Raw genomic sequence first — 144,179 nt, forward strand, 5'->3', positions numbered from 1 at the left:
TCATGTTTATGGCGTAAATGACTGGTTGAATGAATAGCTTTCATATTTTGCACCTCACTTTGAACATCGAGTAAAATAAAATGTGTAATTTCGTCTAAATTTATAATTTCGTCTAAGTTTCACATGGGGTAAGATTACTGCGATTTAATTTGATTAATATTTTTATTTTGGCTTCTATATACATTTATATGTCAAATGATTTACCCTTTTTTCTTTACTTCTTTCCTTGCTCTTTTATCATCTTCTTTATCAGTTAAATATAGGGAAAATCAGGGTTATATAGCACCAAAAAGTCACTTTGGGCACACTTTAAAATAAAATAACATCCACAAGTAGAGATTGGCTCCTTTTTTTGTTTAATAATTATTCTTACACATCATCAAACATTTTCTATGTACATACAATAAGTTACATTTACATGTTTTTACCTAAGCACCTCTCCCAAGTGGAATTACATCATTTGTAATTTCGTAGGCATATTGCACAAGTAGTCGTCATAGTGTTTTAAGGGGTTGTTTGGAATGACAGGTGAGTCAGGGGTCAAAAACAAATTTTTTTACCTTTTTGACCTCAGCACATGTGTATGTATGATCTGCCATACAAAAATTAAAAAACAATACCTCAAAGTATCATTTTTAATGTTTTTGTCATAATCACGCTTTTCTACAAATTTCATCTGTTTGTACCGGGGGCGTGTCTGTTGCCAGGTAGGCCTACATGACAGCATAGACACACGTTACAACCTTGAATAATAATACAGAATTGTGACGTTATATTCTTCTTAACCTGTCTTAGAACTGCCTATTATTTCAATTGTTATACTGTTCTGGTTGGTTTATTGCATATACTGTATAGAAATTATGCAATATGACGTCGAGCATGACAGAGTCATCTTCATTCAAATAAAATTCAGGTACCCGTAAGGTACCACGGAGCAATTCGCACGATAATACAATAAAACAGATGAAAGGTATGAATGGTTGTGGAATCGAATTGCAGACCTGTCCCTCTGTCACCTTAGAACTGCATCTCGTAGGCAATGGTAGGTAATAAACCAACCGGAACGGTATAACAATTGAAATAACAGCATGTCTTGGTCTCAATTCAAGATGTGCAATTTGGACACACCTACTCGTTGGCTGATTTATACTTCAACAGTTCCTCAAAGCGATATCAGAAAAGCCACTATCTCATTGTTCATTGGCCCGCAGTATGTGCTCGCCCCGGGGCACTCAACTTTAGAATTGATGGGTATATGTGCCTACAAGCGTCGCGAAGTAGGCGCATATCAGTACAAAACGTTGGGGTTTTTTTTGTAAAAAAAAGGGTCATTATGTACAATCAAAATGAAAAAAGGGTCATTGGGTATAATATTTTGAAAACTGAAGGTGCCTGGTCATCGGGTATAGTCGGCTTCAAAAGAGGGGCATATATTGACAGGCACATACCGTCACCTCTAAAGTTGATGCCCCGGGTGCTCGCATTATATTTTGTTCATGGCTCGGCTTTTAAAACTCCCACACATCACAATAAGGCTATTGAAAAGTGTATAGAATAGCTAATGATAGACCGGTCCCTGCGATTAGTCGCGGACCCGAGCGACAATATAGTAAACACATCGAGTTTATAACACAAGTGACAGTAGTCGTGAATTATGGAGGGTTTCATTGAACTTCTACCAGCAAAATATGGAATAATACTAACACAAGACACCAATCGAGATGATGATACCAGCCATAATGGAAGGCTTGTATTTGACCTTCTTATGAATCCAATTTCGTGGCGAGAAGTTAAAAAGGTAATGTATATTTCAAGAAATGTGGGTTCAAAAATTCCGTATCAGCTCGTATCATCAATTCCGTAAATATGGCGTATAGAGGCACAACTTGACAATAAACTGAACTATTTAAACGTAAAGGACGCACTGGATACACATAAATTTGTGTTTCCTTGCAGGCGGAATAGTTGCAAAACTCTTTTTTTGTCAAAAAAGTTGGACAATTTATGAATTATGATTGGCAAAATAGCGAAAGGAAATAGATTTTTCCAACCATGTAAAACTACACTGGGTTGTTGACATGGTCGACATACATTAAGGCATACGCATGTTCCTAAAGTAGGAGGTAAGTACTATAATTAATTGTTTAAAGTGTTCAACATACCAGCAAAAGGTCATAGGGTCATCAGAGTACAGGGACTTTGTGAAATACTTGGTACAAAAAAAAAGTGCGTGAGCCGATATGCAACATCAAATATAAAAGCCGATTTACATAATTTCCCATGACCTTACAGAAGTGATCGTGCTCAAATATAAAACTATAGAGTTTGGTCCTTGATATGCACCATCAATTGTGTACTTGTGATCAATATTGCTAGGCAAACAATCACAGCAAACATGCCAAAATCCTCCCATTTCTCCTCCATTTACACACATATAAACCCATCCCTTAAACTTCCTCGAGACAACGACGTAAGTGACAATGCGCTTCCTGCGATCCTACGGGCACGATCACACCCCAGTGTTGATCCATATGCAGGTCTACATGCGCACAAAGACGGCACATTAATACCCGAGAGTTACGCGTGTAAAGCGTTGACGCCAATCACTGTCTCGAGGATGATAAAACACGGTACGTATAATAACAAGATATTTGAGAGATTGCGATTGCTAAAATACGACATAGGGGGCCTACATTAATTCTTGCGGCTTGGGACCCCCTTGTAATCCCGCCACGGCAGAGTACTTACAAAAAATAGGCGCAAATATTTGGCAAATCGCAATCTCTTAATTATCTCATCGAGAGATTAAGAATTATTAATAGTCACTGATTGATGGTTTCAATTAATCCAATTGATTATCTGTATTTATACAAATAATGAATGTTTTAATAATATTAAATATCAATTGTGGAAAGGCTTGCGTAGATGTGATCCTTTATTTTGATTCGGGATGTTGATCTAATAATTCAGAGATCCGTTCTAAGCACGCATACTTTATCAGCGATCACGTATGATCTCCCATAGAACTAGTAAAAACAATTACGATTTTTAATCACATAATATCATCTTTACAGTGGCATGGCGTCATAGCGGCCTGGCGGTTACCCCAAACGATTTGAAAATTTAGAAAATCCTATAGGAAATTTGCCGAAAACGGCTTGTTCCCCTCCCCTGCCATCAGGCTTGGTGTCCCCCATCATGGTCGATGGCCCCCTCCCCATAGGATAACTCATGCTACGCCATTGTACAATCCATCTTTCACCTTGTGATTATTATTTCAAACATTACATTCATGTTATAACATGAAAAAAGGATAATAAGAAATTAGAACCTGATTAAAAGCAATAGCGCAGGTGGATACCGTGGTAACTTCAGCCTACAGATATCTTGTCAAATTTGTGTAAGTAAAAATTACTGTGACAATAAGCATACATGTACAACTGAATACTGAACAATACCTCAATCAATGTATTTCACTTATTTTCACTGATTTTGATTTTGACATGTCACCCGGGACGAGTCTCTGGAACGGATTTTAAAATGTCTATATCAGCAACATCAAGCCGTTCAAACGCCTTCAATTATAGATTGCTTTACGTAGAAAAGGTATTCTATAATAGTCTGTACCTTCCTCGAGTCAGTAATTTAGATATTGTTTTTATTGTATTTCTAAATGTAATGATGATAAGTGTATAAAAGTATACATCTTCAGAAAGGAAATGATGCAAGGAATCCAACTAGCATAACAGATTCCTGCAAAAATTAGCAGTTTTTGAGAAAATCTCAAAATCTGATTTTACTTTACTGACTCGAGGAAGGTATAACATGATATTCTACAGCCTAATCAAAGTTTCGACTGAAAATTTGAAATGAAGATGCTATGTTTTTGAATTTAAATGGTGGTTTCATATAGTTCACACTACAAAAATACAGTATAATTTGATATCAAAGTTGTTTACGAAATGTCGGCATGACACACATCGGATGGAGCTTACACACTGGCACATTCCCAGATGTGCAACCTTCTGTCTGTCGTTATGTAATACAGAGTAGAAGGAATTTCTTTCGTATTTATAATGTATCAAATGGAATGAATGAATGAATGAATACTATACATTGAATGAATGTTACGAGTGAATGAATGAATGAATGAATGAATGAATGAATGAATGAACGAACGAACGAATACAGGTATATGCCTAACATACTTCAAAGACCAGCTTTGAACTTACGAATACTCTAAATATCTACACGCAGAAGTAAAAATAAAAACACTTGCATGTAGAACATCCGCCAGCATTGATTACACGTAACCACACTTGGAGAAATAAAGATACAACGTGCTATTATCTCACATTGGTAAAGGGTAAATAGCACGTAGCTATAACTCCTGATAAACGAAGAAAATTGTGGAAGTTTCTTAAATCTGCACAAATTATATAGCTTTATATCAAAAATTAGTTTAACAGTTCTCGTACAGAGTTTGGCTACAACCTCCCCATGGGTTTTTCAACGAATCTCAGGGTCCTCATACACCATCTTCCTGTTCACTTTTATCCCACCCACCCACCCACCTTGAAAACATTTTGTTTCGTAGAGCTTTTGATGAGTGCAGTCACAGCCTTATTGTTTCGAACTAACTGTTTTTGATACAGTTCAGATGATTTATGTTGTAAGTGTGTAGAAAAGTAAAATAAGTTTTTGATAACGACTATAGATACCAAAAAAAGAGGTAAAGCATTTTTTTCTAACCATAGGATATACACATACTTCAAAAAATTAAGTCTAACATGCCTAATCTTCTGTCGCACTGAAGCATAACTACCCGTTGATTGATTCATATAATTATATAACTATAAATCTATTGTACATTCTATAATACACCTCTTAAAGAGAGGTAAACAAAACTTATATACATATGCAGCAATTATAATTATCATCATTATGATACAAATCAGGAAAGAATTCGGGCATATAAATACTTACATATAAATAACATTAAAATAATTAACAAGTCCACAATTCTATGGAACAAAGATTAGGGTCCAAAACGACCCTAGTTTACCATGACGTACTTTTTGAAAGAGAGTGGAGTTGGATTTTATGGACAGAGTGATGGCTCGATGCAAGTGTCATTATGTAGTACTGTTCCAGTTGGGCATTGACAACCTGGCTGGCATGGTTTTCTGCACTCTTTCACTTGGTTCATGTTCTCGCACGTGCGAGGGCAGGCTGATACGCAGACATCAAAAACAGCGCCATCTGGACAGGTTGGACCTGAATAAGTAGAATTAAACAATAATTGTTTAGTGGTTGAATTGATTAATTAAGGGAATAATAATTCGTCATCAGCTGTACCTCGCCACTGTATTGCTTGACAGGTTTATCGTATATTATTTAGAGAATAAAGGTATTGTTTTTAGCCGCTGGAGTGCATCTATAGTCTCATATTAAACACGGGCGACATCATTATTTTAAGTAAAACAACGAGGCGAAGCCGAGTTGTTTTAGGCCAAAAATAATGATGTCACGTGTTATATGAGACGATAGATGCACGACAGCGGCTAAAAACAATACCTTTATTTTCATTCTTAAACATTTCAATGAAAATAAATATATTAATTATAAGTATACCAAATTTTAATCAAATTAAATCCTACATTTGACAAGGAATTAACTAATCGATCAGTCCTGTTGTTGCTATGCACATTCCGATTGGTTCAAATAGCGAGTACGAGTATCGCGTCGACACGCACACGCTAAGGTGTGTGATATCGTGTCATCTCACACGGGTAAGAACCAATAAGATTACAAGAACATTCTCAAGTGTTTAAGAATAGTATATGCACATTAACTGTCAATTTCGTGAAGTATAAAAGTGGCACTTAAGGTGGTGAAATCTGAAACTTTCAAAAGCACATCCAAATGAACGTGTCTATGTACAATCTTTGAATATAGGCTATTATACTTTATTTACAAATAGACCAGATGTGCAGACTGCATTGGTTCCCTGTAGAAGTCTATACTCATTCTTGATTCTTATCTTAATCATTTATAACAGCGGATTTAAATATATGACTAAATGCTAAATCCCAGCACAGATATTGGAACATGTGTTCCAATTGAGATACAGGTAGGAATTGGGGTTTTTTTTTCAGCTTTAACAATTTTAACATTTAATCACTTCGCGCAACTTTCATAAACAATCAGTATTTTCAATTAAATATGTCGATTTGCCTGTATAAAGAATTGTGTTTTAACCGGTTGACTGATATTGGGGCCTTCTCCACTGTAAGCTCACGTATAAGTTCTGACTATGGGGTGAAGGGGTCAATGGGGTAATGACCTTAAGCACGCAGGAAACCCCATGCCAATCCTGGTTACGTCACCAATTATTGCATTAAAACCAAGAATGAAAGGGTATATACTTACGACCACAGGCTTTATTTGGAGAATAGTCTATTTGTACTCCTTGCCGACGACATTCTCGTGTATATGCTTCTATTGCCTCGCAAGCACACAGTTTCTTCTTTGGACATTCACATGCGTCTGTTAAACAGGATCTGAAACGTATTATTTAAAAAAAGTCATTATAGGTATGATCTAAGTCATGTAAGTTGAGCATTACAACATTACAAATTATATACGAAATGAGTCACAAAGTTAAGACCTATAGACCAAACGAGTTTTCTATACTATAGGGCCTACTATATATAGGGCCTACTAGAGGACATTGAACAAACATAGCTTTGTATATAAAAAAAAAAATACGGTTCTTGGCTATATGTATATAGAACCTTCAAGAGAAGAGGTTCCTGTAAATTGAAAGAACCCAAAATTTTTCTTTCTGGTCGTTCCAGAATCTGTTCTTTGTAGAAACCTCTGGAGTAACTACAGAATACCCCTCTCGGGGGTATAGTTGTATAAAGTTGTAACATGTTTGTATGTATTGGAATAGGGTGTTTTGTGCTTGAGTGGGGTATTCTGTTTTAATGATTTGTGTATGGTAATGTTGTGAGTGTGTTATTCTGGAGACTAAGTATAGGTCTTGGTTTTTTTGTGGGCGCAGTTGGCGCAGACGTAGTCGAAAAACCGACAGAGTTGGCGTTTGACGTGGACGCAGTTTAAATTGGCGGGTTGATCAATGCAGCGTAGATGCATTATTTAAGTTGCAGATGAAACAAAGGAAGTATGTTTGCTGGTACTACTCGGGAGTAGGCCTATAGGCCCTAGGTGTCGGTTTTTAACAAGGCGCAGTCGGCGCAGACGTAGTTGAAAATTGACAGGTTTTTAAAAATGGGGCGTGGACGTAGTATTGCGGGGGGATTTGTCCCCGTTATACCGTTGAAGGAGTTCAAGATGTGGTATTTTTGTGTGTGATTGTATTTGAATTAGTTGTTGGTACATGTATAGGCCTACTAGGACAAATTCTATGTCTAGTTTTTATGTCGGCGTAGTCGGCGCAGACGTAGCTGAAAATTAACAGGTTTGGGCTTTGGGCTTGGACGTGGATAAAATTGGTGATTTTATGAATGGGACATAGTGTTTGGGGGATTTGTGCCCATGATGTTGAATTAGTATAATATGTTAAATTGTGTGTGAATGTGGTGGCAGACTGGCAGTACATGAACAGTATGTTGGACATAGGTCTTGGTTTTAAGTCGGCGCAGTCGGCGCAGCCGTAGTTGAAAATGGCAGATTTTGCGTTTGGGCGTGGACGTAGTTAAAAGTGGTGATTTTAAAAATGGAGCGTGGACGCAGTATTGCGGGGGATTTGTCCCCAATGGCGTTGAAGGAGTAGGCCTACAAGATGTTGTTTTGTGTTTGATAGTGTTTGAATTTGTTGTTGGTACATGTAAATTGGACAAAGTATAGGTCCTGGTTTAATGTCGGCGCAGACGTAGTCGAAATTTAGCATGTTTGGGCTTTGGGTGAGGTCGTAATTAAAATGGGTGATTTTATAAATGGGGCATGGACGCAGTGTTGGAGGGGGATTTGTCCCCGTTGAAGTTGAATTGGGATGGTATGTTGTTTTGTGTTTGATACCAGAAGTGTTTGAGTGTTTTGCTGCTACATGCAGTGTTTGGACCGTAGGTCTTGGTTTTTATGTCGGCGCAGTCGGCACAGACGTAGTTCAAAAATAGCAGGTTTTGCGTTTAGGCGTGGACGTAGTTAAATTATGTTAACTGTATCAAATAAATACCCTTATCTGGAATGAACTTTTGTTTTGGTTTTAATACTGGAACATTTACGAAAATATTGCAGGCTATTCTTTATTTTTTGCTTCAGGACTAATGTTGCTAAAGTTTTTACAGCCCCCCCCCCCTCTAAGTGCACAAAAACTTTTTAACCTCCCTCTTCATACACCCAAAACTTTTGAATCCCCCCTATATTCAGAACTCCAAAATTTTATAACCCCCCCCCTACATATTTTTCAGCCCCCCCTAATAATTGAAGATTCAGTATGTTTTGAAAGTGATATTAGTTCTTTAAGGATGACTTTGGCTATAGGGGTGGGCTTTGGCACGATTTTATGGCACATGATTATTTTGTTCATTGCAATTTTTTCGCGCGCATTTGGCCTGGTAATTAATGTTTTTTAGTTGAACGATGCGATGTGGAAATTTTGGCCCCTGGCTCCGGTATCCCCCTTCGCATTTTAGCATTGATAGCAAATTTTCACGGGAAAAGAGATTTTTTTGGGACAGCTTGGAAAAGTTAGGTTACAGATCTGAAGGGCCAAAGCTGAATCATGTTGCCTTGCACAGGGCACCCCCCCCCGAGAAAATGGTCTCTGGCAGGAGTGATGATGAGTTCACTGACCTTTTAACAAGTTCAACCATGGTTCAACAAAAGTCAATACGATTACGTAATTGTTCATGTGATGACACACACAGAGGGAAAGTCAATATTTACATTTCTTGGTCATAAACCTCACCTCCATGCAGTAGCCTTTATTATACGCATTATAGCTGATCTGGGTAATCAAAAACAAATCTACCCATCGTGGCTTAGGGTTTTAATAACATGCTTAATTTCCAAGATTGATTGAATTTAAATAATGGATACACATTTTAAGTTTAGCATCAGTTTTTGTTATTTAGTTAAGTTGGGTTTTTGAGAATTAAAAAAAAATATTTTGCTTAAATCATTAGAAAATATGTACCATATTGGCTGAAATTTTTAGGTTGAAAAGTCGGGTATGAGAAGTTAGGGTCACAAATTGTACCAACCCGAAATTTTTATCACTTTGTAATATTTTCATTTGGTATGTTTCTTATTAATATTTTTTGAGGAAAAAAGTGAGGATTTTTATCACTTTGTAATTTTTTCATTTGTTATGTTTCTTATTTATAGTTTGTGAGGAAAAGTGATAGTTTTTCATCACTTTGCACATTTTGAATTTTTTATGTCTTTTAATATTTTGTGAGGAAAAAGTGAGAATTTTGTCATAACTTTGCAAATTTTTTATTTATTATGTTTCTTATATTTTTCTGGTGAAAAAAGTGAGGATTTTTACTACTTTTATATTTTTGATTTTTAATGTTTTCTATTATTTTGTGATGACAAAAGTGAGGATTTTTCATCACTTTGTAATTTTTTCATTTGTTATGTTTCTTATTTATAGTTTGTGAGGAAAAGTGATAGTTTTTCATCACTTTGCACATTTTGAATTTTTTATGTCTTTTAATATTTTGTGAGGAAAAAAGTGAGAATTTTGTCATAACTTTGCAAATTTTTTATTTATTATGTTTCTTATATTTTTTCTGGTGAAAAAAAGTGAGGATTTTTTACTACTTTTATATTTTTGATTTTTAATGTTTTCTATCATTTTGTGATGACAAAAGTGAGGATTTTTTCATCACTTCGCAAATATTCATTTGTTACGTTTCACATTATTTTGTATGGAAAACAGATTTTGAAATTACTTCGGATTTTTTTAAAATTTTCTGTATAATGTACAATGTTGCTTTAAGCCCATGGATTGAGAAATTTAATATTATTATTCCATGCCTTGATATTGTTTGATTGCATTTTGTAATATTGTTTTCAAAGTGATGAAAAAAGTGATGAATTATTATGATGTCCAAAAAATAGGTGCCAAAATTTCTCCCCAAATCGTGCCATATCTAATTATATTTCGAATGTGATAGAAATCCTCACGTATCTCATCACAAAATAATTTTAAAAAATGAATGAAAAATTGGCGTCGTAATGAACAACTTTTTCATCACAAAATAATAAGAAATATAACAAATGAAAACATTCCAAAGTGATAAAAAATCCTCACTTTTTCCTCACAAAATAATAAGAAACGTTAAACATAACAAATGAGAAGTTGGCGAAATGATGAAAATAATTCTCACTGTTGTCATCACAAAACATGATGATAACAAGTGAAAAATTTCCAAAGTAATACAAAAATTCCTTACTTTTCCTCACAAAGTAATAAGAAACATAACAAACGAGAAATTTCTAAAGTGTTAAAATATCCTTACTTTTATCATCACAAAATAATAAGAAACATAAAAACTGCAAAGTGAGGATTCTTTCTCATTTTAACTTTTTAAGAAATTTACACCCTGGCCAATTTTATGCCTATTTTTGCTTTTTTCTCCAAAATTATAGCGCATTGGTGACAAGTAAGATATGTATATTACAGGGCAAGGACTACAACTACTGCACTGGAAATTTTATTTCAGCACAGACAACAGTTGTGGAGTTACAGTCAAAAATGAGGGAAACCCAATATTTGATCAATAAATCAATAACTACTTGGCTTGAGTTGCTGAATTTTCAGTGCAGTAGTTGTAATCCTTGCCCCTATAATATACATGTCTTACTTTTCACCAATACGCTATAATTTTTGAGAAAATGCAAAAATAGGCACAAAATTGGCCAGGGGTGTAGTACCCCTTAAATCGGGCCTCAATTGTCTGAAATTGATAACATTTTATTTTTAAAGAGGGACTATGAATTTAATTCCAATATCATATTATTGAAATTCTCATCAATATTAACTGTATAGTTACTACTAGCTAAAACTACTGTTCTTTGAATGGTACAAAATGCAGATGTTCAATAGAAATACATATTATGCAATATAGGACTGTCCGCATTTTTTTAGGTGGGTAATGTGTATAAAACAAATGAATATCTACGTCATTATCATTTGTTTCCCAATTTTAAAACAAGATGTTTTAGAAAAGGAAAACAAATCATACATACAAAAAAAATCACATTTTGACCAAAAACACCTTCCAACCCAAAAATCACATTAATTTTGACCAAAAGTCACAGTCTTGATTTTTTACCAACAAAAAAATCAAATTATTGATCAAAAGCACATTTTAGACCAAAAACTAATTTTTGATCAAAAATCACATTTTAAACCAAAATATCACAATGTAAACCAAAAATCACATTATAAACCAAACATCACATGAATTGAGTAAAATTACCCGGTGTTGAGTAAGGGGAAAGATTTTACTCTGCTGTTTAGTAAAATTGTGCACAATACCGTACCTGGGCAAATGATAGCATTTTTTGCAAATCATTTATTAGACGAGTGGATTCTATAGCCATTTTGGCTGCTGAAACCGAATCCGGAAAGCTTTTTTGCCGGGTTTTTTGCATAAAATGTATCTACATTGGTTCAGTGGACTTTTCAAAATGGCCGGCAGTATATTGTGGTAGGGTTAGGGTTAGGGTTAAACCCAATATTAAAAGTACATGACCTAAAATTACAGCTATAGGTTAGATGTTCAGAAATTTGGTACTTTGGTAAAATAGTGAGTGAGGGCAAGGCATAGCTAGCCAACTCCCGTGTTAATTGAATGGAGATTTGACGGAAAATTTTGGTAAACGGACCGCTCACTTCTGAAGAATGCCACACGAAAACGGTACAAGCTACATTTAAAGTACTCTCTGTTCGATCATCATGATGAGTTTCTTATATAGTATGCCGAAATGGGGTACTGAAGGTGATTGACAAAGGGTCGTACTTCGCTGATGAGTAAGTGACAGTGAACATGAAAATCAGCGCCCATAACCCAAGTTAGTAGCTAGTTAGCGGAGACCGTCGCGGGACTGATTATTGATTATTGAAGTGCCTTATTTTATAGATATACGCACGATTTAGGGCAAGAAAAAACCCGGGACACTTTTGGAGACATTATCATCATCATCATCATCATCATCATCATCATCATCATCATCATCATCATCATCACTTTCTACATTTTTTCTAAACAACATACTGTTTTAATAAGATTTTTTTCTTAAAATGCATGTAACTATAATTATTGTTTAGAGCGTGATGAAATAAAACATCACGATTTTCATCACAAAATAAATATGCATAAGAAATCGTTTGTTTTAGAGCGTGATGATGAAATAAAACATCACGGTTTTCATCACGAAACAAAGTAATACATAAGAAATCAATTTTTCGTGAGTGATGAAATAAAACATCACGATTTTCATCACGAAACAAAGTAATACATAAGAAATCGTTTGTTTTAGAGCGTGATGAAATGAAAATTGAAAGTGTTATACAACTCCCGGATACATCTTAAAAAACAAATTTCCATCTCATGATTGAATAGGAAGTTTGGTCAAACAGAGTATAAGGCATGATATTGATAATAAATACATAGTCTTAGGAAGCAAAAACATTTAAAATTTCAACCATTTACTAGAAACATTTTACCTTCATTTGTAAATATTTATAAAAACGAAATATTTGGAGCAAACATGAATAGAAATTTACAGATCTGAAACATACTTATGAGACCTACCTAGAAACAAAATTCAGCTTTGGTACTCAACTCCATCATAGTTAGATGGCTCTTGAAAATAGGGAGAAAAACCTGTTATTTCTTGTTTAAGGGTGTTGAATTCGGCAACCATGGCAACAAAATATGCAAAATTTTACTTAGTATACCGTATGTGCATATTTTTGGGTCGTACATTACAGACCACTCTAGATGTGTTTATTAGCCTCTAAAACACACCCAGAACAAATTTCATATGACACTTGTGAAAAAACTTGGTCAAATTTTGCTGATTTTGTTGTCATGGTTGCTGAATTCAACACCCTTAGACAAGAAATAGTAGGTTTTCCACCCTATTTTCAAGCTGCCATCTAACTATGATGGAGTTGAGTACCAAAGCTGATTTTTTGTTTCTAGGTAGGTCTCATAAGTATGTTTCAGGGCTGTAAATTTCAATTCATGTTTCAACTGTCAACATGGTCAACCATTGGTCTGAAAGAGGGGGGGGTCTCCAGCAAATTTTCACCTGAACCCAACTTCGTATACCGCCCATTCCTCCATTAATGGTTTGATTTGCTCAAACTTGCTTGTGGGCTTAGATATGTACCTATAGACAATGTATCTATGACATTTGAGTCATATGACCACATATTTTTGACACCAGGGGACCCCCAAAATGACAAAATCACACTTGCGGTTGAATAAATGACCAACTTTGGGTGCTCATAACTTAACAAGGAAAGCAGATATCTGAAATTTAGAGCCAGATTCAGAAAATATGACATAAGGTTAGCTAGAATCCAAGATTGCAGCTTTATATCTGTTCAGAACAAGAAGTTATGAGCCACCAAAGTTGGTAAAATCACCAATGACACTCGCGAGTGCCAAAAAGGGGGGGGTCCGGGCCAAAATTCAAAGGGCCATTTCTCAAAAACGACATGGCCTATGAAGCCACAAAAGAATATTCTGATGGAATTTCATCAAAATCTGAGCGGGTCACCTGGGAACTTTTCAGAAATTGGTTGATTTGATATGGACTGACCCTGTTTAAAATTTCAACCATTTACTAGAAACATTTTACCTTCATTTGTAAATATTTATAAAAACGAAATATTTGGAGCAAACATCGTTTTCAAAATATTTTTCAACTCCAAAATAACATTATGTTTAGAATGATTTGTACAAAGTTTTCAAAAATGTTTTTGGAATGTTATAAGAACGTAAAACATTTTAATAACATTTCAATGTCGCATTATATAAAGGTCGTGAAAACATTTTAAAAACGTGATTGTAAATACTTCGACAAACATTTTTTTTTCAAAATATTTTTTCAACTCCAAAATAACATTCTGTTTAGAATGATTTGTAGCAAGTTTTCAAAAATGTTTTTGGAATGTTATAAAAACGTAAAACATTTTAATAACATTTAAATGTCGCGTTATATAAAGGTCGTGAAAACATTTTAAAAACGTGATTGTAAATACTTGGACAAACATGTTTTTCAAAATATTTTTGCAACTCCAAAATAACATTCTGTTTAGAATGATTTGTACCAAGTTTTCAAAAATGTTTTAGGAATGTTACAAAAACGTTTTTACATTGTTGAGCAACGATAATGCTGTAGGATGTAAAACATATAGCCCTTAAGTTAGGCCAAATAAACAAAATTAACATGTTTCACGTCTTCTTTGTTTCCTTTGTTGAGGTTTCTTCAATTAAATTTGTATTTTGTGAAAGTCAGTTATTTTAACAAAACAAATATTCTTCCTATAGCCTTGCTAATAAACTAGAAACACTTTAGGAATGTTTTGAGATAAATAAGGGGGACCTATATGTCAGTATAACAAATAAAAAGATTTCTCCTCTTTTGTGCAGACATAGTGTATGCTAGAATAACTATAATTATGGGTATTCACGATTCTGCTCTAAAAAATAAAATGCCCTTTCCTCCACCTTGTTTTGAATAAGTCGGATGTAAAACATGTTGTTTATTATTGAACTTGGCCTTCACTATATAATACATTAAAACATATTAGAAACACTTTGACCAAGTTTCAGGGCAAATTTATGCAAAATAAAAGTACCCCGAACATTTATGCATGGATTTTTAGCAAAATATTGGCAAAAATTATATGTTAATGAGCTTCTCCAGTCATTTTAGCTTATTGACTTGATTGATTATTGATAAAGACAATACGATACAAAGAAAATATAAATTGATGTATTTTGAAAACCGTAGGCCTATGTCCGATTGATTCCAAAGAAAAGGCATTTTGATCAGTGTACTTTGGTCTACTCAATTAATCTGTTTAGAGCACTTTTATAATGCCTGCATAACCACCTTAAACAGCTCAAGACACAAAATGTTAGGCAGTAGTCCAGTTTAAATATTATTTTCTTCATGTATTAATTTGTAAGTATTTAGTGGTGGAGGGTTTTATGTAATGTTATTCTTCTATTTTGTACAGAGCGCAGTAAACATACGAACACATTGTTCACCCAATTGTAATTAGGTAATGTAAAACAAAGCTTTAACATAGAACTTATTATGTGTTACAATCAACAATATCATTCGGAATCCGGCAATCGTACTTTCGTTTAATATAAGACATCAAGAATGTAGCAATGGAAACAGGCCTTCCTGTTGAATTGTCAAAATGACAATGGGCTGAGATTGAACGTACCAGCCCAGAGGATGATTTAAGGAAGCCCCATCATGCACTGTAAAAGTGTTATCACTAGAGTTTCAACCAGAGGATGATTTAAGGAAGCCCCATGATGCATTGTAAAAGTGTTATCACTAGAGTTTCAACTGCCACTTTACTTTTCAAATCCCATTGAACTCTGTGCAAAAGATGTTGTTTTAGAATTGCCCGTGTGTCATTATTACTTGGTCGATTTCAGATCTAAAGTGATGTATGCATGAAGGATAATTCACACCTTCTGTAGATAACATAAAATGTGAAATCGACCAACTTTTTGAAGGTGTTTTTATTGTAAATATATCTGTCCAAATTCAAATTTAACCATGCACATGTGTATGCAGTGGGCGGGCAGTGGTGTCATGTTCACTCACACAGCTGTGCTAACCGCAAGACTTGCTGGGAAGTGCTTTTAAAAATCATCCTCTGAGTTTCAACTGCCACTATATTTTTCAAATCCCATTGAACTCTGTGCAAAAGATGTTGTTTAAGAATTGTCCGTGTGTCATTATTACTTGGTCGATTTCAGATGTAAAGTGATGTATGCACGAAGGATAAATCACACCTTCTGTAGATAAGATAACATAAAATGTGAAATCGGCCAACTTTTTGAAGGTGTTTTTATTGTAAATATATCTGTCCAAATTCAAATTTAACCATGCACGTGTACGTGTGTATGCAGTGGGTGGGCAGTGGTGTCATGTTCACCCCCACAGCTATGCTAACCGCAAGACTTGCTGGGAAGTGCTTAAATCATCCTCTGGTACCAGCCGTGGGACGTGCAATATACAGCCTCCCCGTTTTGGGCCCGTGCTCCATAGCCAAAATTATAAAAAAAGTATCATTATCACCTTCAAAACATGCGGAATCTTCAATTACATGCTTATGAAGCTTGCATATTTTCAAAAGAATGACACATAGCCATGATTACCATTATCAACTCTATTGTACACCTTTCTGTATTTCTTAATAAGGCAAACAAATTCGTGTACATTCTAATCTTGTTATAACTGTATGACTACAATCATCTCACTTATATTTGCATCCAATTTTGTAAGTATATTTTGTTATTACTATCAATAAACCATCAAGAATTAAACAATAATTGTGTATATGGTATATCTCTGTCTTTGAGTCACATTTGTATACCATATCCAACTTGAACCTCGGGGGGAGGGGGGGGGCACTCAATTTTGGAAGTGACGGGTATGTGCCTACCGGAGTCGCGAAGTAGGGGCATATCGGGTACAAAGCGTTATTTTTAAAACTACGGGGGTCATTGGGTACAAACAAAATAAAAAAGGGGGTCATCGAGTATAAGATTTAAAGAAAGGGTCATCGGGTAGAAAATTGTGACAAAATGTAGCAAAATTTTGAAACTTTCGGCATAATTGTGAAAAAATGAAGCAAAATTGGACAGTTTCTGCATTGTTTAGTTGCATTTAGATGATGCTATTATAGAAAAAGGGGGTTATGGGTAGCTGCAACCAAAGAAAGGGGTTCATTGGGTAGCCGCAACTAAAAAAAAAAAAAAAAAAGGGGGGGTCATCGGGTATGGATTGTAAAGTCCATTTTATCACGTTAAAATTGGGAAAATTCTCCCGCGAATTGATGGCTGAACTACATTCTAAAAATAATAGAATCCAAATTATATGACTTTGGTCTTGTTGCGATGCATTGCACTTACTATTACATATTTTCTTATACCAACAAACAGCAAAATACATAAAAATTAATGAGACTGATTGAGACCTTTTTATGGTTTTTTTACAACTCAAGTAAAAATTTGATACGATTGATTCTACAAAAAATAAGGTCTCTCGTCCCAACGCGCAGTCGGGCTTTCTTGTTAGAACGAGGCATTCCCTCATACATTATGTTTAGTCGTGCATTGTGTTTACGCAAGTGTGTCTATGTCCTGTTAAGAAGCATGCTGTTTTCAAAGCCCCATATCGAATTCAGAACTACGTCTACGCCGACTGCGCCAACATAAAAGCAAGACCTATAAGCCCTCTATCGAATTGAGAACTACGTCTGCGCCGACTGCGCCAACATAAAACCAAGACCTACACGCAAGTGTGTCTATGTCCTGTTAAGAAGCATGCTGTTTTCAAAGCCCCATATCGAATTCAGAACTACGTCTACGCCGACTGCGCCAACATAAAACCAAGACCTATAAGCCCTCTATCGAATTCAGAACTACGTCTGCGCCGACTGCGCCAACATAAAACCAAGAATACATTATGTTTAGTCGTGCATTGTGTTTACGCAAGTGTGTCTATGTCCTGTTAAGAAGCATGCTGTTTTCAAAGCCCCATATCGAATTCAGAACTACGTCTACGCCGACTGCGCCAACATAAAACCAAGACCTATAAGCCCTCTATCGAATTGAGAACTACGTCTGCGCCGACTGCGCCAACATAAAACCGAGACCTACACGCAAGTGTGTCTATGTCCTGTTAAGAAGCATGCTGTTTTCAAAGCCCCATATCGAATTCAGAACTACGTCTACGCCGACTGCGCCAACATAAAACCAAGACCTATAAGCCCGCTATCGAATTCAGAACTACGTCTGCGCCGACTGCGCCAACATAAAACCAAGAATTGCGTGCATATCCTATTTGGACATGGACGCAATTGGTTAATGGCCCATGGTGTGGAACCTTGGACGTACTCAAATAATGAGTTTTCAACTGAGTCTACGCCGACCAACACCGTCGGGCTGTTTTCAACCAACACGCCCTCTCTGTCTGAAATTATTTGTCCAAATACCAGAATCCAAAAAGCCATGTCGTGACTGTAGGGGATTATTTGTCCAACTACTAGATAGATGGCGCTTCGTTGAAGACACTGCGTCTACGCCGACCAACACCGTCGGGCTGTTTTCAACCAACACACCCTCTCTGTCTGAAATTATTTGTCCAAATACCAAAATCCCAAAAGCCATGTCGTGACTGTAGGTGGATTATTTGTCCAACTACTAGATAGATGGCGCTTCGTTGAAGACATTTGTCCAAGAACCAAAATGTAAAAGAAATTATGATGTGACTATAGGGGGATTATTTGTCAAAATACAAGAAAATATCAAATTGAGGGGGCTATTCCCTTTGAAGCAGCTCAGGGCTGTGCCCATGGTGTGGTGGGTATTGTGTAGTTATGCCAAACCTCATGTAAGCTTCCACACACAGGACAGCTCAATAACCATTTTAGGTTCTAATTTAGCTCAATTCTCTCAAAGTATGTTTGGACGCAAAATATACGAATTGGCAATCATTATTTGCATGACTTTAGTATGATTATACATGTCATGTACATGCCTAGAAAGAATCAGTTGTTTGTCGCTTGACTTCACACAGGTATACTGGCAAGTTGAATTCCAATTAAGTGAATAATAGAGAGTTAATCTAAACTGAGTGAAGACGTTCTTGTTACAATGGATCTACATGTACCTTCAGTTGTGTGGGTGTTTTCAACAGGATTTTGATTGATTACAGTTATGGAATATGCCTGATTTTATGATGTTAACACTACATTATTTTTTCTTCAACTTTTATTACGATGAATGAAAGCTGTGACAGGACAATAAGTGTACCTTTTAGTTCGTGTGCAATGATCCATATTTTGTACTTGTATACCCCTAGTACATTTTACTTAAAATTTAGCACACTGTCAAGAATGTAATCGTCATTGGACAATATGTAAGAATCCAATAATTATGTTTTGGTAGAAATCGTTATAAATAACACTATCTTGTCATGCATGTTTGTTGTTGCTCGGTCAAATATCGCATATAGCCATGTATGTACGCAGGTATGCACGGAATTACATTATCTACTCGGTTTTTATTTTGTTTTATCAAACTATATACATGTATCGAGGGTTTCGAACCACTAGAATTGTCCATGTGTCCACTTTATATAGGGTAATGGTAAGTTAAGAAAGTATCTATCTTTTAATTCCAAATTGATGGAAAATCGCATATTTTTCAAAATTGTATTTTTATATGGCCCACAAAATTGTGTTCCCAAAGAATGCAGTTAGAAACCTACCTGTAGTAAACCCACATATCCACAACTCCTCTGCAAGGCTTGAAAACTTGTGATTTCAAAACTCTACACTCTTTAGTAGCTCTCTTTTTAGCTTTTTGATCTTTCTCACAAGAGAAATTGAACGTCCTTTCTGTCTTTTCAAGACAAGAATCTCCTAACTTCCAAGATTCTGCAAACGTCCTACCATCAGGAGCCTGTGTTCCTGATGGCGTGAGGTAGTCATCAAATCTATTGCCATTATAATTGCCACACAGGCCACAAAGTTTTCTCTTGAAACGAGGTGATACAAAAATCTCGGCGAAACTATCACCGTCCCATGTTATTTCCAAACCTATAGAAAGAAAAACAATGAAAATGTAAAGAAAAAATATTATTGTCATGATGTGCGTGGAAAGCATCTGGGTGAGGATATTATCTTCTCCAGTTTGACCTTGAAGAAGGAAAGGTGTAACAATTTCTCAGTTTTCATGATATTTTCATGCAATTATTGTGCTTTCTATGAGTACTGAAGATTAGTTGCAAAAATATTTCCAAGTGTGAATTGTGTTTTGCGCCGTTTTGTATTTATTTCATTTCATATCATGGTGTATTTATTGCACCTGACAATGATGACATTCTCTGTTATCTCCAGAGCTTCCTAAATATAGAACCTCTATTATGATACTGTCCACAAACAGGTCCCTGACCGACTCCACTCTCTGAGCACTTTATACATGTCACACTTGATTTTCAACCCTCAACTTTTACCAAATTCTCCGTCCAATCAAGAGCTATAGATCTTTGATCACCATTTTAATACTTGGAGCATCCCTGATATTCATAAAGCTTAATTCCACATCCATCCATGGGTATAAATTGAAGGTCATTGTCTTTTCGTGTTTTTCAGCAGGTTTGGCTCTGTGGTTTGAAATCAAATAATAACATTGATGAATCTCTTACCTATTCCAGTCTTGACAGTAATTAAGTATTGGTCCATGGTAATTTCCAATGCAGGAGACGCCAAATAAGGTAATTTAACATCTTTCCGGTTTACTCGCACCACATAATCTTGAAGAAGTGTCACTTCGTACCCTGCAAGGGTAATAAATAAAGTTTTGGTCCATGCAAAAGAGTCTGTACCACGTCCGTCGTTACGTACACGGATCTTAAAATCTCGCCCCTCGCAGTCTGAGGCCAGGAGGTACTTGCAGGTACCTTGGAAATTGAAGAGTCTTCCATCAAATGTCCGATAGTGTGGATCACCGAAAACTGAACATACTGCATTTCCTGGAAAAAATTACATTATCATTAATTAATGACATTAAGACAACATCAAGTAAAAACAACAATGACCGAGTAAAACAATCGACATTATCAAACAACATACTGAAATAAAAGGTATCAGAACCGAACATCGTTAACCGAAAATCGAATCTTCTTTAGATGAAACTTTGAAATCACATTTTTTGAAGTTTGATTTATACATTTTAAGATAACGACGTTTTATACATTTGCACTCTAGTATATATGCATAATAATACATTGTCACTTACAGTTACAGGCGAAAGAGGAAGACATTTAGAATGTTTCAAAATGATTATTAACTTACTTTCTATACATCTTGCACAGCATTCTCCATGCAATTTCTGTAAATCATGATCCTACGTAAAGCACAAAAGAAGAAAGATGTAAGTTATTAATAAGTAAAGCACATAGGAAAGGGAATAAGTAAAAGTATAGTTACTTATCAGTAGCTTAGGAAGTTTTTCAACATGGGGGGGGGGGCTAACAAAATGAGCATTTGTTGATAACCCATTCATTTATGATGACATGTTCTCACTTCACCTTGAATTGATGGGGGCTGAAGGGTATTCGAGCCCCTCACCAAAATTATTGAGAGGGTTGTGCCTCCTAAGACCCCGGTTCCTAAGCCTGTGCTTTTAAAAATGAAAGAAAACTATTATCGTTTTCCTCATTCACACAATTTGCTAACAGATAAGTATTATGAACAATAAAAGTACCAATTTTGATATCCCTGTAACATTTACAATCACAATGTAGGAAAGTACAATGTTTAATCTGTTACCATGTTTAACAGCCACAATTATGACACTTTCTGGTACTCGAATGCACTATTTTAATCAGTGTCTATTGTTCCTGTATACACAAAACTGAATAAATATATATTTCTACAATTCTTTTGAATTGAACTATTTGTCCATCCACAATAAAGCACACCCCCTGTTTAATTTGTGGAAAAAGTTGTCTACAAGACGTGATATAAGTGTAAAAAAATATTATTTGACGTTTAAAAAGTTCAATAATAGAATGTTAATCTGTTTGCTATGCACTTTTAATAGAATGTTCCTTTGCAAGTAACTTACAATAAAGAAAGGATAAACATTGTGTAGAACAAAGGAATAAAACACAAAATATATACTCGTGGTAGTCAGATTAATGTCAATAAAAGTAAAGGTTAAAACGTGCGTTCTGATAGGCATCCTCAAGATAGAAATCCCACGCTTGATATTTTAGTTCAGAAACAATGATGTTATGTATACTGGATATATGCATTGGGTTAACAATAGTATATAACAGGAGTGGAATTGGACACAACACGGAAATGTCGTAGACTCGACTAATATCCGCATTAGATCCAGTTTCTTATTTATACTCCTAGTAAACTTTGTAATTAAGTCTTGAGATTTGGTGTCCAATTTGACAGAGTGTACACTTAATTGGATGATAAAGTGACATTGGATATTATTTCAAAGTGTGTTCCAGTCGGTGATTTTCAGTTATAAGACACTTCTCCGTAAACTTATGATCAGTATGTTATCACAGGTGAACTCAAAACAAGCATGCGGTTCTATTGTTTCAGTTAAAGCAAATCAAAAATGCTGTCTTTTTTATCAAGGTTATGCATTGACGCCAGGTACTCATCAATTGATATCTTGTCGTGGTTTATTTAGGTTAATGCGTGTCACTTGTTGCTCGAGAAATTTTACAAAATGATGCACTGTACGTTTGATGCGTCTAAACTCTAATGCACTCTCCTCTGCGGGGCTCGTGCACTAGACGCATCAACATCTCAGTCCGCGTGCATTATTTTGTACAATTTCACTAACAAGTGCTACGCATTTATTAACCTGTTTCATACACGAGAAAAAGTCCCGTAATTTTTGCTTTTTCCATCGCTGCACACGTATATCAAATTCTCTTCACTGACACATACTGTTCATTGTATGTTGATCATTGCATACCTTTGGGCATCTGCGTATCTCTGGACACTCTTGTGTTCTGCATTCAATAAGGCCATTAGTACACGTACATGAGTCACATACTCCAAGATTCCAAGTGTCCCCGTCCTAAAATGAAACATTAAAAAAACACTTCTTAATTATTATGAAGTTTTTTTCATTATTATGCCTCTTAAGTAAGAGGTTCGTTAGAAACACCAATGAATAGCTACACGTTTTATAAAGTCTGACAATGTTCAAGATTAAGTTTTTCTTCTTCTAAGATTTGTTCAGATTGTGTAAGGTCCAGTTTCACACAGAAGTATAGTTTATTTTTACATTATTAGATAACCGAGAAAACTTTTTCTATCTCCGTTAAAATGCCTGTCATTTTTGTTATTCTGCCCCCATACAACTAGACAATTTCCACCCATGGTATTCCATATCAATGTCAAAACCAGCTTTTTGTAAAATTACCTTTTCCCTTTTCAAAACCAGCCCACCGAAATGGCTCACTCTTCTAATCAATTTGTATCCGGAATAACAAGTCTATTTTTATCTCTTTCTTATGTAGTAACATTATCTTCAGTATAATATTCAGAGTGCAGCACCATTTCTTGTTTTGAATGAGGACACAGATTACGTTTGGAGGTTTCCGGTAATCAAGTGCAGCACCGCCATCTTATCAATTCGTCGTGATTTGACTTACTCCCCATTCCAGAAAAATACAGAACTAATTTTTTTGGATTAAAAAAATATGATCCTGTTTTGCCAAATGAAACATAGCTAAATCCTAATTCTTTAGTTGGTCCTAACTGGCAATGAAAGTAAAATTTTAATAATAATATTTGGTCAATTTTTGGAAATAAGGGCCAAAACATGTATTTCAAAGGCGTTTTTCGACCTTTTTCGTATTCTGTGACAATCAAGACTTAAACAAAGACTAATTTCAAGTTATGCATTCTATTTTCCAATCTTTTTCATAACCAATTAGCAAAAACAACATATAATATTAAAATTATGAGCTAACTTTAACCTTATACTCAAGATTTTGAATGTTTTTTGGACCATTTTCCCTCAAATTGCAAAAATATTAAAATTTGACTTTGATTGCCAGTTAAGACTAACTAAAGATTAGGATTTAGCTATGTTTCAGTTGGCAAAACAGGATAATATTTTTTATTCAAAAAAATTAGTGCTGTATTTTTCTGGAATGGGGAGTAGTGCAGCCGGACAGAGTATAGTTACCTGATATATTGTGTCCTCATAAGTACATGTTTGTGGTTTACATCTAGGACAACATGCATCGTCTGGATAGATTATATCTTGGTCTGGACATCCTGATATAGATGGACAGGTTTGTTTTTGACAAACAACTGAGGAATCCTAAAATAAATAGATAAATATGACAATTAATATAATGTTAATTTATATTGTTCATTGCTGTGTAATTTATATACTTCTGCACTTTTATGTCTTTTTATTGTGTGGGTTTATTTTTAGTCACTTCATTTAATTTGAGTATGCAGAAATTCATAGGTATACTGTTTCATACTTAATGTCAGACACTGTTCTCCTATGATTCTCAGGGTAGTGTATATAGACAGCCAATCAGAACTGGCTGTGAGATCTTTGTCATTAACTGCATATGTACCACAATATAAATGGAGTAAGAGCGGATCATTTTTTGATATTTGCCTCCACCAGGAATTGACTGGGTACCTCTTGAACCTGAGTCAAAGGCCTGGACCATTGCATGGACCACTCTGCTCCTCTTTGAAACACCAAGTTTAATTTCAAGTCAGTCATTTAGCAAAACAAATGATTTATTGTCCGGGTTTATTGTACGTCAAAAGTACAATAGCAAGTTCTGTCAATTAAAATGCACACAGGACAGGTAGTGTTCAAATTTCATTTCCTTCATTTTGACACAGAAAACCAACTTACCAAGCACATACACGTAGTGCAAGTGTCTTGTAAAACCGTTTCCCCATCGTCGTACACCTCGTTTTGGAAAAGACATCGATTTCCTAGATCAAACACTTTCCTTTGTGCTGCAATGAAATGGAACAAAATACATGAGAAAGATTAAAACAATTTACACTTATTTAAACCTTCGACGACCTTTCTTTTTTTTTAAAGATTTATAAAATGCAATAATAAAATCATTGTTATGACTCAAACTTCTCGGCCTCGACAAGACGTCTCTACAATCTAAGGTTCATGTTAATGGTACTTGGTATGTTACAGGTACTATAATGAGCTGAGACACATATAGGTAAATATATAGGCTACATTACACTGAAATGTGGGCAAAATTGTAGAAAAGTACAGTAATGACAAAGTTTGACTATTACCAACTGTTACCATTACCATGATTACATAAAATAAATTTATGTGTTTCAAAATGTTAAATGATCTTTTTTTTTTTTAATTAATGATCATTCAATGCAAAGTAATATAAAAACGACCATTCATCAAGGCATCAGCCGAGTATCGCGATAAGATCTGATTGACTGTTTTGCGGCGAAAAATTTGCGTCCGCGAATCTGAGTATGAATCAAGATATTCTCACTTTGAGGCAAGAGGTATCCAGCAAGACAACCCATGGAAGCTATCTAATACATTTAACTTTTATTGACCTTGACTTTAGTCGCCTTTAAATTGGACATTTTGACGGATCAGTTGGGCTGTCTCACCAAGCCACAAATAGGCAATTATGGATATGTAAAGATACTAATCGAGATTTAGTGAGACATGTATGTATTCAACAAGGTTCAGGCGCGGCTAGTCCTGGCGACAGCTGCCGCCCGCCAATGGGGTATTCACACCGTAAGTGTCTGGGAGGGGGTAACCTATTATTGCCTTTTTCATGCTGATGAAAAGGTTAAAGGCTAACAATTTTGCTTTGGATCCCAGTTCTTCATAATAAAATAGTTTAACAATTCACAGACAGAGATGGGAGATCGGTGTTTCAAGTCTGAAACGCTCGTTGACACTTTTGCTTCCTTATCTCGACAATCAATCTCGACAAGATGGATTATTGTGATGGATTATTTGGTTGTAACGACAGATCTAGTTTGTCATATAGTTTGGAATCAAATAATTCCAGGTAACATTTATTTGGAGTTAAAACGATAACTTCCCCATTAAATACAGATATATTCAAAGAGTGACGTGTTTGTTCCTCAGTCAGACTGTTAATGTGCTATACCTATTTTTCCCAGTTCCCACCAAAGACAATATCGTATATATATAGAGCGACATGTTACGTCAATAACCAAGATCATATTCAAAGGTTAGTGGGCAGTGCAGAGGCGGCTATAGGGGAAAATGTACTTAATTAAAGGTATAACCAATCTCTGAATGTAATGCAAAACGAGCACTCTTTAAAGACCCATAAGGGGCAAGTCTTTTTGAAGTGATTCTTTAAAGAAGGCACTAGAAATGATAAATTTCACTCTTTTCGGAGTGAATTGTCTATTTGGAATCATAAGCTTAGAGAGATAAAGAGAGCAGGGCACCATACAATTCATGATTCATCCGGATTCAAATTTTTGCATATTTGGAACAAACATACTGGTGCTTATCGACCGAATAAATGTAAAACGTGAAAGCAATGTGATAGACAAACTCTGATATTCAAAATTATCATGCTTCGTATGTATTTTATACATACGAAGAGCACCTGTCGCATGCGCAAACCATTCCCGAGCTGTCGACGCTGCATGGCAATTCACACATACAGAGCGAGATATTTGCAATGTTTCATGAAATAGATATTAATGATCAAATTGACAAAAAAAATGCTTTAAAAAAGACTAAGTGAAATAAATAAACTCCACATATCGGTGGTGATCCGTGGAACTCTACCATGGCCTGGTAAAACCTACTAATGCGTAAACACTAAACTTAATTAGTTACAATTTGCAACTAATAGGAAAAAGATTGCTTGACAGAGGACTAAAAGCAGTCTGATGATTGGTAATTACTGTGCTCATTATACACATTTAACGCAATTATAGTGTAAAATTACATTCCATGGTCCAGTGGATCTTCAAATATGAAGTTTCCATAAAACTGCAGCAATTATGAATTGAATAGTTTGGGCAGCTGTGTTTGAATGCAAAATGTATAGTTCCAAATCGGTTGGAGTCATTTTTAACCCTCTAGTAGTTTTGTTTGTTTTTTTGTCAAAATTTAGTCTAATTGGCTCATAATAATGCTTATCCTGAATTCTAATTGGCTCATAACAATTACTACATACGTGATCTTAAAGAAATACTTTGTAACAGATACAATTATATTGTTATACTTAGATTTCTTCATCAGTAGTACATTAATGTTTGTAATCTATGGAACTGTTTATTTTTCCCTTTGAAAGACACTGTTTACAATATATCAAGTGAATAAGTGAATGAACTGACATCATTATAAAGTTTAATTACTACACACATCTTATACTTACCCATGCATTTGGGACAGCATTCTCCTTCTGGTATTTTAGTTTGAACATCGGGACAAGACAGTACTGGACAAGCTTGCTTCTGGCATATTACTTTGTTATTCTGAAAATAATAACAAAATGAAATTAAAATAACAAACGTTCAGAAAATATAAATGCACCGGTGAAACGAAGTGCTTTCTACATAGGAGTGAGAGCGCTTCGGTTTTTATTATTATTTTAATTATCGCAGTATTAATTAATGCTTTCCAGTAGAAATAAAAAGGATAACATGAACAATTTAACATACTTGCTCCCCGGGCAAACCAACGAACGAGAATTGTTGCATCTGATTTACAAACATGATCATTACAGCATCATCAGTTCACAGAGGTCACCTTACAGCAAAATGTGATCATAATCTACGGAGGATGTCGCCATAATGTCGTTAACAATGATTATATCAATGTATCTGCAATGCATCACACAAGTCACGCACGTCTATGTACTTTATTTTTTCACTTTATTCTTTTAAATTATATTGTCTTTCATGGCTTTGTTACAATTGGATTTTATTCAATATTTCTAATTTACCCTGACATTTCAATTTAAGCAAAAAAGTCTGCCTTTACCAGTGTAGCAAATAAAACTCATAGACAAACTGACGTGAACTGTCAATGTTTTGAACACTCAAATGGCACGAACGAGACAAGGTATCTATTAGAATTACTCGGCGCGCGCGGGAATCAGTGCTTGGATTAATGTCTGCTTTCATAAATGTTATTTGTATTTTTTAATGCAAGAAAACCTCTTTCACCTGTTTAGCCCACTCACGATGATTTTTTTGTTCGATTTTGAACTTGAAGGCAACGAGGCCCCAATTTTTGTCATCGTGTAACCATATGACATAACGCTGGGTGGATGTTTGCTGGGGAATGCCCGCAATCTAGGCTAATTAAGTTTCGACACTTCACGTCTCGGGATCTTTACTTGAAACAATTTAACGCTATCCCACAATTCCACATGAATATTCATAGTCAATTTTTAAAACCTACCTATAAAAGTTATATAAATATATTGTAAATATTTATTGCATTGCATGCCGGTCAGGAATACATGTAATCAATTACGATAGCAAATCGACTTCTTATGGTCTTAATCAATACTTGAGTTACTCATATTAGCAAAATGCAAATCTGAAGTTGTTTGAATATTACGTGTAAACAATACAACGCCTGGATAATTTAAGGAAAAGGCAAATTTCACCGGAGTTAATTATCAAGTTGTTGTCAGGGTGAATTTGCAGAAACGACAAAACTGGTCATTGTTAAGACGTTAAATACCCTTAAAAACAACAGTGCTAATACAATGTCTGCATTGTTTAAATGCAAATTACGTCAATTAGTCATTGGGGATTTAATTGCCAAACCAGTGTTCATGCAGGTGATTTGAAATAACTCATCCAAGTATTAAATTGTCATCATGATATAACAAGATCTAAAATGTAATCTTAAATAATTATAACAAATCCCTAAAGGTAGGGCTAACCGTGACTTGTCTTGGTGCTCTGTGTAATTGAAGATAGCATTTGCTACACAGGCTGCAAGAACCATATAGGTCATATCCAGTAAATATTATTTAGATGCACAACGGCTTTAAATGTTCCTTCGCAAGAAACTGAATTTAAATAATCAAAAACTATAGTAGAAAGATTTTGAAACACTTTTTCACACCTACCAATACATTATTAATCCTAACCCTATTCTAAAATCAAATCAACCTTTAATTAGTCATACCGTAAAGTGTAGCATTTAAACACAACCTTATGATTCATGATATATGTGCGTGTTGCACGGGCAGTTTCTCACCTCACAGGAACAGTTAATACAAGGATCTTCAGGTGAGGTGAAGGTTTCCCCATCGGAATACTTGTTGCCGTGGCTATCTGTACACATTGAGGTAGTTCCATCACCTGCAAATATGAAATTGACACACAGAAAAATTGTTGATTAACCTTCTTTATCATGTTTATATATATATAGGTATATAACACAAAAGTTATATCAGTTGCAGCAAAAAGTGCTCGATGCATTATTGCAGAGCTTATAATAATAATAATATAAAATAAATAAATAAATACCTAATTTTTATATTATATAGGTATATCTATACTAATAAAATAATAAGCGGTCTCTGTCTATCTGTGTATCTGTGTATCTATCTATCTATCTGTCTGTCCGGCTATGCGTTTCGCCGCACTTCAACGCATCGTGCTGAAATTTTGGATATAGGTAGGTATTGGGAAAAGCATGTTGGCCATTTGGTTTTGAGGGTCATCGGAGGTCAAGGTCAAAGGTCAAAATTTCAAACTTTGTCCGATCGGGCCCAAATTTGGTGGGTGGAATCCTTGATAGGAGGGGAATATAATGCGTGAAATAAAATCGAGGTCAACCGAGGTCAAAGGTCATTACGGAGGGGTCAAATTTCAAACTTTGTCCGATCGGGCTCAAACTTGGTGGGTCGAAACCTTCGTATGAGGGGAGCATGAAAAACATTATATGGAGGTCATCCGAGGTCAAAGGTCAAAGGTCATGGATTTCAAACTTTGTCCTATCGGGCTCAAAATTGGTGGGTGGAATCCTTGATGCGAGGGGAATATATGCGCAAAATAAAATTGAGGTCAACCGAGGTCAAAGGTCATGTAGGGGCTAAATTTAAACTTTGCCCTATTGGGCTTAAACTTGATAGGTGGAATCCTTTGTATGAGGGGGCATGAAAAAATTACACCAAGGTCATCTGGGGTCAAACAGAAATGCTATCATGCCAGTGCTCTCACAGCATCAGGGCTCTCACAGCTGCAGGTGCACTAGTATATATATATAAACCTAGGCTACACTTAATGCTTCATGTTTCCCAATGCCCAAACCCCAGTGCCTAAAACAGGGTCACAGATGTAATTTTTAAATGTAATACGAGAAATAGTGTATGTCCGTTGTAGACTGACGTGTATAAGATGCAGATACGGCTCGTGCACCTTGTTTTAGGAATTATCTGATCGCCACACTTCTTAAAATGTTGCTGTTAGTTAAGTTACACTTGACAGCATTTAGTATAATGAAGGGAAACGCCAATAAAACCCAGTCTCGGAGCTAGGGAGTCAGAATTGGCCGGCCGGCCGGCAATACGTTTTGCTCTATATCGGCCAAATAGACATATTTTTTAGTATTGGCTCTTTGGAAAAAACATACTCTGAGTAATCTATTACGAAATATGAATGTATCCAGTCATTCCACAACATATTTCAATCAACATTAGTTTGGCGTCAGACTGGCAAATGGCAATGTTTGCCAAATGAAACTGTTTCGTTAAATTATTATTTCATTCGACTTGCATATATGTTGCAATTCCCTTCCTTACAGTTACATGCTTACCTAGGCAGACGGGGCAGCATTGGCCTTCAATATGTACTGGATTGTCACACTGTGGGGCACACTGTAATACTGTAGCTGTCACTACTCCCTCCTGGAAAACAACAAACAAATAAACACAATATATGTTATGGCTTTACACAAATCTTTTAGGGACCAAATTTTGCCACTTATTGTTTCTTTTCTTTGATGTTCCAACCGATAGTTATCATTTAACTTAAAGTGCAGATATTTCATTTATTGGGGACCTGATTGGTGCATGTAAAGATGGACTTATGACAACGAACTCAAATTGAATAAGTGTATATATAGGTATTCGTTATCTTCTCCTAAAGAATGATAGAATATTTATATTTTTTACAATATCATCAATTGCACAAACATTTTTGAGACACCCTGAAATCATGTAGAAAGACAGTACTGACCTGGCACTGGAACACTTGGCATGGATGAGACGGAGATACCCATCGGTCACCACTAGCATGCATCTCACCATTGTACTTACAACCTATAGATGCAACAAATCAAAGCAATTCAATTAAGATTTACTCTTGTTTCTTGTGGAAACACTAAACTGCTAGGACCGCGCATATCACAGGCAAGCCCGATTGCGATGACATTGCATTCATTTAACGAAATTCAATCTTCTTTTTTCCCCAGTTCATTCACCTTTCAATCCTGCTATTTGTGACGTGGATGAGACTTTAATTTTAGACCTGAGAATATATATGGTATATACTTTGCCTTTTAACAGTAGCAATGTAAAAAGTCACAGTCATGTGGATGTTAGTAAAATACAATAGATTGCCTTCATGAAAAATGTGGTGAATTTCAATCTGGAAAGAGTATAGCCATCTGGAAAGAGTGTGATTAACTCTCAAAAGAGTGCATGTCCACTCTATTAAAGAGTGAAATTTCACTCTTTTACATTTAGAGAGTATGTACAAGTTCCCATCTCTATATATATATAATATTACGCGCTATGTACACATGTACTGGATGTTGCTTGAGCTCAACTTTATTTTGCTTTGTCCATATATAGATGATTATAGTGACCACACAACATACTGCACACTAATTAGCACCTGATCAGCAAGGTTAATATGGCAGATCTCTTCTACGTCTCCAAAGTCCAATGCCAAGAAATATTGGCCTTGCTGCCCGTAGGTGTTTTGTGGATCTTGCACTAAGAATATGCTTAAAGCAAAAGAAAGTGGAGATATGTATATCGATACGAAAGTCCTATCCTATCTTCAATAAATGTCAAATGCTGTCAAAACGCTGCCAAACAGCTTTTCATAAGTCGTTCACCCAATATTTCCGGGCGTCAATAAGATTTTGTTACAAATAAGGTGAAGAATAAGAGGAATGTAAGAAGATGAATTATCAAACAGGATATGTGAAAATCTTGCAAATCTAACTTAGCTCTGTGGATGGATAGTGAAATACATTGGAAGAGGATTAGGGCAATTATCTCAACTTATTCTCAAGCAAATCTAGCTCCTACTGCACAATTCTTTGGAGATGGATAAGCGATTATTCGCACAAGTTACATATTCAATTATAGAAGATTAGTTCACATATAGTCTGAGCATGCGCAGATGCGAAAAAACTGTAACAGTTTAAAAAAATTCCTTGAATTGACTTAATTTCATATCATATTCATATCCACGTTCTCTATACACATGGTTCATCAGTCAACCAGAATTAATTGCTTAGCAAATAAGATTAGACAACTTTACTTATATTAATCCATTTCATACTCATTTTTTAAGGATATAAGATTTGTTTAAAAAATTGAATAGCTGTAGTTATAGTTTGTGTGAAATGTCGAGACAGTGAGAGATAGCGGAAATAAATCTGCAACAAAAGGCAAATATGTGTTCTGTTGTAATCTGGTATTAAACTCTCAGACGTACCCGCATACCTTTTTGGGTTATAGATATGTGCGGAAATAAAATGTAATTGTAACAGTCTTCTATAATATAAGCTGGGCTATATTAACTTTAATAGATACACAATCGTAGATCAGAGGTATACTCAACTGTATAATGTTAATATACGAAGATATATAATAATTATTTCGTTATGGGCATTAATGCAATAATTTGAAAAGACGAGATACATAATGTATATTAAGACAATCTCAATCTCTGCAACAGCGTATTTGAGATGACCATTAATAATAAACATGAAGTGACTCAGGCTTTTAAGGGGCACTTGAATTAGACCTGGTGTTCTTAAAAACAAGAGCAAACTGGCAATGTGTCTCGTAATCATTGTACTCATCTATACAAACAGGTCAATCTTATACGCATTATTTATCATTGTCATTGAAATAAAACAGAAGCGTCCCCAAGTTGTATGATTTGCTGCTGATAAGTAGAGGTTTGGATAAGTTGTCAAAATGTTTAGATATAGTTCCTAATGACTCTTCAGATGATGTCCATTCACATCTTGGAAAATTGTCAAACTACTTATTTTCAATTTAGCTGATTTTTGTATATTTATATAACAGATAGATATGTATTGTCCAGGTACTTCTTGGGTGGGCAAATATCTCTAATTGTATTTGAATGACCACTTACACATCTTTATAAACCAACATAATATTAGTATTTATTAACAATATCGACCAATTAGATTTATAATTGCACCGATTTTGTGGGTACTTACTTTTACATTTCTCGCAACAGTCTATCCCAAGAGAAGTTATGATGAGAGCGCACCCATCGAGATTAGGACAGGTTTGCCGACGACATGTTACTACTTTTTTCTATAAAATAAAAGAAAAATAATCAAGATAATAAGATGAAAGCGTTAGTCAGGTTATGTAGAACACTTATTTCTTACAATTCATGTTATATTCAGAATAACAGTGATACTTTTCTAAAAGATGTAAGAGCAAGTACTTTTGATGGCTATAGTTGAAAATGAATATCAGATAGGTTTATTATTACATATTTATTTATTTTATTCCATTTATATAGTACTTTCCACATTTTACACAGCTAAAATGTAATTTAAAATAATTAAGCTAACCGTGTTTAGTGAAAATACACAAATCATACGGCTCTACAAATCATTCAAATGTTCAAGAAATTTGTTTTATGATTATTGTAAGAAGCAGCTGTTACACTATAAGAATATTGTCCTCCACTATTGTCTACTCACAACAAAGATGGCATGAAACATAATTTAACTTAATGAATGTTAAATGTTGGGAGAAACACTATAATTATATTTATAATATTAACATTCAAATACAAGATAATATTACGAAGGATAGAAGGCTTAATTGTTTGGAATATGGTTTCTATTATATTTCTAGAAAATGCCTCCAATACCACCTTAACATTCCTAATCATTAAATCCTCAACGCAAAATTGATAATAAAGTTGACCACAAGCCGTTATATCTCGCATCAATATAAAGGGGAGGAGAAGGTTACCACACAGCTAAGGGGTGTATTGTCAGAAGATTGAATTGTGACATGTTTGATGTGTTTGAGACATATATAGAAACTGTTATTGTAACAACATCTTTACGGTATGTGACACGTGTAACAAAAAGAGAAGAGAATGATTATTTCAAAGCTCTAATGATTTATAAATGTCTTAATGGTCTCGCTCCACAGTATTTAAATAATATGTTTAATTATGTGCGTGACAATCACGATCGTGTTACGAGGCAAGCTGCAGCTGATTTGCTAGCTCTTCCACCCATTGTTCATGGTACTGACATCGAGTCTTTTAAATTTTCGTTCAGCTATAGTGGCGTTAAGTTGTGGAATAATATTGACCCGCCTACTAGAAATGCCGTCAATGTTCAGTCGTTTAAGACAATGTATAAAAGTAGCCATCTGAAGTAGATTGCATATTCGCTTGATTTGATGTGTTTTTAAAGTTGTATATACCTATGATTATATGAAATTACGTGCCATAATTGTTTGTATATATATCTAAATCATGTGTTTTTATGTATAATTACTATATTTTATAAGAGTGTCTTTTAATATTGTTGTAACTTAATTGTATATTGCAGGGCCCCGGTTAGAACAGCTTTAAGCTGATTCGGGTATACCCTGGGTAAAGATAATAAATAATAATAATAATAATAATAATGATGATATACCGATGTCTGACCTTTGCATCGATTTATGTCACAGAGACGGTTATCATGAGGGAACCGTATCTTCCTTAGTGGGTGTTGCAGAAACCTATTTGAGTTGAATTGGCTTATTGCAATAACAATTAGGTTTTTTGTTCGATTAAAAAAATAGGAATAGCTGTACATAAAGCTTCATGATTGTGTTTCTATCATGATTGTAACTTTCATTTAATCTGCAATTTTGTTTTAATAACAAGTTATCTTCATTTAATTTGACAGTAAACAAGTCAATGAACAAGTGAAGAACATCAGTAGCATTACATCAGTCTCAAATTTGTACCGGACTCATGGATGCCCTTTTTACACGTCCTGAAGACTATTGACCTGACCTGTAGGCTGTCAGTGACAAGAACGTTTGAAACCTCTTTCATTTCCTCTAGAAGAAACAAAATCTCAACTCAGTGCGATTGAGTGAACCAACAGCCTGACAAAATAGGTTTGTATGTGGCAAACCCGGTACAGGAAAAACAACCCTATTTTTACACATCACCAACTGATCGGAAATCACTTGATTGTGAATCTGTCATCATCATCATTATCATCATCATCATCATCATCATCATCATCATCATCGTCGTCGTCATCGTCATCATCATCATCATCATCATCATCATCATCATCATCATCATCATCATCATCATCGTCGTCGTCGTCATCGTCATCATCATCATCATCATCATCATCGTCATCATCATCATCATCATCATCAACAACAACAACAACAACAACAACAACAACAACAACAACAACAACAACAATAAACAACAACAACATCTTCGTCATCTGTGTCATCATCATCAGCATCAGTATCTCACATCAGCGCGCGATATTCTTTTAACATTGTTTAAAGCACACAGTAAAACTTCAGTAACTTAAAGCGCCATTGCCCTAATTGGTCGGAAATCAAGAGTCCTATTGATATGAGAATTTGATTTCTAATAGCCAATGCTTTCAAGTATAGACCATTTTGACGTTTTTTTCTTGATCGGTAAGTGGTCGACAAATCCAATTGCTTCCGGGCTGGCGAGTTTATTGTAATCAATCAAACATGGGTCTTTAAGGTGAATGGGGCTTCTTCGCCAAACATCAACATAACTTTCTCCCAATACAAATTAATCGACATTTATGTATATTAAAATATAGATTTTCATTATTTTTTTTTATATTATGTGTAATCATCTTTGTATTCGCGGGTTCTATTCCGGTCTCAATTTAGGTATTATCAGCTTAGAGATCATGCAAAATTACACAAAATATGCAACACGTGTGCTTTCTACAATTACAATGCATGCATTTTCCCATCCCAATATTAAACATATAGAATAATACTTGTTTCATGTGTAAATACATAATAAAGACAACAATTTCTTTCATTTGAAGTTGTGCAACCCAGTAGTACGTTGTGCACTATACAGAATACGTGAATAATCTACACCTAGATACAAACCATTTTCTTCAATATAACTAGTGTAACATCAAGCGCGCTAAATATTCTCACAAATTGAATTTAAAGGGGATAATTACTTTTTATATGTAAATGCTGACGGCGAAATGACTGCATGATGAACAAGCAAATTAATGCAGCAAAATTGTGATTAATTTGAATTTCATTTTGACCTATATCTATACCGACATGCAGCTGATAAAGATCATGGCATTTATTCAACTATTATTTGTAATATTAACAAGACCCCATATCTCCTTGGGTTTATTTGTTCTAATATGAATTACAATTTATTTGCTTTGTATTTAAGTATGTCAACGACACGGGTGCCTAATAATATACAGGGAAAAAACTAAGCGTGTGTATAGCTTTTTCACACCTGAAATGATTCAGTGAAAGTTAATGAAATGATTGATTTTGTTAATCTGTTTAATAAGTTCATTAGTTCATGCATTGAATACAAGGAAAGTAGCCGGCAACAGACCTGGAAGGCATGCATGTGTGAGGTACTTGGTCATGGTACTAGGCTTAAAAGCTATTTTACATTATGAATCATAAATTATCTGCTGTTCATGCTATAAGAAGAATCATAACGTAATCTTGCATTGATTTAAACTAGTCATATCTAGTCATTTTAAATTTTAAGGAAAAATTTGATATAATATTCGAGAAGAAGATTCTGCGCATTACCTATGTATACCGATATATTCCTAGGCACTGATTTGGATATACTAGTACTCGAGGACATGAGCATTGGGCTTAACTTTTCGACACTCCTATAATCACAATCTTTCATCAATTTCAGCTTATCTCAACAATGTTTGTTACCAGTTTACCGTGTAATGATTCCATCTTGCTGCAAGCTCTTGATGGAAGGAAAGAGGGCAACGGCATTCTACCTTCAACTTTTGTGGGGTCATGAGACACAGTGGGTAGGGGACAAAAGACACAATAATGAACTAGGCACAGGTCTGCACCAGGCAGGTGCCCACCCTGGGGTGACGGCTCTGTAAATAGGGTCAAAAAGTTCAGGTACTGTAGCTCTTTGATACCTAAATCGTTTCTGACACCATGCACTTCAGAACCAGGTTAAGCTTTTGTAGTTTATAGAAGTCTATGAAGTCGTTATTTTAATCCAAGATGAAAAACAATTAAGATATCATCAAGATTGACATTTTATTCGCAAAAAATCTTGCACTCTAACTTGTATTCTTTATGTTTGTTTAAATGACAGGAACTTCTGTACTATGTACACAAAGAAATGGTTAGATATTCTTCTAATGAATAATTGCAACTGACACAATTTAGGGTGGTATGCGATATCTGAAAGGCATGCCCTAACAAACTCATCAAATGTCACGTTTCCCTACATTGATCATGCTTACAAGCATCTGGATACCGGACACAGGTCTTGAGAAGAGAAAAGTGCAACTTGCCTTCTTTTCTTCTTCTTTTTTTTACTTGTTAGTCAACATTTGTATCACTTTGATTAAAACCTTTTGCGATTACAATTTATTTTGTTAATTGTCACTATAATTGTTAATGTACACTGTCTTTGCTTATTCTCCGTTCCTATGTTTCCTCGTACTTATTTTCGTCTTTTTAAATCTTCATCTCAAAATTCTTTTTTGGTTTTTTTTGTTTGCTTCCTCTAATCCTTCTCCATACACTGTCTTCCTTATCATGTTTTCTGCAGTCAAATCTCAAATTGTGTTCATAGGCTAGCTGGTGATACTGTGATATATGCAAGTTAACTACCGTAAAAACTCGATAGTTAGCATATTTGCTAATTTTGCTTACTATCGAGCGCTTTTGATGAAAACATGAAACATGAAAAAGTCCAGTTGAGACACAAATTTGCATGTTTACTTGTTCGTATATAACTATGTGTATCGATGATTTGATCAAAACCCTTACACTTTTGTGGATGGGGCTCTTCATGTTTGAATATATTTTAAAAGCGCTCGATAGTAAGCACATATGCTAACTATCGAGTTTTTACGGTATTTCTCTACGTTTTAATAGGCTAACGGAAATTATTAATCTTGACATATTTGCCCTTAATTGAATATGAATTGTTAATTATTTTTAAAGGGGTATGCTTCGAATTCTTGTGGTTACCAATCTTAATTCAAAGAATATTTCAGTCACAATATGTCGACATGAATGAAATAAAACCCACAATATTATGACTTTTGGTGTTTTAAAACATGCTTGTTACAGACAATTATCTTCTTTTGATCTCATTTTGGTTCGGATTTATTTTCTATACTCACTTTGCAGACGCAGGATATGCAGGGGTTCTCAGCCAGAAAAGGCAACTGAATGACTTCACCTTCCTTGTCACACATCGCGGTTGACCCTGTAGGGGAAAAAATACACGGATGAATAGGCGAATCATTGGGGAGAAAATGAAATAAATGATGATGATTGGACTTTAAGTAGTGCTTAAATGAGCATCTGATGACAAACGGTGGTTTAAACTGCAGCATGAGCAGAGATGAGAGAGAAGTCGCGCGACCTATTTATTGGCAACAGAGAGTAGGCGGTGTTACCCTACGAATGACGGGAAACTCGCTGAACATATCTCAAAACAAATATATCATGAGTCACGCGTGTTGTGATGATATATATGTTGAGAAATCAAAATGTTTGCATTAAACATGCACTGGCATCAAAGAGACAAAATATGTGAATAATTGTGCCAACCTATAATAATGACTCATATAAATGCGAATTTGAATTGCCAACGGTAGTATATGTCCATTCGAATGTCAGTGATAGGAAAGCTTATGATATTCCAGCTGATCCTTGGCTGATATCATGTATAACAAGATGAAAAGTCAGGAAATTCGAAATGAATTTGACACTCCTTAGCTTTTTTCATGCGGTAATATGGGTAATATGGAATGGTTTTTGGTAATATGCGCGAAAAAATCTATAAATAATTAAAGAAATGAAGATATTCGTGGCGGGCCTCCTTATTGTCTCGATATTGTCATTCGTAATTACTTGTAGGCCTATTCCAAGTTGTTGAGTCAATTATTAATAAGGATGTAACTCAGGATGGCACAGGGGGCCACCACGTCAATACCAGGACAGTTTTACTAGATTGCATCCCACGGAAGACCAAGATCAAAATAATGATCATGGCCACACACAGGCTACGATTAGTGTCATCTTCATTATTGTTACCTGTACAAGAGGTCAATAGCTTAACTTCTTAACTCTTTGAGTCACATTTAAATATCATACGCCAAAAGTCAATACAGTGTATCCCTTTATTTCATTTCCGGTTGCGATTTTTTTTTCTTGTTTTGTTCTTTTTTGTTCGATGCAAATGATTTATAACACGTTCATTTGTTGTCAACTTTACTTGTTATTAAGAAAAAAGTGAAAAAGCATTAAACAAATCTAAATAAATACCTCAAAAAAGATGTGCCGTACATAAGAAATATTTACTTCCTGTCAATATAATATAACTTCACAGTTCTTTTAGAACATGTCTAAGGTACGGTACTAGTGTTTGAAATGTTTAATGCCCGGTAGGAAAGTTGTGTAACTGAATACAATTGCATCAGTGACAGTGTACTAAAATGTTTCTGTAAAACTACACGTTACTTTTTATATGTTACCCGTCACCTAAAACAAAGGGCACGGGCATTATTTGTTTTAATGTGCCTGGCATTGGAATATAAATTGCCTGAAATATGGCCATAAAAACCATTTTGATGATTTTATAGAGTGCAAATTGTAACACAAATTGTAAAGCCTTTTGATTTATCTAAACGCATTAAAGCGAGTTTTGTTCATTCAAGTCCACGTTTAGCCTTGTTATCATTATATTGATACCATTAATAATATTATATTATTATTATATTAATCATGTTCCTTTTGACGTAATGGTGTTAAGGTCACTGTGCCGAAATTGAATATGACTAATTTGAACATTATTCAAGGATGGAATGTCCATTATGGAATATGGAATTAATTATTACTGTTAAATAGGCATCTATAAAAAGTACTGTACTATCAATGTCATGTATTATGAGATGAAAGGGACGACTTAAAGGTCGGCTTTTTCCGGACGATATATCGTCCCACGGTAGCTGTAAAAGACAGAAAACAGAAATGACAGAAAAAGCAGAAATGTTTGGAGTTATGAATAAGAGAGTTCACAGGAAGCTAATGGGAACATGCACACGTCCCGGCACCCGTAAACATAAACTCCCAACGTTTTAACTCCCACAGCTCCTGTCAACTCTCTAATTCATAACTCCAAACTTTAACTTATCTGCCTTTTCTGTAATTTCCCATGTCAGACGTATTACAGTGGGACTAAGACATTTAAGCAGAATACTACTTCTTTGAAACTGACCATTCTGAAACTTTGGCCCGGGCGTTGGCATATGGGTTTACCTTAATACTTTTAAGGATAGGCTACATTTTCCGCAAAAACTGAAAATGAATTATAGTTCTTTTGTTGGTTCCAGAGTGTTGGTGTTGGATCTTAAAAGTGCTGTTAGCTCACGGGTGGGCTATTTTTAAAAGTTTTAGATGGTCAATTGAGGTTTTCAAAAAATTCAAAATGGTATAGGGTATTTTAACGCTTCATTTTACAAAATCGAAATAAGTTAAGGACGCCGAACAAGGCCAAACTATCAAATTATCCCGCGCCAGGGTTCCTGGTAGTTCGGCATATGTGGTTATATATGTTCTTTATTTCGCGCTTCGGGTGTCCGAAAACCTCCGCCTCTGTTGAGAAATACAAAGGAAGTGCAAAGAGGTATAAAACGAAGAGGCGACACCTGATCGACGACAAGATAATAATGATGAGAACCCCAAGCAGGTTGCTATCCCACAACGCACTGCGACAGCGTTAAATTATTCTGTAGTAATTAGGTTAGGTCAATGTCATTGTGTTTTGTTTCTTTTTGCCACCATTTTATTCAAGATTTTCAGAGATTCAATACTCGAATAAATTCATAAATGTTACTTTAATTAATTTGCTTTCTAAATTCTAAGTTAAGATGGGACGGTTACATTGTTTTAGAAGTTTTTACTGATTGAAATTAATGTACACAACAAGTAAAATCATAAAAATGGTTCAAAAAGTTTAAACACAATTATTTATACACTTATATTTTCTCTGTATGTGTTGAAAGTAATGTTTACATAATTCGGCATACAACGCTCACTGCGGATAGCATCACTAAAGCCCGGGCACAGGACAATTCTATCAAAACTCATTCCTATTGCATTCTGGGAAAGTCTTAGATCAACCTAACCAATTAGTTGCACTGTCGCGAATCTGTCAAAAGGCTAAATATAAACAAATGTTTATTTAATAATAGAAGAAGAACTCTTAATTTTTTATGCGTAATCGGAGAAGGCATGCGTTCATTATTGGATCTGTCATATTATCATAATCTTTTGACATCACTGTATTGATAGTAATAATAATAAAACAACATTTGATTGTACCAGCAGGGTGGGTCGATGTTGAACAATCTGCATCATTAGTGTGTTTAGTCGTTATCATCTAGGCCTATCTATGGGACATATTTTTAAGTTATTCGAAAGCTACAGTGAATACATTCATAAAATCAACGGCACTCACCGACGTTCAAATCAATATATTAAAGCAAAATGGTATAAATTTTGATCGCAAAGGTGCAATAGAAATATTTACACAATACAATAATGGGATATTTTATTGCAATTATTGCATGGCATAAGGAAATAGTTTAGCAAAATATGTCAACTTGTTTATTTCAAAATCGCTTTTCAACTTGATCTTAAATGGTGGGCACCTCGTCGGGTATAATGGAACCAATTAGAACTAAAATACATGGGAGATAATACAAATTAAGTGTTCCACCAAAATGTTCACGAAACCATAGCAATTATGGTGCAATTAATTCTTGTTAAAATTAGTTCTACGCTGCCATTCCATCGGATACCAACAATATAAGTCGGGCAGGTTAAAATTTGTTTAGTATTTTATGCTCAGTTCCACATGAAATATCAAAGACGACGTCCCAATAGTACCTAAATACGGATAATGAACGCAATCAACAATACCCTTAGAGTACTTGGGCGGTACTAGGGACGTGGACCGTGTCGCATACAAGATCAATGCTAGATATAATTATTAAAAGAGTGAAACCACTAAAGTCTATATTGATGTCTGACTAAACATGCTAAAAGAAACTCTTTATGAATTGCTTGCCATGATAACCGTAGGCCATCAATTAAATTGTCGCTAATCATGCATGATGCTGGGGTTGAACATGTTGAAGGAGTTTGATAGTATGCCCGAAAGCTTTGAAGAGGTTTTACTAGGCTTCGAACTTATCGTGCATGTTGTCACAAGTATAACGAGCTATTTAAATCTACTGACATGACTAAAAAGCCCATCGGTTATGTTAAAGGCTGGCTGAAAAAAAAGAAGAATACCGTAAAAACTCGATAGTTAGCATATGTGCTTTACTATCGAGCGCTTTTGAAAACATGAAATTGTACCAAGTCTGGCGCTCTACCAACTGAGCTAATGGGTCAAGACACACATTTGCAGGTTTACTTGTTCGTACATAAGTATGTGTATTGCTCAAAACCCTTTACACTTTGGTGGATGGGGCTCTTCATGTTTGCATCAGTTTTAAAAGCGCTCGATAGTAAGCACATATGCTAATTATCGAGTTTTTACGGTATCTCAATATTACACGATTTATAAAACTGAGCAATCAAGAGCCATTTGAAGGAACCTTCTTTTGTCCTGCCAGGAGAACCCTTGGAAGTTCTTAGGAGAAGCCATAGAATTAAGGAGCGTTGAGGATCTCTGAAATTCATTTTTTGGTTCTCCAAATGGTTCTAAATTTTTAAGAACCTTAAAGGTTGAATAGGAATTATGTTCTCCTCAGAACCTTCAAATTCAAAAGGGATCGTGGAAATCTAAGAACCTTTTGTAGAACCAATAAAGGTTCTACATTAATTTCAGAGAACCATCAATTAAGTCCCGTCATTAAATATTTGTCCGTATATATCTCATAATCCACAAGGAGTACTCACACAAAGTGTTGACAATTTTAATGAAGAAAGATGACACCAAACATGCTAAAACGGAGTTCATAAGTTCAAAATAAGAATATAATTGGTACAAAAGAGTCATAAAATTTCTGCTTTCATTCACAAAATGGAATACAAAATAGTTAATGGTGTGTTATGAAAAGATAGAAAGAATTACTCTTACGGTTCACTAGAAGTGTATTGGCAATTATTTCGCATGGACGTGCCCTGTTCCCTATCATGTATGTCGTTTTTAAGTACACGGGAAATTAGTGTGATTTTTTGTGATTTCCTACCTAATTGTTAAACAGTTGCGACCTGACTTGCCCTGTCATTTTGAACAATTTCTCGGACATTTACGCGCAACGCAAGACCTATATCATTCGCTGTTTTCGTTTCATTTTGAAAAAAATATTTATTATTACTTTTTTTTCATCATTTTTTGCTGGACCCAGAGGTTCAGCCTAAAAGAGTGTATGTTACTATTGTTACTCACTCCCCTTTTGATCTTGCAGTTTTGCATATTTCGCATTACATTAAACAATAATCTGGCAAGCCTGGTTTAAAATCAGTTTTAAAGAAGCAACTTGCATATATTTTGATATCATTAAAATAAAACAATAAAACAAAACAATATTTACAGCGTACATGTTTGTACATTTACGTTGATTGTATATTGTATCTTGAATTTTATTGTTTGCAAAAACTTTGATCAAGGTGTTTTATATTAATTGTTTTATTTCGCTGACGTTCGCATGATTACGGAACAATTAATAGTATCAAAAAAGACACAAAATGCTAAAAACGTGGGCGATATACAAAGTTAACTCTGGCACATATTGTGTACATTTCAACAGGTCCTCCAAAGACTATAAGAATGCGGTTTAATTTTCTAATGTTTCATAAATGTTGGTTTAATATCAACTGAGCATCTTAATAAAATGCCTTGGGTGTGTAATCCAGAACAAATAATGTACATCTGTTCAGAATAACAAACGAAAAACAAACAGAGTGTGATGTATGCCAACAGCAATATGCTCTCAGTTTAAGATAGTCAGATCCTTTGGTGTTGTCTTACCAGGCCGTTATTAACCAAAACCTATGCATGCAGTGCCGTCATAACATACCTGCAAGCGACAATATTAAGCTTTTTCTTGCTAAGACTTGATATTTATAGTAATATATGTAATTTCTAAGAGTAAATCTTAAGTGCATTAAAGATCAGTGAACAAAAAGAGGCAGAGGTAAAGAGGTAAAGAGACAGTGGGTGTGATGAGTTGAGGTTGATCGAGAGACGCATTGTGTCATTAATGCAATATCCTTCAGGATGTTTTGTTAGTTCACATATCATGTTCAATGTCAATTAAAATATCTGCTCTGATTCACCCTATTGATAGAACATAAATTTATAATATAGAAAATATAATTTAAAGCACAATTTCAAGATGAAAATAACTTTAATAAGGTTTAAAATTATTAAAGTTTTATTTATCAAATTTAAGATAATGTTTGGCAGAAAAATATTAATTGTACTTAACTTATGTAAATTGATACGAATAAAAATGATGAGAATAAGTGGACCGGAGGACAGGACCAGTGATCTTGCTTACATATAGCAGATGCTCACTTCATCATTCATTTGTGCCAATGACCCGGTCTTCTGTTTAATTTTTCTTGAGCGTCTTATAATTATGTTACATCTTATGGATCAGTATATGGGACTTAGATGGAATGAAAGAGCAAACACGATGGAAAGTTATCGAGGGGTGTTTGACAGCGAATACACCACACATCAGACATTTTGGAAGATCACCACTTCGATATTTCTAGACTTCGATAAAAGAGTTCCTATAGGGTATTATTGGTCAAGAACTTTGCTCCATTCCACAGAGAGTACTGCCTCGCGGTGTACACAATAAGAAATGACGTGGTGGTCTTTGCATCAGGAGTGCGATCATTTATTAAGATGGCTGTTAACAAACCGGAAACTTGTCAGCAAAAGAACAAAGTATGTCACGCCTCATGGTAACTTGAAACTAATAAATTGATGATAAAAATTACCATAAAATGCACCATCACCCTCAAGCTCAAGTTCTTGATGCTTATTTCTGGACGACAAAACAACTTCTTTATCAAACCCTCGTACCACACAGTATGGGGTTCTGTTAGTTTCATATTTTTGCTCCAAAATCATGATTTGATTAAAGAAAAACGTAAGTCTTCGCTTTCCTTACGGCTTGATATGTCTTAACATACTTAATGTAGGCCTTAAACCGTGTCCCATTGAGTTCACTTGAAGCACACACAATATTCTCGAGAGGGTTGCCGCTGACTCGGCACATTAAAACTTTTAGTTTTATCTTACAATCATGACAATTATGGTAGTCGCAGACTACAGGGTATAGGCCTATAAGATATCCGAAATCAACCTACAGCGCTAATATTATCTGAAAGAAAATATTGTTAAGTCATAAAACATGTTTTGTTTGATATATGTATACTTTGTTATGAATAACGCTAGCGCCATCCAAATAAAGGAAGCAAAAGTAACTTTATGAGACGCGAGTATACCGTCATAAATGTCATAAGATGTATATTAAAACCAGTATAAACATAATAGTACGTGTTCAAATGTTGCATAAAAATATATATGATTTAATTAATGCTCTACAAAAATGGCCTACTCTTATTATTGTGATGTTTTAGTCGTTTGTCAACCTTTAAGAGCGAATTATCATAGAGAATTAACAATACTATACATATACAGGAGCATGTCAGAGTGAAATCACTTGATTTCAAATAAAAAAATCTCAGAGCCTTGCCTGCAGTCAAATTACATTAAACAGCATATATAGATTTTTGCAAAGCAATTTTCTCACTGACACCACAGAGCGGCTCACACCCAGTATGTAATGTTCTTTGCTTAACCTCCGTGTGACGGGAATACCCAGCATGTCTAACCTCCCTTACAGCACGACAAGAAATTAAGTCCTGTGAAAACACATTTTATTCCATTAATAAAAGTAACACTAATTGTGGGAGTTTTGTAACTTTCTCTTCACGCCGACGGCAGCAGGAAGTTCTAATGGTGTCAAAAGTGCTCAAATTAATATTTTAATAACAATGCTATGAGAAATATTATACAATTAAGGACATGTGGCTAGAATTCATGCTGGGCTGTTACACTCAAATAACGTTTCTCAATTGGTCTGTAAATGTTCCATAGAATAATGTAAGAAAACAATTAACAAACTTGATCGATGTAAATTTACCAATTCTTGCGCTACCAATGTGGAATATCTAAAAACACTAAACCAACTCATCACTCTTTACCAGTTACAATTTAAACAACACAACACCCCCCAAAAAACCCTGCACCCCCCCCCCCACACACACACCCCCACCCCCACCCCCACACCCCCTACACCCACGCCCAAGGGGACAAATTAGAACAAACATGCAAGTGACCTTGTGCGCTCATCCTACATGCATGTTATGATCTCATAATCTGCCATGGTATTATACGCACTACATGTAAGTAAGCAATGTTATCTACTGAAGATAGCACATTACTGTATTCAAACCTCTTGACGTCCAAACGCTTTGCAACCGTCGTCATTTTACTTTGATCATGATTCTATGTTATGTGTCGTCATATTTGAACTGTATGTATAATATATTGTATTATTCCACTTCATATATTGGTTGGACACTAATGTTTACAAGTTTGAAAGTAAAAAAACACCAAAAAGAAACTGGTGTTAATATTGATTTTGCCCTTGAATGTGTTTAAACTGAAAGCTTTTACCTTGTACGCACAGGGTGGCCACACTAATATGTGATGCAATCAAGCAAAATGAGTCGGATGTCGGGAATATTGATTTTGAGATATAATCAATAATAGTATTCAACTTCCTTTGTATTTTATTGTTCTGAGCAACACTAAAATTGCCATATCTTTGGAACCATAAGTCTAATTATGATGGGGTTTTCAACAAAATAAAGTTCTGAGAATGGCTGATATAATGATATTGAAAACTGATTTTTGATTTTGATCGACATCAGACTCATTTTGCTTGATCGCATTACATATACTGTTTAAACGCGGTGAGATACGAAGAATTAACGGGGATCTGTTTCAATATCATCCAGTTGAAGCTAATAGATTATGATAGTAACAATCACTTTTACCACCGGAAAAATTTACAAGGTCCTAAACTCCCTGAACTGTTATTGCATTGCTAGTTTAACCCCTAGACGCCTGCACGTCGTTTTTAAATTTACTTCACTGCAGGAGATGATCTGATTCTCGCCTAACAGGTTCATATTATTATCCTCGCCTCGTTTAGTATCACAGGTTACATAGTTACCTGCTATGTTAGTTATAACTTAGTGCACGTGCAATCATGTGCTTATGCTTTCACCCGGGCTAATTTTTACATTTTTGTTATTATTGTACCGTAATACTTATGCCATGCCTGAACTGTTTTATATTATAATGGGATTTTACAACCTTTTACACCTACTGTGTAGGTTTGGTTGTTATTTTCACCATCACTACTCATTGATTTATAATTGAAAGCACAGCTCTTGTGATAATTAGTTTATACCTAACCCACAAGGCATATATCTTGCTATTGTATTTATTATTATTATAAAAATTTAAAGTCTAAAGTTTATCATAATTATTTAATACTAACTTCTGTAAAGGGTGCCACAACAACACGCTCTGCGTTCAGTGGCATCCTCATCATTTCACCATATTATACGATGTTTGTAAATGCTTTTTTATATTGTATTTATTTAATGGATGAATTTGATGAAATAAAACTGAACTGAACTGAACAGGTATAAAGCAAAACGTGTTCAATTTCAATAATCAATTTCTAATATAGAATACTTAGTGAACGGGGAATGCTCTTGTATTAAAATGTAGTTCTTGTAGTTACCATAATTGCATTATCGTGTATTATACAACTGGTATTTTAATACCATTAAAATGTGCTACACCTTAAATGGTACATGGCATTAAAGTTACATTTTGGAATGCTTTTTAAAATTTATTTAATACATTCTAAGTAGAACTTAAAATGGTTCTTGGGCTGTCCTGTATGTGGAACCATTAATGATTTCAGACCAGAAAAGGGTTTTGGAAAGGTCAAAAAGAACCATTTTAGACCTGATGAACCATTTTTCTAAGAGTGTAGCTGGTATTAAAATTGTGCTACCTTCAATGGTACATGGTATTAAAGTTACATTTTGGAATGCTTTTTTTAAATTATTTATTTATTGAATTGTCGAGCTTGTGAAGTTCAGCCTATTGTATAAGGACCGAATGAAAGGCAAAACTTTATAGTATAGCTGAACACACTGAAATTGCTATATGGGTTTGTCGTCAAGTCGATTTTTAGACATTGTTGCGAATTTCTTCATTTACCGCTGATCTCTTTTTTGTGTGGTGGGTGTTTGTGAAGTATTTTATTTTTTATTGCCATATTGGTGCCATAATAATGTATACGTTTTTTCAAGTTTGACAACGACAGGGACCTACATGCTAAACTACAAAAATATGTAATAATACAAGTATAATAGTTCACGAAACTATATACTTTCTATAGATTCCCATTTTTACCACCACAATAACTTTGAACTGGAATTGACTTCATGATTTCAATGGACAAAGGTATAAAGAAAAGACAATGCCTAAAGGCATGGTATAGAATCTACATAGTTAAATTGAATGATGGCAGGTGCTTAATAATTAAGCTCAAAACTATACGGATGTCATCTGAAAAAAGACACAACAAATTACACGTACTATCATGACTAGTGGTAGAATTTGAGGGCTAACTCACTCTGGCGCTACGACAATCAGGGACAAAGGGCTGGTATGTATGCCAAAAGTGCACCAAGTTATTAAAGAAAAGGCTTGCACTTTAAACGTAAATAGATCTTGGGCAATATTTATTTGGAGAAAATGATACATAAGCCACGCTGTGTCTCATACAAAAAGAATATTTAAGTATAGGAAACATTGCCTTGTGTTTTGAATATAAGGTAACTTGTATTGTTTAGATTATGAGATGCAACAATACTCATACATGATGCTGTCATGGAGATACGATTCTATGTTTACAAGCAGATTTTGTCAAGATTTGTTTCTATAGGCGGAGTCAGCGTTAAATCAGTATAGGTCAGTTCTCAACATTCGCATTCACGAGGGCTCAGTCTGTTAACCCCAATATGATTATGCACGTAAATATTGACCTTTGAACGTGTTGGATATAAAACCTCAAACATGCCATCAAAACTGAGACATTTATTTTAAACACTGTCGATTATCCACTTGCCATCTAAGAGCATAACAAAGTAGGCCTACAATGACTAAAACACCCCAGTGAGTCCCCCCATCGTCATCGTCATCAAACCCCGTCATCCGATCATCATCGTTAACATGAGCGTTCAGCATCAGCATCATAACCAGCATCATAGTTTTCTAATAATGTAGCGTATAAATATTCAACAAAAAATCTCCTGACCTTTGTATTTTAATTATCAGTCTGACCTGCTTTTCGATGTCATCTTGTTCTGATTGACACACGACACAAGTTAATTTATATTCCTTTGCATACTGTATTCCATCCATCGTGTACTGTCATGAATTCGTGTGTTCCTCCAGAAACAAACCACTGAGCCAAAGCAAATCAGACCATTTATAATGAATGGGGTATTTTATTATTATTATTTTTTTGCATCTGCCATGTATTGTCTTTGCTTTGTTTTATAACTATGAACCGTGGCCATCTTGCTCAAGGAACACTACTCACATTAGTATCTTTACACAAAATTAACAATTACAGATGTGAGACAAACTACACTACATATCTATATATTTCTTGCATATCTTTATGGCAAAGGCTTTACCTGACAAAATATGTCATACGAAGAGTTAATCTTGATTTAATGCCATGATTTAGAAGCTGAATACACAATCGCATGTATCATTTACAGATCCCCTTGATTTATTAAACCATACAATAAAACACGGTCCAAAAGAATTTGACAAATCGAAATATAAAAAGGAAATTATTCATCTCATTCATTTGGAATCAAAGGTTAATTACGAAATCAGCAAACAATAATGAACTGAATAATAGAATAAGGGAACATGACATTTTGATTTAGGGCTTCGAAAAGATAAACGTGATGAAAATAAAAGATACGAGGCACACAAAAATATATTGATGAAAACTATACATGTATATACTTCGACTGACAACATAATACAATAAAACCTTTGAGAGAAGGTTCGCATAGAAATATGCGATCTTGGAGGCCAAAAAACGCACCTCGATTTGCCGAAACCCCGCAAAAATCCCCGATTTCCCACCACACGCACAATCTAAAAATGTTACAGAACAGTTTCATTTTGTTTTTGATTGCTAATTTGCTTCCAATCTTGTACATTCAAGATGCATGCAGATTACATTATTTAGATACTTCATTCACAGAACTTTTACAAAACAATGCGTTCAAAGAGCTGTTCAAGTTCCCACGTGTCAATGTCGGCAAACTGCTGATATCACTTGACACCTATGAAGCCATCGAAAGCACCCATTAATTTCTCTGTTTACCCATTTAGTCAACTCTTCCCAACCTTGTCATGTAGGAAGAGCAAACAGAAAGCCACTCAATGACCAAAAGGGCGGGCAATGTTTAGCTTAAGATTGAATCGTCGACACGTGCTCTTTACAAAACGACAATATAGATAACATCAAAACTATATAATGTGGGATTGTGCGTGATTTTGACACCAACATTTTATGAAAAGGTACTAGTATACGTTTTAGTTAGGAAAGCACCGAGCTGTTGAATATGTGGATAAAAACTGTTGAAGTTCATGTTCAGCGTTTGAGTGACAGTTTAATGTACTATGTAGTCGGATAAACACAAGCACTTTTACGTTTTATTATATACATGCAGACCCTAGGCTTAACCTTAAGGGGGTACTACACCCCTGTGGCAAATTTGTGACTATTTTTGCATTTTGCTCAAAAAATAATAACACACTGGTAACAAAAGTTATGTATATTATTGGGGCAAGGAATCCAATTACTACACTGACATTTCAGTGACTCAAGACAAGCAGTTCAGTATATATGATAGGAAATGAGGTACATCCCAGCGGTACCTTATTTCTTATCATAAATAACAAACCGCTTGTCTTGGGTCACTGAAATTACAGTGTAGTAATTGATTCCTTGCCCCTATAATATACATAACTTTTGTTACCAGTGTGTTAATTTTGAGAAAAATGCAAAAATAGACATAAATTTATCGAGGGGTGTAGTACCCCCTTAAAGTAAAATCCGCGGCTGCTCGTGTGAGACCCGTGATTGCAATGATGAAATTTTAGAATAGAAGTGTCATGCAAATCACCAATATATAAATGTTACATATCATACAGCTTCACTTCCATTTTCCATGTTTTTGGACATCGAAACTGAAATGTAACAAAGCCTTTGTTAAGAACAATGTCTCCACTATGCATTGTTTCGTTAACCAGGTCACAAATTCAGAGTACGTAACTGCTAAAAATGTGATTTCAGTTACCATCGTTACGGAGGACGCCCATTTACAAATATGAACAAAACAACACAATAAAGGTGACATTTCCCTCGTGTGTTAACGTTTGAAGACATCTATTAATTGTGCCTATCAAATGCCACGAAATTAAACAATGGTTTAATTTGATCGGAAGTGTCGTTTTACCGAGCGTTAACCAATCACTGTTTTTGTTAACAGTTGCATGGTCGGCCAAAGGTGATATTACAAGTTGAGTATCCTCTATAATGTACAATTGATCAAATTGTATTGGATAAAAGGAAAGACATGTCACCTGTAGACTGTAAAGGATAGGTAAATAAATGCTTTTTACTACGTGCGGAAACCACAGTGAGATCGATGTTATTTAGGACAACAAACCCGAGCAGAATATTTCGGTTTTTGGTGACAAATGACCGTCACTGACTCTAGCCAGTCTGCACGTTTTGACTTTGAGAACAAAATAACTCGTTTGACTACATATTCATGGCTTATTTCGTGTTTGGGCTCTGTTACAAACAAGCATAGAATTTCAATGTAGATTTGCTATGATCCTCTGATAAAGTATACTTCTATGGTGGGTGAATAATTATTCACAATTATGGGTATAGAACCCCATTCCATTTTATTTAGAATCTTGAATCGAATCGATATCATGTGTGCATCATGTAAAAACACATTATTTTGCAAACGTTGTCACTTTAATTCACCTAACACAACACCTATAGGGTGGTCAAAATAAATCGAACCCGGCTCTCTTTGGCCTCCCAACCATGGACTTTGCTTTTAATGTTGGTCGAAGCAGCAAAAAAAAAAACACTTTGAAAACTTGCTTGATTTATTGTTGTTAATGAATTATGTACGTTTTACAAAAGTGTTGTTGTTTCAGCCCTCTTTACAACATAACTCAAGAGCCACAGGACCTACAAAAGTATATCTATGATATTTGAATTCTTCTATAATGCAATTTTTGCCAAAGCTCACTACCATTCACAAGATGCTGTGAACTGCCAAATACACCAGCCTTTAAAATAAGTGAACAGTATAGGCTACATATTGATGGTTATTTCAATTTCATTTCATGCGGGTGCTCGAAGTGTATGTTGGATAATGCATTCGCACATTTAATATCATTTTATGCGCATATGACCCACTTAGGTTTCTAATCAGCATCAATATTAATCAACTATCGACAAAAATGTCCATAACTAAGATATATTAACGTAAACCTTGAGAACCATGAAATTAATGTATATTAACTGTTTGGCTCCACGGTGAATTTGAGATAATACAAAAAGGTCTTGTTGAAGGACCAATTGTGTCTGTTTTATACAAAATACCGCAGGTCAAATTTGTAATTGATCAAATATTAACCTTGTAGTTGTGGTTTGTTTTGATAATCATTGATAATATTGTAATTATAACCGTAAGTGTATAAGGACAAAATAGAACACAACGTGATTAGCCTACATGAGAATTAATTAATAAGTTGTATTCAAAAAGTGATTTGCATCTGAGCGCATGCACTCTTTCAGAATGGTTGAAATCTGCAGTTTTGAATACCACCCCTTGCCTTGCCCCTAGTCACTGTTATATATAAAAAGAAAACAGAAAATTGCATTATGCTTTGACTTTTCCTGCAGATACCACCTTTTGGAATAAACTGGAGGAGTTAAGCACATAATGCTTCCCTACAAATTAGTGTGTTCATTTTAAAGAGGAATTCGGATTTAATCCACTTTATTTCCATCATTACAAATAAGAGCGGAATTATTCTCCATTTTTATGGGCCGTTAAAATCTCCATCTCAAAGAACATGGTCTAAATTTATTCCAGATTCGGGGTCACTCAAACAAGCTTTTAATCATCTTTTAAAGGCTGAGGCTATGAAACTCACATTACTTTATAGTAATTGGTCTTTGACATAATTATGCTACATGTAAACTGATTTGTCCTACTTTATTGAATTTTCGACGACAGTTCACTCCCGATTTCAGAAAAATGCAGTACTTATTGTTTTTGGATTGAATGAATATATTGTAAACAAATTGGTCAATCCTAATCTTTTAGATGGACATAACATGCCTAACTGGCAATAAAAGTAAAATTTTGATATTTGGTCATTTTTTTTAAAGACAGGCCAAAACATGCGTTTTAGGGTGTTTGTTTGTATGTTGTGACAATGAAGCCATTAGACTTGTACAGTATAATTATGCCGTCTTGAATTTTTAGCAAGCAAATTATTTTTTTTGTAACACTTATCTTAAGTAAAATTTTATTCAGATTAAGAGTAAAATGCCTTTCTATAGCCCAGGATTCTTATTCCAAATCTTTTACGTGACTGTGATTACAAGATGCCAAATATCAAATTTTCACTTATTGCCAATTAATGATCAATTAAGGATTACGGTGTGTTGTAGTAAAAAACAATTAATGCTGTATTTGACATTTTTTTCACAGATGCCAAATCCAAATTTCAAAATGTGTACACAGTTCCTGGTTTGATTATTTTCTAGAGCGCTTTAAACAAATAATTGAAATGAGCTGAGACAGCTTACCCATCAGTTGAGCAGTCGCCGTTGACAGAAGCCAAGTATGTAGTATTACAGCAAATAGCGGATAGCCACACAACATAGACCAGACAGTAGTAATATATCCTGGATGTCGGTATCTTGATGTCATTGTTTCCTACGAGATCCAATCTGGGTTTGGTATGACCAGGGGCAGGAAGGGGTAAATATAAAAAAGAAAGCTTTAGTTAATATCTTGTATTTTTCATGAAGTACATGACTGCATATGACTAGTTAGGAAGTGTTATGAAATGTATTGAAGCCATAGCCTTCTATATTGATACACAAGACCTATGCTTCATGATATCATAAATTATGAAATAACATATACACATAGAAAAGTCTTTCATTTATATACAGATGACATTACAGGCAACGATTATTATATGTTATTATGCAATATACATGATATCGTGATTTCAATAATGCTCATTTGCGGTATTCACACTATTTTCTTGGCTTTATACTGGCAATATATAATTAGCAAAATAAAGTAATTCTAAACTTGTGTGAATTGATTACATTCAATTTCATTATGTCACTACGTCCTACTGCATAAGTACCGCATATTATGTTATTATTGTATGTGCCGTTACAAAATAAACATATTTGATTAACTGTGGTATTTAAAATAATGTATTGCGGAACAAAATATGAAAGGCATTGGGTCGATGAACCGCAGAACCGCGCGACCGGCCGGCGAACTTGAGGTCCTGTCTTAATGACAGCCAGCATACATAATTTTACACATTACAACCAAATGTAGTTGATTTTTCCAAAGTATTCATTGGTGTTAATGACTGGCAACCAGACTGATTTGGCTCGAATTAAAAATGCGTTTTATTTTTAACCATTGGCAGAAATTTAATTATACCGGCGATAAAAGTTGGTAAACACCCACAAGAATAATGAATTCCATCACAGAATGTGCAACAATAACATTTTGGTGTGAAGTTCATCGTAACCTACCATACAATCAACTTCCTTAGTATGACATTGTCCAAATAAGGAGAAACGTTATTTGGTTCCCTTGTCCCTGTAAGAGACGTTACATACATACAATCAACAAGACACACCGGCATCACCTGACGTGCACATGTAGGCTATTGATGAACGTAATTCATTATACGAGCAGGCACAGCGTACGAGCAATCACCATGATCACCAATCAAGTTAATCAACAAGTCAGCAACTTTAAAGCCATAATGTACGATATTTGGCAAATTTGAATGGTATTCTTTACCAAAATGAAATAATATTAGTAATATGGTATTTTCTATATAGCCATTTAAAGCCGTTTTTTTTAGGGGGGGTGTGAGGGGAGGGTGATCTTGTAATTATGACATTAATTTAAAATTGTTCTGTTATTCTATAACACAACGAATTTGGTAAATTAGGTAGTTGGGACACGTGTAAATATTATACAAATATGCCAACAAATCAAGTTTGACTAAACAAAATTAACCAATTTTATTTGAAAAGATCGTACATTATGACTTGAATGATTAAATTATCTTGCAATTCATCTTAAACAAAAATACGGAAAGTGTGAAGCACCTTTTCGTGGAGCGGTGATCCTACATTGGTTCGTGAAGATGCTTATACTCCAAAACAAGGTATCTCGAGTTCATATATCGTCGTCATCATCAAGGTCAAAAGCACAGATGTGAAGCATAAAATCCGTTCAAAATAGTTCTCTCCATCTCAACAATACTTTGAAATAATGTGATGCTATTATTTTCCTCGCAAACACTTAGTCTCAGTTATGGTTAGATGACGTCTGAGTGAGTTGGACAGTCAGCCGCCTAACATACAAAAAAATTACCACTTTTAAAAAGTCATGTGCTCCATCCAACACAAATTCCTCCGGGCGCAGTTTTCCTCAACAACGCCGTTCACGTCTTTTGTAGAATAAATAGAATAATGAAATCCCGATATAAAGGCTAACTTGTTCAAAAAGTCGAAAGAAATGGGTACTCTTGCAATATATTTCTGCAGGTTAACACTTATTGTTAACTACCCTATGGGTACACTGAAGCAATGAAATTATGTTGCACTGACGGCTGCAGAGCATAATCTGACGAGGGCTGGCACAAAAGTTAGGCTGACGTTGAGTTTCCGTGCATGCTTGGTCAGGATTCTGACATTCATAACATTTGCCTGGTGATCGTCATGCACTCAGCAGCAGCAGCATCTTCTACTTGTGTTGCTGTTCTATCAATGGGACACAGTTGAGTGGAGCTTTTCACCATTGGTCCCACCTATAGGTGACCGAAAACCACCAATAAATTGATTGGTGCACGAAAAGTAGACAGATCGCCATTTCTAAACCATAGAGCACTTTTGGTCTGCTGATGACGAAGTGGCCAGGACAAAGCAGAACGCTAAAGTGGACAATCATTCAACCAGTCAAGTTGTCTCTCTGCTTTTTAACAAAGTGACCAAAAGAGACCAAAAGTTGAAAAGGCATATAACTTAAAATGTAAAGACAATAGGCTTTTATTTACCCTTTTAAATACACCGAACCAATGGGACAAAAGTTTTCATTTTAACAATGTTTAATCGGGTTTACAGCAAAAAGTATTTGACATGACGCTTTACAGATTTGCCGAACAATTCATTTTCAAAAATATCATAATTTAAACATGTTCAATGGAAACTTCTTTCACAATTAACATCGGTTCAACAATTTTTACCAACCTACCTGAATTGGGAAGAAATGATGGGGTGTCATTGATGAAAGTTTAAAGATTAAAATAAGGATGACATACGGTATATCATGTGTATGGGGAAAGTGTTATACGCGGAGGCGGGCTACTTGACGATATTCGAACGTGCACTGCTTGAAAAGAATGTTAAAGTTTAGGTGTCGTGTATGTTGTTATTATCATCACGACATGAACACTGTTGCATTGGTAAACATAATTATATTGAAATGTGCAATGCTTTTTAACTACTGTCAAACTCTGTTTAACGACTAATAGACGACATATCGTTAAATCCAATGTAGCGTTAAATCCTCAATTATCGATAGAAATTCAATTTATAATGTATAATCTGCACTGTCTACGTTCATATGTAAATCGAACATTGCAAGATTTTTTTTTCGACAAAAGTAAATTATTTTATAGGTCACTAAAGCCTGGGATAAAATGTTGCTGATAGTACGTCAGCGGATTACCAGTCCGACTGACTAAGGTTGTAAACCCGGGGTTGTAAAAGGGTTACATATCGATAATCCGAAAACCCAATCACTTTATAGGACAGAAATCAAAACTCGACCGTCGGATGAACTGCGTTCCATTGTTTAGAACAAAATAGAAACCGGCTCCAACCGGACGGAACTGTGGAACCGGTGGACGAGTTTTGATTTCATCCCTTGGTTATATACCATAATTTTTACCTATCCTTACCCTATAACCTTCACCCCTAACCATATTCTATAACCTCCGTCCTAATCACAACCCCAAACTTTACCCCTAACCCTATAACCTAAGCCCTACATGTAAGTCTAACCCTAAACCTTTATGGAATTTGCTCATGTGTGTGTCGCGGCAGGGCCGTAGCAAGCGGGGCGGTTGGGGATGCCATGGCCGCCCCACTTTTTGAGAAATTTGTTATGTTTTTCTTTATATCTTTATTTCAATTTGGGCATATATTTGTAATTTGGCCGCCCCACATTTGTGATGGCCGCCCACATTTTTCAACCTTGCTACGGCCTTGTGTCGCGGTCCGGTTGGAGCGGTTACAAGAAACGTTTTATGCCCGGGTTTTACGTGGTTGTTTGGAAAATCTTTCAGCATAGTTTCAGACAAGAGGGGAAATGTGAGGGCAGCATTGTAAATTGTGATGTCCTGCAATTTGAGTAGGTTCTTTACCATCCATCAAAAATAATAAGATTCGTCGTGTCGAAATAATTATAAAATACGGTTCGCTATGTCGAAGGTCCGATATCGAACATTAAATAAGGTTCTATGTCAAAGGTCCGCTATCGAATTCGAATATGAAATAAGGTTCACAATGTCGAAAATGAAATAAGGTTCGCTACGGCGAATGGAATAGGGTTCAGTAGGGTTAGCTTTCGCTTGGAATCAAGACGCGTGGTCCTTCGCCGAGTGGAGCTTAAATTCATCATTGTATTGTGTGATTTGCAATGTAAATGTTTTAATATGTAGGCTAATGGTTGCGACGCGCGATATTAATTATTATGGACCATATATTACCTTTAGGTATATGGTCTCAGTTATTAGACATGTTTCGTAAACACATTCTTGTTATCACTTTGTAAACATGTTTGGAACCTAAACTAACAATTCAAGTATTTAAACTAATATAGCAGTAAGTTCAGTAGCAAATTTGTACACATCGATGTTAGATTTCTAAGCACTATCCATCGATACAGTTAAACTTTAACCTTTAGTATTTTTTACAAAGTGAATAAAAAATGTGATTAGTAAAGTGTGTATAAATTGCTCAATATAATTTTTCATGGATATTAATGATATAATTATAATAATACTAACAAGACACTTGCCTTTCTTATAATTTAATGTAAAGTGGTACTTTCCGCGTGGAACCACTCTTGAAGTTAAGAATCGAACATACTCTCATTTGCGCATCCATTATTATATGCCTTTATTTTAGTTTAATATAATTTAAACTTTTTATCACTAATAAAAACTACCGTTTACCTTGTTATTACAACTTATTCAAATAAACGAGGACAACTTAAAAAGCACGCTCTTGTCTTGCCAAGTAGGTTAAAGACTTATGAAATGGAATGAAACTCGAACATTTTAAGCTCACCTAAAGACAACGTGTTTTGTTGGCTCGACTTGACTTTAGTCAAATAAACTCATTTTTTCTTTTGTTGGCAATTGGCATTACTCATTTTCAAGTTGGAAATAATCATTGGCATTACTCATTTTTCAAGTTGCAAATACTTAGATCCTATTTATATTATTATGTAGTTGTTGCAACAAAAAATATTTGCAACTGAAAAAAAGAGCTAACCTTTTTCTAAGACACTTTTTTACCACTTGCCCACAAAATTCAGCTTAATAACTTTAATTTTCGTAATCAGCGCAAAACTGTATTTTTGAGTTTGATCTAGTTTCCTTAAAAGTTGAAGTAAACCTGACAAATAATATCTTTGAGCATCTCGATGCTTTGAGTATAGTGTACGCCTATCCCCCGGTCTATCCACGAAGTTTGCGTCGTAAAAGTACACATAGACAATCTAGTTCGATACTTCGATAAAAATTTTAGAGATGTTTTTGGTCATATATTTAAAATGAAGTCCTTAAGTCTTGAGTTTTGAGCATTCTGGCCAAATCGCAATACAAAAGTTTACAAAATAATCGACGACTCCGCGAGTGATAAATAAATAATTTTAATAATGAATGGACAGTCACTTACCTTGATAGCAGCTGGAAATTATACTTCGCTGAAAAGATATTCCAATATATTTTTGTTGTAAAAAATGCTAAAAGTTGAAGTACAAATTCTATTTCTTATTCACTAGTCAATACTCAAGATGTCACAGCATGAATGCATTTCAATTCCATAAATGATTCAAAAAAATATATAGCAGCAGTAAAGACGAGACAGATGCGACTTGTTAGATACGGTCGCTGTACTTTAACTAAGACAGTTTGGAAACATCGTTATAAAACTATTGGATGATAACAATACAAAGTCGCCAATAACGAGCCAGCACTTACCGATTCAATGGAGATAATACGGCAGTCAAGTGTAAACCCACTGATCCCCTTAATCCGATAATTCGATTGTTATTCCATATCTATTGGGATAATTACTTGGCGACAGGGTATTAATTAGCAATAAGTGGACGGACAATGGGGATAATCGATAGTTGTATTCTATACGGCGTCAATGTTTGGGATAACTTAGTCATTGTCAAGATCGATATATCGGAAATATCATTGAATTTGTATTCAAGTTTTTATACCACAGAAAGTATTTGATAAGTGTAAGGGCTTGTGTATCGAATATAGGGTCTTTTGAACCAATTGTATATGCTGGCAGGGAACAACTTCAACAAGCACCTCAAACTACTCCAAAGTTGATACTTAATTGTACATGTATTTTATTTTGTTCCTTGGATAAGGGCCGGTTGATATTTATTTATTTATTTATTTATTTATTTATTTATTTATTTATTTATTTATTTATTTATTTATTTATTTATTTATTTATTTATTTATTTATTTAATTAATTAATTAATTAATTAATTATTTATTTATTTATTTATTTATTTATTTATTTATTTGGTTGTTTGTTTGTTTGTTTGTTTGTTTGTTTGTTTGTTTGTTTGTTTATTTATTTATTTATTTATTTAAAATATGCCTACTTGGTATAAAGAATAATATTCTACATGACCACCATGCTGACCCGGCTTGCTGATGGTCATTTTGCAATGGCTTTCGATTTTTGCTGAACATAACACGAAAAATGAATCGAAAAAAATCTGGTTATTTTCTTGTTGTTACCGTACGAATGTGTTTGTTATGGAAATTTATTTATTCCTACCCTTTCCCGGTAACATTTAAGAAATTTCTGTTTATATTATACATGTATTTTTTTTAAATTGTGGTGCCTGCATTGTTTGCTATTATCTTGTAAATATATTTTGTTACTCTTTTATCAAATGCCCATTAAGCTTAATAATAACAATATTTTAACACATGGGATCTATTTATAGAGTCTTCATCCAATCATCTGAAGATAGCAAAAGTTAACTCATAAGACTGATTATTTGATGAAACATTTTACGGCTGACCTTTACCATCATGTTCCTAAAACTTCCTATGATACATGCATACAGGTTTGGTTTTGGCATTGGCGTAACTACCGGGGGGAAGAGGGGGGCAACGTGCCCCGGGCGCTACCCTTAGGGGGGCGCCAAATTGACCAATTCAGCATCGATTCTGCGCCCCTCCAAGCGATGAAAGTCAAAATTTTCGCGCGCTTCGCGCGCATTTCAGCACATAATCAATTAAAAGAACATTTTAAAACCGATATTCAACTTCTAGTAAACAAAATTAATTAGTGGTAGGCCTTATTTGTCCAATATTTCGCGCGCCCCTCGCGCAAATGTTTCAAGATAAGATATTCTTGGGGAGGGGGGGGCAAATTTTGTTTCTTGCCCCGGGTGCTACCAACCCTAGTTACGCCACTGGGTTTTGATCTCCATTCCAGGTTAGGGATCGTGGGCAATAATTATTAACCCTGAGTAGGGTAAAATTCCTCTTGCGTGTCAGCTTTACTTGTCTCATTATTTGAGTGCAGACACCAATAATACAGGTCATGCTACCCTTCAACTCACCTTAATAGACGCACATGATGTAAAATGAAAATAACTCGAGGATACAGTGTTATAGTAGAAATAATGACATGAAACCACAATGCAATGTCGATAGCTTCAAAACGTGTGGCTCCAAAAATAATTAATGAACTTTTCACCTAATTTGTGTGCTTTTCTCACCTGTGTCTAATAGAGAAAAGATCACCACTGATTACACTCTATTTACATGATTTACTGCGATTGACGATTTCCAACATATATTTACAGGGCTTATTTATTTATCGTTATCGTGATTGATAAGTTTTTGTAAGATATGATCATTCTAAGAGTCAAAAGAAGTCAGCGTGGCTGTATATTTTTATTATCTTTTTTATTATTATCATTTTGAATGAGATATATTATTGACTATATCGTAACAGAATCTTACGATGAGTTTTATCATTATTGACTTGAACTTGATACGCGCATGCAGACGACAGTCAAACCACTTGAAATGAACTATATATAGTAGAGCAGAGAAGGGCAACAGTTTGGCATAATTGTGCATTTCGTGATAAAAGTCTTACAATTCAGCGTGTTGTAGAATAACTTATTTGATTTGTAACTAAGTTGATAAATACCACAATGGACAAGTTTAGGTCAAAAAGCTTAAACATGGGTCAAATATAGGCCTAATCTGCCTGAACCTGCCAAAATCATTTCCGCTGCATGTAAAGACGTTCCTTTCGTCATCACATATTAAAAATAAGAAGCATAATTTGCCATTTTTAGACGTCTAAACTCCCTGCTATTACTATTGGAAAAAGACCAATTCAATGGTCAGATAAATGTAATTTTTTTATAAGATTGTCAAATTTTCTTACAGCCTAAATGTGTTTAATGGTCCTCTTATCATAAGGACATAAAGACGGTAACGATATCTAGTGATCTGCCTTATAATAGAAATATGTATAATGTCAAACTATATAAAAGGTATAAATTACTGATAACATGCAAACATATTTTTTGAAACATACTGTAAAACCTTTTAATATACATTTTAATGTTAATATAGATAAATATTTTTTTAAATGTTTGTAAAATATATTTTACAATAAGAATTTGATAACATTTTAAAATTTTTGTTATAGCTAAGCATGATATACAAAAACGTTTTTATGATCTTTGTATAATCCGACATTTCAATATTATTAAAATGTTTTGACAAAACCAAAAACGTTTATAACACGTTTATAATGTTTTAAAACATTTTTGTGTTTGCTGAGTACCGGTACATCGTTTTAAACATAATTAAAGTACTGCAACTCTTTACAAAACTTGTTAAGGCTATCATGAAAATGTCATGGTCTTGGCTATGCAGGCCAGCACTCTACCAAATTATTCAACGTTATCACAAAATGGACGATTTTTGTAATTTGCTACTCTACTATCACAGGTATGGTTACTAATCATTATACACATAAAGTAAAGATATAAATCAACTGGGTTATGATTAAAACAAAATCATAGAATTTATTTGTTTCTTTTTTTAACCAATACGAAACGGATGGTAAACCATCAAAGTAATAACTTTGAACATAATTTCAAAACGGCGTAACAATGGCTGGAAAGTTAAGTTCCACGATCAAAATTGTTAGTTTTTAAATGGTAGTTTTAATACTGTAGAACTCCATCTACAAGCATATAATATGTACGTGCCTCTAAATGAATGTTTTTGAATTTGAAAAGCAGACACCCCAAACATTTTTTGGAGTTTAAAGCCCTAATGTACTAGAACGTTCTTATAATATAACATTAATTTTTTTCAAACCTGATTTTTTTGCTACATTTGTAATGTTTACACCAACTTACACCTTAAAGTCATAAGGTGTGATTTGCTCCACAGCGCAGCGACGCCCTCAATTTTTCTCCAATTTCTACTTTTTGCATGATTGTATTGCCCAATGGTGTACTAAAATACCACGTAAAAAGACTAAGCCTGCAGTGATCCGATCTGCACTACGCGTGCATGTATATCATTGAATCAGTGACGTATAAACTGTGTGCATACCGATATTCGTCGTACGTCTTGACGTATAAACTGTGTGCATATCGCTATTCGTCTTACGTCTTGTTTGTACATCCCAGCCGCGTGAAGCTCCGTCAATAATCATGATAATAATACGATCGGCGAGCTAATACACGCATTGTAGGCGCTGGAATGAAAGCAATTTTCCTCGTTTTACCTCATTTGTTTGGCTCGAAATTAAAAGGGGACTGTGATCAGTGAAAACTAACATTTAAATAGGAATATATTCTTCATGCAAATGGAATCTGCCAAATTGGTTGTGTTTGTCGGTAAACAAAACAATTTTCAACATAAAGGCATAATTCACACCTTAAATCTCCATCCTCCATATAAAATTCCACGTTAAACGACCAAATTAGCTGTGTTGTTTCTTTCACTTTACCTCGTTAATTCTGCTTAAAATGGACAGAATCCCTTCCTGACAGTTATAATATTTCAACATTTTAGGTGAAGAATGTAGTGCGATATATTCAAAAATTGTTTCAATATGGTACTAGTTAATTCTGTTACTTCTATAAGGCGAATGGATTTTCCACAGATCAGCATTCATGATTGCATGCGTAGTAGTATCTATTTTAATAAAATATTATGTTTGAATTATCTAACAGTGCTAAATTTGATTCATGCTATAACACTACATGTATAGCCTATAGTCATAGTATTAGTAGTTGACCATCTATCCAGCCATGCTGTATGCGCAGCAACAATTGACGCAGAAGGATTTTGATGAATTATCAATAGTTTAAAAAGTGTCTTTCGAGCCTGTAAAATGATACACCATGCCACGTTCCTAAAACTGACACTTTTGCCACAGAACTGGCCTTCAATATTACTATAGTTTCTTGCAACTTACCGATTTGGTATCCTTTGGAAGTAGAAACCATCACTGCAGTAATGAATTGGAAATTAAGTCAACATCAAACGACTTTAATCGCCCTCTAAAAGAGCTCCTGCACACAATTAAGTTAGTTTGAGAATAAAAAGTCAGAAAATAAATTTGAGTACATGGGGCAATATGCCGTTAACTAAATATCTTTAGCTCCAGAAGCTTGTTTACATTAGGTCGTTTGTGTTTTCATATCAGAACGTGTTGTGAATAGGACTATTTACCAACTGGTCAAAAAAGTTTAACAAATGCTGTTGTTAGAGAAGTTCAACCACAGGATCATAGCTGTGCATAAAGTCAAACAAACCAAGCGTCCAACTCCAACATTGCTGCGAGACTCGACGGGCCATTATACTTACAGAATGGAACATGAAAGTTTCTTGAAAAACTAAAATTAAATATGAATATATTAAACTAACAACCACGGCATGCACTTGAGGAAAAACAACCTTACTCACTTTACAAGAATGAGGCCTAATTCACGAACCGAGTATACTTTGGTCATGTTGGCTCTCCGTCTCCGCGCTTCGCGCGGACAACCTCTGCTTATAGTGGAATTCGCGGCAACTGCATTATATTTAGCCAAAACAGACATTTTGGCTATACAACAGGAAAAAAGAAAGATTTATATTCAGAACATGATATCAAATCATCTACTAAAAATATCACTGTTCTGAAAATGTATATTTAAATTTTCGCTATTATTGTTTAGACCGTGACGGTTCATTTATGTTTGATTACTTCTTGTGCAATTCTGCAGAATTTCCTAAAAGTACGGGTTTATCATGGCGTCAATTTTCGATTGAAATATATTAGAATATGATTGGTTCAAACAGCGGTACGCGTATTACGTCGACGTGTACTCGCTGAACCGCGTTATATCGTGTCTTATATCACATCACGGCTCAAGAACCAATATAATTGCAGGAACTTTCTCAAGTGTTTAATGGTATTAATATTTTTGAAATACATGATATATAGTTCTTTTCCTGGTCCTTCTTATTCTGGTTCTAGAGAGAAAGAGAGAAAATGAAAAGTACAACATATGTTAAACCCCAAGTTCAACAGCAAAAAGAAGAAAGTACATGCACACTGATCATAATTAGCGGTTGGGTACGATGCCTTAGGGTTTACGTGACGGTGAAATATTAGTTATCATTAAAGAATTATTTCAAGTATTTCCGAATTTTTGTGTCATTTGTTTTCAGGCTATAGACTCCACATTTGTGTTCTGGTTCAGTTCAAACATTCTTTTCAAGCCTTTTTCATCCGCCATCGCTAATTGAACGTCACCATGGCCAGAGTCCTAGTTAGTTACGGTAAAGTGGTGCTGGAATTAAGCCTCGGGAATTACCCCAAGTGTCAGGAATCACCATCCAGATAGTAATGCCTAGTTCATGTACTCTAGAGTCTGTGATGTGCTGGAACGGGACAGAGTTACTAAAATCGCGATTTTGTAGACCAATTGGGCGACTTTTAAGAATTTGACAATTATTCCCAATATGTATGGTATGGTTAAAAGAAGCTAATTCTGCGACCTTTCGCAGAATTAGCTCTAGCCCCTGTCATATGTCTGTAGTTCTCTTTCCCATTGGTCAAAAAAATTGGGCGACTATTCGATATGATTTGCCCCTCGTTTTGGGCTAAATTATTTAGCACTGCGGCCTGGAACCTGTCGGCGAACTTCAAGGGTGTGGTCGTACCATCCCTCCAGCTTTGACGTTAATTGTCATGGGCCCAAACTATGGAATCTATAGCCATATGTAACTTTTCCTCAAACAAGAATTTGTCTTTAAAAAAGACAAGTTCACGGATCAAGTGTATAGTACATGTACTTTGAGCTACTTTGGTCTAACATTCAATATTTATATCTAACCTACTCTGCACTTATTCGACAATAAATAAGTGATTTGAGGCTTAATAATGATACCTGCGTCTTGACTCTGGAAAACAATATTTTTAAAAACCTCATTTTGCATTTAGTTTTTAAGCCACCTCGGGAGCCACCTACAGGATCTCGTTTTGCATTTAGGATTTTATTGCATTGCAAAGTAGCAAAACTTTCTTTATATAATGGCCCAATTCGAGCCTGGAAAAGGCTATCCCTCTTACAACCTATCGACAGGTCTGATTTCTATAATGAGGTGTCACCGGGTTTGCAAGAGATAATAATGCCAAATCTAAACACCATGAAATTTACCACATCACGACCAAGCTCACATTGGGCGCCCATTCCTTTTTAAAGGAATTTTACTAAGTCACCTACTCAGTAGGAAACAAATTTTGGAAAATTGTATCTTATCACAAGTAAACAAAATAATTACACAGCTTGCTCTTGCTAGCTTTTGTCAGGGTCAGGGATATGTATGAACACCAATATGAAGTCAATAAACATTAGCTAACCTTCAATTAACTATGATGATAGATAATGGACTTAGTTTTGAGCAGTGTAGTAATTTTCTGAAGTAAATCGCTTGCTACACAGTTTTCTATACAGAATGATGTTTACTTTGTAATCAGGCCAGGCCAGGATCCTGCTAGTTTTGATTAACCAATCAGTTATGTGTATTGTAAGCATGTGATGGCTATAAGCCAATTGAAAACATGTTTCTAAAAAAGGCTAAAAAATTCCTACTCCTGGACAGACTCTTTTCTGGGTTAGGGCTAATTAGTAAGTTGTCAGTGTGGCAAGATTAGATATTAAGGCATACAAACTAGGGTATGAGATATTAGGAATTATTTCCTAGACTCTTATTCACAAGGCTGGTGTGCTACAATACCAATTCATAATTCATGACACATGATATGTAAGGGATAAACTGTGCATATGAGATGTGGGGGAAAGTGGCATCATTTCACTGCCGTGAAAAAATAAAATCACATTTCAATCAGACGGAGGGTTTCTGATGATAGGTCTAGCCAAAGATCCTAGTGACATCAGGAGTGCCAGTTTTCTGGATGTTATCTGACTGCAGAATGGCTGTACAGTACAATTTCAAATACGTATCATGTTCAATTTACGTGAAAGCCGTCATTTTCATATCGCTGATAATTATCATTTCGCGTTACGGTTAGCAACTATTTTAAACTGTTGCGATTTGGTAGTTCACAGTATTTTGCGAATGGTAGTCAGCTATGGCAATGATGATGACTTTTGTAGGTCATGTGGTTCTTGAGTTATGTTGTAAAGAGGGTTGAAACAACAACACTCTTGTAAAACGTGCATAACTCATTAACAACAATAAATCAAGTTTTCAAAGTATATGATTTGTAAAATTTGTGCAAAACATCAATGTGTTATTTTGCAATAATATATTAATTTAGACAATGAAAATCGATTTTTAAAGTTACTTTGACCAACAAAAGATCGCGTCGCCTTAAAGGCGCTTTTAGTGATTTTCGTGAAAGCGGAATTGCAGATTCATAGTGGTAATTTCAAATTAGACTTGCGCACTATACTGTCATGGGTTCGTGTCATAAATGGACTGACAGTCGCACGACCTTTTTTTTTAATGCATTTTCTTTATTCCATCCATTCGGGTGCCGAGGGTACGAGTTAGTTTGTTCTCATGGGAGTTAACTTTTCCTCCCCCTTCCTCTTCTACTCAGTCTCCTCCTCTTCTGTTCTTCTCATTCCTCTCTTGTTCTTGTTTTTTTTCCATTCTTCTTCTCATTTTTGATTTGCATCTAAATCAAGCATTAAATTTCTTCTATGCAAATGTATAAACTTTTTAAATTTCTAACCCTGAATGACTTACTAGTATTGTCAAACATGCACACTCTGGAGGTTATCATGATGCTTCGACACTTTTTTGACCGCCAAATACAGAGGGCGTACATCACACGCGACAGGGAAATTAAAAATTAATATCAATTATCAATAAACCAGGTTTTTCTATTATTGAAAAACCGGATTCTCACCGATTCATGTTTATGGCAAGCTCGATGCCCAGTAATTCGAAAACTTGGTTTCTGGGCGAGAATCCAGGTTTCTCGATCAAGAATCCAAGTTTTCAATCGAAAAACCCGGTTTATCGGTGATAATCCATCGACAATCCCAGTTTATCGATCGAGAATCCAAGTTTTTCGATCGATATACCAGGGAGACACCTTATCCCAGTGTCGAGGAGCTTAAAACTACCTTTTGCCAGCATTTTGGCACTTGTGCCAACTCTTTCCATCTATGCTGGATTTTCTCCAATTGGGTACTTACACCTTGTCCCATTTTGGATGCTCCTACCTACACTACTCTATATTTCATCCTTTTCTATTTTTTTCATCCTTCTATCTGTCCACCTTCTCTACCTTAAAACTTCCTTTCGCAACACAGCTGGTTAGGAAAGGTGAGCCAATTTAGTTGGCTTGGTAGTTTTTTTTTTTTTTGTCTGGTGTTGTTTTTGGATTGGAGCTTTCGTCCTAAGTTTCGTAGAGGATGGGAGTTCTTATTCCACATACTAGGGTAAAGGCGCTGAATTCCAGTACTGATGGGCACATAACCCATATCACACTGGCGGTACAGGACACAGATCCCCAGTGTGAAGGTGACGGCGTAACCCCACACGGGCATCAGGAAATGGGCGATACTGTCAAATTAAATCCGGACTGTGGACTAAAAGGTTGTCCACAGACGGACAACATCATCCATTTCCTTTTGTCGGGTAAAAGCTAGTGTGGGTGCCAGCTTGTGTTGTGACTTTTACTTCTTCTCTTCATCTTTCTTTCTTGCTGTCCCAATCATAGTGTTTTGTGTAGGATGTGGATTCTCAGGGGGCGCTGAGACCCCCTGTCAGTATAACAGCAAGAGCTGACTTCAAGAACTCCTCTCTTCCAACTCGGAGCTCATCCAGCCTCTACCATGTTACCTCGCCAGTGTGGTATGAGTAGGCAGTAGGAAGGGACACTTTTGTAGGGTGAACCTTCTGTAACCCAGCTATGGGTAAATAGCGAATACTAGCTATGGTTTAAATAGTCGTCAGTGGTCAACAGCATTGATGTATGTGTTGCGCCGGAGGAATCAACCGTATGGTCAACGACAAAACACAATTACACAAAGCTCATATCTGGCATCCAGGGAGATGGTTTGTGTCAAGAGGAGGCTAGTACTGTAAGAACTCAGGAATGGCCCTCTACTGTTGTCCGGAAGGACCTGGCCACCCACCGTACTATTTGGCCTTGAATGTAAGCATGAGAGTACAAAGTCAAAAGAAAACGATGGTATCGGAAGGTGCGACCCGCAGGCCGGAAGATACGTCAATGGCTACTGGGGAAGAGAGAGATGCTGCTCAGAGTACACCTGTTGGTGATGACAGATCAGGATTAAAGCCTGCTACAGGAAGTCCTGTTCTTGACGGTCCCAGGAAGGAAAGGAACAGCACCCCTTTAAGGAAGCCAATAAATATTGCTACATGGAATGTACGCAGTATGTCAGGAGGAAAGATTGAAGTTGTGGAGAAGGAGATGGTTGCAAACAATATTAAGATCCTAGGAGTAACAGAGTTGTGGTGGCTTGGTCAAGGGAGGTTCACTACAGATGATGGAAGTATGTTCATCTATTCTGGAAAAGATACTGGAAGGAAACGAGGAGGTGTGGGTTTCATAATAGAAAGAACCACAGCCAAGTGTGTTTTGGGATATAATCCAATAAATGAAAGAGTGATGACTGTAAGACTGCAAGGACATCCTTTAAATGTATCTATCATACAAGTGTATGCACCAACATCAGATGCATCAGAGAGCGAGATGACAGACTTCTATGAGATGGTACAAGGAGTTATGGATAGTATACCTAGAAGAGACTTACTCATCGTACTGGGGGATTGGAATGCTAAGATTGGCAAAATGAAGGAGAAAACTGGGTGTATAGGCCAATATGGACTTGGGATCAGAAATGAACGTGGAGACAGACTGGAGGAATTTTGTGAAGCTAATAACCTAGTCATTGGGAACACGTTATTTCAGCATCATCCACGGAGACTGTGGACTTGGATGAGCCCAGGAGATAGAACAAGAAACCAGATCGATTACATCATGGTCAGGAAGAGGTGGAGAACATCACTCCAAAATGTCAGGACACGACCAGGCGCTGACTGTGGTAGTGACCATCAGCTACTTGTAGCCAAAGTAAAACTAAAACTGAGAGCTAAGAGAGGCAATGCACCACCTACCAGGTATGATGTTGACAACATTCCCACTCAATATTCAGTAGATGTGAAGAACAGGTTTGACGAGTTACTGAAAGTTAATGAAGAGGAGCAGACCCCAAATGAATTGTGGGAAGACATGAAAGAAGCAGTCCAGAGCACAGCAAAGAAGTACATAAGTACATCCCTAGAAAGATGAAACGGAAACAGCCGTGGATCTCTCAGCAGACCTTAAACCTAGCTGATGACAGGAAGAGAGCAAAGGCAGATGGAGGAAAGGAAGAATGGGCACGCTTAAACAAAGAGGTCTCCAAAAGTGTTAAGGAGGACAAAAGAAACTACATCGAAAGGAAATGTGTGGAAATGGAAAGATGTAAGGGTGACTCAAAAATAGCTTTTGGTATTGCCAAAGAACTTACCAAGAAGTGGACCCCCAGGATGGATGTTATAAATGATGAGAGAGGTAACACTCTTACCGAAAGTGTAGACATCAAAAGGCGATGGGTTCAGTATAGTTCCCAGCTGTTTGAGGCACAAGATGACAAGGCGTATGTACAGTGTGAAACGAGTGAGGAAGAACCTCCACCATTGAGATCTGAAGTTGAGCTTGCCATGGAACAAATGAAAAATGCTAAGTCACCTGACATTGATAATGTAGCTTCTGAGTTGTGGAAGGCAACTGGGAAAGAAGGATAGACCTAATGTGGCGTCTATGTGGTATCATCTGGAAAAAGAAGAAATGGCCGAGAGACTGGTGCAGGGCAGTATTTATTCCACTGCCAAAGAAGGGAAATTTGAAAGAGTGTGCCAATCACCGGACCATCAGCCTGATTTGTCATGCAAAGTGCTTCTGAAGATCATCATCAAGAGAATGAAGTACAAAATGGAGCAAGAAATAGCTGATGAGCAGGCAGGATTTCGTGAAGGAAGGGGTACTAGGGACCAAATTGTCAATATCAGGAATGTGATTGAGAAATGCAGAGAGCATAGACTTCCTCTTTACATGTGCTTCATAGATTACAGTAAAGCTTTTGACTGTGTTAGCCACCCTCAGATGTGGGAAACTATGAAAAAGATGGGTTTCCCAAGTCATCTTGTGGATCTGATCAGCTGCTTATATGAAGACCAAGAATCGGCAGTCAGAACAAGTAGTGGAGACACAGATTGGTTCAAGATTGGAAGAGGCTTACGACAGGGCTGTGTGCTATCACCAAACCTATTTAACATCTACTCTGAAGACATAATGAGAACAGCTTTGGAGGGGTTTGAAGGTGGAGTGAAGTTTGGCGGTACAAGAATTACTAACCTGAGGTACGCCGATGATACCACTCTTATTTGTAGCAGCAGAGTAGAGCTGATTGATCTTTTGAAGCGCATCAAAGAGGCCAGCGAAGAAAAACACCTTCTCCTGAACACAAAGAAGACAAAAATAATGGTTGTAGACAGAGAGCGGAAAAGTGATGAGTTTGTGATAGATGGACAGCAGATTGAGGAGGTGAAGCAATTTGAATATCTGGGTTCAATGATTAACAACAGTGGTGACAGCACAACTGAAATTAAGAGAAGACTGGCTATTGCAAGGACAACTGTGCAGGGCATGTCAAGCATATGGAAAAGCAGAGGCCTATCCATTGACCTCAAGGTACGCCTACTTCGTGCAACTGTGTTTTCCATTGCCACTTATGGATGCGAGTCTTGGGCTATGACCAAGAATGATAGGAAAAGAGTAGATGCTTTTGAGATGTGGTGTTACAGGAGGCTTCTACGAGTGACATGGAAAGACAGGAGAACAAATTCCTGGATCCTCGACAAGATTGGTACTAGTCTAACCATCAGAAGCGGCATAATGGAGAGAAAGCTGAAGTACTTTGGCCATATTGTCAGGAAACATGGAGGTGTAGAAAAACAGATTTTGCAAGGGGCTATGGAAGGCAAACGAGGAAGAGGACGTCCACCAACATCTTGGACTAATGACGTGAAGCTGGTTTCTAACCAGGGAATGCAAGGTGCAACGCACTTGGCATCAGATCGAGCACACAGCGCCACCTGACACAGAGAGAGACACGCTCGCTATGAAATGATCAATGCAATTTTTACCAAAGCTCACTACCATTCGCAAAATGCTGTGAACTACCAAATCGCAACAGTTTCAAATAGTTGCTGACCATGCTGACCTTAAACTGCAGCAAGTATTATTATGTATTTTCCATTAACGGGATCTACAATGATATAGACAATAATATAGAATAAGGTAAGTAAATAACAAAACATTCTTGTTATTTTTCAATAATATATTGATTTAGATAATGAAAGTCGATTTTTGTCTGCTTCGAGTCAGGAGAGGATCATACACGTGTAAATATACACCCTCTACATTCGGGATACGTCCAACCAGAAGTAAGGATCATCCATCATCATTCTGATGATGTCTATGGACCATGATAAGCGAAACACTGGAAAAATATTCCTCCTGCCACCCCACTCGCCATAAGCCCAGGCACAATCCGTGCGAATCCAATAAGGGACCCGATCTCAAAATCGGGCGTAACATTTCATTTTCCCCATAATTTGCCGATATTTCAAAGAAAAGGTTACTTTAACGATTTACTAACCATAAGCGATTGCAAAAGTCCTCCACTGATCTCTGAGAGTCCTTTAAGGTTAACTACAATTGATTTTCAAGGCTTGATTCCAGAGGGGTGTAAGTTAATAATGGAAACAGCCATGCAGAAAAGAATGAACTCACGCGTACAATAGTGTATCAATCTGAACTAGGGCCACGGACAAACCGCGGCTCGAGTCATCCTATTATGTTGCAGGGATAGGGAAGGGGCGACCATGATAGGACCATATGGGCTGATGGGGGGGGGGGGTGGTGATTGTGGGCAGCCGTTTTAGGCAATTTTCCTTAAGTTGGATTTTCTAAATTTTCAATTTTAAAAATTATCCTGGATGATATCTGTCGTGAAATAAATCCATGCTTCTATAGGCTATAATAGGCCTAGTATGCCTATTTATACCCTGATTATGCAATATATATAGGCCTACAACAATAACTACAACAACAGTAACAAAACCAACAACCAATATTTTGTTAATCTAATTTGTAAAAATATATTCATAGGCCGCGCCTATTAGACTAGTATATAGCCTAAAAATTCCTGAATTATATAATGAAAAAAAACGGGCAAAAACAATCAATCGCTGCAGTCAGAAAGAAAGAAACGAACAAGAAAAAAGAAAAAAGTGAGAGAAAAATAAAATAAAATAGATGGAATGGACCACATAAGGACTCGAACACGTACCAAAGTTTTCCAGCTCAAAACTATAGTATTATATAGTCGAACGTGAGTCCAGCGCGCTAACCGATTGAGCTACTGAGTGACCTGTGAAAACGATTGATCTCAAACTGACTATTATGGAATAGTGCATACCAGGCTCTTATGATAAACAATGTCATCACCGCTGTAAATGTCGGAGGTATCGATGGCGAAAAACCTCGATTTTTGCAAAAGTAGCTTAAAATTGGAGTGAAATTCAAATGGTAAAGGAATCGACATACTTTTGAGAAATAATGTAGGCAGTTAGAAATCAAAATTAACATTCCACAATCCAGATATCGATAATGTAACATAACAGTGTTTTGTGGTACAAGATTCTCGAAAATTGTTCCCAAAAACGGGCTAATAAAATTTAATCGGTACTGTATTTGGTTCTTCCCCATGGCAACATTATTTCTTTGGTCGATTTGTAGTACAATACAAAAAAAGAAAACAATCACTCGGCGTGCTTATATACGGAGCGAAAATAAAAAAAAAACTTCATGGAACGTGTTTTTGATCTTGTGAACATGGTGCGTAAAATGATTTAAACGAAGGATTTTCAAACGGATTCTAAAAATTTGTATAAACACACAAAAATAATGTTAAGATACATCCATGCACCAACATTTGACTCACCATCATGCAGTTATTGTTAACTACATGTATGCACACAACACAGGGGCACTCACAATCAGTCAACATTAATAGGTAAATTTTCACGGGAAAATTTTCTGGACACGTGACCAATGCGTATCAATGTGAGTGTAACCTCGAGCCTGATCTCTGACCCCCGGCGGTGACCTCGCTATTCAAGTCTTAGTAATTTTGAATTGGTATAGTAGTTTTGACCGCAATTTTGATAGAAATTTGTGCATTGCAAATTTATTGAATATTATGTTATCTTAATTTTTTCACAATATCATCAAAACGTAATTTCAAAAATATCTAGCTACGGAAAAAAATATTTATCTACGGAAACTCTTACCATAACATTATTAACTTGCGACAAGTAACTTATTTTGCCTCAAAGGAAGAATTCTTCCTATTCAAATACATTGGAAGAACACCCGCTGTGCTCGGGGTCACATTCCATAATGCTAATATGTCTGCGCCCATGGGTGTCACGTGTCCAGAAAATTTTCCCGTGGAAATTTACCTATTAATTCTGACTGACAATAGGCAATTGAACCCGATTGGTAGCCCTGTGTTGTAGCTATTGTGGACGAACTATAGTTAGTATCATATATCAAAAAGTATAAAAGCTATGATTTTAGTACTTTCTCTATGTTTCAATAACTATTCTTTTGCAAATATCTGAATCTTCAACCCGATACAAGCTTTAATAACGGGGGAACATACATTTTATTAAAAAGAAATCCTACCATCTATCCAAACTCGCCGTGTTATTCCAATACACATTTTACTTCACCGGGCAGCCATTTTTTGATCCTATTTTGAAGATTGGTGTCATAAAACCGTCATAGGTACAAATTTAGTACTTTCTGTCAATCAATTATGGCTTATTCTCTACATGTCAATCTTTAAATAATTGGCATAGTCCTTATAATAACGGTACTCTGCCTTAATGAGTAAATGACAGCAAACAGCTGCAAACCGGTGAAAAATATCCCAAAACTTGGTCAGTGAAGCTCAGCTGGTACATGTCAATAGTATTTATCGATTGGATTAGTCGTCCGTAGCGGACAATTCGGTCGCTCATTGGATCAATATTATCAGGTGGTAATAAATTTGCATTGGACAATAGATTACTATATAATGGTTTAGTACTGCATATATCGGTTTAATCTTCAATAAGCGGGTTTATGGCTGGAAAGGTCACGGTGAATTCGCAGTGGACGTAAGTGCACTATGCTGCGATATTTGATTGCTGAGAAAACGCGGTTTTTAGAGAACAACTTTATACGTCTTTTATACGTTTTTTATACGTTTCTTCGTGTAACCTTAAGGGTACACGATGTATTGTTGGTCGAAGCAGCCAAAAATCGATTTTCATTATGTAAATCAATACATTTATTGGAATATATTACTTTGATGTTTTGCAAAAGTTCATTCTACAAATCATATACTTTGAAAACTGGCTTGATTATACCCGTATGCAGAGCATGCAGGGTATCTTCTTATCCTTATACCCGCATGCAGAGCATGCAGGGTATCTTCCCATCCTGTGGTTTCTTCTCCTCCTCCTCCTCCTTTTCCTCCTCCTCCTACATATAATAATATAATGCTGAAGACCTATTAGTGTACCAAATCTAAACCCTGTACCTACTTTATTTGCTGAGAAACGACCAGCCCTTTGTTTTAACATTTGGGCCTCTGGGGCCCCTAGCCTAAACCATCTGGAGCCAAAATGGGCAAAAGGCACATTTACAACTTAGGGCCCATACATGTGCCACATATGAGCCCTAGTGCCCTTGTAGTTTTATAGCTAGCCTTGTCAATCTGTTGCCCCTTATTTTAACATTTGGGGCCCTGGGGCCCATAATAATATATGACATGTGGGGCTCATGTATACTTGTATATATAGAGTACCCCTGGATCTATCAGTATACCAACTCAGGGCCCTGAGGCTGCTTCATTTAATGAGAAACAGCATGCTTTGTATTTTTACATTTGGGCCCCTGGGGCCCGTGACCTTTGACCTCTGGGGCCAAGATGTGCAAAGGATAAATCTACCGGGGTAGGGCCCATAAGTGTACCACATATGGGCCCTGGGGCCCTTGTAGTTTTAGCGCTAGCCCTGTCAATCTGTTGCCCCTTATTTTAACATTTGGGGCCCTGGGGCCCATAATATATGACATATGGGGCTCATGTATACTTGTATATATAGAGTACCCCTGGGGCTATCAGTGTACCAACTCAGGGCCCTGAGGTTGCTTCATTTGATGAGAAACGGCATACTTTGTATTTTTACATTTGGGCCCCTGGGGCCCGTGACCTTTGACCTCTGGGGCCAATATGGGCAAAGGATAAATCTACGGGGTAGGCGTAGGGCCCATAAGTGTACCACATATGGGCCCTATGGCCCTTGTAGTTTTAGCGCTAGCCTTGACAGAATGTTGTGTTTGATGGAGGAGGAGGAAAAGATGGAGTAGAAGGCTATAGGCCTATATTTGTACACAAATACGGCTATACCCAACGCACTGAAGAGTCTATTGTTCTATTGCGTCCGATTTGAGCGCTGACATATTGGAAAATGTTGCCAATCAATATTAATGAAGTCGTGCGATCGACACCTACAACTGTTCAATTGGGCGACTTTATTGTTAGGTGCTTTTATTCATACATTGGGCGTATCGAGCTGTATCGGTTGGTCCGCAATTATATTTAATATAGTATTATAGGCCTACAAGTATGATTTTCTTTGCTTTATTGATTGATTCAGAAATAGTATTGCTATATGCTTCTCGAGTTATCAGCAAATATATCACATTTGAGGTCCAGGGTAGACTCCTATATACGCGATGCTCATGTAAAATACTATGGTAGGCCTATACATAATAAAACACGATGTGGACCCGCGGCTAATGTCCTTAAAAATACTACAGTAGGAGTGATATCATAATTACTTCAAATCTTTATATGTAGACCTATTGGCAAACAATGTAGACAACTTACTTGTGTAGATTCTTATATCCGCCACACAGAGCGCACACTTTGCCTATGCTGCTGAACTGTCCGTAGCGAAATGGTAGAGCAAAGCGTGTTCACTGAGTATAATCAAATGAGCGCCCAAACCGATTTGGGCGCTCCAATAGGTTGGTATTGTAGGTGAACCTCTGTTTTGTGTGCATGCGACAACTCACGCACACCCTTGGGATGGACTAGTACAAAAGGTACCTCTCGTTCGTATAGGCGCTTTTACGTGACTTTCGTTTCATCACTTATTGACAGTAGCCTGCCTATTATAGCGTTGATACGCTGGTCAGGTCAGTGACCGATTTAATGGCGGAAGCCCTTTGTCTCGAACAAAAGGTACCTCTCGATGAATAGCGTGTCGGGAACTCCAATTGGCACAAAGGAACAATAAGCGTTACATAATCTATTTCCTCTCCTTCCTATATAAACTCCTTGGCTATACCCGCATGTTATCGGTGTACCCAAACTTACAGTCCTTATTTGCTGAGGACTTAAAATAAAGAAATTGTACATGTGTAAAAAGTGAAAGTCCAAGTCACAAGCTTTAATTGAATGTAGGTTGCACTGTCGTAGCACTTAAAATAAAGAAATTGTAAAAGTCCCTCCCAGATAGGGTTGTAAAGGGTGGAAAGTTTCCGGGAATTTTGGAAAGTTTCCCGGAAAGTTTCCAGGAATTTTGAAGGCCCGGGAATATTGGGAATTTTGGGAATTTTCAATTATTGCCTTTTATTATGTTTTTAACTTGTATTTTAATATTTAATCATTGAGAAAGCAAATTGAAAGCAAATTTAATCTTTTCACAACATATATAATGTTTACAATAAGTGACTACCAATGAAGAATAGGCCTGTTTATATGTTCTTTTACCACAGATATTCAGTATTAAAAAATGACATAAGATTTTTTCATGTGGGATTTTCCAAGTGCATATTTTCATCCTAAAATGTTGCATATTTTGGGAATTCCCAATTACCATTAGGCCATCGGCAATGAATTCGTAGTTTGCTCTTGGAGATCTTGAAAAGGGGATGAGGTCACATTTCATTATTCATTATTTGGCATCATTTCATTATTTGCTATTTGGATTCAAACATAAAACATGTTCCAAATGTTACTGCAGCATATTATAGGTTCATTTTGCTCATTATAGTGAAATAAAAATCTTTTAAAATAAATAACTATTATTGCAAGCGCATCTGAAACTGCACCGGAAAGTGACGAGGGATTTTTAAATTTCCATTATGTAGTACACACTCTACCCCTACTGCAGCAAAACACTGCTAAAATGCTTACAAGAATGAGACCAACATAACTGACAAGTAAACACTTTCATAATGACATCAACTTCAAGAAAATTGAGATTTGAATGAAAATAATGCTATTTTTTAACCAAAAATGTATGCAGTTGGGATTTTTCAATAGCTTTGAGTCACTGAGACAACCATTCCTATTTATTTTGCCTTAAGAATGTGGGAGTCATTTTGATTGACGATGTAACTCTGAGCCATAAAGCTGCTTTATATGATGAGAAACGGCCGGCCCTTTGTTTTAACATTTGGGGCCCTGGGGCCCAATATATATTCCAGAGGGAGTATGTAAATTAAATGGAACAGCCATTTTAGATGGAGTATGTAAATTATACGGAACAGCCTTTTTTTGGGCCATTTCAGAGGGAGTATGTAAATTAAAATGGAACAGCCAATGGGTATGTAATTTAACTGGAACAGCCTTAACGCTTCACGTATACCTGTAAATATAGAGTACCCCTGGGGTCAATGTACCAGCACACGGCTCTGAGGCTGCTTCATTTGATGAGAAACGGCATGGTTTGTGTTTTTACATTTGGGCCCCTGGGGCCCGTGACCTTTGACCTCTGGGGCCAAGATGGGCAAAAGGCACTTCTACGGGGTAGGGCCCATAATTGTAACACATATGGGCTCTGGGGCCCTTGTAGTTTTAGCGCTAGCCTTGACAGAATGATGTGTTTGATAGGAGAAGGAGACGAAACCACAGGATGGCAATATACCCGTCCATGCTTCGCATGCGGGTATAAGAAACCACAGGATGGCAATATACCCGTCCATGCTTCGCATGCGGGTATAAGGAGGAGGCGATGGAGAAGAAACCACAGGATGGCAATACCCGTCCATGCTTCGCATGCGGGTATAAGAAACCACAGGATAACAATATACCCGTCCATGCTTCGCATGCGGGTATAACCGTCTATGCTTCGCATGCGGGTATAAATATACCCGTCCATGTTTTGCATGCGGGTATAAATATTAACATAAGTCTTGGTACAAAATTAATGGACTTGCATTAATAAATCAATCCTGTTGTGGTTTCAGGTGAAATATTATAATTTAAATATGAAATACAATAAATATTGTCTTACATTTGCCACGTATTTGGAACACACTTGTTGTTTTGAACAAAAGACCCATTATTGCGCATAAGAAGTTGTAAAGTGTGAATTTTAAGAGGTTTGTTCTACACAATTGCAAGAAATGAACGGACAATACAAGTTTGCCTAGCGCTCTTAATTGGGCTACAAAAAGCGATCACTGTTGCCATAGTATTACCATTACACCTAACATGCCTAATGGATTAACAAAATATTAATATCCTGTATACTATAACTTTGTTCGCACGTTTTATTGATTTATTGATTCGTTATTATAATAATAATTATTATTATGGCAAATGAAAAAGTATACTATTCAAGCGTGATGCACACGAACAGGTTCGTTTTATATCATTTCCTAGTTATTAATACTAAATTTCTTTATAAAAAATCCAATATCGTCGTTAGGATTAAGTGGAATAGACCGAAATTGGCAATTATATAGGTTTGTGCAACACATTGCCTGAGCTAATATGGACTCAAAATGACCACTGGATTTATAAAGGAGTAACTGGGTTCGATCTTGTGCACACTGAATGAATCCAAATGATATATGAGATTACATACACAGGGTAAGTCAACTTGTTATCTCCACTTGTTTTCTTACGAATTAGGGAGAGCATTCAATTATTCGCTGTCGTAGTGCACGTTAGTAACTATTGGTTACTGCTCCAAGCCTGGGCTCATACACATGTTCCGAATTTTGATATGCCATAGGCTTTGTGTTGTGATCATTTCGATCAGTGGTTCGTAACAAAGAAAGCGTGATCCAGTTGACCTAGCAACGGCCATATTCTAACGTGCACTACGACAGCGAATTTCAGAAAATAGGTGCATAGTGATCATTTTCAAAGAATACTATAGTACATTGTAAATGTTTGGAAAATCATGGAATTCTATTTTAACAGTCACATTTTTACTTTTGATAGAGAAATACTGTTGAAATTATAATGTGTGACAGATTTTTTTATTCCATTCCATTTCATTTATTTGCCAGAACAATGAAAACATACTTGGGTTAAAGCACCAGTTTATAAATAAACAATGATTACAATTAATATAAAAGTGAGGCCGCTGCATGCCCACTGGACCACTTGCGGGTGGACAAACGAACATACCTACCAGTGAAAAAGAACAAAATAAAGATGATGAATAATTTCAACAAGTATTCGTTATTTAATTTGCTTCAAGTATTTTTTGATCTTCTAACGAATGCTTGTCGACGAAAAAACAATATTCGTCATCAAATATTCGATGTCAGAATACTATGGCAAACAAAAATTTGATGTTGAATACTGTCGCCACCGAATGCTTGCTGTGTAATACTATCGCCACCAAATATTTGATGTCGAATACTGTCGCCACCAAATATTTGATGTCGAATGCTGTCGCCACCAAATATTTGATGTCGAATACTGTCGCCACCAAATATTTGATGTCGAATGCTGTCGCCACCAAATATTTGATGTCGAATACTGTCCCAACCAAATATTTGATGTCGAATACTGTCGCCACCAAATATTTGATGTCGAATACTGTCGCCACCAAATATTTGATGTCGAATACTGTCGCCACCAAATATTTGATGTCGAATACTGTTCCCACCAAATATTTGATGTCGAATACTATTGCCACCAAATATTTGATGTTGAATACTATTGCCACCAAATATGCGACATCAAATATTATCGCCACCAACCCAACTATTCGATGTTGAATACTGTTGCCATCAAATATGCGATGTCGAATACTATTGCCACCAAATATTCAACTTCGAATACTATCGCCACCAAATATTCGGTGTCGAATACTGTCCCCACCAACTTATATTCGATGTCGAATACTATCGCCACCAAATATTCCATGTCGAATACTGTCCCCACCAAATATTTGATGCCGAATACTATCGGCACCAAATATGCGACGTCGTATACTGTCACCACCAACCCAACTATTCTATATCGAATACTGTCGCCATCATTATATGCGATGTCGAATACTATCGCCACCAAATATTCAACTTCGAATACTATCGCCACCAAATATTCAACTTCGAATATTATCGCCACCAAATATTCAATGTCGAATAGTGTCGCCACCAAATATTCGATGTCGAATACTGTCCCAACCAAATATTTGATGTCGAATACTATTGCCACCAAATATTAGATGCCGAATACTATCGCCACCACCAAATAGTCAATGTCAAATACTGTGGCCACCAAATATTTGACGTCGAATACTGTCGCCACCACATATTTGATGTCCAATACTATCGCCACCAAATGTTCGATGTCAAATACTATCACCACCAAATATTCAATGTCGAATACTGTCGCCACCAAATATTCTATGTCCAATACTATCGCCACCAAAATATTTTTATATCCTTTTCTTTTATGTTGTTTGATCATTTTGATTGCTAAATAATATCATTTTTCATATCCGTTATATTTTTCTTCTTCTCTCTCTTTATACTTTAAGGTTTCATGAAAATAATTTGCAAAAGTAAGAACATGGCACTTAATAGAAGACTACTAGTAAAGACATTCAAATTAGTAAGTATACAAAATATAATAATCTGGCATAAATTGAAGACTGTCGTGGACGGTGTACCAGGCACCAGGAATTGTTTTCCGGGGAAAATGATGGGGGTGAAACGTGAAAGCTGGTAGGGTAGGGATCAGAAAATAGTCGGGTTTTGGTGGTTTTGGCATCACGCCGCCACTGGACTGATATGCATCAGTTGTTTTAGGTGTGAACACGGTATTAAATAACATCTACCCCTGTAGGACCACTAACACATTTACAATTTACAACAAAAACAAATGAGCCCTTATGAATAGAGATGTCATTGTCACCATTATGTAAATAAGTGGCTAATTAGGTGTTCATACACAGTCCATGGTATTATTAAAATACTGTTTGATTGCTTAAGGTATAATATTTAATTCAGTGACCGTATCCAGACTACAGGCATATGATCTTCAGACAGATGGCAGGACATAAGTCTTGTGTCAACATTAGTGTATTGTGTTGGTGTGAAAATATTTAGCTCGCAGGGAGCTTTCAGTGCTTTTGAAACCAATTAACATAATTTGACACCCATGGCACAAAACACGGTGTTTTTCACTCTAAAAAGGAAGATGCACTTATTGTTTTTATTTATCTTCTATATCAGGATTGTTAGGGGGGACGTCCCAATGGAAAAAATGTAGGGGACGTGTCCCCCGTCCCCGACCCCTCGCGCATCCGCTGCCTATGGTCATTTTGGCTCCCACCAGAATCGTATATGCCGTAAAATTTGCGTGCCGGAAAAGTTTCCTCAAGTGGCTCCTTTCAAATACATGGATCCGCCCCTGGTGAAATGGGAAGGGTGCATTTGTATTAAGTCAATGAGGGGATGAGCAATGTCTTTGCAGGTCGAAAGGGTCCGAGTGATTTTGGCATTTAAACAAAAGGTCACTTTTCGATATATTACCACGCTCTAAGAGGAGGTGTAAAAAACCTACATAAACGTAAAAATATGTTGACTTTCCGGAGCGGGGGAAGCGATATTTGGTGGACCCAAATTCAAACTCATTGTACAAAATAGATAAATGTTGCAAAGCACTATACATTAACGGATATTGCTAAATGTTCACATGGTCAACGAAAATATATAATATTCTTTGTACATTAATTTGTCTTTAATTTTGATTGCATTAACAGGTCATGTTTGCAAATATTTTAGTACAACAAACCACAACAGGTGAGATTAATCATTACTTCCTTGAAAGTATAGAATGAGTTATATAGCACATGAGGATCTAAAGAAAACATCCCAGCAAACACAAAACGTTTTCGACATCATTCGCAAAAGGTTATAAAAGGTTGTCAGAAAACGTTTAAATGTCGGGTTATATAAAGGGTATAAAAACGTTTTAATAACATTCCAAAAACATTCTTGAAAACTTGATACAAAACATTCTAAACAGAATGTTATTTTGGGGTTGAAAAAATGTTTTACGAAAAATGTTTGCCCAAAATATTTTCAATAACGTTTTAAAAACGTTTTCATGACCTTTATATAACCCGACATTAAAATGTTATTAAAAGGTTTTGAAAAAAAAACATTTTAAGAACATTTCTGTGTTTGCTGGGTTCAAATATTTTAACATAATGTTATTTAAGTATTGACACAATATTTGGCAAAAATTTTTGCAAAAATAGTTTACAATAACATTTTTTGAAAACATTTAAAAATATTGTTGTAGTGTGTTTTCATACAAAACGTTTTAAAACGTTACCATGACCTTTATATAACCCGACATTTTAATGTTATTAAAACGTTTTTTGCCTAAACCAAAAGCCAAAATATAACTTATTTAGAACGTTTTTAAAACGTTTTTGTGTTTGCTGGGATCAGAGATTTTCTGTACAAAAATATTGCACAAAACCAAAGTAATTCAGTTTAGATTTTGCAGTAAAAAACTGATTGTTACAGGGAATGTTCACATTTGTGAACGTTTTTTACGTTCAATATGAGCAATCCTTTTATTCATAACCTTTAAATAAATATGGATGTATAAAATGTATTATTTAGTTTCAGCATTTCGTGATCCACAGCCTCATCCCCGGGGCCTCATTCCCCACTTTACTTAAAAACAAGTTGAGATTTTTATACCACTCGAAACCTCTGGCTACATAATGTTTATGTACAAAAATATCGTCAAATTTAAATTACGTTCTGGTGTACGAGCTATTACGTCGTTGCGCCTTTGTACATTTCTTTTGTTATAGCGTGTATATATATTTATTTTGACATTAATAATTTACCATAAAAATAATAAGAATAATGTCAAAATGTGAAATCTCTTTACATTGGCAGGTATTAAGTGTTATGTTTGTTCTACATCTGACACTAATGAAGAATGCAACATAGTTAAGTTATCTTGTCAAGAGTCAGAGGTAGGTAAATCATGTAAGGGACCGTTCGATATTGACGCCAGAGGTGAGTTTTAAAGGGGAGATCCGAATTTTTTGGGAGGTCTTGAGGGGGGGGGGGTCTGAATTCAGTTTTACTTGAACCATGAGGGGGGAAAGACCCTTGATTTTGATACTTCACCCCACCCCTGCTTTGCTTATTACTCTCATCTATTATTTTGTCCAGGCAATTTTCAACCCTGATTTGGGCCCCAAACACCAACCATTTCAATTCCTCAGGGAACATACCCATACAATTATTTTAAAGCTCTCAAATGAGCGTGTTTCTCGCTACTTTTATTTATCATCGAAGAGTATAGCAAAGCGAGTATCAGCCCTGGGAATAATGGGGTGCGTGTGTTTGAGGTCATTACGTGTGCCGGAAGGGTTGTATGCACACTTAGAAAAGGGTTCTTGGCGGATGTCCTGTATGCAAAACCCTCAAGAGAAGGGCTGAGAAGCGGGTTAAAATCAAAAGAGCCCCAAAGGCGGTGGCCTTTCCAGAACATTTTCTGGTATAAAATAGTTCTTTTTAGCCGGGAGGGGGGGGGCTGATTTTTAAAAAATCTGGATCTTTTATTTTTAAAAAATTGTGAAAATTTTGACCTAGAAAGCATAAAGAACCTAATTTTTTCACTCGCTACGCACACATATGGGCAAATTTGAACCTTTTTTGACCGAAAAAGCATAACAAACCTGGGTATTTTGTTTCGCTCTTGCGGGTGACCATAATACCCGCCTACCCCCTGTTTGTAGCCCGTTCCATCCTTTTTGGTTCTTAGTAAAACCATAATTTGAAGGTTTATACAGGGTAGCTAGAGAATATTTTAGGTTTTATTTAGAATCTTTTTTTAAGAGTGGATGGGTGTCCGTGGGTGCGAATCTGCGTCTTTCTATTTCCGTTTTCTCGCGCATTTGAAGAAGATAGCCTATAGAAGATCAAGCACGAAGGTATTGAGACAAGTGGTAAAACTACATTGTTTGTGTTCTTGTTTTACGATTTCATCATAATTTGTGGGCATTATTGTAAGTTTTGAGTGTAAACTAAATGACACACGGGTAATTGATACAACCGATATGTATGTGTCAGTGGGGTGAGGGTGTTGTGGGTGTATGAAGGGCCCGGATGAAGGGTGTGTGTGCAGTTTGTTTGGCAATTCCTATATATCTGCCAATAAGATTTCTTTATGTATAGGTGTGTTTGTTAATGTGCCCTATAATAATTCAATTTCATCGTACATTGTCTCACAACAGGTATGTCAAAACACCATTCGCAATGCCAACGGTTTACATTCAGTAGAAAAGCAGTGTAAAAACGACGTAGTTTGTTCCGATAGTGCAATGCAGAGTGATGGCGACTGTGGCATAGATGAGTATACCGGGGATACCTGCCACTATTGCTGTAGTACCGAACTTTGCAATGTTGAACCTGTTCCTGGAATGCAAGAAGCAACAACTCCTTCTATGACAACATTGTCGATTCAAAGTAGCAATCAACCAACTATAATTGAAACCACTTCTACACTAGTCACTACAACAGATACCGATCAACCAACAACCGAAAGCACTGATACGCTGATCACTACAACAGGTAGCGAACAACCAACAACCGAGAGCACAGATACGCTGATCACTACAACAGGTAGCGATCAACCAACAACCGAGAGCACAGATGCGCTGGTCACTACAACCGGCAGCGATCAACCAACAACCGAAAGCACAGATACGCTGGTCACTCTAACAGGTAGCGATCAACCAACAACCGAAAGCACTGATACGCTGATCACTACAACCGGCAGCGATCAACCAACAATCGAAAGCACAACTGGCAGCGACCAAATCGAAACTACTGATAGACTAGTCACTCCAACAGGTATTTGAAAATAGTTACACACATATACACAGTGGCGGCACCAGAAGGAAAGGCAAGGGGAAAGTTACCTGCCCCAAATGTTTTCTCCCCCATTCCCCAGTAAGGAGAAAAATACTCTCCCAATTTGAAGACATTTCGCTTCCCTCTTGCCACCCAGAAAAAGTTCCTGGCGCCGCCAATGCTCATACGCACACCACACACGCTCATCCCTCCTATTCGCTGTCGTAGTGCACGTTAGTAACCATTGGTTACTGCTCCAAGCCTGGGCTCATACACCTGTTCCGAATTTTGATATGCCATAGGCTTTGTGTTGTGATCATTTCGATCAGTGGTTCGTAACAAAGAAAGCGTGATCCAGTTGGCCGAGCAACGGTCATATTGTAACGTGCACTACGACAGCGAATACACCGAAGCACCTGCCTATATACCACCTCCCCACGCACCCCCACAACACTATGACCACATACACCCAGGGGCGTAGCCAGCTGTCTTGGTCAGGGGGGGGCAAAATAAAATTTTTGGGGCACTGACGAAAAAAATTGCAGTTGCATCATACAATACATAGAGACTGTATGTCTTCGAGCTTCCCGAAAAGAGCCTTATTGGGATGATGTGTGCGCGTAGCGTGAAAAACATTGTATTTTACACTATTTTCGCCCATTATCCGGCTATAAAAGGGCTTTATTGTTACAATTTGCGCGCGTAGCGCGGAATATTTTTTGTATTTTACACTATTTGCATAGAAACTGGCTACGCTACTGCATACACCCCTACCCACTATCACATCACAAACATCCACCCAAGAACAGCCTGGTATCTAGTGTTGACAAAATATCAGAGCTTTGTGCAGCATGCAAGTCGCCCACATTGCCAGTAGAGATATAGGCCTATAGAAGGGATCTTTGTTGCTTGTTCTGTTTCGTTTTCAGTTAATTATTAATGTTTATCACATTATTTCATTTTGTCTCAGACACATGCTATCGCGGACCTGCATCTGGGAGCTATTTTAAACTTTTCATTCAAAACGCAGCATTGAAGGATGCCCATTCCATCGCCCACCTGCAGAGAAGTTCAAGAATGTCATGTGCCACAAGTTGTTTCCTGAAAGAGGGCTGTTCTTCGTTTAGTTTCACTGATAATAACATGTATTGTGTTCTTGGCAATTCCAAAGGTGGAATTGAGACTGTGGTAGAAATTGACGGTACAGATTTCTACATCATGATTTATGCGTGATATTTGAAACAGAAAATGAAAAATAACCGGAAGAAAGAAACACAGACCAACCAGGTATGGTGTTGGGACATTACCTGTTTAAAACTATAACAAAGACGACAAATATGCAAATATAAACAATAATCAAGAAGATACAAATGATATACAAATAAAACGACCACACAATTAACTTACAGGACTATAAACAGATAAACAAAACAAATAATCGAAACTGTGAATGCACAAGTTCAGCCATATTAAACGTAACATTTGCTGAGGAGGACGCCCTCAAGTTTGGTCACAATTCTGATTTTTATCATTGTCATGATTTCTAAAAGTTTAAACTGAATTTCAGCACAACTAGCCTTGAACTTTCGACGTGTAACACACATCTTCATAAACAAACAAACAAACAAACAAACAAACAGAAGAAGTCCTATGAGTAAGTTGTGTTGGACTTGTCCTTTTTTACCATTGGCGACTTTTGGTCGAATGAGGGCGCTGTATAAGGTTGGCAATTCCTCTGGCAATTCCAGCCCCTTGGACGCAATTTAGTTGCGGAGATTTTTTTTCTTGATTTGGCCTCCCTCACTACTCTATCACCCTTGACTAAAACCCTTGTGTATTCCCAGTCTACGCGTTATCTGCTTGTCTGGCCGATGTACGAACTTGCACATGCGCCGCACAGTGTCGACATCCTGTATTATAAATATTTTTCCCTGCAATCAATCACGTCTTAATACTCCGTTGGTGACCGACCGCAAGAAAAGGAGTCCTATCTGATTGGCTAGAAATCGATCGCTAGATCGCTCAGTTATGAAGTACAAACTCAAAATACAGAGATGTATTCAATTCTATTTAAATCATATAATTATTCTATTATTGACGCAGATAAAGAAAGTTGCATATGTTTCGCCGGTGCATTGTATTATAGACTTGTGATTTAATATTCTATACAGCACGTGGATCTGAGCTGAATGGGCTGTGTGTGTTCCTTTTACATAATTATAATTCTCAAACAGTTGAATATATCACATTTTAACGTAGGATTTAAATATCGTTATGGTGAAAATGCAGTAAAATATATCCGTTTAAAGAAAACAGCAATCGCCGCTGAGTGTATTGAATTTCCAGTTAGTGTATTGAAAACATCATATGGGGTACTGTAGCGTACTGAGCATGCGCAAATCGTAAAAACTTGTAGAATAGAAACTCTGTGGTATCTCATATCGTGTAAATGATATGTTTAGCCTGAGTCGCTCGGCCTATCTCGAACAAAATCGCCATGCGTAGCTGTTGAAAAACAGGTGGATTCGCCGTACTATCACGGCAATTTTTGACACGAACATATAGGGATGATGACGCTGTGCGCCGCAGGGAAACTCATAATCCGCACCGATTCAGTTTCTCTGTTGACGTGGGATCCTTGGGTGCGAATAACAATTTCCTCATTGTATTGTGTGATCTGAAGCTTGTAGCAACACCGTATGATTTAACAAGAGCACCAATGGTGCTGTAGCTCATTTTCCCTAATTAAATATGCAAATTAGTTAATTAATATGCTTAACATTTGAGTATTTTTTGTTTATATCAATTACTTTGTACCAAGTTTTAAATTTCTATGATCTTCACACAAAAACCGATTACACCTATCTCACCTTAATATAAAGCAGGGCCAAATTTTTACGAGCTGCATAGTCAATAAGATAACAATAATGTTAATTGGACCACTAAGTACTTATCTTGGAGACAAACAACTGGGTGAGAAGGAAAACAAGAAACAATTATATTGAGGGTTTAGGACCATACACTGCAAACCCAAAGTGCCTATATTTCAGCAGATCCTCTAAAATTGGTTTGGCAGTAACAATTAGTGTGTTGCTATTGGGACCATTTACCGGTAAAAAGACGGTAAAGGGATTAATTCTGCTCAATATAAACTGACCTTCCCCGCTATTTACCGGTAAACAGAGGCGAGTTTTTACCGGTAACGTTTTCCTTCTTGAGGAAGGAAAATAGCGGGGACGCTTACCGGTAAACGTCAATAGAAACTCACTCCGTTACGATTGAATGCGCATACAGGGAAGAAAACGGAAGTTGAGTCGCGAAATTGACCTCTGCATCATCAATGAGCTAGCTTGTTTATGTATTATACCATGATTATCATGAGTATACCATTCCGTTCGCAAAAATTCTTAGGCCTAATCACATACAAATATTTGACTCACTTGCTATAGGCTTAAATAAAGTAAATGGAAGAAATATTCATAATGCATTATCCCTGCATTATACATATTATGCTAAATATTTAAGTGAGTTATGATTTATGAGTAAATTTATGAGAAATAAAACAACAACAACAACATCAGCGGATGAATCCAGCTGTGCATGCGAAATAAATAGAAATCAACTCGGATCCGCGGCGGTGTGTGCTTCAGAAAATTAGAAAGATTTCATGAATTCAATATTATGTTGTTGGGACCATTTACCGGTAAAAAGACGGTAAAGGGATTAATTCTGCTCAATATAAACTGACCTTCCCCGCTATTTACCGGTAAACAGAGGCGAGTTTTTACCGGTATAATAGTCATTATAGAAGCCACACAGCTCCCTTATTTGCCAAATACAATATTTTAACTCTTGCAGACACCTACAAACTTGAATTGGGGGTATTTATGTACAAGTACAGTAATAATGAATTACCGGGCGTATTTGATGGCTTCTTTACACTACGTTCCAATATTCATAATTACCAAACGAGAAACGCAGATAAATTCAACTTAATGAAGAACAACAAAACATTTACTGACCATGCCATTCGTACTGCTGGTCCAATATTATGGAATTCATTGCCAAACTCAATAAAAACTGCAAATTCATCGAAACATTTCCGTAAGATATATAAACGTGACTTGATCTCAAAATATGATTAATTCTTGAGCATTGTGTTTCTCGTTTGTTTGTTATACTTTGTTTTGTTTTTACTTCTTTTGATGGTAACATTTCTTTGTTAAGGGGTGACTTCCTCTGGCCTTACTGGCCTTCTGGTCATCCCCTCCATAATTCGTTTGTTTGATATTGCCTTTGGTTTTTTTTAAATTTATACTTGTGTTATTTCATGTGAATTATGGGAAAATAAAATATCTTGTATCTTGTATCTTGTATCTTGATGTTAAATTACTATTCGCTAAAAAGAATATTAACTGAAATTAAACTGTGAAAAATTAAATTATAAGACCTATTTTTTTGCGCGCAACAATACTGAGTACGGTACTCACGTCGATATCACCGAGGGGGATTTCCCAATGGCGTAATTTGATGTACGAGAACGAATGAAAACGCTAATAAAAAACATTATTCTTCAGTCTTCTTTTCTCATGTTTGCTACCTCATTTTTAGCCAAACAATTAAGAAAATACTACAATATTAAAATCCACAATGCTTTGCGATTGACCCGGGGATTGACCCCAGTGCACGACCTTTCGCCAGCAAACTTTTCAGGTGTGTCAATTGACGCTGTTCATCGAGTGTTTACCGGTAAACAACGTGCAATGGAAACTGACCGTTATCCGCCTTTCGCCGCTATTTGATGGCGAACAGTTTTACCTGTAAAATGCAGGGGCCTCAATAGAAACACGCTAAATGAGGGATTAATTACTAAATATAGGCACAAATTTAGACCACTATTTGGGGAGTATACAATCCAGAAGATCAGACCTCAAATGTAGTCTGATAAATAGACTCAAAATTAGACACTATAAGCCCAAAACAGCATAGGGTGCATTTTACACATGGGTGGTTCTGGAATAAGAAGCAAACATGGGTATCATTATGGGCTCTTATAAATCATTGCAAAGGAGCAATTTCCAGTTCAGTGAATTGCTAGCAAACAATAAGCATGGATTTCAATGGTGATGTTATTAATAGTATTATTTGAGCAGTAATTTTATATATAGTTGTACAACAATCAACATTGAATAAGTGATCTTCAGAAAAAGTGTATATCAAACCAATTGGGAGGGAGCTAGCAGACCATGAATGTGTCTATAATAATTGTTTCCATAAGTAATTTTGTCCAGTATCAGTTTAACAAAAGCTAATACTCTAGATTCATATCTAATCTCCAATACTAGAAGTTTTGCTGAATTTAGACGTTCTGGGTTTGCAGTGATAGCTGCTCCATAGACATTTGGGTAATTTCTGCATTCTATATTGTACACATTTTACACCTGGCAGCTATTGCAGATAGGGTTTTCTTGCCCTAAACCCCTAATGTGTACTTTATCTGTTATATACAAAATTGTAAAAACACATCTAGGTAGGGTTTATGCAATAGCTGTCAAGTGCTTTATTTTTAAGATTATGTATAGGGTAGCTATTGCAGATACGACCTTCTCGATATAATTACTTTCACAACATGTTTGCCTGATCTAATTAAGTGTATTTAATTAGCTCTCAGTTTATTTGCTCAGTATTTTATGACTGCTAAGCCTTTATAGTTGTTTACTGGTCCCCCAAAAACCTCCCAATTGGAAAAATTACACATTATTAGCACATAGCAGCACCATTGAGTTATTAGTTAGCCTTGGTGCAATATATGGACTTGCAAAATGTATGGCAAGCAACACTGAAAAGCAAACATTGAAGCCGCACTGAAGCAATTAAAATTCAACATCTCTTTTACAAAATCGCCAGATCAAGGAGTTAGAACAGTGTTTGTAATATGATCAGCACCACAAACAGTCTGTAAAGGAGACTATTCTATGAAATCTGGTAAAAATTTTCGTAAGAAAATGCTCCAAAAATCACACTTTCCGTCCGAATTTTCCTAGCTAATTAAGTAACAATCATGAACGATCATGCAAAGATTGCTCCCTCAAATTAACAGCTCCATTGGTCAAACGATGTAGCAAGAGAAAGTAAAAAACATACAGAAATATGGACTACACCTATAGCTACATTTGCGAGCAAATGAGCTAAAAATGAGCTGGAGTTTCTGCGACAACCCCTCCATAAAGATTAGGAATCAATATTAAGAGATCACATAATGAAGTTCATGGATAGACACAACCTTCTGAGTGAGTACCAGCATGGATTTCGTTCCGGTAGATCGTGTGTAACACACTTGATCGGAAGTGTTGGATATGACAAGTATGATAGAAGAGAAACGAGGAGTAGATGTTGCATATTTGACTTTCAATAAGGCATTCAATTCCGTACCACACCAAAGGCTGCTGGATGGAACAGTTGAATGGGAACCTGCTGTCATGGATTGAGAGCTTCCTATCGGATAGAAGACAATGTGTTTCAGTAAATGGAGGCAAGTCTGAATGGGCTGAAGTACTGAGCGGGACACCTCAAGGGATTGTGTTGGGGCCCATATTATTTGTGGTATTATGTTAACGATCTGGATATCCTCAGTAACTGGTCCCAAGACTGGTGGTAGCTGAAATTCAATGTGGACAAGTGTGGGGTTATCCATCATGGCAGACAAGAAAGCCCTGTCACTTACAGCATGGGGAGTGGGATGATCAGACAGGACTTCAAAGTTAGAGCAGAAGAAAAAGACCTAGGAGTGATTTTTGATCCAACGTTGAAATTCAGCAAACATGTTGGGACCATAAGCAACAAGGCAAATATGATAGTGGGTCTTTATATCAAGCACACTTTTGATTACATGGATAAAGAGACATTTAGACCAATTTATAAAACTCTAGGTATGCCTCATTTTGAAAACGCCAACTGTGTTTGGAGTCATTTCTTGGAAAAGAATATCACTGCCATTGAGAAAGTTCAGAGGCCTGCCACAAAAAATAATACCATCTCTTAGTGAGCTTCCATATGAAATGCGACGTCGAAGACTCAATTCACCAAATCTTGCATACCGGAGAATACGGGGCGATATGATTCAGGTGTTTAAGATTATGCATGATAATGATACGTTTAAGTGTACACTGTTTACTATGAAAGAGGTTTATAAGGAACTTAGAGGTCATGATCTTCGAATCCACAAGAAATATGCCCGCCTCGACATCCGCAAGTACAGCTTTGCATACAGAGTGGTAGATACCTGGAATAAGCTTCCACCATCTGCAGTAAATGCGCCTCCCATAAACAGTTGGACAGAGGTGGATGCATACCCATCAAATAAACGGAACAAATTCTGCTATTAACTTACCGTGACTTCTTAGACAACAGAAGTGATAGTAATGAGAGTGATGGTCATCCATTAATCAATGTGAATCAGTTTCGGCTTGTGATGGTAACGAGAGTGGTGGTTAACCAACAGTCAGTATATGCAGTAAAGAGAAAGATGGACATCAGGTAGTGAAGGAACACGTGTAGTAAAGAGAATGATGGTCAGCCACAGGGTAGTAACTGCATACCATGGTGAAAAGACCTACATATATTGTATGTAGTAAAGTGAGTGATGGCCATTTAACAGGTAACTGCAAGTGGTAGTAACGAGAGTGAATAGTCAACCTACAGATAGTGCATGTAGTAAAGAAAATGATAGCCATCTATACTATAATGAGATGATTACGAGTTTGGTGGTCAACCAACATACAATGCCAAGGTCCATGTATTTTAAAAATAGTCATCCATCAAGTACAGTGGTAATGAAAGTGGTGGTCTACCAAAATAATACCCTTTCAACCATCAAACAGTTCAAGGGATTCTTTGTAGTACAGATAATGATGGTATTTTGAACCAGGGAATGCAAGAGATGGCAGCAAGGGTGTTTGTGATCTTAGTTCATAAGGCCTTCAGGGCTTCGGCAATATAAGTATCATGCATTGTGATTTTGTGATAAGTTTGGGTGGCCAAAAATGAGACTTTTGTCTTACCAGGATCCCGTAAAGGCAGGTGAATACAGGTAAATACAGGTGAGTAGGGTGATGAAAGTTGACGATTTCTTGCCCTCTACTTGGTTGACGTTAGTAGGAGGGTCATAAATGTTCCTACGTTTGTCCTAGGCTAGACCAAAGGTCCAATTGTGGTATCCGCAATGTCCTGAAGCAGACTTGACATGCTCAACGTCCTTCCCCTTACATCGGGATCTGTCACCCGATTTCAGCTCTGTGAAAAATGTTCTGATAACACTTAGTTTGTGGACGATTGGATGGTGTACGTGTGAATCAAAATAGAGGTATTGATCCGTATGTGTAGGTTTTCTGTAGATAGCGATACTCACGACGAGGTATCTGTCAACATCTGGTTCACTAGTGAATTTGATGTGCGAATTCTGGCTGTTAATGTGCTCTGTGAAAAGTAACACATCTGTTGGGCGAATGATTACGTAGGTGTCATCTACATAACGAAGCCACACGGATGGTTTAACAGGTGAATTGGGTAAGGCGATGATCTCAAAATGTTCCATATACAGGTTTCCGACGACCGGACTGCCCATAGCACAACCCAAACATTGGCAATATTGTCCTCGCAAAAGGGTAGAGCTGAGACAAAATTCCAACAGTTGTATTTAGAACTTGGTCAGCCGTGAGATCAGTCTTTTCTTTCCAGCTTGTGTCCTTCTCCAATAAATCCTTCGCTGATACATCATAAGAAATCAGTGTTTTTGATATGATGTTCACTTTTCCAGATCAATACATTCAAATAATATCTACAAGGTACTTGATGCCAATTGGTCGGATAGGCGCTCCCTCTTTATCAACTTTGGTAGCGCTTAAAACAATGTCACATCACATGATGGGGGGGTAAACTAGGAGTGCTCGTAATCCGACAGATTACCCTCCGACTTATTTTTGAAATTTCAAATATTTTCCCTGTCAATTGTCAATCGTAGGTCTCAATTTATTCAGCCAGAGCCCTCAAGAATGTAAAATGTGGGGGTAGGTGGAGCACAGTGTCATCGCCCCGATATCTTCATGGCAGAAATCGCCATGGTAGGGTGAATCCACCGCCACGCATGGCCATTTTGTATCGACCTGTTTAATAGTTTTGAGTCGCATAATGGGCCGAAGGCTACTGACAATAGCCCCGATTAGCCGGTTACTGACCTCGCTGATGTGTGGGTCGAGCATGGTACACCACAGGTACACTGCGCTATATAATTTGGCACATATAAATCAGAATTATTGTCAGTTCTGTTCAAAATATATGATCGGGGTGAACTTTGGTGGGAAACGGCCTCTTTGGCCCTTTTCATTTCCTTGCCTCCCGATTTTCCATTTCATTTTTTGTCCGAGGGGCATTTTTTCTTTTTCATTTTTTTGTCGGGTGGGGGGGGGATGGAAATTTGCCCCACCGCTGGCTATACGCTACTGTAACAAAACACTGTACCAAAACATTGTTTTGTTTAGGGAAGTACTGTAGCCCTGCCAGGCCAGATGGTAATGCGCGATCATTTCTTTGTGTGTACAGTAAGAGTGCAAATTACTGAACACCACTAAAAATTTCCCCTCCGGATCCCTTTCCTGAGAAGAAAAACTCAAACTCAACTAAAAGCAGCGGGAAACCATGCCTTTGCCGGCTGGTTTAGGTACACGATTTATTTCGTGTACGAAACAAACAAGGGACAATAAATCAATAATTATGCCAAATAAGGACAGGTTTTTCCACTTAGTCTTTACACATGTTCAATATTTTAGACCCCTCCATATTCTCCGATCCTACCAAAATAAAATATGAGTACTCCTTGAATTAACCACAAGTCGCGCGACTTCCTGTAATCTGAACAAAACAACACGCGAAATCAAGAAACTCAGATTTGTATTTCTTTTCAAATGTAAGTTTTATTTGTTTGCCAGCGACGATCACAGGTAAGGCGTGAATATTTAGGACTCCGCTAAATATATGCAATCACTATATCAATTTTGGAGTTCGGACTTCAAAACACAAGCCGAAAGGAGGTAAATGGTTTGAACAAAAATCGAAAGCGCTGTATCGATAGCCATTTTTAGCTGCATCGAATCGTGAAAAACACTAATATTTCAATTTTGTTCATTCGTAATAACATATAACTAGCACCTGCATGTAGAGGACGATGTATAGAAATAATGTAGGTCAGAATTGCGTACATGAAATTAATATGTGAAAAACACCACGATGTCACGCTACATTTTCATTGAAATCGGCGAATACCGTATGTAAGATTACTGAATGAAATCAAGACAACATATACCAAGAATGAATATGCACATTATTTTATTGACTTGTTTATCATGTTTATACTGTTTATACTATACTATTTGTAACGAAATCGGCAAATGCTTTCAGTAAGGCCAACAAAATCGTTATGTTGCCCTCAAGTGGGAAAAATGGAAAAGTTGGGTCGGTCGGTCGATTATCCTTTTTTTTAAACCTTCAGTTTTTAAAAATCTCCACTAAATATTAAATATGCTTCTTCCATCAGGGACATTTGTCAATTTTGACTGCTGGATACTTAAGACTAGTCTTTCAAAAAAATATTAATTTGAAGTGACAAAACATTGATTTTTTGAACATATCTGTAAAAATCGTCATTCAAAAAAGAAAGAAGAAAAAAAAAAAACCAAGAAAACAAGAAATGCAACCCTGATTTTTCAGGAGTTAGGGTCGGTCGTTGAGGGCAACACAACATTTGTTTTGCTTAATTTTGGCCTGTTTTCTCAAAATTGAAACACTTAAAAAATACTTTTCTATATGAGCTAGGTTAAAAATATTACCATAATAATAACCCTTAAACTATCAGCTTTGAGATGCGTTTTTAGACCTAGAACGTTTATTTTCTGGAGAAAATGGTTTAGGTCGCGCTACGTGCAGCAAATTGGAGGACAAGATTTGTCAAAATCAAGCGAAACCTTAAGTTTATATAATCTGATATAACTGTGTATTTTGATGTTTATTGGTGAATAAAGCAAGTTATATGTTATATATTATATATATATAGTTATATGCACGAAAGAACATAATATGATTTTTACAATTATATCCAGAGGCGGTGAAATTCCTTTGGTATCACCACCATGAGAGAATAATATACAATACAAGCTACGCCAGAATTTACTGTGGTGTGTCGTCCTGAAAAGAAAAGCAAAACACCAAATACTAATAATAATTGTTAAAATAAAAAGTCTATTACAAAAGTCGTTATTGCTTTAAATGTCGCTCAATGCGTGCGCACAAGCGTCGTATACGAATGTATGTGCGATTCCGAGAGACGGTGCCCCCTAACGGGGCGTCATACAAACGTACATTTTTCATACACCCCCAAATTATGTTCATTAAATATTTTTCATACATCATAAATGACGGGTTTGTATCAAATAATGATCGTGATGATCAGATGATCGATATACTTTTCAACAAAAGTTTAAATATTAAAATACGGTGGTTGCTTTAAAACAACACGATTGAAATAGTATTTAATTTGCTATAGGCTATATAACTCTTCAACAAAAGTTTGGAAAGTTTTTTCAAGCATCTAAATCTCAGATTATTTGTGACATGTTCATGCCATGTTGCATATCAATGGATAGCTACTTTATTCCCCTTTACAATGACACCACATTTGAAATAATCACCTTTTTTGCCCCTGAGTACACGTACGTCTTGGGAATGTAGTTGGGGCTCAAATAGAATGTGCCAAATTGACCATTATTCTGTGCATCAAGCTGCAATCCCATATCTTCACAATCTGGGACCTATTGTAATCCTCCAAGATGACAACGCTCACCCCACAGAGCCAGGGTAGTCAACGGCTACTTACAGAATATGGGAGTAGGAGAGAATGGAATGGCCTGCCATCAGCACAGACCTCAACCCGATTGAACACTTGTGATACCAGCTTGTGGTCGTGCTGTGCATGCCAGAGTAGCCAATACAACCCCGAATGACCAACAAAAGTGGGGCTGTGCCCCTGCCCCCCCCTTTGCGCACGCCACTGGCAACGTGTGACTAGGCTAATGAGCAGCATGAAGAGGAAGTGCCTGGCTGTTGTGGCTGCGTATGGCTTTTCCACCCGCTAATGAGGACTGACTGGGGCTGTAGAGCATAGAATAATGGTCAATTTGGCACATTCTGTTTGAAATCCCATTCACAAGACGTGTAGTTGTGGAAAAGGTGATCGTTTTCAATGTGGTATCATTGTAAAGGGGAATAAAGTATCTATCCAATATTGATATGCAACACGATATGAACATATCACAAATAATCTGAGATATAGATGCTCGAAAAAAACTTTTCAAACTTTTGTGAGGAGTTTATTTAATATGATTAATTTCAGTTCGCTCACCAGTATGGTACAGATTCCACATGCTCGTATGCAATGTGACTTCATATAGTGTCCATATTTTTGGCTATCACAAAATCCGCTCTTCGCCCATTTTCCGCAATTGTTATTTTTGTCTTTGCACTCTGGAATAAATATGAGTTATTCATAATTAATTCTTCGTCAACAAAAATTGATACAAAATAACGTATCATCGACATATCTGAACCAAGGTAATGGCGTCAAAGGGTGCAAGTCTAAGATTTTACTAATTTACTTCAAATTGTTCCTTATAAACACGTTGGAAGTTTTGGATGACAAAGGAGGTCCCATCGCCCGACCTTCTTTTTGCTCATTTCCTTTACCATGTTTTGAAAAGTAGTTTCGTAAGATCAACAATGTCTTCACAGGACTAGCATGTTCGATTTTCAAGAGTGGAATCATCACGTAGGAGATCATCAATGACATAAAAGTAACATCAATAGGCACAACTGTAAATAGAAATGCAGCATCAAAACTGTTGCTTGTTTTGTGTGTTGCTTTCTTTCTTCAAAAATCTTTTCATATGGAACTGTTTGGTTCTGACAGTAAAACGTTTTTAAAGAAATTCATGCCTTAACTCACCATGGCAAAGGTCACAACTCTTTGCGCAATTACCAAGCATAAATCCTACATATTTCCCGGTTTCGCAAAATCCTTTCGATGCCCAATTGTCACAGCTGCCTTTTTTGTTGGTACAATGTGAAGTATCTAGGGGAAAAACACAGTATAGTATTAATCAACACAGTACAAGTATATAAGTTTACTTACTGTCATCAGCGTTCTTGCAAAGAAAATGCTTTATGAAAAATTATAAACTTTTATATCTCCTTAGCTTGATCACACAAAGAGGAGAAAATGTTTTTCGTAATTATTAATATAAGGGCTAAGCACCGCATTGATTGGGACAATGTCCACGTTAGGGGAGTGCGGGAAGCCATTCACATCAAGAGACGAAACTGAACAGGGACCAGGGCCGGCACATCATCCCTCTCAGCTATGACAACATCATCAAATCACGTGACCCTAGAAACACCAGCGGTCACGTGACGACCACGGAATAAACCAGTGGCTCTGAAGGCTTGTGCATGCAAGCGGTAGGCTACCACGCTCTAAATAATATAGTCGTGAGACGTGCAGTGAAAGTTAAAACTTTCTTATACTATTTATTTTTTAATAAAGTGCCAAAATAGACGGTAGCGTAAAAATGGGGTCTTTAATTTCAACTTGAACCTGTCCACGTACACATACGTTGGACATCTAAGCCATGCATATTGATTAAAATAGATTTTTTCCTTTTTAAAATGTGTTATTTTGTCGTTTTTAAAAATCTTAAAAAAAAAAAAAAAAAAGGGTCGGTCGTCGCCTAATGGTATTTATGTTGCTACAGAGATATGTGGATGGCATTCTGTCGACTCCATTCTGGATTATGTGTTTACTTTTCAATCGTTTTGCTTAGTCTTTGTATGTTTTTTAATGATTGCAATAAAGATTGAAACGATCAAATAAAATTTTTTTATCGGTTTCCTCAAGTATTTAACCTAAATCGTCAACTATTTAATTAAACAAAATGTAGGCTCCTGTCTATTCTGACTAAGTTGTACTTAGGTATGCAGTACAGGACAATATAACATGCATCCCTAGACAAAAGTATCGCAACATTTATTTACTGAAACAAGAAATCCACAAACTCATGTAAGTTAAACCTTGATCCAGTGTCCTGTTGTATGGGATGGAAGGCGGGTGTCACTTGTGGTGCTTACAATGGTGGAAAGACGGGAATCCGTTTGAATGCAACCAGTGCTTACAATGGCGGAAAGACGGGAATCCGTTTGAATGCAACCAGTGCTTACAATGGCGGAAAGACGGGAATCCGTTTGAATGTAACCAGTGCTTACAATGGCGGAAAGACGGGAATCCGTTTGAATGCAGAGACAAAGAAATTTTAGTCTTGAAATGTCCAGATGACTTTAGAAATGTCGCCAAATCGTTGAATCGGTTTCTGCAAGGTATCAGGTTACGGAAGTGCTGAATGGACGACATAAACAGTCAAAGATGGTTGACGTCTTGAAAGAGTTGGGGAACTCGGGAATTTTAATTGCAATAATAAGATCACGTGGTTACTCCATAAATGACATAATGGCATTTAAACGCGTACACACAAGACAATGCCGTACTTTGGTGAGATTCAAGGTCATCCGGTGCCTTGAATAATGGGCTAGCCGGCCACGAGCTGCCACGTAACCATCCTTAATTTTGAGTTCTCCAGACCTTGAAGGATCTTTGTCTTCTAAGGTTGGTAATTTCGTCCACCCGACACATCCATGAGTCATTCTCCCACCACCATTTTCCTGTTATCTTGGAGAAACCAATGAAACCATTATTAGACCATTGTAAAGGCATCACGACATTTTGTGGACTAAAGTTTCTTTGTCTTTGCATTCAAACCGATTGCTGTCTTTCCGCCATTGTAAGCACTGGAATAGGCGCATGATATCACCACAAGTAGCATCTTCTATCCCAATTATCAGCAAAGAACATTTCCATCCAGTATGTCATATAAATTCGACAGGATACTGGATAAATGTTCAACTTTAATACAGTTTGCGGAATTCTTTTTTTAGCAATGCAATTGCAATATTTTTGTGTTTATTATTACCTGGGCAATCATACATAAGATTGGCTAATTTGATGTCGTGTCTACTTAGAGTCATTCGGTTGCCAAGTTTATCCTGATTCTCGCTGTTCTTTGCAATGATTGTCGGCAGACCATTGTGGCTGAAATACTGAAAATAATTGGTTTCAATACGAATTGCAACAAAGCTTAATATAAGTATTATAATTTCAATGTGTATTGAATTTCACACCTTGTTTGGTGCCATCATAACTGTTGCTGGGTGGTGCAGTAACGTTGTGAGTGACTGAGTGCAACAGAAGATCGGGCAAAAGATACACACGTGAGAAACTATATGCAGACACACATAAACTGCGGACGTCCTCGGTTGCCAGACCGTTCCAGGTTTGCCCAAAGTGCACGTTAACGCATAAACATGAATCCGCAATTACCGGTATAGGAATGGTGATTTCTCTAATGTGGCCCTGAAGTTGGATGTAAAAAACTAAATTTATGTGTCCCTGGTTGTATGGTGTTTTCTCGGTTGCCGCCGTTTCCAAGTATTAGGTGTATGAGGAGAGAGGAGGAGATGTTTCTCTGAGTGAAATGTTCATGTCTGTAATGTTTCTTTATACCTGTACATTATAATGTAGTGGTAGTCCTCCTGGCAGTGGTAACATAACATTGACACAACACGTACTAGCATTTATTTTTTTCCATTTCCATTTGGAGGCGGCGGGAGGGATACGGGAAAATCATCACTATTTTGGTGTGTATGCCCCCCCCCCCCACACACACACACATAATTGGAAATGGCGGGTCTTTGGTAGCTGACGGCATATCGGTAATGGGGGTATTTGGAGGCTGTGGACTGTCAAATCAAGGGTCTTTCATGGCTTTCTGCTGGTTGTAAATCCCCCCCCCAAAAAAAACAGAAATGAGAGGAATGGTCAATATGTTGGTCTTAAAGAGCGAAAAGTATTAAAATCCATTAGGGTCATTCAGTGCGCTCTGTTTTGGTAAACTTGAGGGGTCGTTCGGTGCCGCGCTGTCCAAACACTGGGGTTGACTGTATGGTTAATTGTGATAAGTGCTCTCACGGAATTCAGAACATTTTTTATTTCTAAAAAGTGTCGGAAGAAAAAAGAAAAGATTTGGAACGATTGCAACATATGACTACTGGAAATATTATATATACTTACATATGCACCATAATGCATAATTGACCCAACATCATAGGGTATATCATGGGTGAGAGTTTCTTCCCAGTCATATTTCTTAAAGGCGTCCTCAAATCCTGGACTGACGTTCTGGTATTCGTCTCGATCAGGACGTCCCTGCTCGTGCCAAAATCCAATGGTGTGACCTATTTCGTGTGCTATACTGCCAGCCTGGAATAAAGAAAACGCCATTATTTTCTTCTTTGATATAGTTGTCTGATTTTCACTGCAAACAGTTTCCCTTACAGTTTATCATGTATATCGGATTTGGTTTGGACAAGGTGCGGCAGGTATATAGACCAATTATGGAAAAGAAATTCGGAGGCATTTCTGATCCATTTCTAAGGTTTTGTTTCGTCAAAAAGGGAACCCATGTCTTACAAGGGTCTCCCGTAATATATTTTGGCAAGTAACCACCGTGGATTTTCGCCAGAAAAGGCCGGAGTACCATCTTTACGTACCTCGTTACTTCAAACCCTGGATCCGCGTCTCTGGAAGGGTTCGAGGGCTACTTTGCTAACAGGGCCCTTTTAATTAAATCCGCCTTGAGCCTTCAAAGAAGGACACTCAGCCCGGTACAAGTACTATTGTTGTCATTGCAATCATCCTATTTTTTAAGTTTTCCTGAACAATTTCTTTGAAGATTATTAGGCCTATAGGCAATTCAAAATCCGCAGCAGTAGTAATCGGGGGCAAATCGCACGGTGAGTATGGTATGAATAAACATGCGACTAACCCGATTTTCATCGCCAATGGAGATAGTTTGCGCTCCTATACCAACTCTACCGACATATGACCAGAAACTGTAAAACGAAAGGAAATACACAGTAGGATTACATAATATACAGGTCGAGGGTTGAGAGCTACACTTATAGAATTATTGTGTTGGGACACGTGGTCGATTGCACTCATTGTTTTCATCCCCAGTCACATAAACTTTGATGGATGTTTTTCAAGTAATGTTCTATGTGTAGCCTCAACCCTCCTATAAGCCATATCCCTCCCCTTCCCCCACCAATGAATGTTGCAGAGTCCAACACGGAGCCTGATGATAAAACCCCGATCAACATTGTTACGGGGGGAAGGGGGTCAATTCTAGTGCATGGTCCTAAACTGTCCCAAGACTAAATTCTATGATTGTAGCTAGAAAGCAGAAACTCAACAAATGCCATTTAGAAAAAACAAGTTTGAATATTTTTGCTAACTAAATCTATTTACAACTCACGTATTTGTGATTATTTTAATTCCAAAATGGCTAAAAAGTTAGTTAAGGCTTTCTGAATCTCTATCCACGGCGTATATTGTTACATTGCGGTGCAAAGAAGAGCAAACAAATTTGTTGATTGGCAGCCATTAGGATTTATAAGAAATGTAATCAAATCTATAGTTTACAAGTAATCTTACCTCATATGGATCTCTAAAATTTAATTTCACTAGCGGTAACCCGTCTTTCGCGGATACTCTCTTTTGCGGTCACTATCTTTTGCGGTACTGATATTTACACAGCCGTGACGTTTAGTCACGGCTGTGTCTTTTTTCTTACAGGTTCTTTCTGCCGACCACTACATTTGCTCTAGCACTCACATGCTTACACCGATTTGGACCTAACTTGGTCACAATCATCATTGACCATGCCCCTACATGTCACATGAAATTCGTGGGGTCAAAGGTCACGCTGGGGTCATAGGGGTCAAAAACGTGATTTCAACTAAAAATGCTTCTTCTCCTACAGATTACGTATGACGGTGAACCCACTTGCACACATGCATTACTATTACCCAGTGTCTATGGGGTCCTCACAGATTTGGGGTCAAAGGTCATTAAGGGGTCACTTCCGGTATAAAACGAAAAACCTTCAAAAATTTTATTTGCTAAGAAAAACATAGGACAGTAACGGTATGTTCACACATAAATTGTAATTACCCTGTGTATATGTGGTATTTTTTTATTTAGGGTCAAAGGTCATTAAGGGGCCACTTCCGGTACAAAACGAAATACCTTTAAAATGCTTCTTCTCCAACAAATTACGTCGGACAGTAACACCACTTGCATACATGCATTGTTATTATCCAGTGTCTATGGGGTCCTCACAGATTTGGGGTCAAAGGTCATTAAGGGGTCACTTCCGGTATAAAACGAAAAACCGTCAAAAATTTGTATTTGCTAAGAAAAACATAGGACAGTAACGGTATGTTCACACATGAATTGTGGGTACCCAATTCATATGTGGTATTTTTTTATTTGGGGTCAAATGTCATTAAGGGTCACTTCCGGTCTGAGACGAAAAACCTTCAAAATGCCCTTCTGTCACAAGTAACATAGCAAAGTGGTGCCACATGCACCCATGCATTGACATTAGCCAATGTCTATGGCCGTTTTCATATATTTTGGGGTCAAAGGTCATTAGGGGTAACAACACGGCTGTGTTCGTGGGTTAGACCACAGCTTAGTCTAGTTTATATTCTTTTTAATATTCTGGTCATGTGTAATGGTCAGGTGCAATTACAGTGTTTGAGTTAATTTTTTTACATCCCATTTTGAAAGTTATGGTGTAATTCTGGTGCAGCGCAATTTGAAGTGCAGTCTCAGAATAATCAAAATAAATTTGTAGTTGATTCAGTCTATGGAAACAGAAACCACTAAATCGCTCACTAATTGATAATAGCCTCCCCTGGCCAGATTCACAGCTGGGTATAATCCCCGTGTAAATCAAATGTCCGAATCCCCCTCTGTAGAACACTTACTTTCAACATGAGCCAAAATATTTTGCACAGACACTGATTACCTGTGAGTTACGGTACTCCTGTATGAGTGACACAATATCGATCAGACAAACCCTCTCCCATGGTCTGAGCAGAGTTCATAATTAATTATTGCACAGTCCCTTTGTCAAGTTGAATAAATGTAGGCCTTCAAGACATCCAAATGCTTAGCCTAACAGACTTGTACCTGCATTGCTAAAAAGTCACCCATTTTTTTCCTTAATCGCCTGTTTCTATGAGACAGGAAATTGTCAAAAGTCGCTGTTAAAATCTTCAAAAGTCACCCATTTGTGCGACCAAATTCCCGGACCAAATTGCAGTTTGGCAACCCTGATTAATTTGGATGAATTTGGAGACTTCAAAATAGTGAAATTAGATATTCTTTCAATGGTCCTTCAACACAAAAGCATCACACACTTGACCTTATTCAATAAACAAATACTTTACTGTTGACAATAGGTTCTCCATAAAAAGCCTTTTTGAACACCGACATGAGAATGTTGACAAATTAGTTGAATAAACAATACACGTTAATTACTCAAGTGATTTTCTCCTGTGTAATGGCATGAGTGACCCAATATCAGACCAGACATAGGATTTGCGGGTGTTCATGTTAAACAGCGTGACTGTATTGTAGTGTACTGTGACTGTTTACTCAGTGTTTACTCAGTGCTTAGATCGCAGGGAGCTTTCAGTGCTTTTGAAACTAATGAACTTAATTTGACACCCTTAGCGCACGACCTTGTTCATCGCATCGCAAAAGTCCGAACTCAGTAATTTATTATATTCTTGATAGTACATATTATATCACTCATACATAAATTCTAGACAGTTCATTGGTTGATTACCATTTGTCATTTTACCATCACCCTCTCCGTGTGATAGTCTTTACCATCATGTGCTCTGCCGTAGTGCGCCTGCGCCAAGCCGTGCGCTGACTCTTGGACTCGCCGATTTAGTTATGGGGTGTACCCCAAAATGTGAAGTATATCACGGCAAAACATGGTGTTATGTTGATGAAAAAATGTATTTCCTACCTTAAATAGTATTTTAGTAATAGAATTTATGTATGAGTGATATAAAACAAATATTAACTGTCTTAAATTCGTGTAATGGTCGAAATATAATCACTCGGTGAAAGATGTATTGTTCCATTCCACTCGCCGTTCCGGCTCGTGGAATGGAACAATCCATCTTTCACCTCGTGATTATATTTCGACCATCACACTCATAGACAGTTAATATTTGTATACTGTTTATGATAATATTGCATGTGGTGTACATCGTTACCTACCCAGTCCCCTTTTCAAACACAACATGATCGGAATGACCAATTTCCTCCACTAGTTGGTCTGTCATTGGTTTGAACCTTATACACGTATGATATTCCCAGTGCTCAATAGCTTTCATAATGGCTGACGTACCGGTAACTGTATATAACAAAAAGTAAGTTGGTATCAGTGAACTTGGCATGGTGTTATAATATCAGTACCACATTAGGGACCGATCGTTATTTACGGCAGGGGGGGGAATGGGTGTTTTGGCAAAAATATCGACAAAAAATTTCGCGTTCCCCCCTCGCGTCTGCTCAAAATTTTCGCGTTCCCCCTTGTTTTCCCAATTTTCTCCATTTAAAATTTAACAGTCCCCCCTCCTGGTTCAACTAAAAATTTCAGGTTCCCCCCTCAAGACCACAAAAAAATTTCGTGTTCCCCCCTAAATTTACCCATTCCCCCCCCCCCCTGCCATAAATAACGATCGCTCCCTTACTATGCCTTTAGTGAGAGCATTTGAATGTAGATATTGTCACCCTGTGTAAAACGCTATTTGCAGCTTTTACAGGAATAGTTACAGGGCAGCTATATAAAAAACAATATACAAAATTATAATGTTTTTAATCGTATTATTAATTGTCTCTTAAAAAAAAAAACCACAGTTTAATTTTGTATTCTGTTTAAAATAAACTACACAGAAGAAACGTACATATTTTGTAAGACAAGGCAGTATTTTGTATAAATAAATATATATCACTGGAGTCAACTGGACGATTCTGACGATTATCTTTCGACATATAGACATAAGGCCGGCTGCTAATTTTGCTAGTGACAATGGTCACGCACGAATACGACACGAGGCCTCTCTGAAAGAAGCATTTCACCAACTTATCCCACCAAACATTTTCGCTGAAAATGTAATGCAAGCTGAAGTAGTAATGTATATTATTACAGAAGAGCATACGTCCGGCGTTTGCTCATAGTTGTAGATATAACTGCTTTAAACTCGTGTTTCATATCTTATCTGTGGCTCAATGCGGGAATTATTGACTCGTGTATTCCATTTTTTGAGTGTTTTCCATCTTTGCAGTCTTATTTTCAACATTGTGTTACGTAACAACAGAGGTTACGCCGGTAAAAATTACCGGAAGTGAGTGTGGTTGCCGTTGCACTGTTACGCGGGCTATGGAGGTCGACATCTTCCCATTATGCACTGCGTATTTTGACCTCTCCCCAGCAAACGCTGGAGTCGCATCGTATTGTGAATCGATCGAGCAGGGTGCGATTGAGTTAAAGGCCCTTTCAGTGATTCACAGGAACATTAAAAAAATGGAAATTTGTCAGAGTTGCTTAGAAATAAAGAATAAGTCTACAGAATTTCATTAAACCACTTTTCCCTGAATACATCGACAAATTAGTCAAAAAACAGAAGTTTTAGAAAGGTTTTCTACTTCAACTCAGATCGACTCGAGAAAATCGAGATTTTCGTACAGTGCGCCACCAATCGACTGGAAAAACTCCCTAGTCCAGTGTTTCTAACACGGGGGAAGTAGAGTCTAATTGATTTAAAACAGACGCTTAATTTTTGTAGTAGGAAACAAAATAAGCAATTAAAGGTCACCGAGGCAAACTAACGGTCACTTCAAATACGAAAAACAGTTAAAATTGTGTATTTTGTTTAAAATAGTAGCTACTGATGTAATAAGTAGTAGAAACAATACGCAACGCGTGTTGGTACGTGGAGAGTGAGCTTCTTTCGATCTCGAGTCGGACTTTTGTACTGTCAGTATCAAAAGTCCAGAATCATGCAAATGCTTTATTTTGTCTAAAATACACGGCTTTCGACCGAACCACTAGCAGGCTATGTTAGCACATCTATGCCAATTACAAAGGTACCAAAATCTGAATTTTGATGATTTTACGATCGTCCGGATGAGCAAATCACTGAATGGGCCTTTAAGTGTATATCTTCCTACAAGTTCTTATATCTGATCCAATATTTTGTTACTTTTAGCAGCTTAAGTTTGTTTTATGTGCGGTTGAAAGATGCTACTTGTAATTAAATCAAACAGATTGTATTATTAATGCATGATAATGATTGAAAACGATATTCATGAAATGAGTGACATTGTCAACAAGATTTATCCCATGAAATATCAAATTTTAGTATTGAAGTAAGTAATTACTTGATTAAGTAATATCCTGAATAAATAAATAAATCTTTAATGAATAAAATAATGCATTTATAATCAAATGAGTAATCAGTTAATAAGCGTATGACTGTTAATCACATTTCACATATCGTTTAAATTACAATTTGTTGCAATTATCGGGAAACTATAAGTCAATACCAATTTGTAAATGAGTTATCTCAATTTATATGTTGACGAACGTCGAACCTGGGTGAACTACAATGAGCCAGGAATATGTTGAATAAACCTAGACATTTTATTTCTATCGAATTATGGACAACAAATATGAGCCAGGAAAAAGAGCCAAATCTGACTGACACGTATTAATTCAAATTTTATTTGCATATACCTACTTGATGCATCAATGACATAAGGTACCACGGCGTATGGCCAACGGTTAGATAAATTTCCGATGGCTTTTCTCTTCTCCATCAGCATCATTTCATCTTGATCATCATCGTCTGACTCTTCTTCCAGGATAAGGCTTTCAAGCGCGCGTTTCTGTTCATCTACCAATCTAATATCAGATTCAAACATTCCTGGTTTACTTTGTTCTTCTGGTGGTTCGTCTTCAACTGTCGGCGAAGTGTTATCTAGTGGCTCCAAGAGTAGTACTTCTGAAGCGGCCTGTCTCGAATTGAAAACAATTTATGAGAAATGACGAATGATAAAAGCATCAAAATTGATCAAGAAAGCCAGTTTCAAGAAACTGCTCCTTGTTGTTTTCAGTAGAAACTCTCATCTGGAATTGAATACACGTTTGAACACAACTTCCACGGGAAATATCACATATGTCGAGTAGGACTAACAAACCAACGCAAAATTAGAGGAAAATCGGCCCACGGGAAATTTATGAAATCGCGTCTGCAAAAAAAGTGCGTGAGCTAAAATGCAATACCCTTACACAAGTGAGCATGCCAAAATATTAAACTGTAGAGTTTTCTCATTCTTATTCACCATTGTACCTGTGATCAATATTTCTAGGCAAAAATTCAGATCAAACATTTTAGACCCCTCCCATTCCTGCGCAAATTTTCTAAAAATTTGCCCATCCCTTAATAAATATACAATATACGGTAGATGTAGTAAGTATAAGTGTGTAACATGGTACGCAATCAAATCGTTATTCGTTTATTGTTGATAAATGGAGTAATTTTAAAAACACTAAACAAAAGAAAACAAATTGACAAACTATACTTACATCATCTCCATCAGGTGGGATATTCGATGCATTATCATTCATTATCAAATCGTCTAAAATATCGGATAGGTCGTCAGTCATTCCCAAAGAGTCATCAAGAATGTCCGGTGGTTTTTCCATGGCTTCCCCTGAATCGTTCTGCAGGGACCAAAAACACGATATTTTGATGCATGGTTAAATTATCAAAGTTCTGAATGTTTATTAACTTGTTATTATTATACTATAAAGTTAATCAGCTTTTTGAGCGATGGGTCAAAACAATTTTTGAATATATTGCCCCGCGCTATAAGCAGGTTGCACTCATTACCTGTCAGTGGGGTGTATGTGTGCAATCATAGATTGAATTAACACAATACCGCTCTTTTCAAAGACACTTATCGTACATGTGCGAGGGAAAGGTACATGAACTCAGCATTATGTGAAATTTCTATAGAGTTACAATCCAGGTCTTTGTTCCTATTCTTTGATAATCTATGGTGCGAATAACAACGTATGTTGCAATACGTTCAAAAACAGTTTTGACCTAATCGCTATGGTAATTAATCCTGTTACATCACTACTTCTGCAGCGAATAGTGGGCTCAAAGTGGGTTCGGATTACCAACTAAACATTTTAAAGCGTTTCCATCAACAAAACGTTACTTTCATTAACTCTGCTAAGCTGGTGGTTGTATGTCGGACAACTAAATGTCCGAACACATGGGTAAAAACAGAACATTTCCTCCTATTTTGATGAAAATGGCCTCAGCTATTTCATCTTGTAATAGCAGGCAAGAAAAATAATAGTTTACACAATCTAGGACATTTGGTTACCTAAGAAACACAGCAAAATAGGTCACACAATAGGACTGATGGGTGTTGACCCGTTTCGCTATGTTACCTTGGCAACAAAACATCTCAGGTATTACAAACTATTCCTTATTGAAATTGTTACAACAAGTCGAACATTTTGATACCAATTTCATCAAAATCCGAGCCCAAATATTGATCTTCGACCTTTTTGCTCATAACTCTGGAACGATAAGTCTTGGATTGATCAAACTGTATACTTTCTTTATCCTTATATTTTGAAATGGGTTTAAACAAAATTTGAGCAACTGACATTTGACCCTGTATAAACTTTGACCTTGGAATTATGGGAATGCGCAAAGAACTGAATACTCTGGAGATGATAGGAGTTTTGTTTGTTCGTCGCATTTAATACTGATGAAGTTTTCCGATCGGAAGATGAAACGTTTAAAACATGAGTAAATTATTGGACTTGTAAAACATAATTTACCTATGGGCGTTTTAATTACGTAACGCATAAAGGCTTTGGATTCATCGAATGGCAGCCTTGTGCTGTTATATGTTCAGTTTATATAATCATTGTTCCCAGTTCCTCTGTTTCCTTTCTCTGTTATCCTCCTTTTTTTCTCTGGCTCCTCCTCTCGTCCCCTATCAGCTCCTATCAGCCCGGGCTCCTGTTCTTCCCATCAATGTTTTGTTTTACTTTTCTTTTTCTGTCTCTTTCCCTCTAGGCATCCCGCATCACTCCCTCACTTCTTTCTGGCTTGTTTGCTTATCATTTGCCGATCGCCATCTTAAAATCAAATTCAATGGAAATTCGCGAAATTGAAGAAACATTTTATAAGCCTATATGCTACATACATGTATTAAAAAACTTTGCCAGCGTTTAAAAAAAAAGATAAATAACAGTTAGTTAGGGGTACATGTACTACACCCCTGGCCAATTTTGTGCCTATTTGTGCATTTTTCTTAGCGCATTGGTGACAAGTAAGACATGTATAGGGGGCAAGGACTACAACTACTGCACTGAAAATGCAGCGACTCAAGGCAAGTAGTTATTGATTTATTGATCAATATTGGTTTTCCCTCATTTTTGACTGTAACTCCACAACTGCTGTCTGTGCTGAAATAAAATTTCCAGTGCAGTAGTTGTAGTCCTTGCCCCTATAATATACATATCTTACTTGTCACCAATGCTCTATAATTTTTGAGAAAAATGCAAAAATAGGCACAAAATTGGGCAGGGGTGTAGTACCCCCTTAATGAAAAAGAACAAGTGAAATTTAGCAGCGCGACGAGGTTTATTTACCCGAAATAGAGTTCCACTTCCACTATTGAAATCCGCTATTATTGCATTCTATTCATAAATCGTAATGCAGGAAAAAAAACACCGATGCACTGTCCAGGTACGCCGGGAACACCTTAGCTCCTTTAGTTTATTGCGCATTAAACTTGAAATTACACAAATCTATGCTTAAATTACACCGGTTGCTAATGATATTATCATAGGTATAAATTATTTAAAATGTTTAATGGAATGTATTAATCCATTCATATTATCATGTATCCTTGACATTTATTGTGAATAATTGCATGTATGTAACATCTTGCGCCAATACGTGAAAGACGAACCGAACTTGTATACGCCTAAACAATGATTCCATGAATTTATCAATGCTATTAAAACATTTACGGCTTCATGTACCAAGTTTAATGCAGTTTTATTGCACTTTCAAATTTTCATTGTAATTCAGAATTAGTGCTGATAACAGCTGCGAGACCTTTTCTACAAGATGTCGAGTAAAAAGGGCAAATATGGTGCATGTAACATTTGGAGGAATTGACTCCTAATCTTAAATGTAACCCCATTAACATGATTTTGAAAGTTGGTGTCTAATCTCTCGAACACCGGGCTCGAACATGATCAACGGGCTATCTGTTTTCATTTTCATTTGTCTTTTGCTGAATTGAATTAGCCATAGACTCCCACCGGGGACTCACATAACCTATGCGACTGTTGCAAAAAGCCCTTTCCATCCTTTTGGTGTTCTCGTACCAGAATGTCCCGGTTTCACCTGTGATATAATTATTATTACACTACACTGCGTAGTCTGTTGCGTTAGACATGCCTTTCCAAGTTACAAATAAATACATAATGACAATCTATGACGATTAAGGGCTGGGGTAAGGGCAAACTTAAAGTACTAGTAACTAGAGAGAGAAAGCGACGAGGAATCCCAAATCACAGCGCTGGGTAATGACCGGGTCACCAAGTGCAAATGTGCATTTATTTTGGAAGGTTCATGTTTGTTTTACATTTTGGGCGTTTTTTCCGAAATTTGATATTTTGGTGATATTTCAAGAAAGCGACATGCCAAAGACAAATCTTTTTGCACATACTTTGTTATTGCTAATGCAACTCTTTTCTGCATACCTACGTTACAATTTGTTTTGGAGATTTAGTAATATTATAAATTTTGTGACTGCATTTTGGCGTTTTCGATGCGTTTTTAAGCTTACCGGGAATTAACGTTGATATATGGTCCTGCTCCTTTTATAATTTTTCTTCGATCGTCGGCTTTTGCAAATAAGAGAATGTAGATTGGCTCTGAATAAGTATTGTTATCCTCTTGGTGGGTTTTTTTCATGATATAATTACTTTGAATTTCATGTAACAACCCAAATTTTACCTCTGAATTCAGGGTTCAAGGCTGCTTTCGGAACAGCCGTACGAGTGGCGACTATGGTTTTATACTTCCCGCATTGATGATTGCGTCTACGCCTAATAATATACTTCTTTGCATATATTGATTGTATCAAGGTATACAAAGAATTGGTTACATGTCAATGACCTCTATAGATTTATTTGGTTAGTATGACATGCTAAAGGGACAGACCCTTTATGCACCTTTCGTGCTTTTCTATTACGTAGGATCTTTACGTAGGCATATATGTCCGGGGCATGTTCCAATATTGCGTAACGCTAGAGGTGAATTATATATTTCTTTGACATGGATTAGGATGTATTGGTTCGGTGGCTTGTTCGAAACCTTGCTATGCCATATTTATTTATTTATTTATTTATTTATTTATTTATTTATTTATTTATTTATTTATTTATTTATTTATTTATTTATTATATTTTTCGATTGATTATTTGAACGACGTGATGATTGAATGAGCAAATTGAACAATATTGCTACTTTAGTTGTGGGACTTCTATTTGAATGACATCGTACATTAGTATTGATTTAAAGCATTATCAAGGATTAATATCACAGCTTGCACTGCAGATAGGAAGTTTACATAGTGCAGTTATACTGCACAGCAAGCATGATTCGACCTTTGTAGTACTTAAACCTGGTTAACAGGAAATTACTCCAGCAAAATCAATCGATAAAGTCTAGCCCAGCCCGCGCCCATCCGCCACATTGAATGGTGGACTGCACTTATGCCCAAATATGGCACTTGCCAATCAATAATCACCCACTTGAAATCGCCCTGGCTCGCTCCACTGACCAAAGTTATGGACATATATGGGAGTTGTTCTTGCTGTTATTTGTCACTTACATATTAGGGAGGTACGAACATTTGCAGATGCCCCACCTACTCAGTGTTTAGCCTACATGTAATATATACATTATTCTGATTGACAGCAAGTACAAAAAATAGTCGTCAAGTGGTTTAGCTTTAATGCCCTTCGGAAGAAAGTGGTTCACAAGTGAGTGATAGTCACTAAAAGTTGCATTCGATTTACACAGGGAATTTTGCAAGGCATGCGTGCCCTTCCTTACTAAAACACGAAAGTGCGAATATTTCCAAACATCTAAATTAGCTCAAACTTTGGACATGTTACAAAACTATATTTTCTAGAATTTCAGAGAGTACAAACAATATTGGCCTTTTATTTTGCACACAGTGACGTTAACTAGGCAATGCCCCATACCTATAACATACACTGTTTGTAGAGGTCACGCGTCAATGGTGAGAGCACTGTGTATTATGTATAGGAAAATGAACAGTAACTGCAACATAACTCAAGAACCATAGGACCTACAAATTATGATATTTGAATCCTTCTACACGCTCGTTATGAAATTATCAACGCAATTTTAGACAAAGCTCACTACCATTCGCAGGATGCTGTGATTGTGAACGACCAAATCGCAACAGTTGAAAACAGTTACTAAACTTAAGGTTAGCAACTATTTTAAATTGTTGCGATTTGGTAGTTCTAAGCATCTTGCGAATGGAAGTGAGCTTTGGCAAAAATTGCATTGCTCAATTCACTCAGTCGGACATCCGGGAACATTGTCCCCTTCGTCCCCTTTTAGCAACCAGATCGAGAAAGGGGAACTGCACATGCGCACACTGGTTTTACAAGGCTATTTCCCCTTTGTGACCTCAGCCCGACCAACAGAATTCATAGCGAGCGTGTGTAGAAGAATCCAAATATCACAGATATACTTTTGTAGGTCTTGTTGTTCTTGAGTTGTGTTATAAAAAGGGCTGAAACAACAACACTTTTGTAAAACGTTCATAACTCATTAGCAACAATAAATTAAGCAAGTTTTCAAAGTATATGATTTGTAGAATGCACTTTTGCAAAACATCAAAGTGTTATTTTAAATAATATAATTTGATTTAGATAATGAGAATCGATTTTTTAGTTGCTTCGACCAACAATACCTAGTCTACCCGTAATGTAGCTTTTTTATGGTTGCAGCTGTGTTGGACATATATACCCAGCACCACCCAATGAAATGACAGCAACCCATCCGAAACAAAAATAAATTCTGGTTGCGTCTCTGTCTCTGGCATCTCACAGGGGTCAAGACTCAAGAGGGTGAAAAACTTCTCACAGGGGACAGCTACCCCAGCTAGACCACTTAATATTGTGATGTACTCTGTATAATTGTATTTCATGAAATAGGGGAAGTTACCTGTATAATCATGCAATAGTTTGTTTACTAAGACTTTTCTGGAAAACCCATATGATGGAAATAACAACATCATTTGTGAAGACTATTTATGTCAAGAGATATGTGAGATTGTAAAGTGAAAATGATGTCATGGAATTCCCCTAAGGAAGTGATGTAATGAGAAAGGTTAATGTTATAATTAAGGCTTGGGAATTCCCAAGATCACATTTGGCTATTAATACTTGGGATTTCCCAGTGCTTGATATAATAAGAAAATGTAAACACAATTATTCACAGTTGATAGTGTTGATCTGGGCTAGCTAGCTAATATGCTTACAGTCCAATTCCTTCAAAGAAAGGAAATTGCGAACCAGAATTAATTTATGTAGTCAATGCACTACTACCTGCCAGTGTTGTCGGAGAAGATCTAGAATACGTCAAAGAACGTACTTCTTCCAAGAAAGGAATATTTATTCTGTCGACTTGCTGAAGTCTGGTTTATGCATAGATTATCTAAATGTGATGATCTATGGTTTTTGATACAACACAGCAGTCAAAATAAGTGGGGACAACTGCATCGCAGTCCTGCTTCCTGAAGATATTGTGTGAAAGGTGGAAATAGCACCACTTTTGGAGAAAGCAGCACAAGGAAGGAATTAAGTTTGGAGAAAGCAGCCAAGGAGTTAAGTTTGGAGAAAGCAGCGCAAGGAGTTAAGTTTGGAGAAAACAGCGCAAGGAGATTTGTGTGAGGATTTTATACGCAAGGATAAGGATATACATCAGCCGTCCAGAACATTGCAAGAACTCTTTATGATCACCAAGAAGAAGAATGCTGGCTAAGTACTAAATAGTTAAAGAGTGATTATAATTGATTATTGTGTATGTGCATTTGTTGTCATATATTATACCAATCATAACTTGCTTTCAATTAAAGACTTAGATTTTGTTAACTTAATCAAACAGTGTATTTGTGTTGTGCATTCGTGTGAGTTCGGGTAAAAGATGATTTTGGCCTTAAGTCAAGTACGACTCGATCGTAACAATATTGATGTCAACGATACCATCGAGCTCCTTTGATCCGGCAGGGTTGAATTGCAGTTGAGTCATAAAAGTCAAGTCACGAGTCGAATTGAGTCATTTCAATGAACAGGCCAATTTGATTCGAGTTGAGTCATCTTAAAAATAGTCCGAGTCCAGTCGGGTTAGTTTAATACATGTGGACAAGCCGCGTCGAGTCGAGCCACATCAATATTGTAGGGTCATATCGAATCATGAACAAATATAAATGAATCAACAATTTACATTCCTCTTTGTTTGAAGCACTAATTAACTTTTATATTTATTTTTAAGTTACTGGGCAGGATATATAATAGTTTGTTGGCCTCATTATACACAATATTTTCGTAAAATGTATTTTATTCTCTCATATTGTTACATAATATTGTCAGGATTTGGACCAAATTATCAAGCCTGGATCCAATCGTGTACACGCTCGGACCGACTGGTGAACAAACAAACAAACATAACCTATGCATGGTACAAGCGACAAGCATTAATTTGGAGTTAACATATCCCATAATTTGGACTCCACTGAAAAAAGAAGTCGAGTCACATGTCATATCGAGTCACAAGTCACCAAATGTCGAGTCAAGTCCGAGTCGAGTCGAGTCATTCGAGTTAAGTCATTACAAGTCTGCAATCTGGCAGGAATGTCATCAGCAGACGGTTGAAACGCAGCGCTAATATAATCGATGCGCGAGGGTTTTCGATCCTTTTCACTTGACGGCCACTCACCTATTACTATAGGGCTTAAATTATTGCGAGGTTGCCATTTCGTACGCTTAATTATTGAAAATCACATTACAAGAGTGTGATTTTGAAATTTGAATAGTTAAACTGCCGTAAGCATCATGTGGTGTAAGAAATCCCAACCTCTCAAAAAGCTATCAGATGGTATCCCACAAGAATTTTACAGGTCCTCGGTACACGGTCGTCCACGAGTGGATATATTTTGTCCTTTATATAGCTGGCGGTATGCTTCTTGCTCTATTCATTTGTTGTTACTTGGTAGTTATCCTCTTGAACATGTTGAACACTCCGCAAAGAAGTCTGACGAAGAGGTCACATACATAGTATTAGTAAGAACCAAAGAGCTTTGGTAAGAACTGGAGTTGCCAACTATTTGCACGGGCGGGTGTAGAATCGTGTCATGTGTAAACCAATAGGTTAGAGTTAGTGTAATGTTATGTTTAGGGTTCGGGTTACCGTAGGGTATCGTTATAATGTTAGGTTTACACGATTCGATACTCGCCCACCCTCTTTATGTCCTGATTGCAATCCATTGAATGAATTGACATATAGGCTGTATACTTACATTATCCATGTTATCCTCATTGGTGTTTGAAATCTCAAATTCTTGTACTGGAACACAGATAATAAATACGAAAGGATTGGTCACGATTAAGATCCATTGTAGCCACATTGTCATCTTCTATCTACGTGAAGAATCGAGGAAAAGAAAAACTGACAGCCGAACTAATTGGTTTTTCTATTTCTGATTTGGTAATCACATGATATACACGTATGGTACGGCATCTGTCTCCACCAGTCAGACAATGACAGGTTATTGATGGTATTAATATCAAGGTATGTAATTAGTATATGAAATTTGATTTAACCTTGGTCATTGGATTGAATATGATATGATTATAATTATATATGAAAAGTTGATTTGAAATGTAGTGTCTGTATTTAGAAGTGGTATAAATGTACTAGTTCGTTCCATCGTGTCTACGGTGTCACCATGCCACTCCTGTTAAAGAAGGGTGGTCATTTTTTTGTGACATGTCTTGTTATAGTTTCATAATGCTATGCTGCACTTTCCTGAAGTTGCTAACTTTGGTGGCGCTAGAAGCTGGCCTAAATTTTTCGGTAAGAAATAGTTCCCTTCGTCTCTATTCACGTTTCCTCTCGGCGACTTGAACACGATATATACCAAGACGGAGCGACGCCGGTTAGTTTTGTTGGATTTCTTTGAGTCATCATATCCATGCATGATCAGTTTAATCAATCCGCGATGAAAGGAATGTTTAGCTAACTTCCACATATATAAGGATGTTTCCAAGCTTATCCACACACAGAGTACGGCAAGGGGCCACAATATCTCTCAAAGGTTTTCAAACAACTCGAAGAAAGAGCCTCAAAGAGGTATCATTGACGGAGAATGGTTAACTGACCTGAAGTTTTCAGATGATGTAGTCCTTACATCACAATAAATTAATTAAAGACTTAGAAGTTCAACTTAATAGTTTGAATACTTAGAGAAAGTAAATTGGACTGAAAATGCACAAATATGCAAAAACATGACCAACTTAGACACTAAAAGAGTCCATTGAAATTGATAATAAAGCGATAGAGAAAGTAGAACTATACAGGTATCGGGCAAGACAGTCAAGATGGAAGGCAACGCAAGAGAGGAAACCTTACTGAGAATCAAGGCTTGCTGGCGTTGCTTTGGTAGATACGAGGACTTTAACTGCTATCAATGATATTGAGAAGGCGTATGTACAATGTGTGTGACGTATCGTGACTTATACCTCAGTACTTATGGTGCTGAACTTGCAGAGTCTACGGCTTCAACAAAAACTTATCTCGACACAAAGAGCGGAAAGACGCGTCCTAAACATAACTCGAGATTTAGGAGCATTGGCGTACTGAAGAAGAAAAAGCAGAATGGAGATGGGCAGGACATGTGGCAAGAAACAAAGGCAATACTGGACACAAAGAGTCACCGAGTGGTAACCATGAACTGGAAATCGGAGGAGAGGAAGGCGAAGGCGAAGATGGCGAAATTACTTAACAGTATTATAGAGGCTATACTTGGGCAAACATGGCAAACGGATGCACAAGACAGACAGGTGGCAAATGGACGCACAAGACAGACAGAAATGAAAGATTCTAGAGGAGGTCTTCACTTCACAATGCTTCAGGACAAAACAGCTTGTTACAATGGGCAATACCAGACGGGACGATACCCACATAGTCCGTAACACTGAAGAATGGATTAATGGAATTGCATGCAAGATATGTAAATTGAACTCATTAATATACATAACTTGACACAAAACTTTACAGCACAATAAGTGATCATACTAAGTTGATAATTAATTGGTAAGATATTCAACAAAATGATTCTCAACGGGATCAGGCCTGCAGTAGACAAAGTTCTTAGAAACAACCAGAATGGTTTCAGAGTTGGCCGGACAACAGTAAGCCACATACTAGCCCTATTATGATCATTGAAGGAGTGGAGGCTAAAAACCTGCAATAATAACTTTCATTGACTTCAGGAAAGCCTTTGATACCATTCACAGAAGACTAAAGATGCAAGTACTCAAAACCTATGGAATCCCTAACCAACTTATGGAAAACTTGGAACTTGGAAGGTATATCCAACATCAATAAGAAGCTTCGAACCGTGTGGCACATCACGAACAAAGAACTGTATGGTAGTTGGTGCCTACCAAAACTTTCACAGAAGATCAGAGAGAGGAGGACACGTTTCGCTGGGCATGCAAACAGAAGCAAAAATGAGCCTGTAGCCAAGCTGATCCGTTGAATACCAAAAGCATGGAAACAGAAAACCTGGTAGACCCACTCTAACCAATTTGCTCTAACATACGCTGGACTGGATGTTATGGATCTGGAAAGGCCATGCACATGATGCAGGACAGAATGATATGGCGTGCTGTTGCAGTTCGAGGACACCACTCAGTAAAGCAAGTTATTAATGGGTTATTGCGAGTAGTGTGGTGTGCCCTATTATATCCTAATTTGTTCACGATGTATTTTGTTTTCATTTAAAAATTATTCCATGAAAGATGGGAATCCCCTCTCATATTTCGTGTTGATTCAATAACAAGTTTAGTCAGATTTATTCATATCTTCCCAGATAACGCAATGTGATCATATTGTATTGAATCATACGGAAAAAAACCGGTTGATGATATCGATGTGAAGGATATGAGTAATAATAGAATGCGGACTTTTAGCATTGTTTAGAATGCTAAAAGCTACTATTCCGCCCAGACAATGGAGATTTGGCGGAAAGTGCGCATCTTTCCCTAACAAGGAAATTTGTATTTTCCTTTGACTAGCTTGCTGAAGCCTGTCAATGCGTAAGTAGAACCGAGGGGATCAATGCCTGTTCCTGGAGAAAGTGAGCTAATGGTGAAAGCAGTACCGTTTTGGAAATTGTCATCTGTGCAAGGATTTTGTAAAGGATATACTAACGCAATTTTACTATGGACCTCGCTGGTCGAGTTTGAATCAGGATAATATCCGCCAGTGGCGCAGTTTTCAAAAATGGGGGCCCAAGGTTTACAGATCTCGATTTCCCCGACTGCTCAAAAAGTTTCGTCTAACTTCGCTTGACTGAAATATCACCAGGACACTCTATAAAAGTGGAAACGGAGGGGGTTGATAGATTGACACGCTTAACATGAGCTATCATGGACCAAATAACAGCCATATAGTATTCCGCATTTTCGTTCACGCAGATGCTTACATTCGTAACATGGTTTCGAGTGGCCCGTGTGGCCAAACCCTGGGGCCAAACATTAATAAAACACAAGCGCGTTCTCGAATAGAACCACAAATTTCACATGGCATGTGTCCTCTAGGGTGAAAACTAACAGGGCCAGAACCGGATCCGTTTAAAGAAAGAACTGGGTCAATTTCAAATCTGGACCAAACGCCAGAACTATATAGTCAGAACTTGGCTATCATGTGGAGTCAAGTTCACGGTTCAAGACCTGGTGAGTGTCGGGATAAATATGTATCTCAGCCAGCTGTGCAATAAATAATATACTTCCCCTTACCGTGGCTAAAAGTGGGGTGGATCAGTTGCGACGTACCCAGGCCGCTCCTACCCGGGGCTGGAGAAAAGCTGAATTTTGCCGCCCCCTTCATCAACACAGCCCGAAAAGGTTGACCCAATATCGTATTGTAGAAGAACGTCTCAGAAATACAAGAGTTCCCAAGTATACTCATTCTGTTATGAATGAAAAGTGTATTCCTGAAAAATGTGTGTGTGATTGGAGTGAGTACTTGGTACTTGGTATTGGTAACCTCCAAAAATCTCCATGAAAAAGTTTAAACTGGAGGCTCGTGAGGGTGGAGTAGCTTTTGTCAAGAGCTGGGTCCTACAGGAGAGATGAATTGAACTTGAATGGATCAGGTTGCGAAACCGGTGAAGCATGTTCCATGCCTTTATAGTGTGTGGGAAGAAGGAGTTCGCATCAGTAGATCGAGTCGGGATTACAAACTGGTTTGAGCCCGGGGTTTGAGTACTAAGTTTTGGTACTATATGTCAAGAAGATCATTTTGCATGTTGTAAAATGATGTTAACCTATGTGCTTTACGTCTGGTCTTCAGTGGCTCCCATTGAAGAGTGTCGGGCAGCTGGGTAACACTGGTATTTCTGCCATAAGTGTTAGTAACAAAGCGGGCGGCTTGTCTCTGTATTCTTTCCAAATAGGCGATGTTTTGGATGTGTAGGGATCCCATGATGCTGAATCGTATCCAAGATGAGGACGCACCAATGTAGAATACAACTTCTCTTTGACGGATGAAGAGCAGTAATGGAAATTTCTTCTACGGAAATTCAGGACGCCAATACCCCCAGCCAGCAGCATAGTGGTCCTGTTTGTTCCATCTGATATCTTTTTCGATGTGGATACCAAGGTATTTGGTGTGGTTTGTTTCCTTTAATTTGACTCCGATGATACTATAAGAAGTACCTATGCTTCTCTTCCTAGAAACACGCATTGTTTCACACTTAGTTGGATTAAATTTCATTCCCCAATATTCAGACCACTGAACCATGGTGTTAAGGTCTTCTTGGAGTGCCTCTTCGTCATCAGATGAACTTATTGGCCGACAGAGAAGGCAGTCGCGTGGTTGTGCTTGAAACGCTCTGGTGAATGTCATTTATATATATGAAGCAGGAAGAGATATGGGCCAAGTATTGTGCCTTGCAGTGTTCCACTTACATTACATTACATTACATTAACCAACACTTATTAAGCGCCTTTACCGCTGGATTCAAAGCGCACTATATATAAAAACAAAGCAGCAAGAAACTAAACATAGGAAATCTGAAACAGATGAGTTTTTAGGGCAACTTTGAAGGTTTCAACTGTTGGAGAATACCATGATTACGAATGTGATTTGGGAGATTATTCCAAGCTCTAGGGCCAGCCATTGAGAAGACCCTGTCTCCAGCACATTTTATGTACGGTCTTAGGGACCTCAATGTTCAAGTTGTAACAAGAACGGGTGGTTACTGACCCAAGACGAGGTTTTTTCACCACCAGACAGTATTTCATGTACTTTGGACAGAGTCCATTCAGTGACTTATAATTATACACACACGTACACAAGAGAACTTTGAACTTGATGCGGTCTTCAATACGGAGCCAGTGCAAGTCAGTAAGCAAAGGGGTGATATGGCAAGATCTTGGTTGTTGGTAAATCAGCCGGGCACATTTGTTTTGGAGCTTCTGTAAACGATTTAGATCTCTTTGTGTGATACCATTCAACAGACGATTGCAGTATCCAATCTGCGAATCCTGTAAATATTGCGAATTTGTCACTTTCTGGATTGACTCAAACGGGTGATATGAGCTGATATGGTAAGACAAGGTCATATTTTGGTCAAAAACGACACCCAGGTTGCGCACAGTGGACGATACAGTTATAACAGTATCATCAAGGTCAAACTGAGATCTTGTAAGCGTATAGCATGATTGGGAGAAGACATAACAAAGAACTCTGTCTTGTCAGGATTGACATGATCATGTGTGAGCTTCAATTTGTTATGCACCATCCATTTGTTGATGTCTTTGACACACTGAGAGAGCTTAAAGATGACACAAGCTGCAGGAATGCATGGGTCAACTGTGCCACTCCAAACATTTGCCATGTGACACACTCGCGCGCTGCAAACGTTTCGTAAGGAAGCTTAATCCAGTTTTTGCTCTTGGAGCGAATACCATAAAGTCTAGCTTTAGAAGAAGCCGTTGGTGAGGGATAACATCAAAAGCCTTAGAAAAATCAAAAACGGCCATGAGTCTGTTGTTTTTCATCAAAGTTCTTGGCAAGATCATGTGTTGTGGGAATAAGCTGTGACAATGACGATTATGTGTTCAAGAATCTTGCAGTAAACACTCGTCAGTGACACGGGTCTATAGTTCGCAATAATGGCACCTTTCTTAAAGGGGTAATGTTTGCTTTCCGCCAATCAAAAGGTAGTTCCCTGGAGTCCAATGACTGCTGGAAAATGAATTGAAGAACTGGTGCAATTTCTTCTGCTGCGATCTTTAGAGCTTGGTTTTTGATCTCGTCGGGTCCAGTTCCTTTAGACGTTTATATTTTCAAGCAGTTTCTGTACAACTTCCAAGCCTATCGTGATGGGTGACATTTCAGGATAATGGCTGGATGGGAGGGAGATCAGGCAAGTTAGACTGCACAGGATCCTCCTTGAAACTGGTTTGCAACTGCTTCAGCCTTTTCTTGGTCTTGAGTGTGGAGTTTGCGGACTCTGGTGAATTTCTCTCAATCGCCATTCTCACCGCGCTTAATTCTTTGCATCGATGTAAAACTTCTCCTTTTGGTGGATGGGGGGGGGGGGCACTCGACTTTGGAAGTGAAGGGAATGTGCGGACAGTTCGAAACTAGGTGTCTTTCGGTAAGAGCCTAGTTACACCCGGCGAAAGGGGATTCTTTCAGTGAGGAGGCCCCCCAAAAAAGGGGGTCTTTCCGTGAGACTGGAGGAAATCTTACCAAAAACGGGGTCATTCAGTGAGACTGGGAAACATTTTTGGTCAAAATCTAAAATAACTTGAGCTTGATACAGGTACAATTTTGACAATTTTTAAAAATGTGACCAGCTCCAACAAATCCTTAGTAGGCCCTACGGGAGCTCTTAGTCGCCTGACATTTTTTGAGTTATAGGGCCTAGGCATGATATAAAAAAAATTAAATTTCATGGCATAGGCCTATTTGATTGTGGGAAGTGAACTTTCAAATCCTTGAAAGCTAGTGGCAAAAAAAAAAAAAAAAGAGATTTATAATAATGAATAACAGTTGAACTATGATATCCCTATAACCCTATTCAATCCTGCGTAGGCCTAAAGGCAGGAAACTAATTGGCCCATTACTCAGAATACCGGAAGAAACGACAAATATTACCAGCAACAAGCTATTCAAGGCAACAATCACCAAGCACTACCTCAAGTAAACACAGAAATTTTCATCGCGCTACCACCGATCCTGTCCACTTAGCTCCGACTTTGGGGCGTGGGACAGTATACCTACAAGACAAGACAAGACAATAGCATTGGGGGAAAATATCAATGTATAATTTACAAAATTATCCATATCTTGAAAAGTATTGATGTTATTTATATAATTTTGGTATCATTTTAGGGGTAGGCCTAATTGGGTGAGAGGAAGTTGAAAAATGGGGCCGTCAATGTGGCCGCACATCCCCGTTACTAGTGAGTGCCCCCCTCCCTTCAACTTCCGCCAGCTATGATAATAAATTATTGAGAACACATGGTCTAGTCAAAGAAAAGCTCAGCCAGCCTCTTTGACAGAGAAAAGCCCTGAAAAAGCAGCCTGAAAACCGGGCTTGAAAAAAAAAGGAAACAGACAAGCGCCCTCATACGTTTATCATGTCACCACCTACGAGCTGTTCCTACAAGGTCAACACAGGTCAAAAAGATCAAAGAAAATTTCATTATTTTACGCTATTTCGGAACTCGAAATTAGCAATTTTTCATTGTTTTTACCATCTACATTTACCAAAATCATACAACGGTAAGTCTAATATATTTAGAAGATTAAATTGGAAGCTTTTAAGACCTGGTCTACGTTAAGATATGACATAATTTGAATATGTTTTTTATTGCAAACAAGTCAAATTGAAATTCACATGACATTATCATGGCATTGGCAATGGCAATGCATTAGGGATCTGGAATGAGCGTTTCGACAGTATTTTTTGTGGGACATGAGAGCACATCAGACATATCGAATTGCATTCTGAATACGAATTTCTGATATCAAATAATTTTCATTTTTTGAAATTCACGGTAATAATTATAATACAAATTTTATGACAAATTTATAATTTGATATATAACAGACCTCGAAGTAAATTTTATAAATCTAATGACATATTCTTTAAGTGTATGTAGCTGGGAGGAAAAGCCGACGATCAATTGAAAATTTTGACCTTTCATATTGAAGATATCGATTTTTTTCCCCAAAAGATCTAATTTTTTTGTGTGTTTTGGGGAAAAAACCCATATCTTCAATACGAAAGGTCAAAATTTTCAATTGATCATCGGCTTTTCATTCCACCTACATCCACTTTAAGTATAAATCATCAGATTTATAAAGTTTACTTCGAGTACTGTAAATAAATCAAAAATATCAAATTTTAATCATTTGCCATAAAATGTGTATTACATTGCGAATTTCAAAAAATCAAAATTATTTGATATCAGAAGGACATTCTTTGTATTCAGAATGCAATTCGATATGTCTGATGTGCTCTAATGCCACAATAAATACTGTCCAAACGTTCATACCCCACCCCTTAACATTATTTTGATTTTGCACGTGTCTGTGGCATAGTAAAAAAGTCATACCTAGTAGCTTTTCTCAATTTGACTTTTATCCTTTCTAGGTCATGTAGGTATGACTGATTTGCATCAAAATTCATGTGAACTCACGATTTCATGATGATGATTCCCGGGGGCACATATGCGTAATCGTCACCCACTTTTACTCAGCATAGAGAAATCGCACACACCCATTGCCATTTTGGAAATAGAATTTATTACCGGTAGTAAATTTTAGTACAACAGGTCGTACCAATTTGAATTTTATCCTGATGTCATGATATATGCGCCACATTTTTTAGGCTCTGCAATTGCCGATTACATAGACGAGAGCAACTGGTAACCTGCGAAGCTGTGCAGTACCGCTCTGCTATTCAATTGCGTGGTGCATTGGTGACATGTATTTTCAATGTAAAATGCCTAGATACGATGATCCACCCAAAATAAAAAAATCACCGTATAGATCCTGATCCCTGTACTACTACTAAGTAAATTTTACAGCGATGTTTTTGATCAATTTGTTGGGGGGAATTAGATCGAGTTAGAAACAGTTATTCTTACTACTGGAGGTCAGGTGATTGGCAAGTGCTCATGGCAAATTTTGACGACTTTCAAGTGGGTTTGAAAGTGGCGATATCAAACTAATTTGTCAGAAATTACTCTCCAAATATCTAACTGAACGGATCAAGTGAACTGGCCCTCGAGTTTCTGCAGAATAGGGAGCATGCACCAACCAGTGCTTCAAAGGGTGCCTGCTCAAAGACATTTTTTTATTTATTTATTATTTATTTGGCAAAATTGACAACAATACAGAAAATAACAAATGAGCAATCAATCATCATCACAAGAAACACACAACCAAGTCAATGAGCCAGGATAACCCATAAAGTTGGCTAAATATGCTATAAACGTATTTCCAATGGGGTCCAAAATGAAAAGGTGCCTGCAAAAGGGAAATGAAAACAGAGCCACAAAAGAGGGGACAAAAGAGAAATAAGTTAAACATATTCAGCCATTTCCTGGTTCATTGAGGTTGGAGATAAATGGGTTTTGACATGGGAATTGAAGGAATTCTTGTTGGTGATAGATCTGATGTGAAAGGTAAAGAATTCCAGTCAAGGGTACCCTGATAAAAGAAGGAGTTGGAAGCAAGGCCACTGACTCTAGGGACATGGAAATTATGTGAGCTAGATCTGGTACGGTGAGTGTGGGTGACAGTGGTTTTAGTGAAAAATTGATCGAAGTAAGGGGCTGTGCAATAATTATTTGCCCCAAATGGCTCGCCAAAAATCGCTTGCCCCCCCCTCGATCCGCCAAAAATTCTTTGCCCCCCCCTCATGAACATGCCAAATTTTTGGGATCCCAAATTACAAACCTTAAATGGTCTAGATGTATGTTGCGAGCGCAGTGAGCAGGAAAATTTGCATAAGCTGTTTCGTACTGTTTTCCTAAGCCTTTTAGAGCGTTTTATTAAAATGCGTACAAAAATCGCTTGCCCCCCCTCTTGGCTTGCCAAAAATTGCTTGCCCCCCCCCTTGGCTTGCCAAAATTTCTTCCCCCCAATTTTACCTCCCCCAGGGCTCATAATTATTGCACAGAAAAGTGGGACCCATTGCATAGAAAACATTGAACATGTGATTGAGTTTGAGTTGTTTGACTCTATCATGGATTTTCAAAGGTTTAATGGAATCTAAGTGTACCTGACCAATATGCTCTCTGGGAGACAAGTTGAGAATGAGAGGAGCCATTTTATTTTGGATAATCTGTAATTTGTGTTGATAGTGTTTGTTAAGGGATCTAAAATGAGCGTTTATTGCGTTTCGATAGTATTTTTTGTGGCACATGAGAGCACCTCAGACCTATCGAATTGTATTCTGAATACGAAGCATGTCTTTCTGATATCAAATAATTTTCATTTTTTGAAAATCACAATATAATACAAATATTATGACAAATTATAAAAATTTGATATTTTTCGAATTTTTGATATATGTGACTCCTCGCCACAACTGAGCCCGGATGTCGCCAATCATCATTTTTGAGATATTCAACCAAAATATTCTGCTTGAAATTAGCTTTAAAATGATGTATATCATGTCTATAGTACTTGACATTTAAGTAGTGAAAAATCAATAAAACAGTCAATAAATCCTTTCTTTCCTATTGTTTATTGTTAAGTTCGATGGAGCATATCTCAATAGTGGCACTGGCGACATCCGGCTCAGTTGTGGCGTAGGAGTCACATATAACAGTCCTCAGTAATTATATAAATCTAATGATATATTCTTAAAGTGTATGTAGCTGGGAGGAAAAGCCGACGGTCAATTGAAAATTTTGACCTTTCATATTGAAGATATGGATTTTTTTCCCAAAAAGACCTAATTTTTTTGTGTGTTTTGGGAAAAAAAATCCATATCTTCAATACGAAAGGTCAAAATTTTCAATTGATCGTCGGCTTTTCAACCCACCTACATACACTTTAAGTATAAATCATCAGATTTATAAAGTTTACTTCAAGTACTGTTAAATATCAAAAGTATCAATTTTTAATGATTTGCCATAAAATGTGTATTAAATTGCTAATTTCAAAATTCAAAATTATTTGATATCAGAATGACATTCTTCGTATTCAGAATGCAATTCGATATGTCTGATGTGCTCTAATGTCCCAAAATAAATACTGCCCAAACGTTCATACCCCAGCCCTTAAGGCAGCTGTGTAGTAGTGTGTACTCTAGACCCCGGGGGGGGGCACTCACATTTCCCAGCTATACGGGTATGTGCGCGGCGACGACCCCTTTTTCAGAGCAGCTGGCCGTTCCTTAGACCCTCTCAATTCATTGTTTGCCCGCTCTGAAGCCCCAAAATTTTTCTGGCCGTTCCATAGACCCTCAGATCATCGATTTCCGCTCTCATCGGCATCTTGAGAGGCGTGTTTTCTGTCCTACCATTTCAAGCCCAAAAGCAGACCCAAAAGCTACTTTTATGAGCCCAAAAACTTCAAAGGAATTTTCCATTAATTTCTTCCCCATTGAAACACATTGTAAAGTGAACTTTGGGCGGGATTTTGGGCTCCTTTTAGAGTGGCAACACTGGTTGACTGATATAAACATTGCAGCACTACACGATTGCGATGGCTCCAGCTGGTGAACATTTAGCTAGAAATAAATGATTTTGAGATCTCTTTTGGGAATAAAATTGCCAAATATGAGGAAAAGTACCTTAAATAATTATGTACACATCCTTGCAGCTCTCCATAAACAATGAATTAAAAGGTAATTTACGATCTACTGGTCTAGTGAAATCGGGAGTGGAATGGCTGTCAAATTCTGCACACTTCACTCAATCATCTCATGTATAAGCATGGCAGTTCAATGTTGTCTAAATGTTTTTCTTTTCGGCACTGAAAAAAATAATTCTTGTGGATTTGTTTTTATGGTGGGCTGCTGCTATAATTATCAGTAGGCTAATAGCATAGATTGAAGGTCTACAGGGCCTAGTAATTTTTGATTTGAATGCTGCTTTGCTTTGTTGAGGTTTCCATCGTAATAGGCCAAACCAGACCTATTTTGCATTAATGGTTTTCCTGATTAATAATTTAATGCACAATTCAAAGTGAAATCGATTCCTTTAAAAATCTGTGGCAAAAAACGCAACAAAATTGAACCCTGGTTTGGCCTGCGGGTTTAGTTTCCGAGATTTTTCGGATTTTCGGCCGATTAGTTCCTAAGACCCCCCTTTTGGTCGGTCAATCAGTTCCCAAGACCCCCTTTTGACCGGCCGATCAGTTCCCTAGACCCCCCATTTTTGGCCCGCCGATCAGTTCCTTAGACCTCACGCTCAAAACTGGCGGTGGCACACCCCACCCAAAAAATTTGAGTGCCCCCGGCTCTAGACATTGTTTCTTCCTAACCCTCCTGCGAGATTCGATGAAAGTGCAAAATGTGACCACTTTAAACTTCAACAGCCATTATTTCAATGTGCATTTTCTCGGTAAAATGACGGTTTAGGTACACGATAACTCAATAAATACAGCATCTATAGGTAAGCAAATATGATCATCGTAAAAAGCATGATCGACTCAAGAAACGGTTCTCTCATTTTTTTATATTTTGGTCTATTTCCGATTTTAGGCATCATTTTGTGCAAATAGGCGTTTGTGAATTTTAAAAACTTCAATTTGATGCCTTATAATGGTCAATATCTCAAAAAATAAGGCCAAATATCAAAAAAATAAAAAACTGTTTTTGGAATGGAGCCTCACGATTGAGCTAAAAACAAAATAAAATATTTTGGAAAGAGTGTTTTTTTGTTATGATGTACCTAACAAATATTGCCAAAAACTCACTTTTTTGTGATTTTCTTCATAATTGTTGTTTTTACCCCAAATCTGTATTTATATTAAGATTTATTGATGCCTTGCCTTCATAAAAATGTATACTTTTATATGTCTTGCGTGAATAATCACAAAGTTATTGCACTTTTACTACATGCATGTCTGAGAGTACACAGCCTCCTTAAGGCCTGAATACCATGATGTGCAACAATAGTCTATATGGCATTGTAAAAGAGCAGAGCAGAGATTTTTCCGTAAATTCAGATTGAGATATTGAACATGTCTGTAAAGAAATTTGAGTTTGCCAGTAACTTTGATAATTATAGAGCTAACCATAATGTCTCCAGAGAGGTATTGGTCAAGTGTCACTCCCACGTATTTGATGGACGTTTGAGCTTTGATAATTTGATTATTGTAGGAAATCTGAAAATCACTGACCTTGTCCCGAATAGAATACACTCAGTTTTTCCCACATGAAGAGACAACTTGTTATTGATCAACCTGTTATTGCAAGAAGATAACTTAAGCTGGGGAAGGGTTCATAACTTAAGCTGGAGAAGGGTTCATATTTGAACAGGAGTGACCCCATTTTATGATCAAGTGAACTGGCCCTAGAGTTTCTGCATTCCATTCAGCAATGATCTTTGGAATAGGGAGCATGCGCCAGTGCTCCAAAGGGTGCCCGCTCAAAAATATTTTGCTGCCGGTGGGGGGTCATCTTGTGACTCCCTACATTTTGGTCATCAAAAATTTTATGACCCCCTATTTTTCTTTCCAAACATTTATAACCCCTATCTTTCTTTCCAAACATTTATGACCCCCTGGGCCCCCAGTATATTTTGGACCCCCACCCCTTCCAAAGAAAATGATAACCCCCTTATGTTCACATCAATAAATAAAATCAATCTAGAATTACAGTTCAGTACCAGTAAATAGCAGTAAATTGTGTACTCACAATGCATAGTATAGGCCTTTAAGTATTATAATATGTGCATGCACAAAACATTTTGTACAGGAAATTGGATAAAAAAATTGAGACATTCAAATTAGCATACATGTACGCTCGTATCCCCACAAATTGTCAAATTGTAAATTTATATATCATGTATTTAATTTAGCCATTGGCTCCAATGTGCATTTTTCTAATAAACCTTGATATTTTATTCTGTGCAGGTTGAATCCACATTGCTCTAGCAGACTATGCCAGATGAACATTCATGTACCTTACCTTGTCAGGTAATAAATGTATCTCAAACGTCTTGTAAGGAAGGCACAAGACCAGCAACACTGTCTTCAAGAGGCAACTCTTTCCATGTGGTATGGAATACCATGGGCACGATGAGCTGCATCAAGGCCATCCACATGACACCAGTCATCTTTCCAGTGCCAAAGAACATCTTCCACTAAGTGATGAGACAATTGATAGAGAATCCTCTAAGAAGGATGAGGAGGAGGAAGAGGATCAAGATCCTGTAGCAACTAGTCATCTGTATCCTTCAGCTTCAGATCAGCATTCTTCATCCAAGCATTTGATTGATGACCGTAATATCAGCATCAAACATCAAGATGGGTCCAAAGAAAAGGTCAAGCACAACAATATATCTGAATCTACGATGTGCACTGATGTGCCCTTGAAAGATGATAACAATGTGAAAAAAAATCAAAATGTAAATAATTCCAGGGAAGATTTAAATCCACTACCTCTAAAGAAGAGAGATGATGTCATCAAAAATGCAAGCAATAAAGAGTTGCCTCTTGAAGACTCAGCAAGTGACAATGTACAGATATCAATTAAGAAAGAAGAGAATGATCCTCCAAGTTCGACAAAAGCAGCCACACCTCATGACAGTTCATCTACCTCTGCTCATATTTCAACAGATTTTACAGATTCATTTTTATTACGATCTTTCTTGACCAGACCTCAACTGAGAAATCCACCTGTATCACATGTGGCCACAGGGATTCCACAGAGACCCCTTTTTATGCTACCTCCAATTCCTCAACCATTTCTCATGCTACCTCATCATTTATCACAGCCACAGTGGCCAATTGTTCCATTTCAAAGTAGCCCACAAAAGATACCAGCAACAGATTTTATTCCATTCAGTGCACTCACTGCAGATAGTGTTATTCAAAAGCATACTGGTGGTAACAAAGAGAAGCAAGTCAAAAAGAAGCAAAGTAAGGTTGGAAGAAAACAGAAGAAAAATGAAGATGCTGCCAATACTGCAGAGGTAGGTATTATATTTTATATGTTGTTTGTAATAACTACTACTCTGGCAGAAATTTGTTGCCACACCAGCACGTTCTGGTGTTAAAAGCACGCAATCGAAGCTAAATATGCGATAGTTCCGTATTATTTTGTATGATAGTTGCAAATGCACATTCAGATTACACTTGCCCCTTCCCCACCCCCCATTTTCCAATGTTGGGAGACTGTAATGTAGAAATGATGAAGATTTTGTCCGAATCAACATTGCAATAGGGGAGCGGGGAAGGATGTTGGCCAATTTGTGTGGCACAAGGTGTGGCAACATTTTTCGCCAAGGTTGTGGCCATGGGAGTTACAAACATTTTCACAGAAATATTAAATCTCTCAAATTCGTATGCTTCTGTTTGCATAGGAAAGCAAACATTCAATGAATAAAATAATGAATGAATGAATCAATCAATCAATCAATCAATCAATACTTACATAATAATTTAATAATAATAATAATAATTTATTTCTTATATAGCACATGATAATAACACATGATTCAAATTTAAACAGGGAAAGCAAATATATAAAATACACTGGTTAAAAACTATGCACATATAAAACCAATTAAGAACAAGATTAAAACCTATACCAAAACACTGCAAAATGATAAGCTAACATTGCACATTTAAACGAAAGCGCAAGTACAGTGAAACAAACCCAAAAATAATTATGTGCAAGGTAAAGCTTAAGAAATCATTTTAAAAATACAACATCATAAATAAAGACCAAAAAGGCTACTACGAATTATTAAAAGCAATTTTGAACAAATGTGTTTTGAGCTGACTTTTGAAGTGTACAAGAGATGAAGATGATTTAATATGAACCGGCAGTTTGTTCCAAAGAAGGGGCGCAGCATTACAGAAAGCCCGCTCGCCATAAAATTGAGTTTTGCCCCTTGCTGGTAGACGGAGAAGGTTTTGTGATGCAGAGCGCAGAGATTGGCCAGGATTGTATGTGATTAAAAGATCGGCAATATACGATGGAGCAAGACCATTTAAAGCTTTAAAAGTGATAAGCAATATCTTGAACTCAATACGGTACACAACAGGGAGCCAGTGGAGATCGAAAAGCACTGGGGTAATGTGATCGCGATATTTGGCCCTTGACACCAATCTAGCCGCAGAATTTTGTATCCGCTGCAGCTTGGCAATGTCACACTGAGGAAGACCAAATAAAAGACTATTACAGCAATCCAATCGCGAAGACACAAAAGCATGAACTAGCCGTTCTGTTGCGTTTTGGTCAAGATATTTGCGAATCTTACCTATCCTATAAATGGCAGCCTTAGACACATTTTTAAGGTGATCTTTCATATCAAGGCTCTCATCAATGACCACACCAAGATCATGCGCTGCTTTTGATGCACTAATGGCTGAGTCTCCAATGGCAAGAGGTGGCAAAGAAGGTGTACTTATAAAACGAGAACAAAGATGGATAACTTCTGTTTTAGAGTCATTTAGCATTAACTTATTGCACACAGCCCATGCTTTGATATATCAGACACACATTTCTCAAGCTTGTTTACATGTATATCGTGCCATCAAAATGCACAAACATATCGATAGGCACTGCTGCTTTAATTAGAGTCGGCATCATAATAAATTTATTTCAACATGTTGACACAAAAAAATGTGCCAACAACGGCTGTAAAGCACACTTGACACCAGAGGTGAGAATCCTAGCGACTGTGCCATGCTCTGCATACCTGTTGCAGGCTGTACTGTCTCATGGCATTTTTGTAGCAATTTTAAGATGTTAACAGATTAACCAGGCATGTAATGATTATGTGTATTTTAATTATACAGGATGGGGGATACGTGCGCTACAAAACCGAGTACAGAAAGACAAATAGAGCCTCTACTATGCTGATATGTGATAAGATCAAATTGCCTCACAAGAAACCAAGCAGGAAGTTCAATCTTGTTGACATATCTGATGGAGCAATGGGAGAAAGCAGCACAGGTGATAAACCCATCGCGGAGCTTGTAAAAGGACAGACAGAGCAAGAAAATGTAGCGCTCAATGTGAGTAGTAAGATAAGGAAGATGAAAAGGAAAGCAACTACCTCTAAACCAGCAGGTGCTAAGAAAACAAAAAAGGTCAAACCGGGTATTTCCAAGAAATCCAAAGTAGGGGGCGCTAATCAGAAGTGTCAGAATGAACAGAAAATAAGACAAGGTAAGAAAGCTGGCAAAAGTGGTGTGAAAAAACAAACGGCAAAAACCAAACTACAGCAGGTAACAGATCTTAAGCTGCCAAGACCAAGACCTAAGAAGAAGCCTCAGCTTACACCAGAGAAGATGTTGTACAACAAATTGACGCAGGTCGTAAAACAAATAGCAGAGCCCAATATATTCAGTCCATTGATACTACCTCCAAACTTAGAAATCAAATGTTCATACTGTGACACTATATACCCTGACCGTAAAAGCCTCTGGGAACACATCCAAATCCACCTCAAGAAACCTGTTCCGTTTCGCCTCTCCAAGTATTACCGATTCTGCAAAGTTTGTCGAAAGTATGTATCTGAAATTCGCGACCACATCAGAGCAGTGCACTTTGATGGTGGAACTCCATATGGATGCCCCAAATGTCATGAAAGATTTCGCTATAAAGGGCTGTTGAGGAATCACATCCAGAACCGGCACACCACTGCACGCAACTACATGTGCGAAATATGCGGGCTAGCGTTCAAACAGAGTGTCACCCTTCGCAAACACAAGATGGTGCATACCGATGAGAAGGATTTCTTCTGTTCAACGTGTGGAAAAGCTTTTAAAACCATGTACGCGTTGCAAAAGCATGTTGTGGTTCATGCTGTAGTGAAACCATATCGGTGCGAGATCTGCGATAAACAATTTACGCAACAAACGAATATGAAATCTCACATGAGAACACATACAGGTGAGAAACCATATCAATGCGATATGTGTACAATGGCGTTCACCCACAATGTAAGCTTAAAAACGCACAAGAAAAAACAGCATGGTGTCGATATGTGGAAGGATCCAACTCACTCCCAAACAAGCAAGCTAGTGGCAAGCAGCCAACCAAATGTAAAGATGGTGATTAAATTTATCAATGAGCTAGGTGATGATTCAGGTGAAAAGGCAAAAGCTGATATCAATAATCAGCCTGATAGTAACGTGCCGTTACAATATACCGAATCTGTAGGTGATGATGAAGCAGGTGAAAAGGTGAAAGGTAATAATGCAGCTGATGAATAAGAATAATTGGAATTGAGGACCAATATAATTGGACTCCCAATGTAAATGTAGTATCTGTTTATAATAAAATGCATACGCCCTTATTCCGTTGGAGGCAGCTGTTTTGTAGGTGTGTCAATGTATTTCTATCTGAGAAGTAGATATTTTTGAATAGTTTTTCCACAGTATCTGCTTCCAATGAATAAAAGAGATACTGCCTGTCAAAAATGTTAATAGGGTAGAATCATAGACTACATGTAATACAAACTACAGGTGATTCACCAAGTGGCAAAGTTCAGCAGCATCTGTTAATGAGGGCAAATCATTCCATGAAGCACATACATGAAAATGCTACACCTACTCTGTGCCTCTTGTGGCATATTTTTCAAAACTCAGTCTCGAGATGTCTTTCTCATAATTGAATAGACATCATAGTACTTATACAGCTCTATGATATCCAGGTAACGCCGTGTGCATGATTTGTTAATGTTAGAAACGGGCATATAGAATGATTGGCCCTCATGAATATGCAAGACTTCTCAGCATACAAAGAACATGGACTTACCTGTTGGTGAATGGTCTATAGTTTATTAGTTTATGGGTAGAATAGAAGATGTGATGGTTATAGTTGCTGTTTCTTGTAAGCAAAGCATGTGGTCTGAGGTTCAAGCATACACTCTAACTCTCTCATAATTATTTATTGTTGTTGTTCAACACATGGAATGATTTTAATGGTGACATGGCAGTGACGTTTGGTTTCAGGCCCCTCAACAAAGAGTTAATGTTGATGCATGTTTACTTTTTCAGTGGTGTATCCAGGATGGGGTGATAGTATGTATGTATGTAATATGCCATGTCATGACTCTTTTTTGATCAATAGTGTAGGCCTATATGTTATATTGGTTTGTCTCCTTGCATGGTCAGAATGATCATAAACGATTTGATCCAATTCAAAAGCCCAGGGTCATGTGTTACATGTATTTGCTTGCGGATATATTTGTGTTGTTAAATGCCACATGCTTGCCTATTATTATGCTGTATGTAATGCCATGCATCCGATATCATATACTATAGGATAGATAATCATTATTATGCTCTTTTCTTATATACATGTTAGTAAAACTGTAGCTCTCAGCTTCAAATCGGAATCAATGGTTCTTTTGTAGGGGATATGACTTATGTTGTGTTATAGATATATTTCACTTTAACTGTCAACTTGATGGCTAATTGTCTATAGATGTAATGAATAAACAAAGAGCAGCTGATTGTGTACAGTCATGTATCGTTCTCTTTGTAGCATTTTGTACATAAAATACTGCTATGTATTTCCTTGCCTTCTCTTTCCCTCATTGCCAATTTAATTCCAAGTTATCATTTTAGTGGTAAGGATCAGTATCTTTTAAAATGATCTGTTAAAACGTTTCCTTTTTTAATATTCATAGTTTTTGGCAAGGATCTTCAGCGGTCCAGATTTAGCACTGTTTACAGTGGGGTCTGATTGGCTAATTGAATCAGGCCAGCATCACATCAGCACCTCATTCACCGATCAAGCTGCATAGGATCGAGTGAATCAAGCATGACCTAATTATCTTTACGCGTTAAGTCATGAAGAGCAATCTGTTATTGCTGAAGGACCTTGCTGAATAATATGTGCAAATGCCTTTCATTCAGATGGTAATACATGTAGAATGATTAACATTGTATTATTGCTGATAATGTAGAACTCATTGAAAGCCAAGAATTTAAGGGGTACTACACCCCTGGCCAATTTTGTACTTTTTTTTGCATTTTTCTCAAAAATTATAGCGCATTGGGGAGAAGTAAGTATGTATATTATAGGGGCAAGGACTACAACTACTGCACCAGAAATTTTATTTCAGCACAGACAACAGTTGTGGAGTTACAGTCAAAAATGAGGGAAAACCGATATTTGATCAATAAATCAATAACTACTTGCTTTGAGTTGCTGAATTTTCAGTACAGTAGTTGTAGTCCCTGCCCCTATAATATACATCTTACTTGTCACCAATGTGCTATAATTTTTGAGGAAAATGCAAAAATAGGCAAAAAAATGGCCAGGGGACCCCCTAAAGGCATTATTTGACTGTGTATGTTACAAAGTAACAGAATCTATGATTGGATATTAATAATTAATGTGATGTGATCATGCATAATTAGTTGGATGTAGACCAGTTCTATTTTGAATTTATTAATGTTGGTAAAAGAGTTGCCAACATTGTTTCTGATGAGGCCAACAAAAAAGTATGTCTCAACACTTGTGAATATTTTAAAATCCAATGTGGAATGTGTTTTTTTCTAGCTCAATTAATGCAGTCAATATAAGCTTTAGAAAAGTTGCTCATGCTCAAAACTTTAATACTATGTTGGATTTAGATCTTCAGAAAATCAAGTTTAACTTCCTCCAACTCATCTTTTGGTGATCCCGTGTATGCCCATTTGTACTTGGATATAAATCTCTCAGCAGGTGTATCATACTACAAACATTATGTGTATGTTTCTTGAAAAATCATGACCAACTATTTGTTGAGAATAATATTTGCACTATACATGTACATGGGAAAGAAAATACACACATCACACACTAGTTCATTTTAAATGAAATTGCGGGTGAAATTGTAATTTCCAAATTGTGTCTACATAAAGTTAAATGTTTAAATAATTCTCAAGTCTTCATTGATGTATAGTAGATTTATAGTTTATATAAATCAAGCACTTCAGGAAAAATTAATCAGCACATCTACAAGCTTGTTGTAAATATAAATAGGTAGCACAAGCGAGTGTCTGAGTTAATCAATTATCAGGAATTTCCCCTAAATATTTTTTTCTGAAAAAATGTTCAGCTCTAAACTTATCCCCAAGATTTAGATCTGATTACTCAGGATTAAGAATACTTTTTGTTATAACGATGTATTATTAGAATTGGATATATATGCGGCCTAGATTGGTCACTACCTCAAGCAAACTCTTCTACTTCAATGTTGGACAAGTGAAAGTCCAATCTTTGTAAACAAAACTATTTTATATTACAATTGTGTACATGTAATTGTCGTAAGTACCTCATATTTGTTTTTAAAACAATTGTCTGTATAAGACATGAATGCAGCTTATGTTTAATGTTTAGTTATAGTCTAGTATAGTAGGAACATGTAAAAATTTCAGGAATATAGCTTCTGTCTCATTGTTTGTGTAACTTTATTCAACATAATTAGTACCCAGGGTGCATAGGCACTTGCATTGTAAGTAATGTCATTTTAATGTGGCACTAATTTACTGTGTTATGAATTTTAAATTGGAAATTATCCATGAAAAATAATGTTACAATTCAATATACTTATATATATACATAGGACCTGAGTTCTTCAGTAATGTGCCTTTTCCAGTCCTACGACTTTCAGGGGGTCGTGAGTAACCGAGGTTGAATTTTTTTCTCAGTTGTTAAAAATTTATATGGATGTCGCCAGTGCCACTATTGAGATATGCTCCATTGAACTTAACAATAAACAATAGGAAACAAAGGATTTATTGACTGTTTTATTGATTTTTCACTACTTAAATGTCAAGTACTATAGACATGATATACATTAAAGCTAATTTCAAGCAGAATATTTTGGTTGAATATCTCAAAAATGATGATTGGCGACTTCAGGGCTCAGTTGTGCTGGATGGTCACATATTCTGTTTTTATACCCCTTTCCCCTGTAGGTAAAAAACAAATCAATGTCTGACATATTTTGGCTACAGTAACTTTGATTCAAAAACAATGAAATCTTGTGAGTTGTTTTCCTGCAATTGAGACATATCGCTTCATGGAAAAAACTGTTAAAAAGTCATTTTTAAATCGCTACTTTCCAAACCTGGAAAAAGGCACATTACCGAAGAATTACCGGAATGTAGTGAAATTTGATTCCCAGTTTGTTCTCTCTGATTTAATTTTGAGTTTATTCCCAATTTGATGCGAAAAAAGACTAAATGTTACTTAAGCAAATTTGAAGTAATTAAAAAAAGTTCTTGGGTACTAATTAGGTTGAATATGGTAGGTCTTTTTAAAAAATTTAAATGGAAATGGTGGAAAATAATTCAGGATAGCCATTAAGAAATATTTGTATCTTAACTGAAATTATGTATGATGTGAATAGTTGTTAGTCTATTGTAGGTGGATAAATCTGCTCTAAAACCAGACAGACACGTACATTGTATGTGCAGATTGAGCCAGGCCAGGCAGATTTTGTACAAATTGGATGATTCAGTCAGGTTCAAGTTCAAGCTACTAATTTACATGTTTGCATAAGTAAGTTTTACTAATAATGCACAGTAATGTATGGTATGGTCAAACATTACATACAGTACTTAGAGTGTACAGGGTACATTGAACTCTGAGGCCAAGTTGAAGGGCAACATTCTGCAAACAAATGTAAAAAACCTATCAAAATATTTAAGCAAAGTAACATCCATGAGCAAGTTAGCTTATTTTCATAGTACGTGCTCTTCTTTGATGATTTGTTTGAAAAATAGTAATAATTTAAAAGGAAAAAAAATACCCACCTTGCCATGTCATGAAAACAATGTGTTGTTTTGCTTCAGATTAAATGTACTTTGCCCCATCTGATAAATACTGTGGATATTATAAGGGGAACAATTTTAAATAAGTCATTGTCTATTGAACTGTCTGTATTGTAAAGGCTACCTCCCAGTTCAATAGATCTTAATGAAATTAGCACAGCCTGGATGTAAAGTTGGTCACAGAGCAGTTTCCTGCAAGAGAACAACACCCATTACCAGATTTTTAACGCCCTCCACATTTCTGGAAATCCAGGAAACTTATTTGATCCCTGATGGATCTTACCTTGCTTTTGAATGATTGATATTGAAATTAGTACAGCTTGGATGTAAAGGGGCACTCACATGTACATTGTTAAGGTGGTCCAAGTACGTGCGGGGGTCAATGGCCCCTTTTTCAGCCTCTCTGGCTGAGTCTGGCAGTTCCCGAAGACCCACATTTCGGGATCAAGCTCCAGTTCTTTAAGCTTTACTTTAAGTACAACATCGATAATTGTAGGTCTTTAGCTCATTTTAAAAAAATTCTCCACAACCTATAATTTGGCCCAGTTCTAGTTTACTAGACCCCCCCCCCCCATGTTGGACATTTCAGTTCAGAAGCCCCCATTTTGCCCAAAAAAATCAGTTCTCGATTCCTTAAGTATTGCACTCCGCACCGTGCATCCCCTATCAAAATTAAGTTGATTGAACCTCCTGGTCTTCCTAGCCTCTCAAGACAGATAATTATTTCAATGGTTTGAATAAATTGACATATTTTTCGTTCCCCTGTTGACATCTTCAATGGTCTACATTGGCAACATACTTTGAATTGAAGATCCAAAATGCCTAATCCCAACAAATTCAGCATTCCATGCCTAACGTACCTAATTGATTTCAATCTCAAAATATCTGTTGTATGGTCAAATTATATATATTATACTAATCTACCTGTATATACACTGTTACAACCTCATCATAAAACAAGTATTGTAAATCTCACAAGTTATCAGGGCTTTTATATCTATAGGTATACAAATTACAATATAGATTTTTGTAAAACATTAATTGTATAATGTAAAGCAATTATTATAAAACCAATTTTTATCAAGAAGTACAAGTTCTCTACTTTCAATTGACTAATTTTAGGGAAATGTAGGATGAATTTGCAGGCCTATGTGGTGTATCAGCATATAGTGTACCATATTATTATCGTATGGTTAGACAAGTCCGACTTTTAAAGCTTTAGTGTAAAAGTATTTCCCTGGCTGGTCAATGAATTCATCACTTTGTATGATTCCTTAAATTTAAAGTCCATACTGTTTATGTACTAGACAATTAATTGAATTAAGTGTATCGAGTCTCTCTATCAATTTTCTTACTGATTTAACAGGCTGCAATATGCTAAAAGAATTTAAGCAAATTGTATTAACAGTTCCAGAGATATATTTTCAAAATTTTTCTCAGCCAAATCAATGAAAATGTGAGCTACAACAACTTAGGCCATCTTAATTTAATAGTTCGTCTCAAAGCCACCGTGTGTATTAGTAAAATTTCCTGCTTTTTGCATGTTATTGAGTTGTTGTTGTTGTTGTTTTTGTTTTTTTTCAAATCCACCACACAAACATCTCACATCTGACATTGCCAGGAGTTCAAAATAGCCTAAATCGTAATAAATGCTTTATCTTGACCACAGTAAAACCTCCTTAAAAGATGAAAAAATGGTCTATTGTCAAAAAGCTCGTTCCACAGATAAAAAAATAACACATTCCGCATCAGGTTTTTAACTTGGGAAGGGCTTTGAGACAAACTATTAAATTAAGATGGCCTTATGTTGCTTGAAGGAGCAGCTTAAGTTTTAGTTTATCTATAGTTTATCAATGTTCCTAAATTTAACTACCTCAATTTATCAATGTACAAAATTTGTATTTTCAACAGTATCATTATGTTAAACAAGTTAAAAAGATTTTTAATTACTTAACCTCATCACATTCAGAATGCAATTTGGCATGTCTGAAGTGCTCTCAATCAGGTCCCACAAAAATACTGTGCAAGTATCGCTATCCGAGCCCTAAAGTCCAAGCTTTGATCAGCAAATTCAGTTGGACAGAACAAGGTGTACTGCCTCATTTTTTTGTCACTGAGGAAGCAAAATGCAATGTAATTAGGGGCAAATTATTTGATTGGTTATTTGTAATGCAATATGCCCAAAAACAATACAAAGCACAATTGAAATGGAAGAATTGGAAACCAATTGGAAATCCAATTTCAGAATGAAATTCTTTTTACAGTAATACAAACTCTTACATCTCCATAAGTGATGAAAAATAAACCCTGTTGTATGGGCAGACAGACTTGCCAACTACATGTAGGATTGATCGGCCGGGATTTTGTTTTATCTTCTTTTTTGGTATAGACTACATGACTCTGAAAAATTACCGCAAGCTTGAAAAATCCTTTAAAAATATAATTTTTGGCAAACCTATTTTCAAACAAATTAAATCAAAATCAGTCCACTTCAGTAAAAAAAAAATCCCCAACGCAAAATCAGGATCGGTCAGGCCCATAGAACAGGG

The 144,179-nt window shown here is 36.7% G+C and overlaps 4 protein-coding genes across 6 annotated transcripts; 2 read left to right on the top strand and 2 right to left on the bottom strand.

Annotated features, from left to right (window-relative positions):
- Nucleotides 1-2,453: 2,453 nt before the first annotated feature.
- LOC140155839 (BMP-binding endothelial regulator protein-like) lies at nucleotides 2,454-60,101 on the bottom strand. 3 transcript variants are annotated; one of them, XM_072178827.1, is made up of 17 exons: nucleotides 56,299-56,817; nucleotides 56,031-56,186; nucleotides 54,462-54,605; nucleotides 38,508-38,593; nucleotides 33,294-33,393; nucleotides 31,043-31,125; nucleotides 30,621-30,711; nucleotides 29,058-29,161; nucleotides 27,214-27,313; nucleotides 24,693-24,799; nucleotides 23,994-24,131; nucleotides 22,770-22,874; nucleotides 21,116-21,167; nucleotides 20,467-20,793; nucleotides 19,528-19,858; nucleotides 6,433-6,563; nucleotides 2,454-5,277 (listed from the first exon to the last, which is right to left on the bottom strand). In XM_072178827.1, exons 3-17 carry the CDS (start codon nucleotides 54,583-54,585, stop codon nucleotides 5,102-5,104), a joined length of 2,055 nt encoding a protein of 684 aa, XP_072034928.1. In that variant the 5' UTR covers nucleotides 54,586-54,605; nucleotides 56,031-56,186; nucleotides 56,299-56,817; the 3' UTR covers nucleotides 2,454-5,101. The 3 variants fall into 3 exon arrangements, with proteins under 3 accessions (XP_072034928.1, XP_072034929.1, XP_072034927.1); XM_072178828.1 differs by lacking the exons at nucleotides 56,031-56,186; nucleotides 56,299-56,817 and adding an exon at nucleotides 59,892-60,101; XM_072178826.1 differs by having other exon boundaries at nucleotides 56,031-56,817.
- Nucleotides 60,102-82,795: 22,694 nt separating this feature from the next.
- Nucleotides 82,796-89,311, top strand: LOC140154109 (uncharacterized). The gene is made up of 5 exons (XM_072176717.1): nucleotides 82,796-82,837; nucleotides 83,991-84,030; nucleotides 85,150-85,229; nucleotides 86,499-87,117; nucleotides 88,088-89,311. Exons 1-5 carry the CDS (start codon nucleotides 82,796-82,798, stop codon nucleotides 88,348-88,350), a joined length of 1,044 nt encoding a protein of 347 aa, XP_072032818.1. The 3' UTR covers nucleotides 88,351-89,311.
- An 8,637-nt stretch (nucleotides 89,312-97,948) lies between these two features.
- LOC140154111 (protein SpAN-like) lies at nucleotides 97,949-110,602 on the bottom strand. The gene is made up of 9 exons (XM_072176718.1): nucleotides 110,547-110,602; nucleotides 109,996-110,273; nucleotides 107,471-107,606; nucleotides 104,151-104,217; nucleotides 103,397-103,585; nucleotides 102,240-102,366; nucleotides 100,166-100,291; nucleotides 99,566-99,687; nucleotides 97,949-98,352 (listed from the first exon to the last, which is right to left on the bottom strand). The coding sequence occupies exons 1-9, from the start codon at nucleotides 110,600-110,602 to the stop codon at nucleotides 98,335-98,337; spliced, it is 1,119 nt and encodes a 372-aa protein (XP_072032819.1). The 3' UTR covers nucleotides 97,949-98,334.
- Nucleotides 110,603-126,334: 15,732 nt separating this feature from the next.
- On the top strand, nucleotides 126,335-138,827 carry LOC140155840 (uncharacterized). The gene is made up of 3 exons (XM_072178829.1): nucleotides 126,335-126,435; nucleotides 132,754-133,814; nucleotides 135,649-138,827. The coding sequence occupies exons 2-3, from the start codon at nucleotides 132,900-132,902 to the stop codon at nucleotides 137,068-137,070; spliced, it is 2,337 nt and encodes a 778-aa protein (XP_072034930.1). The 5' UTR covers nucleotides 126,335-126,435; nucleotides 132,754-132,899; the 3' UTR covers nucleotides 137,071-138,827.
- The last annotated feature ends 5,352 nt before the right edge of the window (nucleotides 138,828-144,179 follow it).

This window comes from Amphiura filiformis, chromosome 6, assembly GCF_039555335.1.
Source record: "Amphiura filiformis chromosome 6, Afil_fr2py, whole genome shotgun sequence".
Lineage (NCBI taxonomy): Eukaryota > Metazoa > Echinodermata > Ophiuroidea > Amphilepidida > Amphiuridae > Amphiura > Amphiura filiformis.

Excerpts from the sequence above, each read along its gene's own strand:
- LOC140155839 (XM_072178828.1), bottom strand. The coding sequence starts at position 54,585 with ATGACATCAAGATACCGACATCCAGGATATATTACTACTGTCTGGTCT. Across the intron at positions 30,712-31,042 it reads GCCAAGTGTTCCAGTGCCAG|GAGGGAGTAGTGACAGCTAC; the intron begins GTCAGTACTGTC and ends GTTGTTTTCCAG. Across the intron at positions 24,132-24,692 it reads GCACTACGTGTATGTGCTTG|GATTCCTCAGTTGTTTGTCA; the intron begins GTAAGTTGGTTT and ends TATTTATTTTAG.
- LOC140154109 (XM_072176717.1), top strand. The coding sequence starts at position 82,796 with ATGGCACTTAATAGAAGACTACTAGTAAAGACATTCAAATTA. Across the intron at positions 84,031-85,149 it reads AGTACAACAAACCACAACAG|GTATTAAGTGTTATGTTTGT; the intron begins GTGAGATTAATC and ends TTACATTGGCAG. Across the intron at positions 85,230-86,498 it reads TATCTTGTCAAGAGTCAGAG|GTATGTCAAAACACCATTCG; the intron begins GTAGGTAAATCA and ends GTCTCACAACAG.
- LOC140154111 (XM_072176718.1), bottom strand. The coding sequence starts at position 110,602 with ATGGTGAATAAGAATGAGAAAACTCTACAGTTTAATATTTTGGCATGC. Across the intron at positions 102,367-103,396 it reads TTATGCATTATGGTGCATAT|TATTTCAGCCACAATGGTCT; the intron begins GTAAGTATATAT and ends AATTATTTTCAG. Across the intron at positions 100,292-102,239 it reads TCTTATGTATGATTGCCCAG|ATACTTCACATTGTACCAAC; the intron begins GTAATAATAAAC and ends TTTTTCCCCTAG.
- LOC140155840 (XM_072178829.1), top strand. The coding sequence starts at position 132,900 with ATGGAATACCATGGGCACGATGAGCTGCATCAAGGCCATCCACATGAC. Across the intron at positions 133,815-135,648 it reads ATGCTGCCAATACTGCAGAG|GATGGGGGATACGTGCGCTA; the intron begins GTAGGTATTATA and ends TTAATTATACAG.